This window comes from Pempheris klunzingeri, chromosome 23 (assembly GCF_042242105.1).
Source record: "Pempheris klunzingeri isolate RE-2024b chromosome 23, fPemKlu1.hap1, whole genome shotgun sequence".
Lineage (NCBI taxonomy): Eukaryota > Metazoa > Chordata > Actinopteri > Acropomatiformes > Pempheridae > Pempheris > Pempheris klunzingeri.
In genome coordinates, this window is record NC_092034.1 from 12,527,211 (window position 1) to 12,655,594 (window position 128,384).

Here is a 128,384-nt window from a genome sequence, read left to right on the forward strand (position 1 = left end):
TCTATTTACTGTGGTTTGTGTGTTTACTGCTGCTACTGAATATGATAGAAGAGAACAGGACAGGGGTAGCTAAAAGGCTGGATGGATACAGTATAATGGTCAGCTACCTAAATGGGAGTGCTTCTTCCTTAACAAAGAGAGCGTCAGTATCAGATAACACAGCCTTTACAGTCAAAAGTATGACCTGTTGCGTTGCTTAATTTCATAAACTGCAAAGTTGTGGGGAGTTGATGTTCTGGTCCAAATCAGCTCAGATGATTTCCAGACAACAGAGAGATCTGTTTCCTTCCTGATCTAGTGTTCATGTTTCCAGCAGGTACATCATCAGAGGCCATTAATGTCTTCCTGAGTGCTGCTAAGTGGTACTCCCATGTCTATACATGAGGACATTTCCCAGAGATTTACACAACTGAATGAAGAGTAATGACAGCATGATGTGGAGTCAAAGAGAACAGAGCCCAGGCTTTGTAGATCAAAAACCTCACACAAGATTTTCTGAAGTTCATATAATCAATATTTTTATGTTGGCAATCAATCAATCAATCAATCTTTGTTTCAGTGTTATCTCAAGATGCTATCCATAAAGAGCAGGTCTAGACCAAACTCGTTAATTAAGAGAGAGACCCAACGATTCAAGAATTAAAAATTAAGGATTGAAGAATCCCCACATGAGCAGCATCAGATATTAAGCAACAATAGCAAGGAAAAACTGCCTTTTAGCGGGAAGAAGCCTCGAACAGAACCAGGCTCAGAGGTGCGTGACTTTCTGTCGGGGTCCATAATGAATGCAATGAACCAAATGACTATGTGTAATGTGAAAGAAGTCATTTATAGCAGCAAGACCACAAAGAATTATCACCCAGCCCTGCAGTTGGCCTCAGCTCTGCAAAGATTTATAATGCTTTCAGCTGTTTGTTTTCCTTTTTCTGGCCTGCAGCTTTAGTGGTTTGGTTTGATCTCACCACGCTCATCAGCTCAGTTTCCAGCTGCAGCAGGTAGCTGTTATCAATGAAAGAAGCTGAAAAACACTGTCTGCTCTACACCAATCCCCAGACAGACAAGGCAAGTGACTCACATAGTGGAGCATTTAGCTGCTAAAGAGCTGGATATTTCCCTCAATAATTGGAGGAGACCAAAAGCAGAGCTAAAAGGAGAGTGAATATTGGATTTGGAAACACATGATGCATGAATGCAGATGTTGCTACGTATCTGCTTGATGTATTGGATGTCAAACAAGCAATTGTTTACAACTTGTTTATGATAGCCCCATATGGGCAAAATAATTTGTTGATGCAGATTTAACCTGCTTGATTTAGCCCCTGTACCTCAATCAAATATTCTTTCTTTCTTTCTTTGTGGGAGCTAGTCATTCTGCAGCCTGGCTTATTCAGCATGTAACTGACACCATTCAAGTACTGCTGAATTTAAGTATCCATTACATATCATTTGGCAATCTAATTTGTTATTGAAAGCCTGGGACACTTCCCCCACTAATGAGATGATGGATGGAGAGTTTTAGCTGGTCTGCTGCCAGGAAAAGCTTTCTTTTTAGTGAAGGAGGGGGGTGTAAAGGTTCATTCCACTCCCTAACATTTGCTTAAAATTTGATGTGCACATGTTACTGACACTTAGCAACAGGCGGCTTCTCTTCCAGCCTGCATCACATCACCACACCCCCCTCAAAAGGTTGTCTCCAGTGTCATCTTAGCTTAGCTGGTGTTTCATCTCATCTGTGAGCTCATTCCAATGGGCTTTGCGTCATTTGCGTGAGAGAATGTCAGAGGAAACAGATTGTCTACCAAACAACAGAAGCTCCTGATGATCTTGTGACTGCAGCCTCATCAATAAGTCAGTGTTCCTAATGTACCACATGAACAGGAGTGATGTTCTCTGGAGAGAACTCCTCAGAGGCTCCTCGTGGACATGGATGACTCATCTCTGACTGAACATCAACATCTCCAGGGCTAATTCTATGTGTTAGATGCCGTTATTCTTATCAGGTCAGGTCCTGTATGCTTCACGATTTTGTTAATTATGTTATTTTATCCTTATAACTTGCTGTATCACCATTATATAAGCAGATTGGTGAGGTGGTGACTTTTAAGCTCACTGTGACAGTTTGTGGCCATGATTTCAGTGCATCTGTTTGAAGTGGACACACAAAAGGATTACATCAGTATTGAGAACTCTGTTCAGTTGGTGGAAATTCTGTACAAAAAATACTTGGTCTCTACCTATAATAGCCCTTAATGTTAGTCTAACCATTTCTCAGACTACATGGTGTATGAGTGAAGTCAACTCTGCCCCATGCCTACAAAAGTTATCACAGTGGCTGATCTGGTACAAACTTTGTGAAAAATGTGTTAAAAAACATGATTTTAGCCCAGAATATCAACTCTCAGCATGAGGTGAAATGGGTCCCAACATGGTTGGCCCTTATGTTGTACGTGGATGTAGATAAAAGTGGACATTGGTCTTCTTTGTGTCCTCTCACCATATGTCTGATGCTGAGGTGTCAGGGAGCACTTCCTGCTTATCTCTGCCGAGGGACAGTATAGGGAGTATAGCTCTGTACAGTAACAATTACAGCACCGCGCGGTCTCATCGGATCTGCCGATGTGCCATGTGACTCTCCAACAATCAACTCTCTATCCCGATTTCAGAAAGCAACAGCATAGAGGATAAGAAGTGCCAGCTGTGGTGGTCTGACATGTTAATGACTTTAAGCCAGTGTGTTTGAGTTCTTCTTTTCCTTCGAAAGGGGCAAAATTCATTGGGTGGGTGTAGGAAATCGTAGATCAAGGATTAATTATGAAAGCTTGTTACATATACACATATCACTTTTTTAGCACATCTGACCTATGGTTGCATATTATTGGTTTGCCATTTAACCTAAAAAGTATATCTCATGATGATTACAGCGGATATTCTGTGGATTTCAGTGATTTTATTACATTTTGCATCCAAGGGCAGGTTTGAGGTGGAACACACCATGTGCATGTGACAGTGCCATTGTCTGCTCTCTCCGCTCTCTCGTCCCATGTGTGTATGGGTTGAAGCGTGCTGACACTGGAGCTGAGAGCATCATGGTAACGATGTCACTGCTCTCTCCCTCTGTTTCCATCAGCCCACTGTCTTCATCAGGGCTGTATAATGATCAGGTCACTGTCATGTGTCCTTCTGTATGTATGCATATGTAGACTGTGGTGTCCTGTGTGTGGGGGTGGGGGGGGAGTCCTTGTTAACATATTCATGGTCTTTGCTTCTCTTGTTGATTGTAATGTAAAGGTTCATGTTATGTGTGTGGATGTTTTTGCATAGTATTGTGCATAATGTGTAACACAGCCAAGGCACCTGATCAGTTCATAAACTCTGCCTCTTAAATTCTGCTATTTTACACTAATGAATGAGAACACCGTCTCCCATGGGCAATATAGATTTCATGACTCCAGGCTGATCTGTTGTACATGTACTGTAAAATGTGCACTACTCATGGGAGCAAAATAATTTCTTTAGTCCCTGTTGTGCCGATTGATTGGGATTTTCAAATACATTCAAACCCAGAAATTTTAACCTGATGTGAAAGTTACAGTTATAGTCAGCACAGCTTTGCGGCAGAATAGAAATTGTGTATCCATTAGATCCACTTTAAAAAGAAAAAAAACAGCAGATGCTTTGAGATGAACATGAATGGCTTCAGAACAGGTAATTGGAGGGAGGCTGCAACCACCCGTGCAAACATTGTTCCAAGCCGATTATCGCAGAAGAGACTGTGCTGAATGACAAGCGCCTTGTCTATTACATTTGCAGGCGGGTTGGAGATTCGTGCATAACGAAAGAAATCACTTCCAAGCAGCAGTAAAGCTCATGGATGAAGATAAGAGAGCCTGTCACATCCTCCTGAATACGAAAAATTAAAATTAATACATAATACAGGCTTTTGTGGCAGAGGTTTCAAAATATATAAAGCTGGTTATAAACTTTAGTAAAGAGAGAGACAAGCTGCCATAGAGGAAGCCACATGCAACAAGATGATTTTGCTTTCTGGCCACGCTTTGAAAAGTGAATGTAACATTTGTGGGAGGTGATCCTTCTGTCATAGAAAGATAAAATGAAGCAAAAGAAAGCAGCATTAAAAATGTCAAGGTGTTTCTTTAACCTGCCTTCAGCACCCTACAGGTTGTAGCGGCCCTAGAATTAATTCTGCAGCTGACAATTCTTCATGGTCATGTTATTTTTCCCTTCAGTCTTCCACCTACCTGCCGCATTCCCTTTCAGGACACAGTAAGATGTATGTATGCCACATTTTTAGGTCAGCTACATGTTCATAGTTAAACCATTGCTTGATGATTAAATAATTACAGGACTGATGATGTTATCAACTACAACCTTTAGTCCCCCTCCTTTCAATAATGCGTTTTGCTTGTTATAACGTCACCTGGAGCTTGATTCAAGTTGTTTACTGTAATTGACGATTTATCAAAAAATTTTATGAAGATAAGAAAGAGAAAATACATCCTGAGCAATCCTGAGCTCTGATGTAAGGGTTGCATGTGTACATTTCCACTACTGCTGTCATAAGTCAATGCAGTGCAATGCAATGCAAGTGAAATTTGACATGGTTAAAATATGTATTTTATGATTCTAGGACTCCTTAATCCTCTTATCAATTTTGGAAGAAAGGACACGCTTCATTTCACACTGCTTAATTCCTCTTCACGTCACTGCCCCTTTATTATTACCTAATTGTTACCACAGTGGGAAGTCATTTACAGCACAAGACAAGCAGAACATAATAAATGGATACGTGAATGCATTTAAATGTGTATAGAAACTGAAGAGCCAGAAACCATAAAAATCAAAACACAAACAAACCAAAGTATCAAAGGCAGAAGACGAATGGGCTTCAAGTTTGTCAGAACCTTTAGAAGCCTTGCAAAGAGTGAAAGCTGCAGCAGTCAGAGGGGCTGTTGGACTGTTTGAATGCTTTTGTAATTAGCTCCTTTCCCTCTTCCCTGTTCTTCCTCTGCACCAGCACCTTCTCTCTTCTCTTTTCCCTGATTCTTTTCATCTTTCTCTCTCAGCTCTTCATATCTCACTGCTATACATTTCCATTTTAGGTGTTAACCTCTCGTCCATAGTGACTACAATGAGTCAGGAAGTGGAGGTAAAGTGATCTTCACTGTGATCATCACTCATTCCTCCGTTTCCCCCTTGATCCTTCCAGCCGACCCAAATTCCTCCATTTCCACCCCCGTCCTCTGCTCCTTCCCTTCGCTCTTAAGTGCTCTTCTGAATCAAGGTGCTCTGACAATTGCTCTGGAATGACAGTTTTTCACCCTAATCCCCAGACTTGTTGTCATGTAAATTGGGCTCTCCAAATGGCACTATTCAGCGTCCCTCACATGAAACATGAATGATGAATTTGAGTTTTTGTGTGTGTCACTGTATGTGTGTGAGGGGGGGCTGGATTTCAGCAGTTAATCACTCTTCCTGTCATTTCGTCAAAAGAGGAAAAAGGGAGTAAGAAGGAGAAAAAGATGTGTTGAATGGAGACAGGAAGGTAGAAAATCTGCCCGGTGGTTAATTTCTCAGTGCATTCAATGCATTCGCTGACAGGGCTAGTGAGTTTGCCTAATTGCTTTGGGCTAACAACTGCTCAGTCCACAAAGAAAAACTAGGCTAGGCGCTTAGCCATCTCAGAATAGATAGAGATGAATGCCTTAGTCTCTTTGGTACTGATGCGAATTGGCCAGTTTTAATAACCCTGTAAGGACTGAGAAGGAGTGTGTAGAGATAAGGACTGCTTCTACTTATTTAGTCTTTCTACATTCTCCAGACTGTACTCAGCACTTAGTTTGTGTAGGAGGACTATTTTTGTATTTTAATGGCACTTTCCCCCACTTGTAGACATCCATTAGTATATTCTACATTTACAGAGACATGGTCAACATAATAAGGAATATAATGAATGAATCCGCCATGAAAATGTTCTTACTGGACATATCTGCAAAATCTTAATGACAACTTGCGTAATTAGTTGTCCCTAAAGCAGTGATTCCCAACCAGGGGTACATGTACCACATAGTATACTTCAGATGCCAGGGAGTACATGGAAAAAGTATGCAGTAGCTCATCTAACTTGACAAAACTGAAACTGTGAATGACATTATGATCTAATGAAGAGAAATGTATATCCGCATATTGAGTCTGAACCATGTTGGGACTGAGAGTGCGTGAAAACATGTGAGGTAAATGGTTGAAATAGTGAAAGTGATATTATTTGATAGTGTTATTGGGTCAGTGGTTGAAAGGTCCAGCCTTTGCCTCTTCAAGTTGATCAAACCAACCTAAACACAGACAGTTCAATTGCAGACAGAAATTCATGCAACAACATCCACTTTTCTGTGATTAGTAGTGTGAAACAGCTTCCACTTCACAATCAGTTCAGGTGAACACACATGGAGCAGGCTTGTGTCGATGAATGAGTACTTAAGCCTCTCTAATAGGGCAAGTGTGTTAAATCAGACTAAATATCCACACAAGACAATATCAGCTCATAGTGAATGGTGAAGCACAACACACAACATGTTAGTTGTAGTAGTAACTCCACTGACCTTAATCAAAGTGCTTTGTCAAGGTTATACTGTATGCTAACCATCCACCCCAACCACTTCTTCAGCACCAGTGGGGCCTCCACAAACATATTTGGCAAATCCACTTAGTGGTATATCGATGCCATTTGTACAGGACAGGGTTTGGTGAGGCTAGTTTGCCATAGCTGAATTTAAACATGACATCCTCTGTCATGTATCCACTCTTCAGTAGTGGTACAAGAGAGCAACAAGTGACAATTCACATATAAAAACAGGATAGCACAAAAACCTGCCTCACCATACTCATTCAGGCCAATGAAGCAAACTAGATGGAGCTGAACTGAACTGAATTAATCAGACGGAGAAAAAAGATGCAGAGAATTGAATATAGCGCATGTGTCTTTGTGTGGATTAATATGTTAGCGAGTTCATTTTGCTGTTGATTAACAAGGGATGGAGTGTGTCATAATGGAGTACGTTATGGTGCACGCTCTTCACTGTTAATCAGGCTTTGAGAGGTTCAATAGGTCTGTTGCCATAGAAACCAGAAATGAATAGTGGACCAAATCACTTGATTGGACATGGAGTTGTTCCAGTAATTAATGGAGGACTAATGGGGCACTTTGTCTTAATTACAAGAAGACGGAAATCAGTGTGTCTGTGAGTGTGTGTGGTGGTGGATGGGGATAATCAGCATTACTTACATTATAACTTTGTTAGCCTCAGTCTGACATATTGTCTCCACTATTTGCACCTACAGTAACCTCCAGTACTGTAACAGAGGCAGCATGTGCAAACATTAAAGGCCTATGTCCTTGATCATAAGCATCTGTAATGTGTGATTAAAGAAAAAGAATCATGCATCGAGAAGTTATCAGGAGCTGGAGGAACCGTGAAACAGCTTTTATAAAACTGATCATGCAGCATTTTGTTTGAATGAATGCTCATTTGTTGAATTGAGGCCGAGGGCCGAGGTCAAATAGAACTTGTGAACATCATGTGGAAATGTTTTCCCTCTTTTCGAGATCCTTTTCAGTTAAAACAACTGACACATACGCAGTGGTGCTCACATGTGGAAGCTACTGGTCTCACTGTGGACTAAAGGTTGTAAGCTGAACCAGAATCAGTGTTTTATGGGAAAACCATAGTGTCAAAATGAAATAGGATGTGTATATGTATCATTACACATCCTCTCACAGCATATAATATTTTGTTCCCTTCATTTCATCTTATCCTTCACCCTTTTCCCTCTTTCCTGATGAGTCATGCTTTCTCCAGTGAACTCCTGATGTGATTCAGATATGGGCACAGCAGTGTATCACTACCCCTGTCATATGATGTTGTTTTCATGTCTGCAGCCTTTGATTTCTGGTAAGTGGAGACAGATAGCTCTAATCAGCTGTCAATGAACCCTGTCTTCTTTTTAGCTTTGTGAATCATCTGTTCTGTTCTCCTCTGCAGGATCAGGAGGATTTCACTAACTTGTGTTTGTTTGTGAGTTGGAAAAGGACAGAGCTCATATTGTGTTTAAGGCATACTTTGTTTTGCCACTTCATGCAACTGTATGTATGTGTGAAACACATGCTGTCTTTCCCTTTTCCTGTCCATCCATTGATTATCCTCTCCTCATTATGACAGGCTGCATCTTGTCTGTTGCACGTCAGTCATTTCCTGTACTGATGGCAAGTGTTGAAACAAGTCTGTTTATCTGAGATGACCTACTACAAGAAAACACTGGAAACGTATACACCTTGTTCTAACAGAATTGCTATCGGTTTTGGATTCATTAAAATCCGTTCTAATCTCACTTGCACAGTCGAGCATCTCACCAGCCGTAACCTGATAAAGTCGGGCAAGAGAGAGCTACTTCAAAATGTAATTTGCTGCAAACCTACAGTAAGAAGTCCTAATCAGGAATGTGATCCTGTATAATTTCAGCTATTATCAGTGGGGACGGGTGTGGGGATTTGTGACACATTCACATTTTCTAGCAAATGTCACATATTCATGTCTTGATTGCAGTATGCTCACAGTATAGATTCATCTTCTAAAGAGGTGACTGTGGAGTGAATAACTTACTCATGTTAGTTTCAGTTGCCTCCAGAATACACAGAACATGATGTTAAATGGATCATTTCATCCAGTGCACAGTGTGTGATTACAGCTCGGCTAACTTATTTCAAGCTCTGCAAAATGCAGTTTTTCTAGACCACATGAAATGTTTCATTCATTTTTTTTTATTGCACAAAATGACTTCTTATGCAACACACATGTCTATAAAGCACCAAATAAAAACCATTTTATCCTTTTCAGAGTGATTGCCATGCTGTGCTTTCACAACCTGCTCTTTCCTCATTTAGCCTGTTATTTCCATAAATAGATTAATATGTATTTATGAATATTTTAGCCAAACATAGAGTAAAAGTAGGTCAAGTAGAGAAGAGTCGTAAAGCCAAAGAAACGATCCAGTAATATACAACAGTATATAATAATATATCCCAAGTTGCTAACATTAACTAGCTACTAGTCACACCAGACCAAGTAAGGCTGTAGAAGCAAAACCCCTGAGTGTGTAGGATTTAGCAAAGGTGTATTTTATTGATTTTGAATCAGACTTTTTATTTTCAAGGGGAAGAGTGTTTTCTCATTTTGTTCTTTTTAAAATCCTCCTTTTAAAGCCTTCTCTGTGTAGAGAATTGTTTCCAACCCTTCATTGTCCACATGGTTTACATTCCAGTTGTAACCTAAGTGTATGTAAGTTGAGTTTAAAATGAATTCTAAGGCAAATCATGTCAACTTTATTTATTTATGAGCCAGAATTGGAAAGACAAAAAGAGACCCAATCTAACTTTCACTGCACCTTTGCTGTTGCCCCTTTAAAATCTGTAATTTTTGCTTTTTTCATCCATGACATCAATATAGCTGCAATATAACTTTGCACAGCTCCAAAACATAACAGTTTATTGAGAATGAGAACACCTCACGCTAATAATAAGCTACATTATTCTGTCCTTTTAACATGCAAAGGCACTTCAGTGCTAAAAACATTACCAATGTGCCAAAACAGGCCATTTCATAACAGCACCTTTATTTCCTGACAGGATGTACTTTCAGGTTGCCCTTGGGATACTTTCAGTTTTTAGATTTCCCATACTAAATATTATGGCTAGGGTGATATCAGGGAAGCAAACAAAGAGGATTCATTCAACTTCAACCCACCTTTTGTGAACTTCCCAACAGGAAGTTACACAACTGTGGACTGCACATTTACAAAATTAAGTGTTGTCATATCCCATCTGTTTGTCATTGAGCTGTATCTAATGTTTATCAGCAATACTACACAGAGGAAGTGTACAAAATCTATCTATTATAGTTATATTGCATGTGCCCTAGAGTGCATGCAGGTGGACCTCGGTTCTAAATGTGCGTTTAGAGTGTGTGTGTGTGTGTGTGTGTGTGTGTGTGTGTGTGTCAGGTATAGGTCTGTGACAGTCCTCTCTGCTGTCTGGTCCTCTTATTATCTCATCCTCTCTCCACATGCCGCCAACATCCAATGCAATAATTAACAATCAGTCTCGCCCTGGTGGCTCCATTCACTGACCTGGTACACACACACACACACACACACACATGCACACACGTCGTGTCTGGAGAATGTTCTTATCTGGTGTGAAGAGTCCTTGTAGGCTCCAGCTTTGGGACAATAAGGCACACCAACACTCTGGATGTCGTTCTCCCTTGTGACAAACGCACGGCAGAAACACGCGATAATGGCACAGAGGAGAGACTCAACACAATAAAATGAGATTACAGCAGCAGGGGCTCACAGAAATGAAGTCAGGTGTTATAAAGTGGGGCTGAATAGTAATAGGACTGAGATTAAAACAAGGTTAAGCCAAGTACAACAGCATATTAGAATAAATCAGGACAACAGAGAAGCAGGAGCACGTACACACAAACCTCTAAAGATAACAGAAAATGGAGGAGGCACTTTAGGTAATGAGGTTTCAATACATTCTCATTTCTATTGAAATCAGCCTTTAATCTTGTTTGGATGCATCAAGAAATAAATAAATAAATAAATAAAAAAAGCACAAAAGCCATTTAAGTGCTAGAAACAATAAAAGTCACAAAGCCTCTGACAGCAGATAACGAGTAACTCTCAGGTCCACAGTGTAGTGGAGGCGTCCATCACAACACTACAGGTGGTAAAATACATGGACTGTCCGTGAGTTTAATGGTCAAAGAACGGAGTGTCTCAGATGTAATGCAGCATTTTTCTCTCTTGCAGTTATGAATGAAATCAATAAACTATTAGCTCTGAAATGGCAGCTGCATCACATATACTGTTCCCAAAGGTCAAGAATGAACTCCTTCACAGTGAACATCACGTCTTCAGACTTGGTAGACTGGTAGTTTCATTGTGATGAATTACAACACTGATCCAAGCTCATAGACTGTATAGTAACTGTAAGTGGACTTTACTCCACTGGTTCCAAAAAGGAAGTCAGATTGTGTGGAACTTTATAGGGAAATGACCATATGTCAAGAAACACCTTCCTATGAGTTCATGGTCTCAAGCCCTTTTCAATACAACATGATGTTCATTTAATAAATGATGGTACCATTTAGAGTAAAATAGACTATACATTAGGGTATGCTTTAGCTACCTTGTGACTAACCAGATGCAGGTGATGTCTAAACCTACCCAAATCAGAGGCTGATTAATTATTAAAATACAGCGGCATGAACTCCAACATGTTTAGTTGTGATCCTCAGAATAGTAATCTGTGGTAAAAAGCTAAAATATGTCAAATCTGTTTTTAGTCTTTGTCAACAGGCTTTTTCGCCAACTTAAGAACAAAGTCACATTGGCAGCTTCTCTTTTTAGCAGCGCGGCTCTGGGTGCGGTACTTTGGGATGGCTGGTCAGTTGGTCCACCACTTTGGTCCAGACTGAAATATCTCAGCTATTTCAATTGGATTGGATTACAATGTAATTCTGTCCTTTCATGTACCCCAGTTACTCTGGTGATCCCCTGACAGGCTAACATTTTCATTTGTCCGGTGCTTTGGTTTATCTATGTAACAGTGTGGTCTTCAGTACAATGAGCATCACAGCCCCACAGAGCTGATCATGTGGCAAAAGACTTTTAGTCTGATTTAATTAAAACCTGCTTTGAAAAATGAAAAATGCTCTGAAGGAAAGCGTACAGTATCACATGTCTGTAGTCTTCCCTTTTACTGGATTTGAAAAATTGCTGAAATATTCTCTCAGCCGCTCTAATCAGCTTCATTCTTCATCAGCAGTGAAAGACCTAAAGCTGCAACTTCTGCAGCCGCCCGCCGACTGAGTTGAATAAGTCAAAAAAAAAGAAAGAAAGAGGGACAGAGAACGAGAGGGCGGGCGAGAGAGCAACTGATGAAAGAAAAAGAGAGAGAGTAAAAAGAAAAAGAAAAAAATCAGACAAGGACAGGCTGCGCCCTCCGGAGTCTTTGTCCTATTGGCCAAGGGCCCGCCGGCGGCAACCGATGACATCACTGTGTGAAACACGGCGGGGGAGGGCGGGGTCTCTGCTGCCTCTTGTCACCCTGGCAACAGGTCCCATCGTGTCTGTGTGTGTGAGTGTGTCTGTACTTTCCAGAGTTATGCAGTGATTGCCTCACCTCTGGCTATAACCCTGCCACCAATTCTCTTTTATGCCACCTTTCTTCTCTTTTCTTCAAGAATGTTTACTAATTTTAAAACGCACAAACCAGAGTCATTCTGCCTCCTCTCATCTTTCCTCACTCCTTTCTTCTTCTGGCCACATGTCCTTTCATCTTCTCTTCGTTCCTCCTTTTTCCTCCTCTGTTTCCCTCCTCCCCTCCTCTCTCCTCCCCTCCTCTTCACTCTTTTCAGTATTCAGCGGAGTCTATCCTAAGTGGATTGGTGGTGTGCCCACTTAAAAGGAGTGGAGGAATCACACTGCTAATCCCATTGTGAGAGAACAAGCGCTGAGGCAGGCCGATGTGTAAAAGAGAGAGAGAGTCCACGAGTGAGTGACATTATTTCTGTATGGACGACTTGTGTTTGAAAAAGAGAAGGATATGCTATATACAGGAGCGCGATGAAGAAAGTCAGAGAGAGAGAGGGAGAGAGAGAGAGAGAGGGGTCTTTGTGTGTGTCCTGTTAAATCAGGCATGTAACGCCAGCTTTTATTGGAAAGCCTCTCTAGACTCCTGTGATAAGTGGCAGGCTTCTCTGATCTGTACATGAAAGACCGAGAGCAAGAAAGGGAGAGAGAGAAAAGGTGGAGAGGAGAGAAAGTGGGAGAAGAATAGAAGAAAATGAAAGAATGAGAGTGTAGGGGATTGGTGTGGTCTGACTAAAGAAATTAATTTTTCCACTTCCTGGGGAGCTTCGTGTGCTGTTCACCTAATAACAAAGATGAGAGAGTAAAAAGGGAAGAAAGGACAGGATGACCAAGGACTTTACATCCACACAGCTACAATGTCACATCTGCACTGTCAGAGCTGCTTGTTTCACGCTGGTTCTTACAGCTTTGCTAATTCACCTTTCCAGTACAGAAATGATGTTCACTTGTGCAAAATCCAAAATGCAGAGAGGAAATTCAGATCTCTTAAGAGAATAAAAGAAAGCAATCAGTCCGCCAAACTGAACAACAAAATATGCTGAAATTACCTTCCAAAACGACTCACAGGAGAGATGCAGCAGCTACAAATGGCCATTACAAAAAAAAGGCTGTTTTCTGATCAGACACATTGAGATGAGGTTTGCAACTGCAATAATTGTTTTCATCAATTGTTTTTCAACTGACATGGTGAACATGTTATACCAACAGTCGCCTGTTCACACACACAGCAGAGAGCAACATCAGCATTGTGTTGTATGTAGTATTGTATCTCGACAAATATTAAACAAGTTACTTTCAAAAGCAATGTATTACATATTACTTGTCTTCTTGGAATCAGGTTGTCTGGGAATGCAGCTGAATACCAGCATGAAACCAATTGTCAACAATTACCTTCAGGAAAAGTTTAAAGACTTAGAAGAGAGAGTTTAGGAGGGGTGAGTGGGTGGGATATCCGGATGTTTAGCTGCTAAATGGTTCACTATGTTCACCAACTAGTTGGTGGTAGCAAGACTGAATCAAAACAGTAAATTAGTAGGCTGTTAAACCAATGCAATGAGCTAAAAGAGTATAAAATGCTCTGTAGACAATAATTCTCTGTAGGTTTGTCTTTATGAGCAACTTCACATCATTTGATCCATTGTTCATATAAAAATACTGATTAGGCACATAGACATGGTTAAAATGGTGTAAAAAATATCCACTTGTGTTCCTACAATTAGATTATCATCCTCACATCCTGTCCGTGGCTGAAGGCTTTTTCTTTTACTTTTTCACCTCTCCAAGAGCACCAGTGGGTGTAGGAGTGCTCGTTTAACTATTCTTTTCTTCATAAGAAAGAATTCTGGGTTCCTGTGTCAAAATCACTACGCGGACACTTTCTAGGTAAACACAAAATTACAGTTCTATTTCTTGTAAAGACAAAAGAGACCAAAAGACCAAAAGAGAGAGATCACAGGAAGTCTGTTCTGATCTGATCTTCTGATCTCCATCCTTAAATAAAGTCTTTCTTCTGCCCTTCCCAACCTTGATTTACATGCTTGCACCATGCCAACAGCAGCACTTCTTTCTTGTCATCTTTTTTTCCCCTTCATCCCTCCCTTTCTCCCGCTCACACACTCATCACCCACCAGGCGCAAACACACGTCTCTTTCATTCCTGACACCCCTGCTTTCTTCTCCTCACTCCCTCCACTCCTCACCCTGTGGGAGGTAGAAAGAGATTTATAGAGGCTGAAGTGATATCATTGTTAACGGTTGTCCTCTGAGCTCCTGCTTGAAACACACACACACACACACACACACACACACACACACACACAGGAGCAGAAATAATGTGCGATCAAATGCATGCAGGTGACTGAGCGAGCAATGAAGGGACACACACACACACTCACTCACACACACACAGTCTTTAGCACTCCCCCGTCTGCTGTCAAGAGGGTTTGTTCTCACGCCGTAGGGAGTGTGTCTCATGACCAGCCAGCTGCATGTGTGGTGTGTGTGTTTGTTGGAGGGTGTATCGGGACACTTGGGGCTTCTGTCTCCATGTTCTAAGGTCAGAGAGGGTTGCGTCGCCAGTGGCTGCAGGACAGACACACACACACACACACACACACACACACACACACACACACACACACACACACAAAATCAGTTACCTCAGGACAGAATTAGCCGGTCACTGTTGTCAGACAGAATGACTTAGCTTATTCCAAATTCAATATGGTGTGTGTTAGCTATTGTATTTCCAGCTAATCCATTAAAGTGACCACAGAGGTGTCAGTAGCACCAGCATCTATTCTCCTTGAGTCTCGGCTGGGCAATTATTGTGTGGGTGAGTAGGTGGTTGGTGACTGTGACTGTGAGAGTGAGTTAGTATACTAATTACTTAGTGGCCAGTGAGATGTCTAGAGGACAAAGGGAATTATAACAGAGAGCCAAATCCTACGGGACCAATGATTTAAGGCCTGATATTTAAGTCATTCTCCAGGATAAAAGTTCATGTATATTGCCTGCTGCAAGAAGATACTGATCACTGCCATCTAAATGAAGTTCTCGTGCATCATGCATGCAATTCTGAGCTCAGAGAGGGATTCTGGCAATAGTAAGTGAGGAGAAAACTAGTGAGAAAGAGCAAACTAGCTGCTTATCATGCACCAGAGCTCCTCTAAAGCTCCACTCTGACTGTATTTATGTTCCTTGGGGAAGTGGGGTGACTGTGCAGGTCAGTGATTTTTAATCCGGTCCGGAGCACATATGTAGATAATGTTTCACCCAAAACTCAGTAATAATTACAGCCACCTCCTGTGAGACGCCGTTGTCTTTTTAAGTGGATCTAAGTGGAGTTTTTTCTGCGAGAGGACCTGCCTGTACTTGGTCTTCATTTTTAATCAGCTCAGAGTGAAATTTGACTTTTATATGAGAATGGCCTACTTGGGAACCAATATGAGACAGAAGCTGCCGGCTGTAGACTCTTAGCTTTGCCATTGATTTGTTTGATTTTTACAGAAAAAACAATACTTCGGTTTTTTTTTAAAGGAGCACATTGGCTGAAAGTGATTTTTTTTTCTCACCATTAACCAGAAGAATCTTATTTTTCCTCCTCAAAGAAGACAGGGATCACAATATTTTACAATGTGTCCTTAGTGACGCTGGCATGATGATAAGGTCAGAAAATGTTGCTGCTGCTCCCCCTCTGTCGTACTTCCTTATCCACAGCCCCTTATCCTCACATGACCTTGACTGTGCATAGTTTAGCTGGACGGTATCATTTACATCTAAATTAGCATTAGTTACAGGTATTGACTGCCCTGACTGTGAATTAAATCAACCCCATTGATCCAATCTGAGTCAACGACAGATACAATTGGGGCCGTGAGATGGATTAATGTGATACTATACAAGGTCCAAACAAAAGGTAATAGGCTCAGATGGATTACAGCGCCAGTGTTTGAATAGATGAAACATGGAGACTATTGTCAGTATGTCTAAGTTCTGGCTGAGCCATGCGAAAGCAATGAAAGTTTTCTTTCGGAAGATCAAGTTAAGTCTGAAAGGCTGAACGGTGGGATATGGTGTTGACATTAAAAACTGACATCTACATTTAATTTCTAACTCTTCTAACTCACTGTAATAATTACTGTTGTCATTTTCTTGAAAGGAACATGAATCACTGCAGTCTTTAATAGTGAACTTAAATAAAAAGCCTCCAGTCTTATCTGTTAAGCTGATTATTTGAGAAGTGTTTTTGGGGTGAATCGAGGAAGAGGATTTCAGAAAGGGATAGAAGGGTCTGAGAGTTGTTTTTCAACATGGGAATTAATGCTGTTTTAATCCTATTGTTATGAGACATTGTGGCTTTAAGGCGTCAGTGTCTCTCCCTTGGCTGGTTTTAGGGTGTCTCTGTGTTTTGTTGATTTTGCTTCCGCCTAGACAGATGACATTTGATGCAATATGCTTGTTTGTGTCAACTACATTAATACCTTAAAGCCAATTGTTGTGTGTTTGGATATAGTTTGAGTCATTACAAAGCGTTGTGCAGTCTTAACAGTATTAGTTGGTGTTTCATATTTTAAACAGACTACATCTTGGAATAATGAGACCAACGGCTGTCGTTTATAGTTATCTTGTCTATTTTTTAGGTGAAGGGCAGCTGTCCTTACTTTACGCAGCAGCTGGATTCACAAGATTACTATCACGCTTGATGACTCAATTTTTCCAGCCTCCAAGTTATGTGCCTGTCGCTGAACCTCAGTTGTTCAGACCTGTCAGCGTGTCAGCAACGGGCAGGGTTCAGGTGTGGCGATGTTCCTCTAAAAAACAACAACGGCGGCTCCTAAAGAGTTTAGCGCAGATGCTGCTAAAGCATCAGTGACATCTGACCTGAAGATTCAGACGGTTTTATGTAACAAACCATCTGTCACATCAGGAAATGGATAACTAGTATTTTCAAACCTGGGTTTATTTTTATTTTATTTTATTTTTTACATTTTGGGTTCAAAATGACTGGTAGGTCCAGACAACATTACAGATAGGACCCATACAGAGATAGATCTGTAATCAGTTGTAATAGATCAGACTAACCTGGGATTTCTTTTCAACCAATATGATTGTCTGTTTGCCTCTTTAGGCCTAATTTTAGCAATGTAGCTGATCAATCTTATCAGTGTTAAAACAATAAAACCAAAGTTTTAATAAGTGTAGTTTTTCTTCAAATCTCTGAGCACAAGCTAAGCTTGTGAGATGCATTATTGCTATCATAGCAAAATGAAGTCATATGATAACAAAGTTTGTGCCGAACTTTATTTTCCTCATATTTGTACATATTCTATTTAAAAGTTAATTGAACTGATCTCATCCAGAGTTTGTACTACAGTTGAGTAGCTTTGCACGAGAGAATTATTCTGTGCTTCTGTAAGTCTTTTTAGTGTGATGATGAAATGATGGCAAACTAAATTAATATACTGATTATTAGCAAAAATACCTTTACATTACCATCTTTAATATATATATAGTATATAGTATCCTATATATATATATATATATATATATATATATATATATATATATATATATATATATATATATATATATATATATATATATATATAATATAAATATATATATATATATATATATATATATATATATATATATATATATATATATATATATATAAATATATATAGTATAGTCAAAATACTGACAATCCCAGTTGTTCCCAAAACATCAACATTTTAACATCATCATTAGAAAAAGGAAAATATGACTCCCTCATGGCTAAAAGGCCCAAGACATGCAATGTGACTGAGGAGATAAAAACACAACATAAACAGACTCAGATGGACTTTGTAGTTTGACCTCCTTCAAATCAGCAAATGTATCCCCAGAGCAAATCCTAACCTTTAAATGGCCAACCTACAAAGGCTGCCTCAGGACAGCCTGAGGCAAGTACAGACAAAGAGCAGACTGCTTTGTGCAGTAAAACCAATAAAACATGTCATTTTCTGGACGGTGGCCCTCTTTCTAGACTGTCTTGGAACATCCCTTAACTTCCCTGCCTTGGAATAACCCTTATATAGACACATTATTTTATCATCACCTTCTCTTAAGCACAGAGAACTCATGCAACTTATTACCCAGACTGCACCTTCTTTATACTTGTATATTTGTGTCAAAATCAGCAGACGCACAAGATACAAATAGTCACATCTGGAGGGTGCCTTCATCCTCGCCATCTCCTTCATTGGTCTGACAGTTGGGCGGCCATCACAGGCAGTGCTGACAAGCCGCTGTCCTGAACCCAACATGACAGGGACGATGAGCTTGTTGATTGCTGACTGAAGTGGCATTCAGAGTGCCGCAGTTGGACAGATATTCAATCATGCTGGTGTGTAATTAGTCACAAGTGTTTTTGGTTCAAGGCGCACAAGGAAATGAGGCAACAGGCTGTTGGTGTGCACACAGATTAGGAGACAGAAAGAAAACAGATGAAAAGTGTGTGTTTGCGTGTGTCAATTGCCCCCATGAGTGAGTGTGTGAGTGCAGAGCAGACCACTGTTGATATTGACAATGTTGCCTCTGCAGTGCTTTTCACCATATTGACTTTGTTTAGTCAATTTGACTATATTTAGGAGGACTATTCAATTTTCCAATAGGTCATGTGTGCTAAAACATTTCTGTGTCCTCATTTGTATCAGTTTAACAGCACAGTTTCAGCAGCCATTGCTTTATTCTGTTTTTGTGTTTAATTGTCTCCATTTTGAAGTATTTCTGTGGTTTCAGTGGCTGATATTGATTCAATGCGACTGTACACATGCTGTCAATACTTTCAGCTATTTTGGCCTCCATTAGCTGGGATAGCTACATCAGATGTGTATTGATCTTAACAGTGTATGGACAGTGCTTGTAATGTGTGTAATCAGATGGCTTTTCAGCTTCGTAATTATGGTCTTAAAGTCTACTGATACTTATATAATTCACATACATTATACTAGATTTACTGTCACCACAGGTAGCTCAACAATGCATTTTATTAAAGGTTAGAAAATAAAATGTAGGACACTCTAAATGGAGGCTACCTTCTTAATAGCCAATTTCACCACCTTGTTTTTGTTGAAATTAGACTTGAAATGATTCTTGGCGTTCCAGAAATTGCAGTTTTCAAGCCGACCGGTGGTGCAGAATATGAAAGTGACAACAAGGCTGCTTACAGTCATTTACAGGCTCACCATGCAGGCTGCTTTGAAATGTGCACTTTAATAAATGTAAACAGGTGCTGCTTAGAACAAGAGTTTAGCAAAGGAGTTCACCTGTCTGCCTACTGGTAGGTGGTTTGTACACACAATAAAATGCATGCACGCACACATCCATGCACACAGTTGTTGTACCCCCACCCCTCCACCCCCCACCTCTTCTAAATGTCAGAAAGCATTGACTGTGAGATTGTGAACAGGAGCCCACAGGCACTTTCAGGTTTAGTTTGTGTCTCACCAAAGATTAAAAAAAAAAAACCCTGACAGTGTATTTAAAGGTCAACACTGAAGAATAGAGGGGCTCTGCGTGTGTGTGTGTGTGTGTGTGGCAGAGTATGGAGAAATTTGGAAAGTAAGAGAAAGTAAGGTAGAATTACTTTGTTTAAATGTATAAAAAGGAAAGTTTTGGATGAAATTGAACTTGTTAGATTTAAAAAGAAATTCAGCTTTTTGATTACATGGCATTTGATTAAAGTATTATTGTGTGTGTGTGTGCGTATGTGTGTTGGGACTTTCTTAGGAAATACACTGTTGACCATAAAGTTGGAATAAAATGTTTTTTACCTCTTCTCATGAAATGATTGTGACAATGTGATTTATTCTTGATAAATAAAGTGTATATCTTCTCAACTTTATTGATCAAACTCTTCCAAACATATCACAGTGAAACTTAGACCACAATGAACCTTTGCAAACTGGGTATTCAGGCTTTAACAAAATTGGGGGTATTGAACAATTATTCCAACTTTATGGGCAACAGTGTATTAGAGTTAGGAAATATAATATAAAAGGAAAGAAAGGAGAGGCTTTCTCTCTCTCTCTTGCAGAAGACACAAGGGATGTGCTTTTGAATGATGTTGCTCATGGGTATTTCTTTGAGTCGGAGTTTCTTTGAGACTTCAGCCTGCAGTTGGAGCCATGTCGAAAAGCCTGTAAGGTCATTCACCACATGAATGAAATAATGTCTTCTTTGTATTGGCTGAGGGTCAATTTATTGATGATGCTATAAGCTGTGTTTGGTTGCAGGCAATTCATGTTTTTCTGCTTTTAGTCAGTATCAGTTCAGACAGTGAAGGTGAATCTACTTAGTCTCTGGGACAATGTCCTCTGCTGCAGTGTTCAGGCTATCAAATATGTATTTTTACAGAAAACTGCTGCTCGCTGTCACTTAACTGTGATCACTGGATGCCTTCATGAGGGTCCAACCCTCATTCTCTTACTTTTCCTGACCGAGGGCAAACTAAATGTTTCTCATGTTGTCTCTGCCCTGGATTGGACTTGAACCATGACATTAATAAAAGCACAGGACCACACACACACACACACACACACACACACACGTTAATCTGTCTTTCTGCAGGAGGAGCCCCCGCTTGGTGTTGAATTTAATCTCAGTCTCAATCCACAGGCACTAATCCTTGAGATTACAGACCCCTCAATCCAACACACACACACACACACATACACACAGACACACGTTGAACTATTAACAGCATCTTTATGATATGTGACAATCCCCTCTGAGCGACATACTGCTCCCTCAGCGTTTGCCCATATGACACCATCTGATACATGGACATATACCAACACACACATGCAGACGAATTCTCTTACTATGCAATAACGTGTTTCCTTGCATAATCTATCTATACTTACGCCAATGCATGCATGTCTGCACACAGATGTACCATTCATATGCAGAATTTGACCCAAAGGTGAACTTGCTTAACATATTGTTGATTTTGTATGGGTTGAGGCATTAGTGCTAACTGCACACACACTCATGCACAAATGCACAAATTATTAAGGTGATTAAGCACTCAGAGTTAATCTGTCTCAGTGTCATCATAAGACAAACAATTGAAATATGCTGACTTTCACCACATGTCAGAAGAATGATGTCAGGATTAAACAGATACACATGTGCGTGTGTATGTGTGTGTATATTGTGTAATCACATGTAATCTGTAATTATATAGACATTGGACATGGGACACATATAATCCCTGTGACCTGGTAAAGAAAGAGATAGGCTTAAAGATAGATGTAGACTATTATCAGTGAGAACTCCAGACTCAAACGAGAAGGATTAATAACATCTTATTATGATGAAATGTACATAATGTAGCTATAAAGGTTTTTGACAAATTTGGGTCTCTATGTTCTGCTGTAAAGGATTTCCTCTAGTTACTTTTTTGAACTTGGGTGATCTGCATTCTTCACATATATTTGCAAACTGGGCTACTGAATTTTCTATCAGGGCATGGCTCCACCACCTTTACATTATAACCCCTTAGTTGTTGAACAAAAGTCCAATATGCTTAACAGACAGCTAAACAAATAGAAGTGGAATAAAAACACACAAATAACAGGGATGGATGGTTCCCATTTTCTGTCTCAAAGTGTTACTCTCTATTTTCACTGCAATACAACAGAAAGTTTCTTTGTGAAATATTTGGTTGCAGAAGTTTGGTGAGGCAGTGACTACTTGCAAGGCCAATTGTTGGACTGCCGTAGCTGATGGACTTATCACTAAGTCATTAGCCAGGCTGGCCAGTTGTTGTATTTTCCCTCCACTCTCTACTCGGGAGAGGTTAAATAAAAGAGAATGGTGCAACCCAGCCAATAAATGATGATAGTTTCCTCCATTTTGGACTGTTTGGCTCTCCGCCCACTCAAATATCAGCACTGTGAATCCACTAATAAATGCGCTATATAGTCTCCATTTGTACAGAACAAAATATAGAAGCATGACAAATGTTGCTCAGTACATATGAGCACACTGATGAGTACACTGACAGAGAGAAACAAGCCTCTATTCATTATAAATGATATTGACTGTAACACACAAATTAATAATTGAATGAAGATAGCAACAACTGGGAAGCAACCTTCCAACCACCAGTAACACCATAGCAACCACATGGCAACCACTCCTAACATTCGAGCACCTGCTTATCAAAACATTTCCGCTGCTTGCTGTCAACTCTGTTCAGGCTTTAGCTGACAGTTCTCTCCCATCCTATACCTCAAGGTACTTGCAGCACTCCCGCTGTTCCTACCTTTCATACATATTCAGCTGCTTCCACAAATGCTTTCACTAACAGAAAAGTTAAATATTAAATGAAGTATGAAAAATACAGACATTTTAGGATAACAGGATGAACCTTTATACAGTTTCATTTTGAGGGATGCTATACTTTGTTTGCCTCTTAGCATGTGGGTATGTATATGCATGAGAGGGAGTAGCGAATATTATAATGGAGAACTGCCAGTGGAGAGTCTATGTGTGTGTGTGTGTGTGTGTCTGTGTGTGAGAGAGAGATGGATCGATGCCAATGAAGATCTGGATGGTTCAGCATTAGCCTGATCAGGGTGTCGTGTTTTGATCCCTCTGCAGCTATTTGTGTGTGTGCATGTATGTGCATTTGGCATGGTAAATCACCATGATAATGATATCTCCTCTGTCTCTCTCATTCGTGCTTCTTCTTTATCCATCTTCACATACAGTAAGCAGCTCATCAGCCATGCATTCAGACTGCTACCAATTTCACATTTCATTGTTTGGACGTCTTATTGCACCAAGTTTACCAGTAATTTCTATTTGTTGAGGCTTCCTGTTAGCTAAGATCAATTTTCTGTTTCTTGATACATTGACAGCGGGCGTTTCATATCTTTCAGACTGTGTTTAGTTGCATTTCAGTGGGGAAAAACCTCATGATTTGTTCGCCTTTAAGCTGTAATTCAAGCAGAACAAATGGGGAATTTCTTGCAGCTACTTGGTGAAAAGTACTACAGAAATGTCAACAAATTGGTGGCAAAAGATTCTGCATCACTGACAGTTATAGTTAAATACAATCCAATTATGATTCGGATGATGATTCTGCTAATTCAAAAGGAGTTGGGCACTATGTATTTGCATACATTATTTCAGTGAATGAACGGCTACAAATATGAAATGCATATGTGATGCAAGTACACAATTTGGGCTATTTATCTGGTGTGGTTATGTATATTTGAAGTGAAAATAAACTAACTTTTAACATGCTTGTCATGAAATACAGTTGTTTAGTTTCCTCACTACATAAGCTGGTTTAGCGAATCATTCATGTCAGTCTGCATGTCTTAATATGTTTTAAAACATGTCTTATTTGACTGCGACTTTTGGATGTAATGCTTTTGAATATGTGTGACTGGGCGCCATCTTGGCTCCACAGAACAGCGTTGGACTGGAGCCAAGATGGCAGATGGCTGCTTGTCTGCAGGGTTTGGCTTCCTACAGGGCCTCTAATACAGCAAACACAGACAACCGGGTGGAGGAAGAAGCTGCGCGGATGAGGATGCTGATATTTTATTGTCTCTCTTTCTCTCTCTCTCTTTCTCTTTTTTCTCACCTTTGATTCTCTCCTCCCTGATTCAACGTCATTTTTAGTGTTACCCACCCATTCTATATTGTCCTCTTTTTGTGTTTTCATTTCCAACTGTTAATATGAAAAAGATGCTCTAGCACAAACAGACCATATCACAATAAGACAGAATAATACAGGAATTTAATTCTCATATTTTGGTAAATAATTGGTAATAATTGATTATGTGGTTATGATGTCATTAAGTGACATTAAAGTATCATTTGATGAATATGCAAGATGAGAAAGAAAGAACATGTCACTGGCTTGTTTCTCTCTACATTTTCTTGTTGCAGTACATTTTCCATTTGAGCTATTTTGCTGACGCTCTGATCCTGAGCATTTTGCAATGTGTGCTGCTGCAGCACAGTAAGCTTTAAATTCTTCTATTACAATCAGTCGTAGATATGAAGCATGCAAGATGAGTTCCAGGACAGAAGATTAGATGAAAACTTTGCTGCGGATCTGTGAAAAAAATTCAATTATCCACTGGCAAACAAATGAATGAAGAAATGCTGAGCACTGAAATAAGAATCACATGTATAAATTTGTTTTGGTTGAGAGTCCTTTCATTCAGAGGAAAATAGTCTGAGCTGGTAAAATTACTGCTCATGCAGCAGTAAAGAAATGATATCCATATCTTTCTCTATTTCTACATTCATTTGTTTCTGTATTCTTTTGTTCTCTCTTTCCTTTTTCCTGCCATTCCTCCTCTCTTTTCCCAAGTCACTTCATATTTGTTCATCTTTTTGTATCTTTTTGTCCATTTTGCTTTCTCTCTCTTTCTCGTCCCTGATTCTGCCTCCCTCTCATCCCTCTCAACCTCTCTCTTTCGCTCCCTCATCTCTCCGCATCCCATTCTCTTTTCTATCTCTGTTCCTCCCCTGGAGCAACAGTATGTATACACCCCGTTGCCACGGCAACCGGAGGAGGCCACATCAGCGGGTGGATGAACAAAAGACCCAGAGACCCTTATCCACAGAGAGAGCGAGAGAGAGAGAGGGAGAGAGAAGGAAAATCAGATTTCATTTTTAGGTGAGGGGTTTGGTGTATGTGGAAAATGAGGAGGTGGAGGGGGAGGGAGAGGAGGAGAGGGGGGAGGGAATGGATAGCGTAGGTGAGGTGAGTTCATAAATGAAAGAGAGAGAGAGAGAGGAGAGAGAGAGAGGGGAGGGGGAAGGGAGATATGGTTAACAAAGCTTAAAAGGAAAAGGTTTCTGTGAATAAAAAGTAAAAGCCTAAAAAAATGCACGAGTGAATTATGTAAAACTGCAGCTGTCTCACATTTAGGGATCATTTCAACAGAGGACTGGATGTCATTTTATTATTGTAAGACCGTTTCAAAGGTATTCCAGTGTGTTAGGAAGAATTGGAGGCAATTCTGAGTGCAGTTTGGGTGAAAAAAACCTGATTTTAAAGAATGTCTTAAAGGTATTTCACTGCATGTAACTGACAGTCACTGGCTCCATCTTACTCATCTGTAAAGCAAGTAGTACGTCAGCAGTGTGTACAGTGTGTAATGTAGGCCAGCAGTGATGTGTGTGAGAGAGGGAATAATACTGACAGGAGTCTGTGAGAGTTGAACCGCAGTGTTGCCTTTGAGCCATGAGCTTGTTTAACACAGGGAGAGCTTCCTAGTGCAGTGGTATTCAACCTGCGGGCTTGGACCCCTCAAAGGTGTTGTAAGATAAATAAGATGGGTTGTGACTAAGGAAAGAGCAAGAAAACCATAAAGTCCTTTTTCAGTCATGATTTTGAAGAGTTTGATCTCTTTAGGCCTCTAAAGATTATTATAATAAAACAATATGTTTGATAAAGTGCTCAAACTTTGAACAGAATCTTTCAACATCCGTCAGTCCTTCTCATAACCTTTCACTCAAGCACTTATATTAAATGTTCATTCACAGAGATTTCATTTTCAGTGGCTCTGGATGTTTTCAAAAAGCTGAAAAAGTGAATGCACTGCGGCAGAGACCCTTCTACGGCTTTTTTTCAGACATTTAGGCAAATGAGTTATAATTTAAAAAAAACTGTGAAAATGAGACAATGATAGAAGAAACCATCTCTGTTTGGTTGAAGTGCCGATCAGAGCAGCTCGTCACTGCTCTCAAAGTGCGTGTCACAAAAGTCATAGCAGGGAATTTTAAGAGCTGTGACATTTTATCATGTCTTTCCAACACCAATGAAAGCCCCTTAGACAGATGACAGTGGTGAACAGTGGTGGTCACTTCTGTGCTTTACAAAAATCCCCTAACATTAAACAGCTCCCTTCACCAGACTAGTGTAGGAGTGCTCAGTCATTTAGTGATAGTACGAAAACATTCAGTAGGGTGGCAACTTCATTCCCTCAGTAAATGAATAAAATTAAGTTTATTGAAGGAATGAACTTTCAGTCATGTGAAACCTTTTCCAAACCAAATGACACTGTTTTTTTAAGAACCATCTATGAGCTTCTCCTGTTGCCACTGAGGTGAGAGCCCTTTAGCTACACTGTATGCTTACATCTGTTACATTACTTTACACTGAGTTTAGCACAAAGCCTTTAAAAATCAACACAGTGAACATAATAGGAATGCAAGATGTGATAGAGGCTTGATGTGATAATGTAAGTAACACAAGGGCACAGGCTTTATTCTAAAATGTAAATATACTCTATGATATGATTTATAATTATCTATAGAATAAATCCTTCCTTTAATGGACCACCTTAAGGCTTCCTCCAATTACTGCAGCTGTAAAGAAAACAACTAAATGTCTCGTGTAACTGCTTTGATCAGCATTTTCAGCTGCGTTGCTTAGCTGGTAATTATGTTGCTCATTCTGAACAAGCTTTCATCCAGTTCCCCATATTAAGCTGTAACCCAGTAATAATTGGAGAAAGAAATTACACTTGGGATAATGTCAAGTTGATTTGCACCTCAAGCATTCCTCATTATTTTTGCTCTATTTAATTATCAGGATTCTTGAAATTAGATTCTTACATGAAAACGGTACGGCAACAAGGCAAGCAGGTTTTTCAGGGTTTAGTTTTTTGGACACAGGATGTTACCTCACTTAATCATCTATAAAATGATGACCTTAAACGTTCCATCAAGTCTATTAACCTTTCAGTCTATAATTAACAGTTAGGCTAGTGGCAAATACACTCCTATTTGTCTAAGTAAATCTATGGAGTGCTGATCCTCTGCAGAGTATACAGATACACCCTTCAGGGCACTAGTGGGAGAACCATATTCAATTATCCTGCCTATTAAAACTTGTCAGGAGTGTGTGTGTGTGTGTGTGTGTGTATGTATGCTAACTGAAGCAGGACAGCCTTATGCAAATATAATTACACCAATTAAACCACAGAGGGGCCTCAGAGGGGGTTTCGGGTGGAAAGACTGGCAGCAGTTGCATGCGAGTGTCGTGTGTGTGTGCCAATGGGTAAGGTGGCTATAGAGCTGGCTCTCTGGTGTGTGTGTGTGTGTGTGTGTGTGTGTGTGCGTGCGTGTGTGTTCATATGTGTCGCTGTGCACATGTGTGGGTGTTGACATTCTGAGAACACTGTTCTTCGCACCCTCTCCTCCATCCCCCATCAGCACCACCATCCCCCACATCCTCCAAAGCCAGCTTCCCTGTCTGTCTGTCTTCAGGGAGCTGAAGGAGCTCAAAGGAGAAGCTTGGGAGAGACTCCATGTTTGGAGGAGGAATGGAGGGAGCGATGAGGACACGGAGAAGAATGGGAGGTGGAATACAGGAGGGCGTATAGATGTAAGAGACACTGAGAGAGTGAGCCCAAGTCTGTCTTATCAGGTCAGATAGGGTCTCATTTTACTGCCATGGCTCTCTGTGTGTCAGTATGTCTAATGCATGATCTGAGCACACACAGTATCACAGTATCACATGCACTTATCATATGCAGTATGACTCTATTCCTGAATGTCTTCTTATAAATCTTTGCCTTTAGAAAAGTTCAGAACATGCTGTCTATGTGATGGAGACCTCCGAGGGAGTGAATGACTGGCTAAACTGATGTAACACTTCTTGACATTTCCCCCCATTTTCTTCAGAACAGATCGGTCTTCACTAGTTTTTGCCCAAGGGGTAACACCAGCCGCCGTGTCTGTCAAGTTGAATTTTCCCCTGAGAAACTACCTGTTCGAACGCTCAGAGAAAAAAAAATTGAATTTTGTCTGACATTGTCTAAAAAATTTCCTCTGTCCTGTTCTCATGGGAGATAAACTGTCATCACAATGCAGTCGAGGCGTTTGTATCACAAACATCAGTGGCTATTGGAAGTTGCTGTCAAGCTTTTATCTCTGTGCGTTTCCACAATATAGTGACAACATCATACACACGGCTGCACTTTACAGAGCTGATAGCATCTGAAGCTTCTCAATAAAGTGCAAACAGAATTAAAAGCAGGAGAATGAACTGTTTCTGGGATCACTGTGAGACACAGAGGATAAAGAGATGTGGATGGAGTTATTTAAGAGCACTAACTGGGGGCAGATGTTGATAATGTACAATTTATTTTGGCTGGTAGTTGATGTTAAAGGCAATCCCATATATCATAACCAGCTTTCTGTGCCACTAGATTTGGGTCAAAATGCCTTTTGTTTGATGTGATTAAAAATCAAAATCCAGTCAATTCAATGCACTCAAAGCTTCTGGGCAGGTGGCCAAGGACAGACATATACAGCATGAGCAAATACTGTATATTTTGCTATTGTCGCTTGCAGTGTATGTGTGTATTGTACATGCAAAGATTAACACAAACTGACTTCTCAACCAAAGTGTCCCCCAAAATCAGTAAGACTAAAAATCTACAGCCATGCGAGTTGTTCTGTAAGGCCGTGCTTGGGCACAGCAGAGCACTGAGCTGAATGATAATGTCTGAATACTAACATGTTTAGTAAGTAAGATATCTACTATGTGCAAGCCAATATAGTTTAGCATAGTAATATGCTGACATTTGCTAATTAGAGAATGGGAATCCCATTTTGCAGATATTTGGTCATAAACTAAAGTACTGAACAAACTTACATTTTGGGAATTAAGGGATCAGCAAAGTTATTATAAATCATCCTGAGGAGGGCATGAATGTATGCACCAAATTTCATGGTAATTAACAGATATTTCACTGAAAGCCATCACATGGTAGGCAATATGGGAAAAGTCCCAAAGTCAGTAGAATTCATCCTCTGTGGACCATGAATGTCAGCACAATATAACACAGCAATACAGCCAACAGTTGCTGTGATATAACAGTTTGGACCAAAGTCATGGACATACTGACAGACCAGCATTGCCATCCCTAGAGTTGTGTCGTTGGCATGGATAAAAGTGTAATCCAAAACCCTTCATATAATCTGCAGATTATATCTTGGTTTTATGGATTTCGTCTGGTATGTGTAATGTAATTTATATACACCCATGACTATGCATGGATGAGAGATGTTAGCCAGAGTGAGACCTGGGCTCTAAGTCCCTCTCCTCATGAGGATTGAACCCTTTTTTCTTAAAAGGTACTTACAGTTCAATAATATAGACCTACCCTTCGATCTCGTACAGTATTTAGAGAACATAGAATTTATTTTCTCTACCACTGTGCCAAGTCTATTTTTGGCTCTCTGGCAAACTTTAGGTCCTCTCCTCTCCTGCTAATCCAGCAGATGTTGGGGAGGCACAAACGCCACTCTCTTCCTCCTCCCTCCTGTCCTCCTGTCACTCCTTCTCTCCTTTTTTAATTACCTCTGAATTTCTACTATCTATCCCCGGTTGCAAAAGCTTAAAATGAAGGAGCTGTTGTCATGTTAGCAGACACCCAGCTGGATTCGACCCTCCCCTTTTCCCCTCCACAAACCTGCTCTCCCTCCTGATGAAATTATTAATCCATATTCATGTGCAGATTATTGAACCATATCTTTTATTAATACATGTGAGGTTAGTGTGTTCTCAGTCTAACATTGCATTTTCCATCCATCCAAGCATTTTCCCTTTCCATGGGCCTGACAACCACACAAGGACCAATTTACTCCCCACTCTGATTTTCTGCTCCCTATTCCACCCCCACTGCTTGCGCTCTCCTTCTACCTCTTTCTTCAGTCTCAACCCCCTTCTCTCTACCTCCTTCATTTCATCATGACCCCTCTGTTTTCCATCTGCTTAAGGAAAGGGCCCACGAGGACAAAGGAGAAAAAGGGGAACAACAGAGCTACAGACAGATGATATAAAGAGCACAATGAAACGATGATGATGTACACACAGTCATGACTCCACAGTGTATCTAGTGAATGAGAAATGAAAGTTGGAGCACAGCTGTGGTCAACTGACTCTGATCAAGGCTATTGCAGCCAACAACTTATATTAATATTTTCTTTGCAAAAGCAGCTGAACATTCATCCCCTTAGCAGAGAGTGAAAAGCCTTTGGTGTGTGACCCAAAGGAGAGCATGAATAAACTGGGCACAGGGATAGTGTTTTACTCCATTGCAAATAAGAGGCAATGATGGTGGAGATTGAACCCTGGACCTCATACATGCAAAGCACACATTCTAACACTGAGCTCCATCCCCAAGATCAAACACTGTTGTTTTGTAATTAACCTTTTTCAAATAAGACAGGGAGGAGATATCACAGTTAAGGCTGTGTGCATCTGAAATCGATTCTTTGCTTCCTTCAGATTCATTTAATGTGTGTTGCAAGGTTTATTTGGAGAAAGACATTGAATAATGTCTCCTTCTTGACCACAACTATTTGGAAGGATAAGTTCTTTGCAGCAGACCAAGGTAGATGTGAAGTGGAGATGCTGGGGATTGAAACCACGAGCTCACAGACACACATGAAGCATGCTCTCCTCCACTGAGCTACATCACCTTAATGTTTTAAATTATGCTGCCCTTTTTTGGTAAAACAGGAGGGGTGGCAGCAACGTTGTCAACTTTTCTACATTTATAGATTACTGCAGCTACTGGAGCTTTCTTGTGAATAGACAAAAATTGTGTTTACATTCAGTGTTTCTTACCAAAATGCTTGTATCTACCCTTGAGATCTAACAAATTTGTTGAGTGCATGTGTTGGGTTTGTGTTTCTACAAATCAGTATTTTTATATCTTAATTAGTAAGAAAGCATGTGCTAAACATAATTATTTTACGATGAAATCGTGTTTATTCTTAAATATTTAATTTGCGTAAGTTGGGTCGCCACATTAAAAAGAGCGAATACATTTTAATGAGCTTGTATGTTACAGTAAATAGGACAAGAAACAAACTTACTCAAACAGCATTAAAGAGCATACTTACTCTGCATGTCTCTAGTGCACTTATGTCCTGTGTTAGACACTTAATGATACTCATGTTTATGTTAAACAAGGCAACCACTTCATTCATTTTTTCCCACAAAACGACCGTGGACACCATTCTAACATAGAGCCCTCAACATGTCAGACTGAGGATTATTATAACTGCAGACAGCCCCACATATGCACAGTGAATCATTTAATCAGTGATCTATAGTGCTGCATAATCTGTGTAATCAACCACTGAATCAGCTGAATGAAATAATCAGTTCCTTCCATATAATCATAATCTGTTATCCTTTCAACACTGGCTGCTGTGTAATTACTCCAATGCGATCTTACACAGTCTGACTGCGATGTGATTTTTTTTTTCTGCATGTGCAATGCTTAAAACGCGACTGTCTTTCCTCTCACTATACCTCTAAGTTAAAACTGACAGCGTATTTGAATGGAAAAGTTTGAGCCTATTGACTTTTTTTTCCTTTTAAGCAGATGCATTTAATACAAAGAAGTCAGATCCAAAAACACTTAAAGTGAAGCTCAATTTAAGTTGCTATATTGAGAAAATTAGCCTTGGTATCAGACTCATGCTGAAGCTGGACAGTTTTCCAGCTCTGACTCCAGTACAGCCAAAGCTTTCTTCTCCTTCAAACAATAAATGCTTTCACACTGAAAGACCTTGAACATTTTCAGCAGCAGCAACTCTTGCTTCTCAAATGGGAATATGCCACATCTGCTCAGGCCCACATTGCAGAACAGTGATAAAGCAAACAGAGGCAAAACCAGCCAGAGTCAAAAGCTGTGGTGGTGTGTGCTCTAAAGGGTTTAAATCTCTTTGCTATCAGCCACCCACAGCAGTTTATCTCTCAGCACTGGGAACTGTGCAACAAGCATGTTTCTGCAATACAAAAAGAGCTCTGTCGTGAAATCTACCATAGTGATATAACTTCAATATCATTCCTCCCTGAAATTTCTTACTGTAAACCATGTAGATGATCTGCTATTGTCGCCTGGTGCATCCACCCACCTCACCCCATTTCAATGACTAAGACCCTTTTTTTCCAGCTGGATGAGGGTCAAAACATGTTGTCAAGAACAGCTTAGCGCACAACAGACCTGTCTTATCCTTTCAGAGGTCAGATTTTATCATTAACAAACAGCGGCCCCCTCACATGCTACAAATCTATAAGTAAACAGCATGTCACCTACTTCCCTCCACTCACCCAGTCTAATATAAACACACACACACTATATTATGATTATGGGTGAAATTAGCTGGGGGTGAATGATTGCAAGGTGAGTTGTTGTCAAAGAATAGAGTATGCACAACCTAATTGAAAACACAAAGAGGAATATGCAGGAATATCAGCATTAATAGGTAGAATGTTTACTATGTTGGTAATGCTTAAATTAGCTAATTGGCATGAGATGTGGATTCCTATGAAAGTTGCTCAGTGGTACCCGAAGCCAAAAAGTCACTTCCAGCTGACAAGAATTTACCTGGATAATATGTACTGCACACGCCCTATGGGCCACATGGGGTGAGCCGAGTCAGCTAACTTCTAGCTGACTCTTTAGCCCTCCACTAACTTTGATGGAGATGAAGTGCATTGTGCATTTCTCCTCGACTCTCTAAATGTTATCAGACTAAATGGATGAAAAAAAAGTCTTTTGGGTGCAACACCATCACATTACGGGTTTCATTGTTGTAATTAAATGGTTTGGCCACTATGTCAAATTAGCTTCAAAGCTCAGCACACTTCCTGGGAACTTCATTAGCACAGTACAGCTGTGACTGATGGGAATGTCTTTTGCTTTGTAGGTATTTCACCAAATTAGACACTTTGAAATATTGATGTGACGGAAAGTGAGGTGATTTCAAATCATTACAGTTAATCCAGAGGAGGGCGGGTTAACCTCATTGTGGTGCTAGAAGAAAGGTCAGGGGATTCTTGGGAACCTTGATTATCTATACCAATCTATCTCTATCTATCTGTACCAAATGTGATGGGCTCTATTCAAAAGACCATTTTACTGTAAACATGTTTTTGCTGTTTGGCACAGTCTCTCTTCACCAGGCTATGTGCCTCCCCTGTACTGTAAGACAAGAATATTTCCTCGTAAACCTTTCCACTCTTTTGTTCCAGATCTTTTTGATTTATCTGGAGTCAATAAAACAAACACTGAAATGAACCTGAGACACCCATTATGCCGGTTCATGGAACTCAAGTAAAGCACCTGTGGCTGAGATGATCCACTCTTTAAGCAGCTGTAAACCTCAGTTTAAACAAAGTGTAAGCTGGTGTTTAAATTTGCTTCCTCTTCCTCTTTACCCCCACATTCACAATCCTGTTTTTCAGATTTATACGCCACGGATCACAGAAGGTTTTTTTTTTTTTACGGTAGTCATGTATTAATGTCACAGTGAGCTGAGGAGCTTCACTTTGTACAGAGCACTTGCTTCTTCAATTAGATCTCAGCGGGATGGAGGGGTACAATGTCGTACTTGCCCCGGGTTCTCTCCTAGTCTCTCTGCTTCTCCACACAGTTAGAGCGGGTTAACAGGATTAAGGGGACATTTGCATTGGGTTAGGTGGAGTACAGAGTGTGCTGGCAGTGACTCCATCATGGTATGTAGACGTTCAGAGAGCTCAACGTGTAGCGTATTTAGGTCAGATTTAAAAATTGCATACATTAACAGACACAAATACACCCAGAGGATGTAAACGACTCAAGACCAACAAGAGCATAGATAGATAGATAGATTGAGAGAGAGTCTGGTCACAAGAGAGAATATGTTTAAAAGAGGCCTAAGGATGTGGTGCTGGGGGTGTGCATCTTGATGTTGTATGATGGTCTAAGTCTGGATCATAAGGGAGTTGATGTTGGCATAATCTACTTAATCTGATTGAGGGCAACGTCGTCTTCACAGGCTCAATAATTGATAGCACCATCTGCTGTGGATTCAATCTACCAGAATGTCACACATAAGGAATTAGGTTTAGCGCAACACTGGGTAATTACATTTTTACCTTTCTTTGCCATGAGGAGACTAAATCTGGATAATTATATTTAACTCTTTTCTTTCATGGTAGTCACAACAAGATGGATCCTTTTTTAGTTTGTGGGTATATCTGCTGTTAGTCTGCATGCCAGAAAAATAATGATTCATCTGCAAGTAATATAACCAATCAAATGTAGTGTGCGCACATACATATGAAAGTGTGACATGTGAATGACCTCAGCACATCAGGATACATTAGATTATTGGTTGTCAGCCATTATGTTTGTAAAACGTGCCCCCAGTCATATGAGCTAAAGCACCACCTCATTTGAACTGTTTTCAATCTCAACAGGATATTATTTAAATATTCGTATTAGACATGATATAGACATGGATGCATCATGGATATATCTGCTAAAATTAGCACTAGTAGTGGGAGAAGGTGAAGGTTTCAACCATTTGTCCATTAGCTAACTTTTTAAACCATGAATGCCTTACTTTTAGCGATCTATTTAACCTATTCATTGATTTAACCATGCTAACTCAACCACAGACCGAACACTGATCGATGATTGATGTCACGTCATCACTTCTTCTGACTGCACAAAAATAAATCCAGCATATCCCAAACACGGGCATTGCCATATTTTGCTGGTGATGTCATTTGGAGCCAGAGTCTGAGCAGTAGTGATTAGGGAGTGGAGCTGTGGTATCAAGGTGCTGCCCAGATACCCGTCTGACTCAATCGCTGATTAGGGTCTGTCAATCATGACATCACACCCCCTTTTTTTTATAGCATTAAATAACTGATTAAAACCAAACTGATCAGAAAAACAAACACTTGAACATTAGCTTGAGAAGAACTACCTAAAATTGCAGAAACCATCTTTGGGAAAAATGATTTATTTGACATGTACTTTAGTTTTTCAGTTTGGCATTAATTTTAGCTGTTAAAATGACCCCTGGTTTGGAATCAGTGCATTAGATGATTAGATTTAGTGCTATTCAATTTAAGTGACCAACCATTATTGGACAGCAGCATGCGTGTCTTACGAAGAACCTCTTGGTTCTTTGAGGGATTAAGCTAATGATTATATTTCAGCTCACACTAAAGAATGACTACACCACAGATGTACAGGCTAATTATAGCTGAAATTATCCCTTTAATTAGACAGGGCTTTTTAATAGGATATAGTGTGTCCATGTGTGAGCGTGTGTGCATTTGTGTATGTGTTTGCTGACTGGATTGTGCTTGTGTACGTGTCTATGACATGTTAATAACTAATTGGTTAGCATTGTTTGAACATTTTTAATCCACACGACAGGGATTGGTAGAGCACACAGTTCTCTCCCATCACTGCATGCAAGAAGTACCTGCAAACACATGCTAATGTTTGACTGCTTGAGACACACTGAAAACATGCACAACACACTGTGTCTGATGATACAAGGCAGTTTGTTTGCTCTGCCAAGCATTGTGTTGCAACACCTCAGCAGGTGCAGTTGTAGCAGGAGAAGCCTCTCAACATGTATTCTATGTTTCTTGGAAGCATCAGTCATGTTGTGTTTATGTCACGCTGGAAAAAGACAGACAAAAGAACAGATTGACAGATTAATGCAATTTGTGGCATATTCTTACATGTCTTACTGTTGGAGAAAATGCATGCAGCGCAACTGATTCCTTTGAAAAATTCTGTTTCCATTGAAACATTTCATCTTGGTGTGCCTGTTGGCTTAAGGAAAGGACCGTCAGGGACAAATAACATGGGGGAAATTAAAGGAGGCAGACACAGTTCATATTGATGGATTGATATAGATAAATAGAGGATGAACATTCCACCAGTGGACAGCTAACCCGATGAAGGCCTTAGCATCCAAACTGACAGGAAGAGCAGGTGAAACTGACTCTCTAGGTCCTTTGAAAGGAATTCACTGACATCACTTTGGTGTTTGAATATTCAGAAGATTGAATGTGTCTGGTCCTTCTACCATAGATAACAAATGGAGATGCTGGGGATTGAACCCAGGACCTCATACATGCGAAGCATGCGCTCTACCACTGAGCTACATCCCCTCTTTTCTACTTTAATAGGTGGTATCAATATATCACCTTTCTGAGCAGGATTAGTGAACCTAATCCTAACGTTACTGTGAGATTGCCACACATTCTCCAACCTTGTGGTGGTGCTAGAATAATGAGTCGGAGGATTACCAAGTAGGATTCATCGTCTGAGGACTGTGAATGTCTGGACGAAAGGCATTCTTTCCAGTCATAGTGAGTTATTTCAGTGTTTATGAAACACAGACCAAGAGACCAACATTGTGATGGGTGACGAAGTCTGCATCGATCAACAAAACATCAGACGTGAATATGGGATGCAGCTTTTCATCTTCAAATGTTGTTGTAAAGATTTATTTTTGTCTGTTCACTGATCTATTTGAAAGTGACAGTAGAACGAGAGCACATGCAGTGAAGGGCCCAGGCTGGACCTGAACTGTGTTCACTGGAGTAAGAAACGAGCTTTGATTAATATTACGCACTCTACCAGGGGAGGTTCCAGGGCTCCCTCATTGCTATTTTTAAAAAAAACATGACCATAGAGGCTACCTGACCTTCACCACACGTTTATTATTGTAACCATGACAACGAAGCATCCCAAACCTTAGCTGTGTCGTGCTTTAAATGACTATGCACACATTCATAATACCACTGTGTATGTGATAAATGAAAACATCAGTTGGAGCCTTCAGCAGGCTTAGCTGAGGAACCAAAACACAGCATGGATTCAATGTTGTATTCTTTGCAACAGAAGCTCCTTTCTTATTCATTCACCTTGTAGAGTGAAGATGCATCTTAATTTTTTATTGAAAGCCTTGAATATTGTGTATAGTGACCAAAGGAGAATCAACCCTGGGAAGATGAGAGATCCTCTGAAGGCAAGGAATAGAGATGCTGGGGATTGAACCCAGGTATGTATTATGATTGAGTCCTATTCAGAGGAGGTGAAGCAGCGACATCTTCGCCTTTCTGTGCAGGGATAGTTGAATCCATTTCTTTTTTTTTACAGTATAAAATGATGGATTCAGTGATTTATATGCTTATCATCCACTTTCTGAAATCTTATGTATCATTCACATTATTGACGTTCGAGGGCAGGTTAATATTTCTGTGTATCGTGACTATTCTGGACAAAAAAATCCAAACACTTATGGATCATTTGGGTGGAATGAAAGTAATCAAATGCTTTAAATTGAGCGTTGATCCAAATCTCCAGGCTTACTTGAGCTCACTACAATAGCTTAGACCCTCAATAAAACAGCAGAATCCATTGTTGGGGGATTAGAGGAAAAGGTTTTTGGGTGGTTTGTTCCATTTCCTCCTCAGCAGAGGTGAGGGATGGGGGGTAAATCAGTTGGCAACCAGCCAGCTGCGACACAAACACCAGGTAGTGAATATCACAGAGGGTGGGTATTGACCCCATGCTCGCTCTGAAATATGTTTCAGTCAGACATTCTGAGTGAAATGTGCTCATTTCTGCTTCATGATTTTACCTAGTACCTTATATTTAGAGGTGCATCGATGCATTCAGACAGAGGGAGGGAGGGGAGAGTGTGGGCAGATGCAGCACAAGAGGTGGAAAGTGTGATGGGCAACAGGGACATGGGGGCGAGAGTGGTTAGAGGGTGCAGGGAGAGAGAGGCGGGGAGACAGAAAATCAGGGGACACTAGATCTAGGATTTAATTAGGGAAATGAAAGCTGTTAATGAAATGTGCTTCTGTGAGTGCATGTGGCCCCTTGCTCCTTGGGGCAGAAGTCCCCCGCCTTTTGTGACCCCCCTCTCCCCCTCCACCCATACACACACAGGCTGTTACTGATTAAGTGGGAGAACAGAATTAAAAACCTGCATGCGTTACTCAACCAGCACATAGATCAGTCACACTTTGGCTTAATTTAATGCCAAGAGGGACTTCCCAGCAAACAATATTTTCATCTTTATGAGCAAAGTCACTGCTTCTCTGTCTGTCCTGATGTCCAAGGACAAGGTCAATGCCACATGCATGTGTGTGTGTGTGTTTGCCTGGCCTAAAGCTGATCACTGATTCTGAGCCATATAATTACATTTGCTGGAGGTGGTGGCTCGTCTGTCTCTCTCCATCTCTTTCCCCTGTCTGATTTCTTTTTCTGTCGTCCTCTTCAACAATAATAATCCCTGAAGCTCAACCAGTGGTCCCCAACCATTAGTCACACACTCATGCAGATACATACAACACAAATGCACACATATAACCCAGTGGTGGCTTAACCCAGTGTCTGGGCTTGGCTGACACACATGCAAAAATATGTGCATGCACGTGTGCAAGCATGAACACACATACTGTAAAATAAAACGACACATTTACGGGCTTATGACGATGCACAGACAGGCATGCACTCTGACACACACACAAATTAACCGAAGGAGTGCAGGGTCACAGATTGCAGCTTCCTTACATCAGGGTCTGAATATTAATGTGTGGGGACAGATAAGCAGCCGTGGCAATCCCTTTAAGTCCGTACTCCTCCCTGGTTGGTGCTCCTTGCTAATTTATTCTGATCTGTGTGCCCAATTTATGCAAATATTGTGTTTCAATTTGAACCAGTGTGTGCTGAGTGGTAGTTTGAAGGCTTCAGTCAATCTGGCTGTGTCTGTGCATCTCGCCTCGTCTTTGTGCCCATTCATCATATCGCCTTCATTTAATGGTGTATCTTTTTTAGCACTTGCTTCACCTGTCCAGAGGGGGGTGGCAGTTGGGTTCAGCTCTTAGAGGTTTGATAGATTTCTACCAAAGGCAGTCATGCTTTCTGAATGCTTACTTGCTTTATCCCAGATGCACTGCAGTCTAAGTGACCCAGAAGAGGATCTGGACCTCCACACTGACATTGATAAATTTACCCGCCACCCAAAAGTCATGGGTGAAGGCAACGGGGCGGTTTTCAAAAGAGCACTCATCTCCAACTGCCATTGATAAAGACATTCATTGTGATTCTGAGTGATGTTTATTCGTTTAAAAGTCATTGGCTGCCTAAAGATGAGACACACGCAGCAGGCTCGATTAGAGACGGCGCCGCTCACATCTTTGCTCCATTTGGCCTTTCTTTATCAGCCCTCCCTCACCTCTGACCCCTGTCCTCCTCCTCCTTCCCCCTCTTCGTCTACCAAATCCTTTAATCCAGCTCCTCTGTGACCCCTCCCTTTTGTCCAGGAGTCGGGGTACATGTCTGCACCCCCGCCCCGTGAAATTGGCCGCTCAGCACTGCCAGTGCCAGCTATCATGCTCTCCTCTTTGCAGAAAGACAGAGGGAGCGGGAAGGAGAATATTTTCAGCACTGCAGTTATGGCTTTCGCACAATTAACATTAGAATGACAACACAGGCTTGAGCAATTTCTGAACCAAAGAGGCTGCAGTTGAATATTTTTCAAATAACTATGTATCATCAGCACCATAGATCACACTGATTTATGTGAACGAAGCTCTGAAGAAGTGAAATGTCAAGACAAATTAAGAGCACATGGCAGAGAACATCCTCTGTGTGGATTATTAGTGTGGTGCAGGCCTGCAGACCGACCGTTGACCTCACATCTACTGTTTAATCATCTTTACTTCAGACGCTCCGCCCCCTCCCTGTGACGTCAGATGACTGGCAGGTGGATTAAGGAAACCAGACCACATGCAGGAGCACACTTCTGGTAAAATGTACTTACTTTGAATGGATATCAGACTATTATATAAATTAATATTACAGCGTGACTGATAATAGATTTGTCAGGTCGATGCCATTTGTAAATAGGATTTCTAAAATGTTTTTTTCTTTTAAAGAACTGTGACCAATAACACTGACTAGGACACTCTATGGGTAATAAACAGGTACAGTCTATCTGCAAAAGGCTAATATTGGCATTGATATTGGCCTGTGTGATAAATCTTCCTAGCTCTATTACATATTGCACTGAATATTAACAGTAATACATCCACTAATCCTACTCAATAAATCACACTAACCAGGCGGATCTTTGAATTTGAGCACAGCAGAAAATGTTGCATACATCCTTAAAGTTTCAGAACTAATCCGATGACGGGCTTTACTTTAACCATTACAGGCTTTTATCTCCTTGTAGGGGGGGGGGGCAGCTCCACAACTGGATAATATTCTCACGGTGAAAACTATAATTACTCCCTGACCCCACCGCCGAAATGAATCCATAATGATGAAGGAACTCAGCTTGACTTTACTGAGAAGTTTGATTTGAATGAGTCGTCTGCACCTGTCGGCCGTGACGTCATCTTCGTACCTGTTGTGCGCCCTCGCGCTGCCTTTTCCGGAGGGCGGGGCGCGAGGCGGCTGCCTTCCACTCAGTCAGCGCTCGAGCTCTCCGGCAGCACATCCTGGAGCCGGTCACCAGCAGCCTCCACATCACCGTGTGCACCCGTGCCAGCGCTGGAGCCCCGGCCGCACAGCGCGCCACCGCGAATGTATTTCTTCTTCTCGGGTCTAAACGTGATTTCTTTTTTCCTGCTTTAATTTTCCTCAGATCGTTTCAAAGTGAAGACGAGCGGAGGGTTTTAGCGGCGGCGGGACGGGCTCGGCGACACCGGGGCACAGAGCGCGGATAGGAGCGAGCATTCAGCCTGGTGTGACCCAGGACGCTGGACGTTATTCCTGCACCGGAGGACGGTACTTTGGATTACTTTGACACTCACTTTGTGACTGGGATACAGCACAAATACCACTACGTTAATGTATCTGGTGTTTCTCAGCATGCCGCTCTCCTTTAGTGGATAATACAAACCCTCACAATTGCGCTGAGCGGATGCACTTCTTCTGTGCGCGTTGTGCAGGTAACTGCTGAGGGAAAAGCAGAAACCTGTAGCAGAATAACGGAGTCAAATATTTTATCGAGCATTTATTTAATTTAGAAATAGCCCCCAACTTGTTAATCGTTGTCTTGGACAGAGCGTTGCGCCGTTTTGAACTCTAGAGAAAGCGGTGAAGCCCGGATCAGGATCAGGATGCATCTCAGCTGAAACCACGAGTCCGGGACTTTGGTGTTGAAATCAGATCGGACGGACCTCCGCCTCCCTCCTGGGCCAGGACAGGAGCCGAATCATGATGAGTCCTGTTGTAGTGGTGTTAATCCTGCTCTCCGGAGCCTCCTGGGCAGCGACCCTGGCCGGGCTGAGTGGTGAGTGCAAAACAAAAAATCACGAGGGCAGTATTGGTGATGGTCAAAGCTGAAGCGATATTATTTTTAAGGGGGGCTTTCTTCACTCCAACAGTCTGTATTATAGACAGTTAAATGCTTATTCACAAATAAAAAGGTGGTTTTAGGTGACCTCATCATCCACAGCATCCTTGCTGATGATGACAGCAACCAAAACAATAACACGCATCAGGCTGGACGAGCAACTTCATCATACTTTGTAATGTTGTCTCATATCATTTGACCATATGCGCAGCAGAAAGAGTGTGCCCAGAATGATGTGTGTCACGCTTTGGCATTTAATTCAAAGTTAAACCTGTATTTGTGGCCGCGCCGTCAACCTCTGCTCTGCTGCGCCGTTTTTACGCACTCAGGGCGCGGTGCCAAAGGGCTGCCTTCTGCCTTTATTGTGACTTGATAGATGGTGATGCTGGCGGAGCAAGCAGGTGCCAGACTTGTTCTTCTGAACGCCAACAACAAGTGCACAGACTGGGCAGAAGCGCCAGGCAGCTGGTTCATCCAAACACTTAACAGCCCTCTAACTTAAAGGGACAGTTCGGTGGGGACCGCTTGGTAGGGACTGATGTATGTGGGGAATTTTTCTTCTCACTCACCCTCTTCCACTGAAGGCAGAGGTCAGGATCAGTGGCACTGTAAGCTGGCAGTGATTCAGCGTCTTTCTCTGGGACACTTCAGCAGAGTGGATGCAGGGGCTTTAAAAGGTTCAGGTCTCTAAAATTCACTTGAAATGTGGCTATGTGCATCACATTTACAACTGTATTTAGAAAATGCTAAGAGGGAAAATAATGAAGGGTGGAAGAGAAGCAGACACAGATTTGGTCGGCTGTAAAAAAGACAAGCCCAGCTCTCTAACAAGCCCCCCCTTTGTGCTGGGACTGTCAGGGTCAGCGGCACAGACTCGCCAGCCTTCCTGTTTTCTGAAAACTGACTGTCAGTTAAAGTGGAAAACATAAAATGAGAAAAGACATCCATCACAACAAAGTAATAAGAAGCTTATGGGGCAGTGGCCATACAGAGCTTTTTTGTGAACCTTGGGAGATTGGATTGCAGTTTATGTGTGAGTGCGTTTGTATCTTTCCATTTGTCCATGTTTTGAAAGCATTCCTGTTGTTTGCAGGTTAATAACTGTGCTGTCTCTTGACCCTACTCGTTTGTCTTCCTCTATTGGTATTTCCATCCCTTTCTCATTATTTTGTGTTTCATTATTTGCTCCAGGGGCTTTCTCCATCTTTCTACCATGTGATGGTGTTTACACCCAGATGCAGTGAGGAGGAAAAGATTTAGAGGTTGCGTCACCGAGTGTCCATTGACCACTAGCCTACACTCCAGTCACCTGACTGTATTAATGGGCTTTGCTCCACCGCTGCACTCTGCACCAGGGCTTAATGTGCTTTAACCCCTTTGCGCTTCCAATTTGTGATCGACCTACATCTAAACTCTTAGTTGCTGCAGGCTGTTGATTCAGACTTGTTTTCTGAATGAGTGCAGTGTCTGTAAGTTAGCTCCCTGTCTCTGTGTGTCATTATGCAACTGCGGCCTGTGGCATGCTGGCCCCATGACAAATACAGTTGGAGTGAGTGCCAACAAACCAATGAGAGGGAGAGACAGGGAGGAAGACATTCAGATATGATGCCCCACAGAGCAGTCTCTTTATTTTCATACTTGTAGATTAAGAAATGCATCTACATGGTCTATTTCCTGCTGTATAGTTGTCTGTGTGTTTAAATGTCTTGCTGCAGTTAAATTAGATACAGATCAAAGGTTGCAAAGCATGCACCCCTCCAAAAGTGTTTTCCATCCTCACCAGGGTGTGTGCATGCATGCGTCAGTGTTTGCATGTGTGTTATGATAACTGAAGAGAGACTCTTATGTAAGGCAGTGTAGTTGTTATGAGCAACTGGTCAGGTGATGCATCTGTGTGTGTGTGTATCTGTGTGTTTTAAGCCTGGCTTGCATGCACAGTAAAATCCAAGTGACAGACCTGCCCAGCAGTGTTGAAGCTATGTGCAAAAACACATAACAGCATATTTGTCCAGTGTCAACATATGTTTATTTTTTAAAGTTAGTTCAGCCCATATTACCCATCTGTTATTTCTCACTGTCATAATACATCTGTATCTGTTATGCTTCTAAGAGGTAATACTAAATGAAAGGGTGGATAATTAGGCTGATGATGGTTCCAATAGTTCCAACTTTCTGAGTGTTTTGGGAAAAGTTATAAAACGTCTCTGCCGAAATTACCCTCTGCATAATGAAGTTATGATTAGAGAGTGGGGTTTTCATTTAAGGAAATCACAAACAAGCGTGTCTAGTTCATCATGATTCTGTCTTTACAAACAGTTTGAAACACATTCATAAAGTATACATTTATGTTTGGATGTTTTAGTAAAGAAGTAAAGTTTAGAATATATACAAGAACTCTGATTTGCTAAAATATTCATACAACTGAGAATAATGATGAAATGATGCTGTATTTAAATACTAAACAAAACTGCTCTTGGCTTTACATTATAATACAGTATGTCAGTCTGTTGTGACCAGAGAGTGTCCCTCTACCAGCTCCAGCCTCTGTGGTCTAGCAGTCGTTTTAATGCCCCTCACATGAAACTCATTAGGGTGTTGGATACAATGCAGGGTCTGCCTCCCAGCAGTGCACTTACTGCATGGATCAGGGTTCATTTACAGTGAGGGAGAGTGGAGCTATGTCTAATTTGATTAGCTTGGGTAGTCGGATACTATGCAGGTATATACGCGTTATGTCGCTTATAAGGCCACCCAGTGTCCATCTATTATACCACCTGCTTGGCTGGTGGATCCGTTTGCCTGCCTGCTCACCAAAACTATAGTTTTTCTTTGTTTGTAGTCAACAGGAGCTTACCAGAATCCCTATTCAAACATTTCTCTCTCCAGTAGCTTTCAGTCATAGAAGATTTATCATTCTATTGTAGTTTTCTGTTTTAGTATCAACATTTGCACTTGGCTAGCGGTGAACTATGTGTGTGTGGGTGGATGGATGGATGGATGGATGGATGGATGGATGGGAGTCCCTTATAACAAAGACTAATCAAAGCAGGCTGGAAAACACAGCCAGCGCCTTGATTTCACTGTTGTGTGGTGAGTGGGACTAGAGGCTCTGTGTGTCTGTGGTCTGGTCTGTGCTTCTCCCGAATTTTACTTGCCACGTAAAACTGTTACTTCACACTAAATGACACCTGTGGGGAAATGAGGAAGCATCCAACTCTGATGAGTGTGAAAAGTGGAACCGCGGCCAGTGTTGTGGGCCGTCATGCTGAAATGAATTCCACAGTTCAGTTGAGTTCTCCCCTATGTTGCTCGCCTAGTGGTCCTGCCAGTTGTCTTGAGATGTAGCAGGAAGGTGCTGTATTATGAAAGGGGTTTTTGAATTTAATATTCACCTGATAGCCCTGGCAGTGTTAGCAGGTAGATAAGACAGGCATAGGTGTCAAAAGTCTTCACTTAATGTTAATAGAGTGATTATGCGCTTTCATCCATTCGGAAATTACAGCTCTTATTACCCTGTGCAGTTGGAGTGTGGCTAAGGCAACTCATGTGTCATGTTTATTTCAAATTTTACACAGTCGAGGGTCTGAAAGCCACTGCTTTTACATGACATGTGAAAGGTGATGTTGCTTCTGCACATAATGTGCAAAATTCTCATTGCTGCATATTTTCATTGGCTGTGGGATTGGACCACTAAATGGCCTGAACCTGTGAGAATAAGTTTGGCCCACAGTAGATTATGTGTTTGGGTTGAGGCCGCATCGTTGTCTCACGCCAGGGAATATGAAGTGGTTATCCAAAGACAAGAGAACAATCCCTCCTCTTTGTCAGCCCTGCGTCCTATATCTCTGTCTGTCTCCTCTAAGTGTAGTTGATGGGCCCTGGTGGAGTTGAGTGGTTCCATGGGAATAGAGAAAGACAGAAATGCTTTTGGCACTTCTTTCAGTGTTGTCCGATAAGCCCTAGCTCTGTGCTGACCGTAGTTTGAGTACATTACGGAAATCAGAGTCACTTTGAAACCTTCCTATCTGTATATCTCTTTAGCTTTTCGAGAAATACCTCAAGTCCCCGCCATAGCTTGTCTGGTTAGTCTCAAAACTGAGCATCTCTCTCTGTTGCTGCTACATCTCTGTTTTTTTTTCTTTCTTCTCATTCTCTTACCTTCTCTCATTCCTTTTTCTTTTCTGTTATCTTCCCAATCCTCAGTTTTCCTTGCGTCTCTGATGCTAAACTCAGAGACTAAAGCTACAGCTAAACCTCAAACTAAACCAACACCTCTAACAAAAACAAGGCAGCAGGCTGGTGTTAAAACAGTGCTCTTTAGTGTGACTTAAAGTTTGTGGAAAAGTGTTTTAAATTTGAAAGATCTAGCTAAATAAGAGTTTTTACTTGAACTAAGTTGTTGAAAAAGGAGAGGAGGCGAGGACGTGAGTGAAAGAAGGATGTGAGGATTAAATTCTGTAGGCCACCTACAGAAAATACTCTCCCGCTCCTTACATTCGTCACTAAAGTTCATGAGCTTCTCATTTTCTTATACTCATAATGCATTCCCTATGAAGCCCAGACATTGTGATTCTGATTCTGAGAATTACATTAGCGGTGCACACGTACATAGTTGTTCATGCTGTCTCCCACGTTGTTTGTGAATGGGCAGCCCACACAGGCAATCCTGTGACTGGAGCTTGTCAGAATAAAGGTCAAACTGAGTCAGATGTCAAAGGCCACACACACTCACACACACAGTCTACGCAAGCAGATTCCCTTCGTTGCATTCCCAGGAGGATTTCATGATTGGGATTCTTGGTGGCTTTTTTCCCCTCAGTCCTAATCCTGCATCTCTTGCTCTGACGTGTCCATCCCCACCTAGCATGACCACTGGCTGACACTGTAGATGGGTTGGGATTCTCCTTCCTCCTTAATTCATTCATTCCTCCCTCTTTCCTGCCATGCTGTTACTCCTCCGTTCATAAATCTTGTGAAATGTGCCGTGTCATGAAGTGAAATCCGGCTTTTGTAAACGCTGTTTCAGGATTTTTAGGCGAGTGCAATGGTGTATCTAGCATTCAGTGTGAACTAACCCATTCTCCCTCCTAATGTGTCAAGTACAACAACGTGGTCAGTGGCCCCACACTTCAATCTATGGTGCTGTGGTAGCGCCTAGTGCCATTTATTGTTTTGATGTGCTGTTGAAGTCATGTGATGTAGCCTAACGAATGAGAAAAGTCCAGTGGGGAGGAGGTTGCAGTGGTTTGATGGGTCGAATGCAGCACTATCATACAGGAAACTGCTGCTCATTACCTGCCTGAAACCTGCAGTCAACATTGACTTCTATTTAACTTAAGTACCTAACTGAACTCACATAACTAATGCATAGATTTTAACCTAAACTGTGATCTTTTCCTAAATCTAAGTAGTTTTGGTACCTAAACATAACCAAACGGTGACCATTTCACAACATAAATCACGTGTTTATTATTGTTATTATTAAGGTCACTTGACTGCTGTTACCATGACGATGAAGGTAAGCTGACGCCGTACTTTCCTGCATGTCCAAAATGTGAAATATTTCTCAGCAGGCTTTATTGTGAAAATCGAACTGCATATTGCATATTTATCAATGCTAACTTGATTGCGTAGCCCTGCACTTTCGAATCGGACATGGGACGGGTCCTGACAGTTTGAAGCGTAGCTGCTGTATTTGACGAGTTGGGAGTGAGAATGTGTCGGCATTACTTACGGAGGGCTTTAGCAGAAACGATTGCAGCGCACAGCTCAAGCATATATCAGCAACTCATTGGGATTCACTCCTGCTTTCTGCCCTCATCTCCTTCCCCTCCGGCTCTCTGTGGCGTGAAAATCCCATCTGATAGAGAGCAAGTTAAAACCAATTACAATGCATAGAGAACAGTTTTCAGCATTTAGACACAGAGGGTGCACTTAAGCTGAAGAGTTTTAGTTTTATTTCTACCCCTTGTTCTATTTAATATCAAGTTAAAGTACAGCCTTTATAGCATTTTAATCAAACCTGGACTCTCCCGGAGGCTTGTTAAATGAAAAAACTTAATTTAATGAAATCTGAGACTGAGTCTCAGAACTGTTTCCTGTCAGAGAGGCAAAACTGTCCAATACTGCTGACGGTTGTGCTGGACCATCATCAATCATACCAATCAATATTGATTTAATTGCTCACTAAGGTGAGGTAAGGGAGAAAGAGAAGGGACGGAGAGAAGGCACTGGCTAGTTAATTGTTATTACACATAGTTGGCTCATGGTTGTATTTTGATGTGAAGAGGGCTGAAAAGTGGGAGAAGAGTGGGTGGAATTGAAATGAGAGGGGAAAAAGACAGAAAGTAATAGTTATTGATGAGATGAGACAGGGAGAAAGAGAATGTAATTGATCCACTTCGGTCAGGACAAAACCAAGCAGACAGACAGGAGGTGATGGGCATCACAGGTTTAAGACAAGGTCAGAGGTCACACGGGGCCGCCTTGTTCATGCTGAGGCACTGACAGCACCCACTTAACCAGTTAGCTTTATCAAGGTCACACACACACACTGCAGCCACAAAGAAAAGATCCTCAGAGAGTTGGTGTCTGTTTACTGAGATTAATTGGAAGTCTGGAATCAACAAAAGTCATCAATCGATTGGCCGGTCAATCCATCTGTGCGTCTGTCTGCTGCCTTTCTCTGTATTGGGATGCATGTGTGTCTTCAGGTCAGTGAATGTGTCCATTTATAGAAACGCTGGAATGGGACGGCACGCTCCATCTGTGTACCTTTCTTTACGTCTGTTGCACCTTTTCTTAGGCTAGTTCTGTGAGTGAGTGTGCTGCTCTTTTGTGGGACCTGTGTCAGCATTAAGGCAACGGGAGGAGTGTCAGAGGGGAAGGAAGGAAACACACACAGCTCTCTTTTTTTCTGATTCCTCTTGTGAGTAGAACACTACACTTCCTTTGGCTCTTTCCTCTTAGACACAAACACTCACACACTTCATCCCACTTGTTTTTGGTCAATGACTCCCACATCTCTGTTGTGTCTCTGCCTGCAGCAGCCATATATATGAACAGAATGTTGTCGCCTGAGTGTTTGTGTCAGGAGAGCTCATTTAAAAGCTGGACACCTCATTTTGTGGTGGACTCCTCACTCCAACGCTTCACTGGCAGGTGGGAGCAGTCAGCTTATTTGTGCCTGTGTGAACAGGCTACAATGGCTGTAATGTAATCCGTTGGGCAACTCTGCCGATCAAAGTGCGTCCACTAATAGTGCTTGTTTTTGCCACTGACAGGCTGAGATTGTGTCTGACAACATTACGAAAAGAATCCCGACAGAGATAGACCTGTAGGATCCTTTTTGTTCAACAGTGTTTACCTTGCAATGCACAGGAGTTACTGGTCTGTATCTGCTTAAACTGGTTGGTTTGTCTTTGGTATTGTGTGCCTTTGGTTTTTCAAAGAGCTGATTTCTTTTTCAGAACTTACACGTTAAAACACCAAAGTCACAGCACCTAGACTAGCAACTCGTGTGTTCTGCAAGGTAAAATGTTTTTGTCAGTGGAGTCTGATGGCTTTGAACCAATGTGACAAGCAAAAATGATGTTACAGGTCTGTCTTTGTATGGATCCTGTCCATAATCTTGTCAGACACTTCGAATAACAACATCAGCCTGTCAGCGGCAAAAACAAGCACTTTTAGTGGACGTGTTTTGACATCCTTGGCATGGTTGCCCCAAAGGATTACATTGTAGCCATTGTAGACCATTTGTGGCAGCTGAAGCAATCTAATGGACCAATTCCAAAACTTTTCGTATCCACCAGTCAAACCCAAAATATGTGAAAAGAAATACAGAAGTTATCCTTTAATGTTCTCTGACGTGTATGGAGCACAAACTGGTACATGGAGCTTTGTTTATAATTGCGATTACTATGTCATTAAGTCTAAATGGCTCCTTCCACCCTACACATCTTTTATGTTGTTATTTTATGATGTTATTAGCCAGTTTACTACAGAGTAAGTAGATGGGACACACACATAATCACACAGACACCTCACCAGAACTAAGCCAACAGGTTGAACTGGATTATCGTTGCAAACATTCAAACTTTGGTCCAACCGGTTTCCAGAAAAAATAGAAATGCACCATAGATGGTATTTAGTGAATTTACAGTTCAATGAAGCTGGGAAAGTAAGTGTGTGTGTTAATACACACACACCGCAGGGCGTTTGGTGTTTCATGCAGAGCAAGTTACCACTCCTGCTATGATCAAGGTAACACACCTGGTCATAAAGTCAGTATGGCGACTCCCGTCTGGGGCACGCACACACACACACACACACACGCACGCACACACACACACACACACACACACACATAATATTGTCTTCAAAGAGAAACTGAATAATAGATCTTCTAAATGACAAGGATAAACTGATCAGGCTGTGTGAGACTACTTTGTGTTTGTGTGTGCATGTTTGTGGTGTGTATGTCTCTGTGTGTGTGTGTGTGTGTGGGCGCACGCATGTGTATAATGAACCAAGATATCTATTTCCTCTCTGTATATTGTGCTCGTCCACTCTTTGGCAGCCCAGTAAATCAAACCACTTCTCGGCACTCCTTCTCTCTCACTCTTTTTGTGCATGAGTGTGTGTTTGTGTGTGTTTCTTGGCAGCCTTGATTGGCACACTACCATGAGGCCCATTTCTTCCTCACACACACACACACACACACACACACACACGCGCACAGACACACATAAAGACAGCTTGACAGTAAGGGCTACCCTGCTGTTCCTACTTTGTATTTATTGATTGTTAGTGTCTTCCGCTGCAGAGAGAGTTTCTTTGGTAATATCTTGTGTGTGTTTGTGAGTGTGTGTGTGTGTCTGTGTGTGTGTGTGCATTGGTCAGATTTAAAAGTAAATATTAACTGTGCTGTTTTCTGTTTCTCCATGCTGTCTCCATGACTTGTTGATCTCCAGTTTCTCTTTTTTTTTATCATCCTCTCTCTGCATATTGACCTTCTGTCTCGTTCTTTTTATTCAATTTGGTGTGTGTAGGTGTGTGTAGGTGTGTTTGTGTGTGCGTTTGTTAGTGTGTGTGTGTGTGTGTGTGCTGTTAAGGAAATCAGAGTAACACTGGGAACCTTAATGGCAGGAAACAGGCTGGGGCAAAACACAAAGGAAAAACTGTCAGCAGTCCCCCACACACACACACACAAATGCACATGTAATCCATGTTTTTTACACATTTACACATACATGCCAATGCATTAAGAAGTACACGCATGCCGACATGCACTTCCTGTTCTTTCTTGAACCTTCACTTATCTTATGCTGATTTGAATATGAAATGTTGTATTACCTGCATATGCTGCTAGCTTTGGAGTGATGTCTTCATGTATGTGTGTGTGTGTGTGTGTGTGTGTGTGGACAAACCTCTCATTAAATTCCCCCCTCCGTCTCTCTCTCTGCCGTCCCCTCTGTCTTTCCCTTACCGCCCCTCGGTCTCCCTCCTCTGACTTCTTTATTGTGGTTTCTTTTAATTGGAGTCTAAGGTGGTAATTACAGGGAGGGAGGGAGTCTGGGAGAGGAGGAGGAAGGAGGCAGGTGGGGGGAAGAAGGAGGGAAGACGAGGAGGAGGAGGAGGAGGAGGAGGAAATAGCAGGGTTTTGATGAAAGAGCTGCAGAGGAGATGAGAGAGGGGAGACACCTTTTCGAGAGGAGCAGTTGTTGAGAACTGACCAAAAGACGTTTTTTCAAATGGTCCTTGTGTACTGCTACTACACCGAAACTGCTGATACTGCTTCTTGCACCATATAAAGTTCATAGGTAGAGGACATTGATGGACATGGTGCAAATAAATGAGTAAAGCTCATACCGTTTATGCAGTGAGGTGTGTCCATTGCACTGTTGTCGTTTGTCTCATTTTGCACAGGTTTCCTGCATGGTTTGGTTATTCACATAACCTATTCATAAGTAAGTGTGGTCCTTTTGCACTGCTGCATATTCTTTATCTGTGAATCAGGATGTATTTTGAATGTTTTGCATTGTTTAGGTTGTATAATCTTAGTTTCTTCTGCCCAAATTCGAGGCCATCTGGACTGTTGAAAATGGCTGACGCATAGACTCACACGGACAGAAAAAGTCACAGTAGGTTCATCTCCCAGAGGCCTGTGCTCACAAGAATCCTCCCATTTTTTTTGTTTATTTCTGTCCTATATTTTGTCCCTTTCTTTGTCTTACTTGATCGCTCTCTCGGCAGACACTGGCTTCAGCAGTTTCTCAAATCTTATCTCTAACTTTTCGTTTGTAAGCACGTGTGTGTTTATCTTTGTGTGTGTAAGAAGGTAAAAATGCTGAAGGTCTCAGCATTTTGCTTTCCTGGTGGGAGTAACCTGTGTTAAATGAGATACAGTAGCTGCCCCTCCTTTTCCTGCTGTCGGGACACACACACACTCGACATTGTTGAAAGCTAGCCGTGCTGTAAGGATACATTAATGCTGATCCACATTATCATAATTGAGGTGTCTGCTGAGCCTGTATGTGTATTTAGTGCGTGTGTGTTTGAGTGTGTGCGTCCAGGGGGAATACAGAAAGAGAGAGAGGGTCTTTAGAGCCAGACAGACACCATACTTTCATCTTTTAGCTCAACATTACAATGGAAGACAGGCTGCCTAAAATGTGAGGTTGTGTGAGTGAGTGAGTGTGTGTGTTTGTGTAACATCACTAAGGCAGGAAAAACCTCCTAAAAGCATTGTCACACTGATCTAGAAAGCATGTCGACATTACAAAGCACTACAGAGGGGCTTCATAGATAGATAGACAGTAAGAGCACACTAACTGAGCCATTGTTTGAACGGAGGAGAGTGCAGATCAAAGCTCAGCAATCATTAAAACACAGTGACTTAGAATAAATGGAGTGAATAGTAAAGTACTGTATGTATAGAAAGAGACAATCTGTCCAGAGTTTTAATGCAGTATATTTATTGGGAACCCTGAAGTCAGACACAACATGAAACAATTCTATTATGAAACTACAGGATCCAGTTATGATTGAAAGTTTGCGATGTGACGTCATACTACAGTGCGCCCAGTCAGATGGCATCATGACATCACAGCGTCTGGCATCTTGGGCAATCTCATCAACCTAAGTGCTTTTATATAACGGCCATCTTGTCCACATGGGACTTAATGGAAATGAGATCCCAGCAGTCCAGATTAGATTGATATCATGCTGCCTGACATGTTACTGAGGCACAGATGAAACTGTGTAGAAATGCACATGGGTATACAGTGTACACAAATACATGCACGCTGACTGAAATGAATGAAATATTTCATCCTGAATGATGAAAGTGGAAAAACTAAACCAAAGTTTATCATTTGTGAGTGAGTACACAGCTCTATTTCATATTTCTTCACTGTCCAGTGAAAGCCATCAAAGTCATTTTTGATTTTACTGCTAAATTGAAGGACAAAGTGCTCCCTCATAGTTGAATTTGAATGGTCATTTCATCCTTCCATTTATTAATGTAAAATGCCAAATGCATGTTTCCATGTGTGAAGGTGTGCTGCTGTTTAATATTGTTGTCTCTTTTAAATAGTGTTGTAAATTGAATATCTTTGGGTTTTGAACTGTTAGTTAACAACTTTAAGACATCCCCTTGAGTTTATAGACTAAATACTAAAGACACCAGATAAGTTGAAGATAAGAGCTGATGAAGTATAACCTGCTGTGTGCATCTACAAATATCTATATATTCATTAAACAGACACATAAAATCCATGATTGTACATGTAGTGTATGTGATACTTTCTGTTTATTTTTTAGATGAAATAAACTGTTTCCATCACTGCTTAGATACTTCCTCAATCTCCTTATACAGTCGAATCATTTAAAGCTGTATCATTATGCAGGCTTTTAAATGTATTTCCTTTAGAGTTAGTTCATAAAGGCCTTCAGCCTCTGAACTAACAGGTATTGAATGGACAGCACTCTGTTTATGGGATTGTCTGTGTGTGGGTGTGTTTTTGTGTGAGCCTGGCTATTGCACTAATGGGGAATATAAGGAAAGGACTTAATGCGCACAGACACTAAGAGGTGATGTGGACTTATCCCACCCAAACATATGGGTTAGGCCAAACTGCACAGGCGTGTGTGGGAGTGCTTAAGAGGGAATAAGCCTGTGGTTTGGCCCTAATGAGAATTACTTTAGTAATGACTTTTGTTAGGCTTATGTGTGTTTGTGTGTATGTACTTGTTAGGTGGTAACTTTAAGAACCACTGACACAGTTAATGTGCTGCCTCTAATTGTCTCAGCGCATCTGTGTGTGTCCTATTCTTGCAAAAAGCACCAGCACACATCCAGATTTCTGCTGGCAGGATCAGTCGTGTGTTTATAACCAATGGAAGTGTGTGTGTGTGTTTGTGTGCATATGAGAGTAGGAAGTCGGTCTGAGTCATGTGACCTAGATACATACATGTCAGAAAACACACACCAGCAGGCAGAGCTGTAAGCCTGGTAGCAGTTATGATGAGGCTGGCTGTGTTATTTGCCTTCAGTTTTCAGCGTTGATGAATGATTAACAGTATTAATGGCTTATTCATGGGGCCCAGGGAGCTGTTATGTACCTACCTGAGCAAATAATCTCTCCAACACACAACAAGGAGCTACATTGTGTACTCTACTGTGCTCTATAACAGGATTTTGAACTGTATCACTTAAGATTTTAACAGGTAGAGTGATCAGCCCTTGTATGTGAACAAAATGATGTAGATATAAAATAAATAGTAAAAGCAGCTTTTCTGAGGGATATTGTGGAAAAACAAAATATTTTAAAGACTTGTTGTAAAGTTGTTTTATGTGCTTATAACAGTTAAAGAGTTACACTTCAGTCCAAAACTCAAACTTCTGCATGCATGGTTTCTCGCTGCAGCTCCTTTTTCCCATCATCTGGTTGCATTCATACAGTATATTTGTATGAAGTCATTCAAGCATATGGGTGTCTGTGGGAAGTATAATGTACAATGCACTGTCAGCTGATATCAGCCCTGCCCATGGGCCATTTTTTAAACACCATGAGAATACACACATTTGCACTGTCAGTGGTGGTGGTGACAGTTGAAGGTGAAGAATGGGGCATACAAAGTGCTACACTCATTTAGTTTTAAGGGCACAGTTCCATTAACAGCCCGTATAAATGTCATTTAGAGTACTATTTATAGTGGAAGAGTCAGAGAGAAGAGGCTAACATGTCAACTGAAGGTTGACTAAGAATGGAACTGACAAATTAGTTCAAATCAGCTGGATGTAGCCTGCTCTGCATTATACACTGATGGGGGTGAATGGTGAGATAGCAAAATGCAGTTTTAAAAAAAAATCTTAAATATTGTGAAAGTCAGCCAAAGTTGCTGTTTTTTGAAGTTGAAGAACAGCGAGTGAGGTTAGTTTTTGTGAGGCAAAGCTGGCCTTCTTAAAATATTAAGAATGTTAGCTAAAGTTAATCTCTCTGCCCTTCTGGGTCCTGACTGTGTGGTCTTGTTTACTGCTTGTGTTTCTTTATACTCCTTGTCATGTTGAACCTCATTGGCTAGTTTGTCTTCGGCAGCCTGACTGCTTTGCATTATGAATGGCCAATGAGTTTGCATGTCGTCATCGTTGTGAAGCACAATTTATGGCTGTTAAAGCTCTAATTTGGGCTGCTTTTAAAGCTAGAATCTGTGAGTTGGTGGCAGATATTAATTGCTACTTCTAACATAATCCCAGAGGATATTCACAGGCACAAATCTGTCCAAACTGCAGGTAGAAAGCAGTGTAGACTGAGACATGATTGTTTAGGAGAGACTGAAGGGAATGAAGGACAGAAGAGAGAGAGAGAGCTAATGGACCAGTCAATTATTCACTCCTAACCTTTTTAACATTTGTTATTTTAGTGGATCGCTTTAGACGAGCTTGTGTGTGTGTGTGTGTGTGTGTGTGTGTCTGTCTTGACAAGTACCATATATGCTGTATGATGAGGTTTTGCATGCTGCTGGTTTGTTAATGTACTGTATGAAGAGTCCTTATGGATGATCATCTTCAACCTTTGTGTTCTTGCATGAGGTTTGATGTGATTTACTGTACACACATTATACAGTAATAGTTTATAGTATAAAGTAACAGTGTTTTTGCGCATTTGCTTATCTGTATATGTGTGTGTGTGGGGGTGGATGGGTGTGTGTGTGTGTGTGAGCTGATGGCTTGTCAGCAGGCCAACCCAGCCATTGTGAAGCAGTCACTGCTGTTACATTGGCCTTGCAGCTATCAACCACTGATAAAGATGTCAAATAACATGCACTGCTAATGTTATGAAAATAACTTGGTAGACAAGAAAGGAAGCTGTGGGCCCGAGCTGCACAGACATTTTATTTTGGACAGACTGAACCGAAACTGAGGGCACTTCCTCACAAGAGCATATAGCGCAGTATATTTATATGTGGTATGTCGCTGATATTATTGCTCTTCATAGGTGCCAGATATGGTTTAAATGCTGATATACATTATTTAGTAACTCTTCCCCACACATGCACACATGTGCAAAAGCTGATCAGCAGGTTGAGGTTCAGCTAAAAGCTCTAACACAGACAAAGCTTTCCTTGTTAGGTCAAACACACACACACACACACACATGCACGCGGCGTGCACACAGATCTTACTATTTGCCAGGCATGAGCTAAGGGCCATTAATCTTGCTTTGCTTGAAGCTAACTGACCAAATTCACCCTCACATACACACACACTGAGTGTTCATTTATATACACACACATGCATGCGCACACAAGCTGGCAGGCACAAGAAATAAAGACTCCAGAGTCTCCATCTTGTTTTTCACTTGTAAATGAACATTGTCTCTCAGTCGTCTCTTGTCTGAGTGTTCTTCTGGGGGCGGGGTCTGTGAAGCTCCTCCCTCCAGGTGTGCTCTCACGTGCAGCTGTAACCACGTGTGTGTGTGTGTGCGTGTTGTAAAGCATAAACAAATAGACCTAGACAGGGTGGTGCATCTCGAATTCCACTGGTTTTGTTTTGGGTCACTCATCTTTTGTATGCGCATTAGTATTTGTTCATCTGTATTTGTTTGTGTGTTAGCCAAGTGTGTTCCACACACACACACACAAACAAATCAGACCTGCCAGATGAACAGGGATTTTATGCTGTGGAGTCACTGCAGTGGACAAGAGGATTTGAGGCCTTTTTAGTGATTACGAAGGCAGGGGGTGCAGAAGATTAAAATAGTTGTTTCCCTCTTATCATTACTGTTGAACAGAAGCTGTTTTTTAAACCACACGCTTGTTCTTCATTAGTGGCATGGCTGATTCTTCTGATCTTATTTTAACTCATCAGTGATATATTGTTTCAACAGGGGAGGAACAAATATTTAATTAAATTGTTGACTTAAACCTACTATGAGAAGTTTTTAACTAGTTTTAACTAGATCTGTACAGTCTCAGTTTTACACTGATGCCTCTGTATGAGCTACTTAAGCAAACAAGATCATCAGCAAGAAGATGGTAGAAGGTTATATTTGCTGTTTCTATTCTTTAATTCTTAATGTCACAGGGTCAGATTCCAATAATGTGATTTACCCCGACTTACCCCGGCTCTCCCCCCTGTCCTCTTGGGACGGTCGCATCGCTTGCTGCGGCACGTGGTGCGGCTGGTCTGGCCGGACTTTAACCAGGAGCAGCGGTAGTTCCAAGCTGGGTCAGCTCAGCTATTATCCCAACTCTCCTCCCTCCTCCCGGGGCTCTATTTTCTCCTCCGGGGGCTGTCGCACCGTCTGCTGCACCGCTTGGTCCAGCTGGTCTAGCTGGATGGTCAGGAGATGCCATGGGCAGCGATGATCCCAGGGTCCACTGCTCTTACTCCAAACCCTATTCTTCATTTTCCAACATGTATTTCTATTTTTCTATACCTCCACCTGAATCAAAGTCAACACAAAACGAAAGTTCCACAAAGCTGCTTCAAATAGATTAAGCTGAAATTAAGTTAAATGAAAACATTGAGAACAACAATGAGAAATAGAGGTATTACCAAATGTATATTGTTGTTATGCAGAATGGGCCTTGTCAGTGCTGTTAATTTTAACTACTTAATATACTGTCAGGTAGTTCAATCTGTAGTAACATATTATGTATATATGTTATTGATTAATCATATGTTTTGCATGAGAAATCTTCTGAAAGGTATAGCTGTAAAATAATTGCAGTGCAGTAATTATACTTTTTGTGTACTGTACTATAGTGGAGTACATATTGTGATCAATATGTACTCCACCAAAGAACCACAAACCACAAAGAACCACTGAGACCAAAGAACCACATTTAAGAGACTCTTGTTTATGGTAAAAATATTAACAGTAAAGTGAATAATATACCATGATCACATCAAAACTAAAAAAAATAATAATATAAGTGTTGACCTTCAGTGTCGGTATGACTGTGCTCTTTTACATGGTATTTCTATGCCTTGGAATACACTGGGAGATCGAAAGAACCTTTATAGATAGAAAGTACATGGTGCCGTGAAAAGGATGAGGTGAGCTCTTTCAAATGGATAAGAGTGAGATCCTGCCAAAAAACTGCAGAGGGGAAGGGAAAGTAGGAGATAAAAAGAAGGAAATTAGGGAAAGAATGGTCAATAGTAAATTTGTGTCTACGGATGGAGGGGTCAGAGTGGGAGGAAAAAGTAGGAAGAGAGAGAAAGAGAGAGGCGAAGAGGACATTTTCTCATCACCGGATGAAAATGAAAGTAGATGGAAAGAGAGGAGAAAGATGAGAAACAAGGGCAGGAAGTCAAGACGAGCTGTCATGTCCTGTAGACCGATGGCAGCCTGAGAGGAGGAGAGATGAAAAGAGTTTTTTTTTTCCTCCTGGATCTGTCTCTCCCTCCCTCGCTTTCTCACTGTGCGACCCGCTCTGTCTCTCCCTCTGGGTTTAATCAAGCAGACAGTTGGTTCGACCCGTTCCAGGGGGGATTTATCATCAGCAGGCATTAATCTGTGTGACAGGAGCTTATTAGATGAGATCGACCACCCCTGCTGGCTCACACAGTGGATGGAGCCGGCACTGACAGAGAGAGAGGTGGCTGAGGGGAAAGTCACACTGTAGGGGGGGGGGATAGTGAATTAACTTTAAGAAACTACCTATTTCCTCAGAGGGAGATGAAAGTGAAAGATGGAAAGAAAGAAAGAAGGGGAATTAATTTTTATTTGCTCTGACAGCAGAGATCTACTGTCTTTGTTTGGAGGGTCAACATCAATTAGATGTGCATGTCAACATCGCTACAGTGCAGTGCTCTGTATGTGTGTGTGTGTGTGTGTGTGTGTGTGTGTGTGTTGCACTCATTCTTTTTCTGCATTGTAAAGTACACATTTTGTTGTGTGTGTGTGTATCTGCTCCCCATGCCAACACACACTGTCCTCACACATGAATGAATCTCTAGTGCTGATTATGTAATGACACAGCAGCTCTGCAGAGTTTTTGCTCCAGCACAGTGTCTCCTCAGGCTAACGGAGGATGTAATGAGACTCATCCTCTCAATAGTTTATAAAGTTCTGGCTGCAGCTGCTTTTTTTTTTTTCTCAATACAGTTTAGTGAGTTCCTTTCACTCCTCTGGAGTTATGGATTGTAGTGGTGCTGCAGAAGGAAGCTGAAGGGAACGTAAATCACCAGTGTTGTGATGCTGCACTCTGCTGACTCACGCTTCTTTGTGCAAACGAAGCAGTGTGCACAACGGGCCAATCAGAGAAGGAACACAGTGATCTGTGGCACCATAGTGACAGCATGCAAAAACAGGTAAATGAGCAGTAATGTGTGCCCGTATTATGTTCATGTGTCATCCAATTAGCCATGTTCTTACACTTAGTTGAAATTAATTTACAGTTTAGCTGTGTGGTTTCATTAAGGGAACAGCTTATGATTAATTGTTATCTCCAGGACAGGATACATGACTGCTGATGGGTGCAACATCCACAGGCATGATTCCTACAGTTTTTATTCTGGTGGTCCAGCTGCCGTAATCCAAAGGAGAGGCGTTCAAGAGTTGATAAAAGTGTTTATATGCTCATCTGGTTCTCCTCTATTCTTACAGCGCACTGACAACAGTTAGATTTACCAGCAGTATGGAGTGCTTTGCAGACTTTCTTTTTGCTCGTAAATCAAAAATTTGATTAAATGATGTCAGTCTTCAAAAGCACACTGAGGAGGTTGCCATAGTTTTTGCTGCCCTGAGTTATCAGAATCAGAATTACTTTAATAATCCCCAGGGGGAAATTGCTTTTTGTTATACACAGCTCTAAAAGAATAAGAAGGTAAACCAGGTGAGTCCAGAGTCTTATAATAATAATAATAATAACAATAATACCACTACTAATAAAAATATATAACAACATGCGCAATCATAGTAAGGCGCTGTACTATATAATACCAATAATACTACTACCACTACTACTACTACTACCAACAATAATATATAACAACATGTACACTCAGAGTGAGAACATCAATACATTGAACTAATTTATGGAAAATAAATCACTGGTCTCAGTCTCTTGCTGAACTTAGAGGTGAAAGCAGACGTTTATGAGGGTGATGCATTTGATAAGGAGGTCAAATCCAACTGCAGAATGTGTGTTAATCAGTGGGCACTTAGGAGGAAACACATGGAAGAAGTTGCCACTGTAAAAGTTGCATTCCAGGAAAAGACTCAGGCTAATGCAATTAGCTTCCTTAAACTACAGTGGGGCTGTATCACCGCATCACTCAACTGTCCGTCTCCATCCGTCTCTGTGCCCCTGATCTCATTTCTGGGCACGGCAACAAGCTGGCAGGTTGTGGCTGATGATTGACCCCCTGAGCTGACCCAGTTTTAGTGTTTCACAACACACACACATGCACACACATTCTCTCACACGCGCACTAATCAGTCGTAGAGCAGGTCCTGCAGGTGTGTGTGATTGGCAGGAGAGAGTGAGGGGGTGGATAGTACCTGGGGATACGGGTTCTCCATAACAGCCTAAAGGCACGTGTACAGTGTGAATGAGAGTGTTTCTCTATCCGAGGGAATGCCAACTGTTAATGTTAGATTTTATCTTTGCCTTTGTGTGTATGTATATCATTGTACATATTCAGGGATTTTCTAAATACTTTTCTAAAAACTGTTTTAAAAATGTAAAAATCTCTTTTCATTTGCCGTGCAGCCATGTTGTAGTGAAACTTTGTCTCTTACACACTTACAGGGATATGGTGCATTATCAGCCTCTTCTTGCAGCAGGACTCTTGGGTGCTCTGACAGACTGAATATTTAAACTGATGTGCCTGTTTTGTTTTTTTGTGTTTTTTTTTCAAAACAGGGCTTTATCTTGTGAAAATCTGTAAAACAACATTGAGTGTTAATACATTTGCATGTGTGTTTTATTGCGTGACTTTGCACACTTTGGCACTCCTGCTCCATTATGAAGTTTCTCAGAAGAGACAGATCAAATGTATTACTAGAGAAGCACAAAAGAGCAGCCAAACTTGTTCCCCTCTCTAAACCTAAGATCATTTTACTGGAAGTAAAAGTAAAACAGATTCTTTCCACTGACTTTGTTGCCATTGGTATCTTTTTAAAAACTGGGAATTTCATCTGTGCCACTTTTTATGTCTCTATCTTTAGTACTAATGCACTCTTCGCTGTGATTTCTTTCCATCCCACTTAAGACACATAATGACATAAGAGTCAGTACAGCGATGGCCTTTTTCTTGCTTTTGGTGAGGCGTTTTGTTGATCTGGGACACGTTCACAGGAAATCTGGTGATCAAAACCATAAACTTCTGCTTTCTGATCTGTTTCTGTAGCTACTTATATTTCAGATTTAGTTCTACTTCCTGTTGTGACTAAACCAAGGCTTCACACCTGAGAGGCTCTCTCTCACATCATGAACAGCAGAGTTCGTAAAGTGTTGAAGACAAACATACACAGAGATTTCCCTCACTACCCAAAACAGTGTGTGTGTGAATGTGTGTGTCTCCATTGTATTGGGGATGGGGTCAGGAAGGAAAGCCCCGCCTCCTTATTTCCCCTTGTCGCCCAGGGTGACGATGACGTCACAGAGGAGCCTGGAGCTGCAGGGCATCGTGGGAAATGACCTTTAGACCTCAGCACATGAAGATGCACATAGGCGAACACAGACACACTCACAGACACACACACAAGTGTGTGTGTAACATATGTATGCATGAGAGGGCGACCCCAGAGAGGGAGAGAAAGAGAAGGCGATATATGAAATCAGGTTAGGGCTGGACTCGTGGGACTGGGAATCTCATCTCCAGACACAGGAATATTCTACCCATGTCAGCAATTTGTCACTATGTGTGTGTGGTGTGTGTGTGTGTGTGTGTGTGTGTGTCAGAGAGAGAGAGAGAGAGAGAGAGAGAAGGGGTGAGGGGATAGATAAATGGACTGAAGCAACCCCTCTGACATGATTAATGACTAGACATACTCTGTTCCACTGTCGATTTGTGTGTGTGTGTGTGTGTGTGTGTGTGTGTGTGTGAGTGTGTGTGTGTGTGTGTGTGTGTGTGTTATCCCCAATCTGCATGTTTCAGGATTCACATTAATCGAAGTCCATGGAAATAATCTGTACTGCTGTGCAGTCTAAGCAACATCTACTGTGTATCCACTGTACCTGAGCTTCTTCGTGTGTGGCTACGTCTACATGATGAATGTACATTGAGCATACATGTGCATGACAAATAGCCCTCTATCGATCACAGTTGTTTGTCTTTTAGCCTGTAACTTAAGGGGTTCAGTACTAAACTAGCATAACAAAACCTCTACTATACATATTGGCTATGCCATGTGCCTAATATTCCTTACTTATCATCTATAATTTCATTGTATCAGTGTATTTGCTGTATGTTCAAGGGGATGTTTCATTATTATATTCTACATTTACACAGTGCGAGTTAAGGCACTCAAAATGCGTCTGAAATACCAAGAGTCAAACGCAGTCAAGAATCAAAAGAGGGCACTTAGTCAGACTCCCTTTACTTTTACCTATCCTGTGTACGTAGTGTGTGTGTTCGTGCAGTATATGTGCAGCAGCCTCTATCTCCCTCACCTCCTCTCAACAACTGTTTTTTTCTAAATGTCAAACCTACATTATCTTGTCCCTGCAGGCGAATAGGATTTATTTAGCCTAATATACTGTGGGTGTGTGTGTTTGTGTGTGCGTCACATAAGTATCTCACATAGTGGAGAAGGTGAAAGCAGAGAGGGTGCTAAGGACAAACAGCTAAGTGTTGGTGTGTGTTTTCCAGCTCTCGCTGTCAGATTCTTGTCTTGAACTTACAAATATTTATCCAAGACTTGAAGCTGCACACAGAGCACGTGCAGAGCAAACGGACAGTAAATGAGGAACCCCTGACTCTCTTCATCCCACGGATGGGAGGAGCGTATTGATTCCTGGTCAGGCATTAATCATATGAGGGAGAGAGAGGCAGCCAGAAATAATGTTTATCTATTGTTTCAGGGAAATGCTGGCCTTTACGGTTTGAGAAATACTGTTTACATTCTGAACATTTAAGCATCAGTTCATTGCTTCCTGAAATACACACAGGAAGCTGACTGTGAGCTGCAAACTTTGGTTTCAGTCAAAGTGGATGCAAACAACTGCAAGATGTTTTTTTTTTGTTTTTTTAGTACATTAAAAAAGAAAATGCATTAACTTGCTGCCAATGGACTAATGATTAATTGTTTCAGCTCTAGCTTTAGTGTTGAGTTGATTTGGGTCGTGGCAGTTGAGAGGTTGTGAGGTTAGAAATATAAAGCAACAACCTCACCTCAGCTTGAGGTAAAGGCATCAACATCAGCATTGATATTTTTGTTTAAGACGCACTGTCCCCTTCCACTCTGCAACTCGAAGTGACTGTAGGGATCCTGGTTTCCTGCTCCAGGCTGGAGGCAATTTCAGGTTGACATGTAATCAAGATGAGTGACAAGTGTTTTGAGAAGGAAACTGACAAGGGTGCAACTCGCCATACACCTCTCTTTGCAGTGCAGGAAAAAAAAAAGCCCATCGATGCTTAGACTGCACCTCCATGTCAGAGGCTGTTTCCCCTGCAGGGAAAGTGTGAATCACGACGTAAACTTGATACTTACAGCTCATAAACACTCCATGTCACTCAAACAACGCAGTTTGTTTCCTGCAGTTTGTTTCCTGAGTGTAAGAAGCTGGTGTGACAACATTTCATTAGTGTGAAAAAAAAGAAAGCGTTGACCCTCAGTGGCCTACAGCCACTCATCACCTACTGAGGCTCCAACGGGCCTGAGAGCTGCAGAGCAGTGGCTGCTAGCTGCCTGAACTTTGTCTCACCCTTCATCCTGCCTCACTTAAATGTTTCACATAAACAATCTGCCTGAACTCCTGCCTCACCCTTTAACTCCCTTCCTCCCCCTCTGTATTAAAATGCTCTAACTGCCTTCAACATCAGTGACTTCAGTTCAGGAAAGCAACATACTTCATGTTTAATGTGAAGTATGTTTACCCATATGTTTGAGATTCCTGCTGTGGGTGTGTGTGTGTGTGTGTGTGTGTGTGTGTGTGTGTGTGTGTGTGTGTGTGTGTGTGTGTGCACGCTCAGGCTCACTGACAGTGCAGTGAATCAGCACAGGAGCTTCAGCCATGTGGAAATAATGCACATCATTTATTTAGCATGAACCTTCCCTGCGTGTGTGTTTATGGTGTATGAAGTATCACAAGGCCCACAAGTGCTCATCATTGTATTTAAAATGTGTGTGTGTTTTGTGTGTGTGTGTCTTATGTAAGAATAAGTTCCTTTCTCACCCGTTTAAGATTACCTTCTTTAGAAGATGATGGCTTGACAAAGATACTTATCTCAGTCATGTCCAGCTATACACACATGGAGCTGTGACAGTGTGACAAACACAAAGGATCCATATCAGCACTTTCTCATACACACATATTAGGGTGTTGTTGGAAAAAAGAAATGGTCACTGCTGTGATTGGTTTGCTGTTGTAGAGGGTGTGTCCGTGTGTGTTGTTCCAAACACACACATCACACACGTCTCTCCTACACTTGTATTATTCTTTGCCGTACTTCTTTGGAGAGTCATGCTCCAAGTTATGGAACTTCTGTCCCCTAAAAACATGGGGTTGTGAGGACTACAATTCTACAAATTGGCATCATTAGAAGGAGCTGAATTACAGAAGAAAAGTAAAAAATGTGATAATTCTCAGGCAACTTCTGGAGTTATAAGGATCATCTTTTCTCTCTGATTTCTAAGCTGAGCTCCATGAGCTGTGTCTGAACCACTGCTGCTGTTGGTGAGCGGCCCCAATCAGTGGACCAAACAGCAGCTAACTTCTGCTTGTTTTCAGGACATCAGCATGCATCTGGCCCCTTCACCTTAACCGCCTTAATCTCTCCTGTGTGTAAGGTGTGCCTCACAGATTGAAAACCAGGGGTTTATACTACAGTAATAAAGCTAAAGGAGACATCTTTAAATGTCAGATTAATGCCCATCTTAAGCACCTAACAATCCATTTGTTTTGTTTGGCTTTCTCTTCATTTTATACTTTTTATCTTTTGGATTGTACAATTAATTCTGCTTTTATCTATATACCATATTCCCTCATTTTCAGAGACATAAAACCAGTAAAAGAAAATAAACAGGACATTTATCTCTGATGTTCTGGCACTGATGCAGGAGCCTTTGACTGTGGCAGACAATGAATAAGTAAAGCCTACTGTATGTTACAGACATATTTGAGGGCGTTCATCCCTTGAGACTCTGCAGTGATCTATTGTTTGTGACACATAATCACATACACACACCCTGATCTCTTTTAACAAATGTTTTATTCATGCATGACTGTGTGTGTGTAAGAGGCGTGGCTCTGAGGTCATTCAACTCAACAAAAGACCCAAGGCCCAGACAATGACCTGGGGTCAGAGATTCATAACTTAGCATACACACACACACACACGCACACAGATACACAGAAGGTCTCACAAAATATTTATTCTCCGCTTAGAGTATATTAGTATGTTATTAGTATAAGTATATTTGTTTTGCTTTTCTCTCTCTCTGTCCGTCTCTGTCTCTCAGATATCTTAAATCTCCAAAATGCCACTTAGCTGATGAGTTTTCAAATTGATGTTTTTGTGTTTTTATGACAACCATCAACAGCAACTATAACATGATACATCTTATGCTAGGGGCACACAAGAGTCGAAAGCGTGGCCCGCTTCCGCTCTGTCTTCCGGATATCATAATTTTCAAAAATGCCACCCAGCTGATGAGTTTTTAATTTATGTTTTTGCTTTAGCCAAGGGATTACATGACAAGGTCTAAGTTTAATAACCTATTGGCTCATGAAAATCCAGCAAAAATTAAATTTCTAAAAGAGCATTGATGTCCAGCCAAATGAAAGGCTGTGTTTCTTTAATTTCCTGGAAAGCTGACATTTTGGAAATGCCGTGTTTTTATCTGCCAACACATTTTTCATCCAAGCTATACAAGACATTAACTGCTCAAGCATTTACACAACCAGCATCATATCTGTCACCTGTAACATCCATCATCAGCGTGGTGGCTATTGATTATTGATAATCATTTCCCCACATGAATCCTAATCCTGGATTAGAGTGTTTTTTTAGTCAACTTGCCAAGAATAACAAGATGTTAAAAGGCTGATTGCTGAACCAGATATGTGTGATGCTCTGTCTGCTCTTTCACTTTGGTGTGTTGATCCTGAGAGTAGCCTGCAGGACAGATAAAGCTATCAGCTCTGCAGATGCACAGAGGACCACAGCGCCCATTTCACAAGAACAGAGCACTTAACCCATCAACCTTTACTGCTATATATCACCTAAGACATGCGCACGCTGAACTGCTGCAGCCCTCGCGATTAAAAGAGGGCTCAGGAAATGGCCCCGGTTTCACTACAACGCTTTATCTGTCCACCTTGCACTTTCCATCTCTCTCCCTCTCTGCCTCTCTCACAGGTCAGTGAGTTCATGCCTTATTACAAGAGAGAGAGAGAGAGAAGGATTTCTATCAAAGCAAGACAACAGGAAATCGATTAAGTCCTTATTTCAATCAGGTTTCCTTCTTGGACAGTATAGACATGCATCATTCATGTGGACGCCCCCTGCAAAATGCAATAAGACTAAAACATGTTTGGAACCTTCATATTTTAGCTAATATAATGTAAGAACAATTACAAGATGCACCACCTGTAAGGCTGTCATTGTTCCACTTTAACGCAGCTTATCCCACGCAGTGATGGACTGTCAGGACCAGATGCTTCAGCTAAACAGAACAGGGACACTAACTCTTCTGTTCCTGCTGTTTGTTCTCCCTAGTATCAGCCTGACAGCTGGCTGCTTCTTGTTAGCTACACTACTTGTCATGGATACATGCTACACATATGATATACTAGGATTCACAAAATAACAGGAGCACTCAACAATAAGTGGGGTTGCAGAAATAGCCTCTTAATAACCTTTATTGCAGGCCTGTTTCATTGGATTGCAGTATGTTCTCAGTTGCTTACATCAGTACCAAAAGGAAGAATTTTGGCACAATCAAAAGACTTTCTCAGTTTAAGGTGCAGATGGCTTTTTTGTGTTTGCTCTTAACTATCTGGACTCTCTTCCTCTCTCCATCTCCTCCATTTTCTGCCTGGCGCTCTCTCGCTCTCTCCCTTTCTCCCTCTCCCTCTGTCCCTCCTTTCACGCTCTATAGTACCTTTATTTATTCAGATTCCCCAGTGCCTCTTCCTCTCTCTCCCTCTCTCTCTTGCCTCCCCCCTGTGGAGTTCCTCTTGTGTCTTTCGGCGCTATGCTAAATAGCTTCTAAAACTGCACACACACATACACATGCTTGGAGAGCTTGAGGTAGTGAACTGCTCACAAATGCAATTTGAAGGAGCATCAAAACAAACTATGATCCTGCTGACCTTGATGAAGCAGCCAAGTATGGATAGAAAGAAGGACAGCAGCCAAAAAGAGGAGGAAAGAGAGTAAAAGAGGAGAGGAGGCACTGGATTTTTCTACGAGGAAGCTTCCATCCCTCCCTCTCTCTCTCTCTCTCTCTCTCTCTCTCTCTCTCTCTCTTTCATTCTCACTCTTTCTGCCTCTCTGTTTTGGAGGCTCTCCATGTTTTCATCATGTGAGACTGGTTTCTGTGCAGCTGCAAGGTCATCGTCCTCCCTCTGCCACCACACACACACACTCACACACAATGACGCTGATTCCAAAGTGTTATCAGTTGCTGTGGTGCTAAAAGTGTGTGAAAGGATCAGACTGCATGGAGAGAGGGGTCACAGGTCAAAGAGGGTGTCATGTTTGTGTCAGTGTCTGGTGAGAACTCCTCGAGTGGAACCTCTAATATAAATACACTGACAGCCGCATGGTGAGGTGTGTGTTTGTAAGATTTCGACCCTGACATGCGCTAGTGAGTATGTAGCTCAGACTCTATAGTGCAGGAAGAGGCAGTTATTTTGGTAACGTGAGTCAGAGAGACATACAGATACAGACACAGAGAGCATTTACAGTCACTTTTGTCTGGTCACAACGCGTCCATTGTTCTTTACACTGAGTGAAACTGAGAAGAGAGCAGGGTAAAGAGGGATGTGATGAGAGCATATCTCCCCACTCAGGATGAGCCGTTCTGGGACGGAGTTCCAACAAAGCCTCCTGGATGTATGAAGAGCCCCAACTACTGTGTGTGGAGCATGTCCAGGGAGGGAGGAAGAGAGAGGAAATGAGAGATTTACTGTTATTATGTTGTTAATAGACGATTGAGGGTTATTCAATCTGCATTTCATTCTAACTTTAACACTGACTTGGGCACTTGTTCAGATGGTAGAAATGAGGACTTTAAGGCATTTTGGCACACACACATACACTGCTCTCCCCTCACACACACACACACACACACACATCCCCTAAGGGTTAGTCAAGTGCCAATGATTAAATATTGGATGCTTTGATCTCTGGTCTTTGTCAGTGGCCAAACTCAGCTCAACACACTGGCCACTTTGTTCTGTTGTGCAGAAAAGATCCAGCCCCAGACATCATGAGCACAAAGGGTGTTTTGGAGGAAACATGGAGATGTGTCATTTTCAACACATCCACCAGCTTTTAAAGATGCGTGTTGCGATTTTTGACATTCTTGCACGGCTTTATGATTGGGTTTCTGAGATGACATGTGATGGAGCGGATGGAAACAAATGCGGTCTGTGGAAGCAGACGGTCGTGAGAACGTTTATCAGTGTGATTAGGGGGTTAGGCTGCGGTGTCCAGGATGTGGGGTCACCTGGTATGTGAGTGTGTTTCTGTGGTTGTCTCAGTGGCTTCACCATCTGGCTGTGTAGATGGAAAATATATTTTTACCACATGGGAGGTAGACCTCTATGGTTTCTGCTAATGTTATTGAGACGTGTGTGTGCCTGCATGTAGTTTTCATTTAAATCACTCCATTCCTCTTCCTGTATGTTTAAGTGCTAGACTCACCAGTCACACACTTACTTATTAGTAGCTTGACTCCTCCACTCCCTTTTATCTCATCTCCACTTCTTTGCTTCTGTCTGACACACAATCAAATCACTATTACTCATGTGACCTTTGACCCCTGATTCTTGCCTGAGCGCATGAATGATGACCTGGTTTTTGTGTTGCAAGAGATCAGAAAGCTCTTATACTAATGCACTGTCAACAAAATTAGTGTCCCAAATACCACTCTCCTCTCTCTCCTCTCTCTCCTCTCCTCTCTCTCCTCTCCTCTCGTCTCCTCTCGTCTCCTCTCCTCTCCTCTCTCTCCTCTCCTCTCCTCTCCTCTCCTCTCCTCTCCTCTCCTCTCCTCTCCTCTCCTCTCCTCTCCTCTCCTCTCCTCTCCCCCCTCTCCTCTCCTCTCCTCTCCTCTCCTCTCCTCTCTCTCCTCTCCTCTCCTCTCCTCTCCTCTCCTCTCCTCTCCTCTCCTCTCCTCTCGGCCATCCAGGCCAGCAGGCTGATAATTGATGCATCTATTATTGATTAGCTCGGCCTCCCTTCCCTATTAGCCTCTATTACTATCTGGCTCACAAATGGACAAGCGGCTAGCTTGGTGCTAAAACCTGTTTTCTGAGTATCTATTCGCTCTTTGTATTCTGTATGTCCTATACAGACAATATATGTGTATGTAAAATGATTGACAGCACACCAATATGTATGAGACAAGAAATGAAAATGTATGAATCATCTGTGTGTATGTGGATGACGGAGAGGGAGTAAAAACACACAGGAAGCCTTGTGGTGGACAGCTGTGTAAGTGTAACATTGTTGTCCTTATCAGCAATGGACAGGAAATTGGCTCTGTTAATTATTAAACCTTTATGTCCACATATAAGGCCACTCATTGATTTTTTGTTATGTTGCACACTCACTGACCTTCTTAGTCATTATTTGACTTATAGCGTCAGCCAGAAAGTCCTCATCCATGTCACCAAAAATTAGACTGCCTTGTCACCTACAGTATTGCGTGTTTCTGGACTTTATCTTACTTTACCTTTAGGTTTTCTGTAGTAAAGCAAACATGACTGAGCATAGCAGCATAGATTTTCACAGAAAGGAGATCAGAAAAGTTTGTGTTATACATAGATACATGAATCTAAACTTGTGGATACAGTGGCGTTTGGGTGTGTGTGTGTGTGTGTGTGTGTGTGTGTGTGTGTGTGCCACCAAATGCAGATGCTGGGTAGAACTGTGCAGTTTCTGCTCTTTTTATGAGAAATGTGTGGGGTCTCTGTGTGGTTTTGTGTGCAGCTGATAAACATTCGTAGTTAACTTTAAGACATAAGAACTGCAATTAGTGTTCTTCTGCAAAGAACTGCAAGGGAAATTAAAGCTGCTGCATGGATTTTCCACTTCCACAGCGGTTATAGTGCGATATAGCTGCGATCAGCCTGTGTCCATGTGTGTTTGTGTGAGTATACGTGTGGTTGTCTATGTGCCACAGCCTAAATCTAATGAGCACAAATGGAGACCAACAATTTAGCAGCCACCTGCCAAACACATGAAAAACATCTGTTTGTTTTTGTGTGTGTGTGGATGCATGTCTGTTAGTGTGTGTTTGTGTGTGCGTGTGTGCTTAAAGGTCCCTGTGGTGTTGGCACATGTGGGTTAATCTCACGCCATTTGATTTTTGCCCAGATACCTCTCTCTCATGCTGTTTCTGTCCATTTAACTCTACGTTTCTGTCCCATTTTCGATCAGTCTCCTGTTGGTTAGGCCGTACCCAGGGGGAAACATCTGCAGCAACAATATTACACAAGTGAACACTTGTCAGTCAGAAAGGATAAAATCTTCCTGCTGTCTCTTCCTCCTGTAAATTCCCTGGAGGAGGGAATTTGATGTAGTTTATTACAAGCAGTGACATTGATAGTTGTGCACATCTTTTTAAGCTTTCAGCGCTTTGAACACTTCCTCTGTGATTGATCCCTGTAGAGGAATTCTCTTTTCCATTTATCCCTCTGCAGGGAGGTCAAAGGTCAGCTGCAGAATAGCAGGCCAAGAGCTGATTGCAATACAGTGTCTTGCACTTCAGTTCAGTGAATGTAGTCTACAATGGGGTGTTTAAACTCTCAGCTGAATGACGTCATTACTAACCACTTGGACACACTGTCATCACCAGAGCACAGGAGATGTACAGAAATAGATTTCCAGAAGCTCGTACAAAAGTGTTGCAGGTGGAATAGAAACCTTTCTGGATCAAAAGTATTGAATGCCAAGCACAGTCTATCAAATAAGGAAAATTTCAATTGTAAAAAGTTTAATGTGCCATGTACTGTACTAAAATGACTCATTGTGGCAGTGTTAAAAAAGCAAGTAACTTAAATCGTGGGTTGGCAAATGAAACGATGTGAGATGGAAAACTTACAATTTGGTTGAACTGCACATAATTCTCGCCCCTACCAAGACCACAGTGTGTAATGTGGGTTGATATTTTAGCCTCTTTCCAAGGGTTCACAAGGCAAAAAAGGCACAGCACAATTGTTCTAGTGTAATAGATGTTATGGCTGCTCCTGCTGTGTTTGGCTTTAAAGAGGCATAGACTGTCTCACTGTTTAGTCTGAATTCACCGGCCAGAACCTAAACACAGGCAGACAGGTGAGCATTTGTGTTCCTTTGTGTGACAGATGTTAGTGTATTATACTGTAACAAAGGTTTCCACACAGATTTACTCTGGGTTTTGACACAATTTCAGGGTTCATATCAGACTTCTTTCCACAGATCGATCGATGAAGTCAATACTATATATAAAAGGCCTGATATTCCTTTATATGAAATGGTTCATGATTGTGTAGGATCCCATGCTGAGATATTTATTTTATGCAACAGGGTGGCTTTATTATATTCAGCAGTACAGTCTTATTTACTGTACAGTAAGATAAAATTAACAGGATAGTGTTGATTCAATGACTCATTCATACAGAAACTCTCTCTCGCAAACACACTAGGCTTTGTACAGTATACACACACTTCATGTGTGAGGGCTGGTGAATGCTGCAGGCACCAGCATCTAAACTAACACACACACAGACACGCACACACACACAGACAAACGTGCACAGACAACGCTCCCACACTCACACATGCACATGCTAATCCTGCAGGGCATGGGCGAATTTAGGGCAAGCCTGATTAGTAGTGCTACTGCTTATCACCCAGAGCCAGAGAGAGAGAGAGGGAGAGAAAGAGAGAGAGAGAGAGAGAGAGAGGTGGGAGGGAAATTGAGTGAAGGGGGTGAGAGTTGAAGGTATAGCGATGTGCATTCACACAAAGGAATTTTTTTGCAGTCAGTATGAAATCATCCAAATATGAACACACACCACGGGATACCGATACATACGCAGAGGAAGAAGTAGAGTAGTGGAGCTTTATGTGATGAAGTGGGCAATCAGCCACTGTGACCTTGGACCTCCTCCTCCCCTCTATAAACCTGCTCCATCTGTATTCCTGCCTGTCCTGGTGTCCTTGTATCCTTTACTTTCTGATGCCCGGTCCCCTTCATCTTCTCCACTCTTCCCCTTTTCTCCTTTCTCAACCAGTTTTCTTTATACTTGGTAATCCTCCACTTCCCTCAGGACTGTGTAAGTGTGTGTGTGTGTAGGCGTGTGTGTGCGTGTGTTGCTGCTCCCAGTGAGGCAGAACCTCAGAGGAGAGGCCAGTGTTGTGTGTCAGGGTCATTTGGTGTTTTTGATGTCTTCACCTTAGAGTTGAAGAGAAGGAAGGCCAGATACACACTACAGAGTGGGTAATACGGCACATTTACTATGTGATATAGGATATATAGGATGTAAATGGTTTAGGAGTTGTAACTGGGGGCTTTATTAATGCTAATAAATCATTTAGCATCACCTCCACACGTCCTCAACAGTCATAAAATGTTTCTTGCTGAATTACTTAAGTTAAAAGCCACCTTGTTAAACACAACTCTTACGTCCTTTAGCTCACTTTGTAATAGTCTTCACATGGTGTGTTTTTTCAGTTTGGTGTTTTTCTGTTGAGAAATCAGCTTACTGACACTCTGCTCTGATAGGACACGCTGTTTTCTCATTTAGATAGTCACTTCTGGGGCAAAATTGGTTTTATATTTAGTTAAGTGGCAGTAAAATGTTTTACAAACTCTTACATTTGACTTGATGAAATTTGCAGACACATTGGCACACAGGCAATTGTTTACTGAGCCTCTAATAAATTATCTAAGTCAAAGGGAAATTAAGCCGTTAGAAAGACGTTGCTTCAAGGCTCTGTCAAGTGTAGCTGTGAGTTAAGAGTGACCTTGTTTGTTTTGTGTGCTGTCCTGTATTTTGTATAAAGTGTTTCCTCAAGTATTGACCAGGGTCTTTATTTACTAACTGCAGAAGGGATCGGGCTTTTATTTGAAGCAGACTTATATTAGTGACAGGCCCATATATAAATCTCTCTGTTTGATAAGTACATTTCAGTATGAAGCCTCCTTTTTTCTTGATCTGGTCCCATTTTTCCCTGTTAAAGTTTTGTAAATGCTTTATGCTGTTACTGCACAGTTTGACAGGAACATGAACACACAGACACAAGCAGTGACTGAAATGCAAGTAAAAACACTGACAATCAATAATCATGAACAACAAAGTGTTGAAAATAGCATGTTTATATTGCAGATTTAGTTTTTGAAGTGACGGAATCCTGTTTTATGTTTAACTGCCATGCACTTTATGTAATAAGCACCGGGAGTTTGTCCACCTTGTTTTTCTCCAGGCCTTTATGTGGAGCTTTTATTTATATTTGTTTGTGTGGGCCACACCCCAGGCCATTATTAACTTTCATTCGACTACTGGCTTTTATTTGAGGACATATGCATAATATATACATTGTACAGTTTATGATTTAGATATGAGATTGATACTGGCATGTATGGTATTGCATTCAATCTTTAAGATAGATGAAGTATTGCACTTACCTGCCTGCAGTATGTCTCTTTGTTCACTGTTGCATGATTATAAGTAAATGAACACAGAAAATACATTTTTAAACTTCAAGTGTGTCCTTACATCCAGAAATGTCACAGAGATGTTATGCTTTAGCCTCTGTAGCATTCAGCTGCGTGGCTTTATGGAGTGACTGATGCTAACAGAAGCTAAATGATTATCAGTCTCTCTGTAGATCTAGCGAGCACACAGCTTTGATGCTTTGAGGCTTTTGTGAGATCCGTCTATCTACTGAGAAGAGGCTGAAATTGACCATGACTACTACAAGAGAAGGCTTGTCTTTGTCTTTTCACTTAATCTCTCTTGATCTCAGTCGCACATATGAGATAAATGAGACTATGTGATGGTTGTCAAGCCAAAGTTAGAGAAGAACAAGACGTCTAGAGGAGGATATTTCATCTCAACAACGGTGGCACGCCACGCTATTTATGTTTAATTTTGCATTTTCAATTCACATAGTTAAACATCCTTTGTTGAACGCTCTGGCTCCATCTCTGTCTCACTTTAACACACTCTAGAAACTCCTCTTGAGACAGGATATGCCTGAATAGCAGACTTCTGGCATCAATCAAAGCAAAGACAATGAGCCACTTAGGAACAATAAGAAGGGGTTAACCAAACATCACACACACACAAACACAAATGCATTTTTAGTAACCATTTTCATCATCTGGATGCTGGAAGAGACATTGTATTTTTCTTGTTATAAATTATATTCAAATTAAGCTACCATTTATAATAAACTTCACCATGTCTGTGCAGCAGCCAGAACACATTCAGTGGAAGTCAATGTCATTTTTTAAACGTAATGATAGTGGCTGCCTTCCTTTGGGGGATTGGTTGTGTGCATACTCAAAATGTACTGCACCACTTGCTAGAGATGCATTCAGACCCATAAACAGTGGGGGCAGTACATCAGGATGGAAAGTAAGCTCAGCTGCAGACTCTGAACAAAAGACAGCAATCAGGGCGGAAAAGTTTTGTAAACTAATCTACTACGCCACTGCCACTTTTTCTGTGAGGACATGACATATTCTATGTACACACAAAGCATGTGTGGAGGTGTGCAAACACTGACACTCACGTCACAGCTGCCTGTCTGGGTATGTGTTGGTAAAAATCAAGCATGTCACAATAGCAGAGCTTCAGTTATAAAGTAAATGCTTAGCTATATTTTGTGTAGGAATAATGGAATAACTAATTTATATGAAACACAATCATTTATGTTATATTTTAAAAACCACATTCAAGTGTTACACCTGCATTAGAATATATGAGAGGAGGGTCGTCTCATGTTGGATGATGCTAGTCGTCTGCTGTCATAATGCTTGCTGAAGTGTTAGCATGGAGCAGGAGAGCGTGCTAATGGGTATACCATCTAATGGGACAATCTGCCCAAAACGCTGGTGTATTCCTTTAACCTGTGGAGTCCATCTGTCTGGCTGCTGCTGAACAATTCAGAGGAAACAGCAGCTGGAAAGTGGCACTGAGCTGAGTGGATGATAGTGCTATAAATGTGTGTTTCTGTGTGGGACTGTGTTGATCATGCAGCTGTGTCCTGTCTCACCATAGGGGCTGTGTGTGTGTGTGTGTGTGTGTGTGTGTGTGTGTGTGTGTGTGTGTGTGTGTGTGTGTGTGTTAGAGAGTGTGGGGGCCGGAGCATGTGTGTGTGTATGCCTCTCTGCATCTCTTCTCTCCATCCCGTCAGTTTTGATTGACAGATGAAGGAGGGAGGTGTATAATTTATCACTTCCTGGTTGGTCCAATCCCACAGTGCCCTGCAGCCAGAGACCAGAGTTGGTCCCCCAGAGCAAAAGCCAGTATATTAAACCCTTAATGGACATGCCACACACACACACACACACACACACACACACACACACACCACAGACTGTGTTGGTCTCCCTCCCTGGCTGCCTCTCAGTCATGTTTAATTTATAATGAATGAATGATTCATGGAGGGGGAGAGGATTTTGTATTTTAGGACTGCTTATTCATTTATACTCACACCAGTCGCTTTTAAAATATACCCTGGGTGGGATTGTTTTATTTTTAGTGTGTGTAAGGTTGCCAGGTTTTCTAAACACATCATCCATTCGGTTCCTATATCAGTTCCTAATTTTGAGGTAAATCCAGCATTTTGTCTGTTGTCCGAGTTCACATGCACATTCACAACATCATGTTGCTGATAACCACTTTAATAAGCACTGCTCTATTTTTAATATTTATTCATCCAGAGGTTTGTGATGGTCTGTGTGGCGTGCCTCTTCTTTACACACTAACACTTGGCTTCAGTTACATTCTTAAAGCTGCACTAATCAATCTTTTTATAGTAGCAAGTCAAATCAAATGAGTGTGACACGTGAAAAGGGTTGCTTGAGCTTGAGACTAAAGAGTGCAAACCTGCACTTCCCCTGAGCTTCACAATGCTGTTTTAGCCCATTGTTTTCATGTCAGTGTTTTGGTTCAGTCATGCAGCTGTCATGAGCAGGCAGCTGATTTCAGTGAAATACCTCTGATAAACTCTGATAAAGCTCTGTACACTACCTGCCTGGCACCAAACAGCACCAGACAGACAAAGTTAGCAATGCACGAGTAAACATGGTGGAGAATTTAACAGCCAAAGAGCCAGATATATCCCTCAGAGGTCGGTGGAGACCAAAACCAGAGTTAAACACGTTGCTGTGTGCTCTTAGTGTTTTGCTGCCAAAGTCAAAGTTTATATTGATAACGGTTTGAACTTTGCAGAAACATTAAATTGTCTCAAGGTAGTTAAGTAGACTGCATTTGCTGTAGGCAGCAGCTGCATTTTGGATGGCCATATCGTAAGTCCCACTTTTACGTCCCTCGCAGTCTCTTCTATAGCATAGAGCACAGTTTAGACGTTTCAGTGATATAGACACAAACTCGGCCTGCTGTTCTTTGTTTCAACATGTGTCCTTTTACACACATCACATATGAATGTGCACTGCATGTGCAAGACACACAGGCAGGAGGCAATATTTGATACATGGTGAGCTGCAGGCTCCTGCTGTCACAGAGGAGGCCTTTACCCAACCTGCAGAGTGCCCCCTCTTCCCGTGGGACACCTGTCAAATCAAATTTATTCATAAAGTGCTTCTAACAAACAGCTGTGCATGTCATCGTGAAGATAAAAGACAAACAGGAGATTTGAAAACAAGAAACTGCATGTTATACGTCTCTCTGAGGCATGCGTCAGGACTTTTTTTGTGTGTGTGGATGTGTAGGGTGAGGTGTGCGTGAGAAGGGCAGATGGTGTAGCTCTAGGAATCATCTCTCTACATTAGGGTGCACAGCAGGTGGTGGCACTGTGCTCACATGTGTGTGCATATAATATGTGTGTGTATGTGTCGTCGTGTCCTACACAGGACCAGTGTACAAGGACATCTCTCCAGACCTTGCCTTTGGCCTGTGTCACTAACACTCATGTCTACTTCTGTGCGTGTGTGTTTATGTGCGTGTGTGTTTATGTGTGTGTGTGTGTGTGTATTGGACCAGTAGAAGGACGCAGGCTGTGAAGTGAGACTGAAGAAGTGATGTCTTTTAGTGATGTGAGGCTGCAGGGTGATGAAAGGATGGATGGATGACAGAGCAGATGAAGAGAAGTGACAAAGGGGACAAAAATATGAAAAGAAGAAGTTGCCTGACTTTTTTATCTCCTTCAGCTTTCATTTGAAGACGCTTTGATTGACAGATTGAGGAAGGAAGTGTTTATTTTATTAGCTTGGGGTGTAAAAGTGGAAGAACGTACTAAACTACAAAAACTTTTAATCAAGGGCAACACAGAGAAACTTCCCAGATGCATGCATTATACTGGCAGCTTTATTGTACTTGAGGAACAGGAAAACAAATGTGTGTGTCTACTTCTGTCTGTTCTTCGCCTCTGCTTTAACAGACTGTGATCTTGCTCCTCACATTGGCTAATTTTCAGGAAGTGCAGGCCCTCTGCGAGCAAATCAGAGCGAGGCTTGCTTATTTGACTGCCTGGAGGCTTTTAGCCGAGCAGATGGCTCCTTAGTGAATGAGAAATGACATTCATGTGAAATGTTACGGGAAACAGACACAGACTGACTGGATGAGGGAGTCTGGATGGAGGTGGGGGGTGAAGAAAATGTCTGTGATTCAGTTACAGGCAGATGTCAGTGTTTTTTATTTTTTTCCTCAACAGAACAGCACAGACAGGCTCTAAGTGGAAAACCATGTCAACGCCGAGTGCCATTTATCAGAATATCCTAATATGGTACTTTGAGTCCCATCCACCATAACGGGAACAGAGGGTGATTGTAGCAGTTTAAATCTTTCAGTCAACAGCTGCCAACTAGGGGTCATGTTCCTCAAAGGATTTTCCACAAGCTGTATCCCCTTTCGTGTAATTTGGTAAATGTATCAAGTGTAGAGTAAATGTAGAATTATGAGTTAACTGTCTTCCTTTTAGCAATTATCTTAATGAAGGTGGATAAATAAATGCTGCTTTTATCTCATTTGTGCCTACATCAAGCTGCTCTTGTTTGTTTTCCTGCTAAATATTAGTGTGTTACATTGTCGCCTCCTCACCTCTGCCTGCAGAATAGTGCAGGGTGCACGCATGAGTGCTTTTGTTTCCTCCTTTCTTCTCCCTTTCTCTGAATTCCCACATTATCAGGTGAGTTAGAAAAGTCCAATACGGACAGAAATGCTGTACTCTCTCCTTTCTCCCATTTTTTATTATTCAATTCGGTTGCACACGAAGTAGAGGAGAGTGTGTGTGAGTGTTTGTGAGTGTTTGTGAGTGCGTGTTTGAGTCTGTGTGTTTATAGAGATAAGGGTTAAAACATCTTAAGCTCAACTATGTGGGGCATAATTCATGAGCAACTAAAAATACAGTTTAGAGTTACATTAACTGATTTCTGAGAACGTTGCAGGGAAGCACTCCTGATATACCAACAGCTTATCAGGTGCTTATTGCTAACATGCTCGCTAAGAGTTGCCTGCGTAGCCATATCCAGCAATGTCACATAACATTAACACCTTCTCAGTCTGTTTTGGGCCTCTTTCATATTATTTTGACAGTGATACCGATAAATTAATATATGTGAGTACATATTTATACACATATTTTTTCCATAAGCGCTTAAGATAACATAATTTTAATAAAGATCTTCATCAGTCATGTGTCAAATATGGATCAATTCATCTTGCACACATGTTTCCACATGTGTGCAGTTGATGACTAACTCATTATCTTATATCAAGTTGTCTGACTGTTTGCCCAAACAAGGCGTGGGCTTTGTTATTGTCATTAGTCATGTTTTATTAATTGTTCGTTGGTGCAAACACTGAGTAATGTGTGATGAGTAATATGTGATGTATTCTTTTACTCTTGTTGTGTTGTTTGAGGTTAAATTAACATCACAGGCTTTATTCATTAGCATTAGCATTCTTTAATCTGCTCCCTGATGAGTTCAACTGTGGAACAGTGAGTTCCTTTCTTTGTAGTGTTTGTGTGTTTCATTGGGATGCGGTACGATTCAGAAACCAATCACTGGCTCCACCTTCATTGGACACGAGTTTCTCCTGTTTCCTGTTCTCACACTGAACATTTCTGACCTTTTACATGAAAGTCACCAAAGGTCAGCATTGTAGGACTTCAAAACAGCAGCCAAATCCTTCATACACACACACACACACACACTCTCTTACCAGCACTCATACAGCTGTGCTCTTTCCTCCCAGCAGCTGGGACATGAACACACACACACTCACTCACACACACTGATATGCTTTGTCCTGCACTGGATGACAGCGTTGGAGGGAGAGTGACAACAAGGGCTGAAACACAATTCCAAAGCTTTTGGGATTTGATTCATGTGATAGATTTGAGATTAAAGAGACAAATATAGCAGGGATTACACACCATGCGCTATGCAAAAGATCAATTCATTATTTATTATATATCAAGATAATGCATAATTTAGTTTATTGTATTTCGGCTCAGCAGTGGATTTGACTCTGAATTAATAAATGTGGAAGCTTAAAATAGAAGTAAATAGATGGAAATCCAGAAGGATGTATGTAGTGTAACGATACAAAAACGGAGAGAAACGGAAGCAAGTTGATATTTGTCACAAAAAAAGTGTGTGAAAGGACAGGGTGAAACGAGGGTCACTCTCATCTCTCTCGCCTTTTCTCATCCCTCATTCCTTCATCTATTTAAACCTCTTGTTGGGAATATGGTGTTTGATTAATCTCATCTTGTCAGCCATTTATTCTTACTATTACATGGCTAATGGAAGCACTAATCATATTTATCTTTAGATCTTGCAGCGCACTTTCCTGTAAATCTCAGTTGCTTCCAGCTCTGAGTGCTTCCTCTAGAATTGTTGCTGGATGATTGACAGCAGGACTAATATCTCATGAATCTTGAAAATCTCATCCTCCTTTTCTCCTTTTCGTCTTCAGACAACATCCTTGGTCCGGACAGGTTCAGGGGCGTCACCAACTTCAGCACCTTTCTACTGGACCGCTCATCAGGCGTGCTGTTCCTGGGTGCCCGGGATGCCATACTAGCTGTGGACACCAACAAACTGGACCAACAACCAAACATGGTAGGAGGGGTGTGTGTGTGTGTGTGTGTGTGCTGAGTGAGTGGTCGTTATATTCCTTTATCTGTAAGAAAGGTGCCACATTAATGCCTGTATGTGAAGGGATGCAGTGACTCACAGCATCTAAAGAACAGGAACATTGCTTGTTGGAGTGATGTGATGAGTCTAAACACTGACTACTAATCAGCAACTGATGAGCAAGTGACGATTTTCTCTTGTTCCAGATTGTTTGGGATGTGCCGGAAGAGAAGAGGAGGTCTTGTGTGGCAAAGGGAAAGACAGAGGTAAGAACTGTGTGTGTGTTTCTTTCCCATCGGCGCAGCACCTGTATTCATTCTTTTAACTGTCGAAATGGTGCTACTGACACACATTAATGCCTGTGTGGTTATGCACAGGCATTCATTTTCGCTAAAATTTCTGAAAGCTAAACCTCAATAGATGCGAGGATTCAGATGTGATTAGAAGCTATCAAATCCCAACACTAGTATAATGATATTTCCATCTTTAAATATAACTTTTTTCCAAGAGGCCTCAGAGATGTGAAATGAGCGAGTTCATGGGCCTTTATTTTGTGCTCCAGCATGGACGTGTGTGTGTGTGTGTGTGTGTATGTCACGACCTCGTGCTGTTAGGCATCGGATGGGAAGTTCTGGGATTCATGCCAAGATTTCATCAGGGGTGTGTGTGTGTGTGTGTGTGTGTGTGTTCGTGTACAGAAAGACAGAAAGAGAGTAAGAGTAAGTGAGAGTGCGTGAAGTCACAGATGTCCAGTAACTGTCTGTGGAAAGTGATTAAATAGAGCGTACGGTACACTCAAGTTGCACATCTCATTGTGCTACGACTGCAACAGGAAATCAACCAAAGTGCTTACAGTGAACTAACAGCACACTGGAACTGAGTTTGTTCAGTAATGTCTTACTGATTCATTGGTTTACCGGCCAGTACCAGCTTCAGCATCACGTACCAGCTTCAGTGTTCAGATTACTCTAATGACCTGATGATGCTCAAAAATGTGCGAAAAATGCCTTTAGTCCAGCAAAATGAAGTCACATCAAAAGATAAACAAAGCCAATGGAAGGTCAGCATATTAACAGAGGGGAGGCGCAATTAGTTTTGGCCCATTTTGTACAAACATAACAGCACAGTTTTCTGCTGTTGGAGGAGATAGAGGGGTGAAAGACTGATGATGGGGGAGTGTGTTTTTTTCTGAGAACGCATTGATTACACGATTACATGCGAGTCAGAAGGATAAAGGAGAAGGAGACAGGGAAGGAAATAGGAAGAGGAAGAATGATACACGGGAGTGAGCGAGGAAGCATGAGGAGAAGGACTAGAGAGGAGAGACAAGTCAATAGACTCAACAAGGAACTACCTTGAAGTTGACCCAGAGAGACGTGTGTGTGTGTGTGTGTGTGTGTGTGTGTGTGTGTGTGTGTGTCATGCAGAACTACAGACTCAGAGAGAAAAATTAGGACAAGTTAGCAGGATTACACAACCCTAACCCCTCTGCTGCCATCTGAAGCATGGTACTAAACACAGGAGATCAGGGATGTTGAAATAGATAAAACACTTTTTCACTAGAAATTTAAGGTAATCACTGAATCATTTCTAAGGCAGAACAACACATCATGAATGTGTTAATGATCCACCAAATCCCATTTTAACTGTCATTGAGTTCATTTACGTGTCAACAGCTGTTGACTCACCTGTGATTATTATTTGGTGTTGACTGGAGAGGAGTTTTCCTTTCATAGAATACATTCAAGTTTGTGCTGTGGAGGTGGTACAGTGGTTTCATCTGAGCTCTCAGCTGAGAACAGCTGCCTGCTGCGGTCCAGTAAAGTTGCAGGCCCGAAAACCAACACAATGAGCGGAAAGATGCTGAAAGTCTGCGCACAACTGAGGGATTTGTCACTACAAACTGTGTGCGTCACTTTACCCGTGATGGTTTGATCCATGCATGATATGAAAATAGAGATTATAGCAGCGTGAATGGAGGTTCAGAGAGGAGCATGAAGTGAAGAGAATTTCCATGTCCACACACACACACACACACACACACACACACACACGTAATTCCCTGTAATTACAGTAAACCTGCTCTCAGTAAACAAGTATTAGTTAGCATGGTGGCAGGACATTTAACTTCCACAGTGAGCTCTAAATCTACAGAAGCTAATGGAGGCACAATAATAATTATAATCTTCAACACACTGACTAGAATAGAATAAAATAGAATAGAGTTGAACAGAATAGAGCCATTTGATTCACCCCAGGCCAGTGTGTGAATGAACATCATTAGTATGAATGAGGATAATTTGGACCAATGAAATGGCTAATCCCAAGATGATCCCATTGTTACCAGTCTGAGCTCTCTTTCTCGCTCTCCGGCTCCCTGTCCATCTCACGTGGGACAGCACCAGTGTGAGGGCGGGTGGGGGCTGATTTGGGTGAAATGATCTGGGCATCAGAAGGGATCAGGTCTCTATGGGGCGAAGGTGACTCAGGCCTGGAGCTCATCCAAGATGACATGCAAGCTTACTAAAAATCGCCTGCGTCATGGTTTCATGGTAACTGGGGAGGGACAATAGAGGTGTTTTTCCATAACAGCTGTGGACTGAATATGCATGACCAAAGAGAGGAGGGATAAAAAAAAGAGAAGGGAGCTCAGCAAATACATCATCCATGAGCAGTGTTTTTGTGTATTGTTTATGCATGAAAATGAGTGGTCTTCAGTTGCAGTGTGCATGTGTGTTTTAGTGGGTTGGTCTCTGCTGGTAGCACTGGGGGTCTCGAGTGTCTCTCCCAGCAGTGGGGGTCTCCAATTTCCAATCAGAATCATTGATACTCCGACTGTCCTCAGTATTGCAGTCTTTCTCCTAAAGCTCTGTGTGGTTCATCAGGAACATTTCTGCTCACAGACTAAAACAGACATGATTTGGGTTCTAAGGCTGGATATCTACAGTATGTTATTTGTGACACTCACTGTAACAAAGTGATCACAGCACTAAACACTGGTACACTGAGAGTAACACTGATTTTTAGCTCAGACATTGTACTTTATCATGTATCAAGTTAACCCTTTCTACTGTTACTGAAACTGAATGTCCTCTTTTACATCATATCTTTTATGATGCTGAAACTGACCCAGTCCATTTATAATCTAATGCTAAATCTATTAGATAGATGCGTACAGTATACAGTGGAAAACAGATTTTATTTAGCTCTAAAGTTCTTTCTTGCTTTCTTTCTTTATTTCTGGGTGTTTGTCTCCCCCTGCAGGTCGACTGTAACAACTACGTTCGTCTGTTGGAGTTTCTGGACGACGGGCGCGTCTACGTGTGTGGCACCTACGCCTTCGACCCCCAGTGTGCCTTCCTGGTCAGTTAGTGTGTGTGTGCGTGCGTGCGTGTGTGTGTGTGTGTGTGTGTGTGAGGCCTTCCTCCTTCCTTCCTTGTCTGCATTTGTGAATTTGTATTTGAGTAAGACATTATAGGGCAGATCTATGCATGAGAATCTTATGATCTGTGGTACCATTGTGCACACATACATGCACACACACACACACACACACACACGCTGTTATCCAATCACTGTGGTAAGATTTAGTCAGACTCCTTGACACAGCTTTAGAGTCACAAAAGCTTTTAACTCAAAAAGAGCATGAATAGAGTCAATTGTAATGACATTTTAAGCAGACACCCCGTAGAGGTCAAATTAATTTAAGTAATTCATTTAGAGGATAATAAATCACAAGCCAGCTGTGAAGAAAGAAAAATCTACATACTTACAATCAATCAGTGTTGCCCTTGTAGTCCTAACTTATCCCTTTCCTTTCCTGTCGTTCTCCAGGAGCTCTCCTCCTTCACCCTGGAGAAAACTGAGGATGGGGGGGTGAAGATGGAGACTGGGAAGGGCAAGTGTCCCTTTGAGCCCAGTCAGCACTACACAGCTGTTATGGCAGGTGGGACTGCACAGATGAGCGTCTGACTAATCGACGGGTTCATGGACTTGTTTGTTTGTTGTCTGGCTCACCAGGTTATCGGCCTTAGATATTTCTTTTATTCAGTATTTCGGTGTGCATTACTTAAGTAGAAGTCTCCTTTGTTTAGGTGGGACCCTTTATACAGCAGCCACCAGTAACTTCCTTGGAACGCTGTTCGACATCTCCAGGGCAACGGGCCCTGAGCAGGAGCGCATCCGAACTGAGCGATCCATCAACTGGCTGAGTGGTGAGACACTCATGCGTGCTTGCACACACTCACACATTTGTAAACCCCCAAATTCATGTATGTTGACATGCACAGTGGTGTGTGTGTGTGTGTGTGTGTGTGTGTGTTTCTCAGACCCAGAGTTTGTGAGCTCTGCCTTCATAGAGCAGTCAGACAGCAGCCCGACAGGAGACGATGACAAAATCTACTTCTTCTTCACTGAGGTGGCCAAAGAGTATGACCTCTACACCAAAGTTAAAGTGCCCAGGGTGGCACGAGTCTGCAAGGTAATGCAGCGCCTTGAGAGAATGATGTATTGATCGGCTGGTTGATCGCCTCATGTATTCACCGTCTGGCCTCTCTGTCTCCCCCGGCCTGCTCAGTCTGATGTGGGAGGGATGAAGACTCTGCAACGACGGTGGACCACCTTCCTCAAGGCTGAGCTGGTGTGTGAGGACAAACCCAGCAGTCAGCGCTACAACATCCTAACTGATGTTTTCACCACGCAACACACACCGGGCGACCCCAGCAGCACACACTTCTATGGACTGTTCACCTCCCAGTGGTGAGCTGAGGAACAAGCAGGGGCGAAGGGAAAACCAGAGCTTCTCTCTCTCAAAAACTGTGATCTTCATAAAGGAAGAACAGTAAAAGCTATACTGTAGGGTATATATATGTAAAGGATATTAGGGAACTAAACTCTTAGTAGTAAAGCTCATAGAACAGATCCTGTGTGTCAAAGTGATGGTTGGGCCAACATTTTGAGGAACAGGCATTTTCAGGACAATAATACCATTTTCATATTAGTCCTTTAAATATGAAGCTCCATCCAGGAGCTAAGCTTAGCATAAACACTGGATGCATGGGGAACTGGCTCGTCTGGCTCTGTCCAAAACCTCTGAAGCTAATAAACATGTTTTACCACATTTGTTTACTCCATACAAAGAGTTACTACAAGACAGAGCTATGCTAGCTATTTCCCCTTGTTTCCAGGCATGATTTAATGCTGACCGGTCTTTCTTTTTCTTAGGGAGCATGAAGAGTTATCGGCAGTGTGTGTGTTCAGTCTGTCTGACATCAGTAAAGTGCTGGATGGTCCCTTTAAAGAGCTGAAGAAGACCTGTGAGAACTGGATCAACCCTGAACCTGTTCCCACACCAAGGCCTGGCCAGGTACAGTGTACTATCACCATTCTTCTCTATACTATGCCTTTCCTGCTATATTTACTTTAATGATTAACAAGTTACTTTTCCCCCTTCCTTGTGTATTTTATAGTGCCTGAACAATGCTTTGAAGACTGAGGGGTTCGAGTCGTCCCTGAAACTCCCTGACAAGGTGTTGACATTTGTGAGGGACCACCCCCTGATGGAGAACAGTGTCACTGCTGCACCCCTGCTGGTCCGAAAGGGAATCAGATACACCAAGCTGGCTGTGACGCAGACGGGCAGAGGAGAGGAGCAGAGAGGAACTGTGCTGCACCTTGGAACAGGTGAGGGAGGACGAGGAGGCTGGGATCAGAAGAAAGGGGAATATATGTAAGACAGAAAATGTGAAGAGATGAAGTCAAACTGGCAGATAAAAGTTGAACTGCGATTTAGATTGTGATACGAAATAAACTGAATGAAATGTTATAAATAAGGGAAAAAAGGGATTTATTCTTCAGCGTGTGTTTGTGTGCGTTGCAGACCGGGGAGAGCTCCACCGGGTGGCAGTAGTGGGCCAGAACGCCACCCTACTGCAGGAGATTCCTCTGTTCACCTCAAAGGAGCCTGTCAACAATATTTTACTGCACCAGGTAGAGCATTTGCACATTCGTTTACACACACACTGCACAAACACACAGACGCATATATTAATCTCCAGTGCTCAGAAGTATCCGTGCTTTCTCTCAGTGACTCTGTCATGGCTCTGTCATGTTTCCAGGGCCGGGCTCTGGTGGGCACCCCTCTGTCTCTGGCTCGGGTCCCGGCTGAAGGCTGCGCTCTGTATCCCAGCTGTGAGGTGTGTGCCAGAGCCAGAGGACTGGGCTGTGAGTGGAGCATAAATGATGAAGCCTGCAGGCCCACAACGCTACAGTGAGTACTACAGCAACAGACCACCAAAGTAGAGGCACACAGCAGCAGTATTGGTTTGGTTATGTGGAAAAACGGGCACATAATTTTCTTTAGTGCACATTCATTCATCATCGTGTGTATTTTCTTTCAAACCTTTAAAAATGACTTTTACACCTTCACACACCTTTTTAGTTATAGCATTAAAGTAACATGGTAATGTAAGAAACATACATGGAACTGTAGTTGTCTATCACATCATAATTATTTAAGCACTCTAACAAAAACATGTACAAAAGTGTAAGAGTGTGACCCATTTTGCGTGTGTGTGTGTGTGTCCAGGCCTGGTCCAGGTGATATCGTAGATGAGGCCTTGAGAAAGTGTGATACAGAAGAGGGTAAGTGTATCTCATTTCTATACTTTCATTTGTAGATCACTGACTGTAAACACTCTGTTACTGTTCTCCTGTTATTCACCTCTCTCCTGTCTCCCTGCTTGTTGTCTCCTCCAGGGCGATGCACCCCGTCCTTCAGGGAGCTGCGGGTTTCTTTGGGTCTGCGTCTGCTGTTGCCATGTGTGCAGCTGTCTCCCAGGCCCTGTAGCTGGGAACACCCCCCCCACAGACACACCCGGCAGCACCACTCTGACCTGGAGGTGACTGTCACAGAGGACAGCCTTGGAAAATATGTCTGCACATGCCAGGTACCAGGCATTTTTCTGTAAATTTAAAATGTAAATGATAAATTCAGGTCATTTTTATCAGCAGTCTGATTATACTTTCATTTTCACTTACAGTAAAACAAGGTGGAAACAGATTAAACAACTCTGTCTTCTTCTCTGTCATGTTGTTTTGCTCCAGGAGGCAGGACCAGGCATCAGAGACCCCACCCCCTGCCGTAGAGCAGCCTACCACCTCACAAAAGGGGGCCCCACAACTGGAGAAACAGTGGCGATAGCAGGAAGCCGTCACGTCCTGGCCATCTACATCCTTTTCTTCTGCGGGGGTTTAGCACTTGGTGCATTTCTCCTCTACTTTGTGACCCATCGGCGCAGCATTGCTCGTCAGGGCCGACACCTGCCAGATAATTCGCTGTCGTCAGAGAAGGGGCGGGACTTGCTGGGCTCGTCAGCCACGCCTCAGTCCCCCAGCAGTGCCAGCCTGCTGTCTGAGGGATTCAGATTGACAGAAAAACGGAACGGGACATCGACCACAACCACCACCACCACGCTCCACAGCAACCAGGGGAATGGTGGTCACCATGGCAACAGCTACAGCGGCACCCTGATCCACAGTAACCCCAGCAATGGCAATGGGAATGCCCTGTATGCCAACTGCAACACAAGCAGCAGTGGGCTGAAGTTCACCTCTGAAATTTTAGCTGCAGACCTGCTGGATGGAAGGACTGGGGAGAGGGGGAAGGAGAGGGGGAGGCCCGAGGGGGTGCAGAGGGAGTCGGGGGAGGACGAGGTGGATGCGGGGCTGGTGGACGGTGTAGGTGAAGGGATGAAAGGACTAGAAGAGGAGTTGGCCAGCTTTCCCATGTTTAAATCACCAGCACCACTGGCTCAGTGTGAAGAAAGTTCGATATGAAAAGTGTGACATACTATTATTATCTACTATTGATCACCACCATTTTGCATCCTCCAAATAAACTGAATATTACTGGGAGAAATGCAAAATGGCTACTGCCAAATGCCTTTGAACGGGAGCTGTGGCATGAAGAGAGACTACAGAGATATATGAGAAATATATGATAAGTTTATGCCTGAGCATGTGGCAGAGGCATGTGGAAAGAACTGCCAGAGAGGAAACGTATTCCAGGGCTGTGAGTCACTCAGGATGAGAGCCACAGCTGAATAAATGATGTAAAGATGTATATAAAAAATGTAAATACAAGCAGTGTGAACATGACTGTGGACATGGAGCTGATACGGCTCAATTTAAACATTACAAAGAATCAAAGATGAAATGTCTACATGTGTAGACATGGAAAAGCCATATTGTCTTTTTCCTTAACTTCTGTTGTTGTTTTCTCGTTCTCTTCTCCTGACGGCACTGCAAAAGAAAAGTGCACTTTGAATCTCTCAGCACCTCTCTGTCTCTCTCTATTTCTGTTCCTTTCTCTGGCGCACCACTCAAATCCCAGACCTGTACAGGTCCAAAGGCACCAAAGGACCGCTGAGCCATAGACTGCTCAGTCAGACTGCACCGGTCCTGGGCTTCAAACGCAGAGATGTCACTGTCAGAGACTGAAGAACCATAGATCCACTGCGGAGCCCTCAGATGGACTGCAGTGACTGTGACAGGGCTGTCCCTGCCTCACTGCTGCAGAGGTGAAGAGAAAGATGGGGTTGAAAGTCACCCATCTGATTTGTGTCAGTGTGAAGTCAAGGCTAACTCTTCACAGTTACTGTGACAGAAGGCGAACAGTTTTTTAGAGGTATGTGAAATCCATGTCAGCCTCATGGAATGGACCTTGCCAGACACAAAGCCACCATCACCCTGTTTTTGTGAGTGTGGATGTCAACATAAAATGTATTGTTTTTGTCATGTTGTTTTGTAATAAAGCCTAAAAAGTTACTGTTAACCCGGTATCACTGTTCCCATATTGTCTGCTGACAATCTGAATGTGACAAAGTTCAAGGATTTGAAACAAACGGTGTCATGTGCTTCTTTTACTGAAATGGACCAAACCTAAGTAAGTAAGTAAATCCTGCTATTTGCAAAAGTGTGTGAAGTTGTCTGTGGCTAGAGCTGAGTGTGTATTCAGAACATTTTAAGATACGAAATACACTGATTATACCTATAAAACCTATTTTACTCAAATGCACTTTCAGTTAAATCTTTGACTATGTCACAGGCATACTATCATCATCATCATCATCATCATCAAGTATCTTAAAGGAATAGTTTGACATTTTGGAAAACACATTTTGTTGCCAAGAATAAGATGAGAAGATTTATTCCCCTCTGTATGGAAAAATTGCAACTGGCTCATAATGAAATACAAACATTTATGTCTGCGTTTTCACGTGTGTTTAATTTCTCACTTTTTCATCATTTAGTGGCTTTACATGATAAAACATTTCAGGAGCCACTACGTGCACAACCAGTGGCCTGTGCTCCGTGTTTGGGAGTTCAGCTTTGAATGAGAAATAGCACTTTATATTTTACACCAAATATTTCATGACAGTGAAGTGCTCCTTCTGCCCTCTCACTGACTTATTATCAGTGGATGAAGAGCATGTCCTCCATCTTGGCTCCAACCACTCAAAGGGACGACAAAGCAGCAAGAGTTGATCGTCAATGATGTCTTCAGATTTCTTAATTTCTTTGTCTCTGCATCATCTAGAATTTAAAGTCTAGTTTAACTGTACAAATATAACCATTTATTGCATATATGTTGTCATCACAGGCACACTGAGAAACTGGTATCGCTCTTTGTGTAATCCTGCTGGATACTGCAGCGTTTTGGATCTTGTGTGAGTGTATGGTGCATGAGAGTATGTGTCAGCATATGTTTAGAATACTTCCTGCAAACAATAAAAGCTATGTACTTCCTGCCTGCTGGTTTCAAAGTCATTTGGTAGCACAATAGGAACGTGTGATTGCAGAACATTGACCTTAGATATTTCAACTTTTTTTGGGTAGAATTTTAAAATTTGAGAACAGATAGAAAAAGACCATTTTTGAAAATCTCTAGCATAGGAGTTTTTCCGTTTCTACTTTATTTGATCTTTTATCGCCCTAACGGTGAAGGAAATAGAGTTAGAAGTGACAAAGTGTACAAATGCAGGAACAGGGTTATTGTGTAACCACAGTGCTTATAATTTCTGTTCGAATTGTCTGCATAAAATTCTAGCAACTGTTCTTTGCTCAGAGGTAAATATTTTTGGTTATATGCCCACAAGGAGCATAGGGAAGAGTGAAATCATCCAAATCTCATGACTTTATTTCAACCGTCAAGTAATTCATCAGGCTTTCTGTAGCCAAAAAGCCTGAAGTCCTCCTCATAGAGCTTGTACAGCCTCCTCCTGTCCTCCAGGGGCACCGCTCTGAACCAGTCCAACACCGAGCCAGAGGAGGTCATGTTTTCATAGGAAGGAGGGAACTTGATGTCGTTGTCCAGCTTTAATATCTTCAGCAGCTGCTCAGCATCCTCCTGAAGAGTCTCCTGATGGCCGACGAAATCATACCTCCGAAAAAACACAATGTCAGACTACACTAACTACAGGTGAATTGGTAATGCCAAAAGGGGCATTCCAACAGTTCTACACATGACGATGAGTTTACTTGTGGGAAGGAGGAAAACTATTCAGCCTGTGAAAAATGTTGTAAGGTTGGGGTCTAGGTGCATTATGGGATGGCTTTTGCACATTGCCTCTTCTAGGGACTAAAAGTCAGTATGTTTTGGCCTTATGGTCCTGGTTGAGCGAAATTGCCTTTCACTGTGGTCAATTCAAGAATCATTTTTTTGAAAACCAGACATCGAATAAATAACTAAGAATACAAAACCCCACTGCTGGCAACTGGGCCTGTAGCTGGGGTTTGAAAAATGCTGAGGTCATGAAAAAAGCTGTTGTATGTTTATAATTCTGCTGCTGAAATAATAAATGATAAAGTTTGTTTTTTTAAAGACATTGAGTGTGAAAAAAGTCAGCCTTTAAAAAAACCTCCATGTGTAATTTGTGGGTATTTGTTTAATGGTAACTCCTTGTCAGGTCAATGAACGCTCCACATTTGCAGAAACAACAACTTACTGTATGAGGCAGGGATGGCACAGGCGGTTCATCTGCCTCCAGTGGGGTTCAAAGGGCTCTTGTGTCTGTGGGTCCAGCAGGTACTGAATAAAGTTGTAAAATGACAGGTGAACACCGGATGCAAACGCCTCGTCCACTGTCTGTGGTGGATTGGACTGGTTGCCATACAGGCGCAGGATGTCCCGTGCAAAGTTTTGATAGTAGTACTCATTGTGCCGCAGGAACTTGTCTCTGTAGGCAGATATGAGACGGACAAATGGGTCCCGGACAAACAGGAACTTGGTGTAGTGCTTCAGCTTTGCCTGTAATCAACAAACAAGTATAAATCAGCCCATTTACCCTCTTCTGACTGAGTCATCTACTTCTGAATCTAACATGACTTACACTCCGTAACACTCATACTGACCTTCAGCTCTATTCTTGGGAAGCTGTTTAGGAGAGTGAGCTTGTTGGGGATGTGGACCAAGTCAGCAGGTATGGACATGGGGTCATGATACGGCTCGCTCTGGTTCAGGACAAACATAACTCTCTTCCAGTTGGTACACGCCACCTGTACATAACAACAGGAGTCTCTCAGTAAAAGAATTTAGTTACTAAATCAAGTGGAAGGCAGTGCTGCACCTATGTTTACATTGTGTACTGTAAGTGTGTGTTCATGTCTGTATCACCTTGGGAATATAACAGTAGATGATGCCGTGATTGTCGTCCACAATGAGGTTCTTCAGGTCTTCATCACTCATGTCTTCTAAACTGTGCTTCCCGTCAGAAAAAGCCTCTCTGTCACTATCACACATTTCCCGTAGCAGCTGCTTTTTCAGCTCCTGCAGCTGATGGACCCTCTCTGCTGTCATAAGAAGATTAAGAACATGTGCTGTAACTGTCTAAAATGATCAGGGCTTAACTATTATTGATTTAGGGTGGTTTTTCTCTTGAGGAGATGACAGGCAGAGGCCAAATATTTGACTTTTTTGAAAGCCCCACTTGGCTAAAGACAGGAACTGTATGACGTCTAATCCATAAGTAATCAGGGGTGAGGTCGCACATCCACTGTCAACTAAGCCGCTTCATTTCACATGCAGTGGAGCACAAAATACAAATAAAATGCTATTCAAATAAAACAAGCCTGTTTCTAACCAGGAGGGACAGTAAGAAATTCACACACACACACACACACATATATCGTACCTCTCTTTTCTTGAAAAATTTCCCATTGGTAAAAGGGCACTATAATGGCAAACATGGATCCCACAAATCTGAGGAGCAGCAGGGCTCTTCTGCATGCTGTCATGGCCAGAGTTATTCGACGTGTCAGCCTTTGTCACTGGACCAGAAACCATAAAAGTATAGAGACTGTAAGAAATTTCAAGGACTCTTGGGTGATTAAGGATATCCACCATTATCCCTCATGATGCAGCCATTATGTATGCATGGATTATTTGGGTATTTGTTGTAATTCTCTTTTTGAACAATGGGTGATATGTGAGTGTGGGAGGTCATGTGTGTGTGAGCATGGTTTTTGACCATGTAGCCATGCACGCACTTTTGTTTGTTTGGTGTATTATATTACAATAAGTAGTACTGAAGTTGTCTGTCACAAAGTATGTGCTTCCACTAGTTTTAATCCAGTTTAGCAATCATCAGATGGCTTGGAATAGCAACACTCATTACACCTTATTTCTTTTCCTTATCAAACACTGTATAAACCAGTCACAAAAGATGCCCATACACACTGTACCAAAACTATTGAAAAACTGCATTGTAACACATATTACACATAGTAAAATACTTCTTTTATACTTAATAATAACATAATAATTCTAATACTTCTTTACTTCTTTTTTTAATACTACTTTTTCATAACACTGTGACTCAGTATGATTCTAAAATCCACAATTAAATCAAGTCGCATGCATTTGATTTTTCAAATGTAGTAGTGATAACGAAATAAATCAAAGTCTATTAGTAGAGAAATCATTTTCATTATTTGTCATTTTATGTCAGCTATTTTAATGTCATTCAGTCACTCTGCAGCATTCTGAATATCACTCATTATCAATCATCCCATCACTCACCTGCCAAGTTCTTCAGTAGATGATCTGAATCCCTGAGAGAAAACCCCTAATGAGCAGCTCAGGCTACAGACACATGTCCGGATACTGTTTGCATCTTACTGAGATGTTCACCTCACAGGTGCACTGTGAGGACTTTGAGCGGAGCAAAAACCAAATACGAGCACAGAAATGGAGAGGGTAGTAGCCAATATTGTCTCTGCAACATCCTCCTCCAGGCTGTGCCACTCAGCCACGCCTCCTTACTTAAGTGCCTAGTCTGATAAAAGTCGTGATCTTTCCAACTGTTTCATTTGTCTTGTCTTTTCAAACAAATGGTGAAAGGTGATTTTCACTGAAAATGCAAGGCCAAATGAAAATTGTTCTGTGATATTGTCTGAATGCATTGCCACATTTTGAACCATACTAATGAGCCATAAAGCCAGAATGTATAACATTTGCTCATTGGCATTAACACAAAAATCTGCTCAGTTGATTTCACTTCAAAGAAAAGCGAAATTCATCTTGAGCGCACATGATAACCCCAATTCCACAGGCTATTCATGTCCAATCATCACACATATAGTACAGCGACAAAACTACAGTCACATGATCTAGATCTGACTAGTTTTCCGAAGTATTGAAACAACATAACACAAGTTAATACATTGATCAGTGATATTTTTAATATATGATGATTCATTCAACATAACATTTCTGTCGAAACCCGCCCCATACATTACCATGATCTTGAGTCTAGGCTAAATAATCCCCTGCTGTCCTGCAGCAAACAGCCCTCTAACTGACAGGAGTGATAATCATTGGGGCCGAGTTTTTGCCCTCGCGCTCAGTGCAGGGGTTTAAGTAAGGGTGTAACTTCTTCTTGGGAAACTGGCAGTGAGTGAAGGAGTGGATATTCCCTACATCATAGTAACAAACCGCTCCCTCCTCATGGTCTACAAACACCCCAACCTTCTCAGGCATCTTGGAGAGATTCATCTCCACCGGGGGCCGGTCACAAGCTTTCATTGTCTTCCTGTCCCTCAGCATCAGGACAGCGTGGGCTTGGCTCATACACACTGCAGTTTGACTTTTCCTGTCGACTGTTTCCAAGGCAACCCCAATGTCCCATGCAGGTTTGCTTCCCACTTGCACCTTTGGACAACAGAAAATGCTTCTGTAATAAACAAGTAAATAATGTATTCCTACACAAAACTTGCCCTTGCGTTTGTGTGCAAACCAGGAGAAGCACCGATATTATCATCTGATGCTGCTCATGTGGGGATTCTTGAATCCTTAATTTTGAATTCCTGAATCGTTGGGTCTCTCTCTTTATTAAAGAGTTTGGTCTAGACCTGCTCTTTATGTAAAGCGTCTTGAGATAACGCTGTTATGAATTGGCGCTATATAAATAAAGATTGATTGATTGATTGATTGATAAAGGATCAATGAGGAACTGACACGGAAACACACAAATTTCATTATTTCAAATTGTAAAATATACAGTAAAAGCCTCCAATATAAACCAATTTGCTCTATTAGAAAATGTCTTGAGGGTGGAGTTGAATAGGTGTCAGAGCCTATTTAGTTTCACTTTTACAGAAGCAGTATTTGTCAGTTTCACTTCACAGGAATAGGCTATAAAAACAACTATAGAAACAAAGCAACCTCTCATATGACAACCCAGTGTAACACTGTACAGAACTGAGGAATACATAGTGCACGGCCCCATAGAATACTGCAAATTATAAATGTCAAAGAGAAATTGATGGTCTAATTGACAAAAGGTTGAAAAAAGTAGTGGGATGGCGCCCAAGAACGGACGCTGCGGTTCAGTGCAGAGATATGATTTGGAAGTGTATAACAATATTCAGTCAGAGAAAAGACTTTGGCTGTAGGTGTAAAGCATCTTTGTTAAATGCAGGCCCAGAAAGAAGACATCAGACAACAATAGTTCCCATATATTGAATTTATTTGGGTTCCTCACTTGTGCTGATTCCATGTGCAATAGTTAGATTTCATCTTTTAATAACGCTCCCATATCCTACAGTATATCTGAACAATAGCTAAGTAATGTATCTAGGTATGTAGAGCAAACATTATAGTTTGTACTTTGGTTTCTGTTATTGCAAGGAAACTGAAAATAAACCAGCTGAAGAAAAAAAAAGCAACAGTAGTTAAATTTGTTTATTTGGTGTCATTTTGCATAAACTTTTCCTTTCCAAATTACAATAGTGAATTTTGAGTCCCTCTCCATCATCTTATTGTATGCCAAACAATTACAAAGAATTCATTACTTCAAAGTCAGTTCACAGAAACCAGATACAATATCAGTCATAAAGGCACTAACTGACATGGAAGTTACAATTCAGCCTGATACTCCTCAAGGAACTTGACAATTTCATTCATTCCTCTCAGTTCCTGTTCAGTGTTCTCTATTTCTTCATCTAACTCTGCATTCTGCCCATCGACATAAATCTTGGTTTTCTCCACAAAGCCCTTCAAGGTCTTCAGAAGTCCCTCCAGTGGCGGAAAATCACCAGGTAAATCTTTGGAGGTTTTCTTTACTAATGCCATCAGTGGATCCATGAAGTTCACATAATAATCCATGAGCTCTGAAGTGGTGTCCCTTTCTGCCTAATGGGGAAAAATAGAATCACTTCATGACATGGCACCAACTCGCTTTGCCATGTTGTCACATTGTGTTGTGTCCAGTGCAGAACATAAAGTCTCTGGATACTGACTGACTGACTGACTCACCTTCACCATGTCCAGTTTTTGTTGTGTTTTCTGAAGGTCTTGTTTGACCTTTTCCTGCAAATCCAGGGTGTGAATCAACATGCAGTCACTTTTCGGTACATCAGCATGACAGCAGCTCTAATGTAGCTCTTGTTAATGCATACAAATGCAGATTTTTTTAAAAATTAAGAAAATTTCAACAGTAACTTTGACTTGTAAATAAGTTGTTTTCTGTAGCAAAGGGAAATTAAGCAGCTATCTATTTACCAGTTGTTCCCTGTTCATCAGCGAACTTGTGAGGCAAACCAGACCGAGCAGAGTGAAGCAGCAGAACAGGCCTTTGGTGCCTCTGACACCAGCCGCTCCTCTTCCAGACAAAGATGCTGCTGCCATCGCTGCACTACATTAAAATGATAGAGCATAAAGGATCAATGAGGAATTTGAAAAGAAAATGCTGAAATTGCAAATGTACCTGCTACTTTTTAAAATGCTAACAGTAACAGTCACAGTAAAGGACTACAGCATAAACCATTTTATAGTGATTACAGATTCTGAGATTACCTGCTGGGTGATCGGATTGAAGGTTGGATGAAAAATGATAAGACGACACACCTGTGAAGGCTTTATATGGCCCTGCTGTCACCTCCCCAAGGCACAAGTCTTTGTTTCATTATCATTTCTGAGGGCACCCAGAACAGGTTATTCCTTTGTGTACAGTAAAATTACAAATGTGAAAATGAAAATGATGGAGGCCTTACATATCAATTAGTTATTGTATATCTGCTTCTTCAGTTCTACTTCTTTTATAGAGTTGGAAGATAGAAGGTATTAGATAAATAAACAATTTTTACATTTATATTGAAATTATTTGGATTGCATATTTTTGTTACATTTGATGCTGATTTGCAATAGTTCAATTAAACTATTAACAGAAAAAACAGTCACTTATCAGGAGTGCATACTGAACATTAAGTTTTCTGTTGCTCCACAGAAACTGAAACAAAAGCGCAGCAGAAGAAACAATAATGAAACAATACATGATGATTCATTCAACATAACATTTCTGTTGAAACCCGCCCCATACATTACCATGATCTTGAGTCTAGGCTAAATAATCCCCTGCTGTCCTGCAGCAAACAGCCCTCTAACTGACAGGAGTGATAATCATTGGGGCCGAGTTTTTGCCCTCGCGTTCAGTGCAGGGGTTTAAGTAAGGGTGTAACTTCTTCTTGGGAAACTGGCAGTGAGTGAAGGAGTGGATATTCCCTACATCATAGTAACAAACCGCTCCCTCCTCATGGTCTACAAACACCCCAACCTTCTCAGGCATCTTGGAGAGATTCATCTCCACCGGGGGCCGGTCACAAGCTTTCATTGTCTGCCTGTCCCTCAGCATCAGGACAGCGTGGGCTTGGCTCATACACACTGCAGTTTGACTTTTCCTGTCGACTGTTTCCAAGGCAACCCCAATGTCCCATGCAGGTTTGCTTCCCACTTGCACCTTTGGACAACAGAAAATGCTTCTGTAATAAACAAGTAAATAATGTATTCCTACACAAAACTTGCCCTTGCGTTTGTGTGCAAACCAGGAGAAGCACCGATATTATCATCTGATGCTGCTCATGTGGGGATTCTTGAATCCTTAATTTTGAATTCCTGAATCGTTGGGTCTCTCTCTTTATTAAAGAGTTTGGTCTAGACCTGCTCTTTATGTAAAGCGTCTTGAGATAACGCTGTTATGAATTGGCGCTCTATAAATAAAGATTGATTGATTGATTGATTGATAAAGGATCAATGAGGAACTGACTGAAATTGTAAAATATACAGTAAAAGCCTCCAATATAAACCAATTTGCTCTATTAGAAAATGTCTTGAGGGTGGAGTTGAATGGGTGTCAGAGCCTATTTAGTTTCACTTTTACAGAAGCAGTATTTGTCAGTTTCACTTCACAGGAATAGGCTATAAAAACAACTATAGAAATAAAGCAACCTCTCATATGACAACCCAGTGTAACACTGTACAGAACTGAGGAATACATAGTGCACGGCCCCATAGAATACTGCAAATTATAAATGTCAAAGAGAAATTGATGGTCTAATTGACAAAAGGTTGAAAAAAGTAGTGGGAACGGACGCTGCGGTTCAGTGCAGAGATATGATTTGGAAGTGTATAACAATATTCAGTCAGAGAAAAGACTTTGGCTGTAGGTGTAAAGCATCTTTGTTAAATGCAGGCCCAGAAAGAAGACATCAGACAACAATAGTTCCCATATATTGAATTTATTTGGGTTCCTCACTTGTGCTGATTCCATGTGCAATAGTTAGATTTCATCTTTTAATAACGCTCCCATATCCTACAGTATATCTGAACAATAGCTAAGTAATGTATCTAGGTATGTAGAGCAAACATTATAGTTTGTACTTTGGTTTCTGTTATTGCAAGGAAACTGAAAATAAAACAGCTGAAGAAAAAAAAAAGCAACAGTAGTTAAATTTGTTTATTTGGTGCATTTTGCATAAACTTTTCCTTTCCAAATTATAATAGTGAATTTTGAGTCCCTCTCCATCATCTTATTGTATGTCAAACAATTACAAAGAATTCATTACTTCAAAGTCAGTTCACAGAAACCAGATACAATATCAGTCATAAAGGCACTAATTGACATGGAAGTTACAATTCAGCCTGATACTCCTCAAGGAACTTGACAATTTCATTCATTTTTCTCAGTTCCTGTTCAGTGTTCTCTATTTCTTCATCTAACTCTGCATTCTGCCCATCGACATAAATCTTGGTTTTCTCCGCAAAGCCCTTCAAGGTCTTCAGAAGTTCCTCCAGTGGCGGAAAATCACCAGGTAAATCTTTGGAGGTTTTCTTTACTAATGCCATCAGTTGATCCATGAAGTTCAAATAATGATCCACGAGCTCTGAAGTGGTGTCCTTTTCTGCCTAATGGGGAAAAATAGAATCACTTCATGACATGGCACCAACTCGCTTTGCCATGTTGTCACATTGTGTTGTGTCCAGTGCAGAACATAAAGTCTCTGGATACTGACTGACTGACTGACTCACCTTCACCATGTCCAGTTTTTGTTGTGTTTTCTGAAGGTCTTGTTTGACCTTTTCCTGCAAATCCAGGGTGTGAATCAACATGCAGTCACTTTTCGGTACATCAGCATGACAGCAGCTCTAATGTAGCTCTTGTTAATGCATACAAATGCAGATTTTTTTAAAAATTAAGAAAATTTCAACAGTAACTTTGACTTGTAAATAAGTTGTTTTCTGTAGCAAAGGGAAATTAAGCAGCTATCTATTTACCAGTTGTTCCCTGTTCATCAGCGAACTTGTGAGGCAAACCAGACCGAGCAGAGTGAAGCAGCAGAACAGGCCTTTGGTGCCTCTGACACCAGCCGCTCCTCTTCCAGACAAAGATGCTGCTGCCATCGCTGCACTACATTAAAATGATAGAGCATAAAGGATCAATGAGGAATTTGAAAAGAAAATGCTGAAATTGCAAATGTACCTGCTACTTTTTAAAATGCTAACAGTAACAGTCACAGTAAAGGACTACAGCATAAACCATTTTATAGTGATTACAGATTCTGAGATTACCTGCTGGGTGATCGGATTGAAGGTTGGATGAAAAATGATAAGACGACACACCTGTGAAGGCTTTATATGGCCCTGCTGTCACCTCCCCAAGGCACAAGTCTTTGTTTCATTATCATTTCTGAGGGCACCCAGAACAGGTTATTCCTTTGTGTACAGTAAAATTACAAATGTGAAAATGAAAATGATGGAGGCCTTACATATCAATTAGTTATTGTATATCTGCTTCTTCAGTTCTACTTCTTTTATAGAGTTGGAAGATAGAAGGTATTAGATAAATAAACAATTTTTACATTTATATTGAAATTATTTGGATTGCATATTTTTGTTACATTTGATGCTGATTTGCAATAGTTCAATTAAACTATTAACAGAAAAAACAGTCACTTATCAGGAGTGCATACTGAACATTAAGTTTTCTGTTGCTCCACAGAAACTGAAACAAAAGCGCAGCAGAAGAAACAATAATGAAACAATACATGATGATTCATTCAACATAACATTTCTGTCGAAACCCGCCCCATACATTACCATGATCTTGAGTCTAGGCTAAATAATCCCCTGCTGTCCTGCAGCAAACAGCCCTCTAACTGACAGGAGTGATAATCATTGGGGCCGAGTTTTTGCCCTCGCGTTCAGTGCAGGGGTTTAAGTAAGGGTGTAACTTCTTCTTGGGAAACTGGCAGTGAGTGAAGGAGTGGATTGCGCCTTATTCATATTCAATCATAGAAACAAACTGATTAAGAAGGCCGGCTCTGTGATTGGCTGACCGGACACTTTCTAAGTGGTGGTGGAAAGGACGACCACGAACAAACTGTTGTCCATTCTGGACAATCCTGACCACCCACTTCACCCACTTCTGGATAGACAGTGGAGCAGTTTCTCAAACAGACTGGTTCAGCTCTGCTGTCACAAGGACATTATCAGGAGTGCATACTGAACATTAAGTTTTCTGTTGCTCCACAGAAACTGAAACAAAAGCGCAGCAGAAGAAACAACCCGCGGAATGCAGTCTGTCAGTGTGTTTTTCTTGGCATGTGGTTTGTAAGAATATGTTCAGGAGTTTCCCTTTGCCTCCACATATTTCCACGTATTTCTGCTACTTGACAAAACATTATACTGAGCAGCACCATACAATGCAGTCTTCATGTGGCACAAGTTATACGCCACAAAGTCCATAGAGAGTGTGTGATAGTCATCAGAGGCTTCATAATGGTACTTTTCCTTTGAAGTATCCCATAATATTCTCATTCACAGCTGACACTGTCTGTACCACATTCATGCATGAATGCATTAAGCCGTTAGACCTGCTGTTGCAATGTTCTCAAGAATGTCCTCAAGATTTCTTTTTAAAAAACAGTTTCAATATTTTTACACTTTAATAAAAACACAGTTTCAGTCAAAAGTTCTTATGTGCTGTAAGCACTGTATCACAAGAGGGCCCTTGACTGAAAATTTAACAGAATAAACATGTATGATGATGGGTATGAGGTGGTTGAGGCCTGATAATAAAAGTAGTGTACTTATGTGCCACCTGCTGGTTGATGAACAGACAACCTCAATCAAACACTAGTGAGATATTTACTATTCTAACACCATATATCCATGTTCTGCATCAAATGTGTTAAAGTCTTACAGATACATTACTGATGAGCACCAAACTATTATCATAAACCAAAAGCATTACCAAGTGCAATGACAGTACCATGACTAATTTGATAAAAGCCACCTCTAGTAGGATAATACCCGAGGCCGTGATGTTCCAGGTAAGTTTATCATTGTGCAAAGAAGGTCAGTGAAAAGTTAGCACGGCTGGATTAACCCACTCATGGCAGTATAAGACAAAAAATTAGCTGTCTGAAAGTGCCTTTTAACTCTCAGAGCCTCAGTTTCTCTACTGATTTCAATGAAACAGACACCCACAACTAAAAAGGCTAATGGCTATATTCTAGCTTTATGTTGCAGTTAATTCTTTACCATTAGTCACCATAAATCATCATCATATGAAGAATGATGTCCACAAACACATCACCATTGATCCTAATCAGAGGATCTGCTGTATTTCAAAAATATCCTTAACTGATTTGAATCAAGCAGCACAAAAACGAACTGACCAGCCTGACACTGCCCCTACAGAAAAGATATATTTGTATTAGAACTGTGAGTTTCATATTCTAAGACTGCCAAGAAAGACGGCATCAGACAATAGATCTCATGTATGAAATTTATTTGGGTTTATCCACATATGCTGAATCCCATGTACAATCATTGATTTTCATAATTTATTAACATCTAATGAATTTTCAATATTCTCCTGTATATTTTTACAATAACTGAGTAACATACACTACTCACAAAAAGTTAGGGATATTCGGCTTTTGGGTGAAATTTCAGGATGAACCTAAAATACATTCTAACCTTTCCAGGTGAACTTAATGTGACCTTCTCTAAACCTTTGAATGCACATGTCCAACTGTTCAGTGTTTCAGTACTTTTTGCACAAGTTGCTGTTCTCTAACAAGAAGCTTAACAGCAACATTCACAACAGGTTTGATCCATGAATCCACCAATACATTTCCTGCTTCAGTTAGAATTGGTATTTAAACAGTCCTCCTCATCCTGCTGTTCACATTCTGACATCATGAGACCAACTATTGATCAGCAGCACCTCGCCATTGCGAGGCTTCAAACAGGAAGTCCTCAGACGGAGGTGTTCACTGAGCTTAGAGGGTCACAGAGTGTCATCAGGAGGTTGTAACAGTGATACAGAGACTGGAAGAGTCACAGAAAGGAGAGGAGTGGACGTCCTTTGGCCACATCCCAATTTATTGAGACACTGAAAATTTTTTGTTGTGGTATACCCAGCACTGTTAGCTTTTCTTTCAATAAATTGTTTAAAATGAAGAAATTACCATTGCATGTTTCTACTTAAATGCCTAACTTTTTGTGAGTAGTGTATGTTGAACATGTTAAAATAAAGCAAAACCATAGTTCACATTAATTTTTGTCATTTTGCAGAAACAATGTTTCCACTTCCCAAATCGTGATGTATTTGTAAATGGATTCATATAAAGTTGCTAATATACCAACATAGTGAATAGTGAGTCCTTCTCCACCATCCTATTTTATGTCAAATAATTAAAAAGAGTTTGTGATTCCAAAGCCAGTTCACAGAGGCATTAAAATGAAGCTGCGCAATAAGAAAGGGGTATTAAGTGATTTGGAAGTTACATGTCAGCCTAGAGCTCCTCAATTAATTTGATCGAGTGTGCATATCTTTGCAGTTCTCGTTCACTGCTCTCGATTTCTTCATGGAAGAACATATTCTGCTCATCGACATAAGTCTTGGTTTCCTCCATGAAGACCCTGATGTCCTCCAGAAGTCCCTCCACTGGGGGAGTGTCCTCAGGTAGTAAGTGTGAGGCTCTCTTCACTAATGCCATCAGTATGTCCATGAGGCTCAGATAATGATCCATGAGCTTTGAAGGGATGAACCCTCCTCCCTAATGAGGACAAATAAAACCACTTCATAACCTGGCACTGACTGCAGTACATAAAGTCTCTTGTGAAGGAGTTACAGTTCTCTCATCCTGTATTTCATCACTAAAGTTACTCCAAATATATTTTTTGTGAGCAAACATGGAACTGACTGACTGACTGACCTTCAAATTGCGCAATACTCGTTGTGTTTTCTGAATAAATTCCTCGTGCTTTTTCTGCAAATCCAGGGTGAGAATGAACATGCGGTAACAATGTGGGGACAACAGCATGACAGTAGCGCTAATGTAGATCATATTAGTGCATTGTCATTTGCAAAATATCAACAGTAAATTCGCTTGTGATGACCACAAGGACTGTATAACCTCAAACAAATGTAGTTTGTTTGAGGTTAATAGTTTTCTATATCACAGGGAGGTAACTATTTGTTTACCTTTTGTTCCCTGTTCATCAGCGAACTTGTGAGGCAAACCAGACCGAGCAGAGTGAAGCAGCAGAACAGGCCTTTGGTGCCTCTGACACCAGCCGCTCCTCTTCCAGACAAAGATGCTGCTGCCATCGCTGCACTACATTAAAATGATAGAGCATAAAGGATCAATGAGGAATTTGAAAAGAAAATGCTGGAAATGCAAATGTACCTGCTACTTTTAAAATTGCTAATTGTAACAGTCACAGTAAAGGACTACAGCATAAACCATTTTATAGTGATTACAGATTCTGAGCTTACCTGCTGGGTGATGTGAGGAGGTCGGATGAAAAATGATGAGAGCACACACTGGGGAAGGCTTTATATGGCCCTGCTGTCACCTCCCACAAGGCACAAGTCTTTGTTTCATTTTCAGTTTGAGTGCACCCAGGACAGGTTATTCCTTTGTGTACAGTAAAATTGCAAATGTGAAACTGAAAATGCTCCATTACTTTCAGTTTCACATCTGCCTTACATAACAATTGGTTAGAATTGGTTTCAGTCACAGAAACAGTGTGACTTTACAGGAAAAGGCCACCATCAGCTGGTGTAGATACATTCTATACATTACAAAATAATGTAATACAAACATTATCATCTTAACACCACAGAATACTGGAAACTGCAAATACTGACCATATTTGTTCAATTAGTTCAATTAAACTATTAACAGAAAAACAGTCACCAACATTTCCCAACTTTAGAAAACTGTCTTTATCAGCAGAGGACATGGAGTCATTTACAATACATGTATTATCCTGTGATCTCTAAAATCCAGCACCACCTCTCTGATGGACTGTTGGTCGCTGTCCTACATATTTACCACTATAGAAACTGACTGAAGCTGGCCTACAGTAATAACCTTCATACTACCACCTTGTGTCTGTCACTAACCTGCGTTGGTGCCTTCTGAACTCCAGTTCTGGCTAGAAATTCAAGAAATTAACTTTGTTTTCCTTTTTATATGGGTTTCAAATCTCCACTCAAGCGGTTCCACCTCTCCATGTACAGAGTGCTTGGTGTTCATGATGTGTACGTCCAGTAGATTAAATGATACCATCAATGATTATTCTTTTGCTGTTTCAGGGAAAATGTATTCTTTACTATGAACACTAGGGGGCAGTATTGGATTTTGTTATAAATGTTGTAAACTGTTGTGACGAAGAACACCTTGAGAATGTGGCCCATATAGAGAAAGAGCGTCACTTATTGATTACACTTACATTGCATTACATTCTATTATATATATCTTACTAAAGTGGGATAGTGGGACATTTTCCAAAGAAAAGGCCCAGACCCCACAGTCCAGCTTCAATGAGCCAGAGTGGACCAACTTTTCTTCTCTGCCCCTTGTCTATTAGCTGTGTGCAAGGACTGGGCAGTGGATATTTTGGAAGGCTTAGGTACCAGTGCACAGTGTGTTAAATACACTGTAGGCTATCAAATGAACTTGTCATAGTAAAGTGACCTGTTATTCTAATTACTGCCGACCTTTATCAGAGGAAGACAAACCTATCAGCCAAATGAATTTAATGAACGATAGGGCCACAGAGCAACACATCCATCCATCCATCACTCTTATCGAGAAAAGGATGTAGACATACGCACACACACACACACACACACACACACACACACACACACACACAGCCACATACTCAGGAGGAGAGAGATACAGACCATTCATTCCCTCACAATTAATCAGGGGAATTGGCAGCCCTGTTGTGCTGCTACACCGGGGGTCCTGATTTCAGCCAGCCTCCGTCACCACTGCGTCAGCACTGATGAGCTCAGCCTCAGCGGCAGGGGAGGGGTGGGAGGGTAAGAGAGAGGCAGAGAAAACGAGGAGAGAGAGAGAGAGAGAGAGAGAGGGGGGGGGGGGGGGGGGGAGGGGAGGCGGGGTGTTGCCGCCTCTGAGACACACTCACGCATCACAGAGTAACAGCAGCAGGGCGAGGACAGAGCATCCCTCCATCCTCCTCTCTGGGAAAACACGGCTGCTTTTTCAATTATTGAAGCCGAACCAAAGTCCGTTCATTATTTAACGTAATCAGTGCGGAGCCCCCGCGGAGAGACAGCGCGCCTCGGCACCAGGAGAGCGGCAGGAACAGAGAGCTCGGCGCGACGCGGACGGACCGTTTCAGCACCTCGGACAGCGACCATGGCTCCAATACTGGAGGACGGAGCTCAGCTCGGTGAGTCCGCCCTCCATACAGACAGGAGACAGGAACAGGGCCCAGGTGTGACCAGCTGGGCGGTTAGTCCTCGAGGTCTTCATTACACGTGACTCGCCTCCAAACTATTAGTGCTATTAGTCACTTTTCAGTCAAAAAAAAACTCATGTGAAAGTAAATGCTTCGTCCAACCCTTTCACTGTTTGGAGAGACCTCCAGCCTCCATTTTGGATCTAGCTGGGGGGGTGTCATTCAATTAGCCAACCAGGAAAACAAACCGGCACTGGTGGAGGTGACGTTATCTTTTCTCGATATGAAAGTGAACGAAGCTCTTCTAATATTTTAGTGTGGGCTTGAGCTGGTGTTAGTGTGGCACAGGTGAGAGGCTGCAAAGTTTGTTTTCCTTATTTGCTCTCGGTTCAGCTGCTCCCCGTCGCCACTTCCATCTGTCTCTTGTTGTCGCCTTGAACAGCAGTCCACCCAGGCTGAAAGATTCATGAGGAGGAAAGGCAGGAAACAGTGTGTGCAAGTGCTGTGATCTAAAATTGAAAACGAGCTTACTCACTACGTGATTGCTCGTCCTTGGATGAAGTTATTAGTTTAGCTGCAGACTGCTGTGTGTTCATGTGGAAAAATACATGACGTTTGCGTTTGTTTTGTATTTTTTCTGCGTGCCAACGTGACACTTTCAGCATCAGAATCACCTGTAAGGCAATAAGGCTATTACATGATGCTAAAAAATGTTGCAGTATGAGGTGACCTACAGTAGATTTGATCAGATTGAAAAGATTCAGAAGACAAGTACATGAGCGAGTACCCCACCCCCCACCTCCTCCCTGCTCTCTGCCTTTCTGTGGGTGTTAACCTGAGTGCTTTTCCTCTGGGCTGCCCTCTTAACGGCAGGAAATGCTCAGTGTTTCCTCCATTGAAACAGACCCATTAACTCGGACTGCATGAGAAGGCAGCGTGATTGCTGTTGAGTCACAGTTCAACACCACAAAACAAAGAACTCAGGCAATTAGTGGCAAATATCCCTGTGACGTGTCACCATAGTAACGTTTAAGTGATGCTATAGGAGATCCGAGCACCATTGAAAGGAATTAGGTCCCTGAAGTACCACTACTATTGAAAAGAAAATGTGATTAAAAAGTGCAGGCCTCGCTGAGTATGAACAAATCTTTCTGTGCTGTAGGAGGAATATAAATGTGTATAACACGGGGTTTCTGCCTTTCCAGTGGTGAGGGATATGATACAAAGCAAATGAAATATAATCTATAAGAATTTCTAGTTTTTTCTATGTTACATTAGCTGGTGTTTGCTCTGTGTTGACCAGGATGATCCTGATGTTTCCTTTTTAAAGTCTGGTCACCTGTTTACACTGTAGCAACACCATATCATTGACTGATGATGATGAAAATATCATCATAATAACTGCTATGATACCAGGTTACAGAAAAGCAGAGTACATTTTTTTGTGTTCTTGCCGATGTCTTATGACTACGTTCTACGTTCTTCTTCCGAGTTCAGCCATTTCTATAAACCTGCCAAGAAGAAATCAACCAGTCATAATGACGTAATGTAGTTTTCCCAGCAGTTCATTACTTACACCAGCTGTTTCCTGTTGATTTACTGTAGCCATGTTTGGAATATAACACAGCACTGATGGTACTTCATCAGGGTTGAACAGATTGTGTTGTTTTCATCTCCCTCTGAGTCAAGGCTGCAGCCTGCGTCAAGCAGACACACAAAATGGATTCAATTGCCTCAGTGCAACAATGGAATCTGTTGAGGCCGTAAAAGCCGAACAATTGTCTAATTTGCGATTGTTTTGCTTTACTTGCATGTTTCATTGTGTTTGTTGGGGTGTGTAGTCAGATAGTTGATAGATTAAATGTATTTTCTCCCTCTACTCTCTTTGTGGTCCTCCACAGTGGCAGTACCGGTGGGTGTTGCTGTGGTGAGTGTCTTTGGCCTTGTCTTCACTGTGTCAGCCTTTGCATGGATCTGTTGCCAACGTAAAAACACCAAATCCCAGAAGACACCTCCCTACAAGTTTGTGCACATGCTCAAAGGGGTTGACATCTACCCAGAGAGCCTCAGCGGCAAAAAGAAGTTCGCCTCACCTGCCACCACAACAAGTAACGACACCAGTAAAACTGACGTTAATGGAAACTGCCACACTGCGACCCTAATGAGTCCAACCGGAACCAGTAAACTGGCATCAAGTCCAAATGATTCCAGGCCGGCTCTGCATCTGGATCTGGAGAAACGGGACCTGAATGGCAATTTCACCACCAAACCGTTTCATCACCACCACCACAAGGTGCGGAGCTCCCCGGACCTGGAGCTGCCCTCTCCCCATGCAGGGTTCACCCAGCCTGGGGCGATGGACCGCCGAGACCTCCCTTCACCATCCAGCACCCTCTCAAGCCAGGCACCCACCCCGGCTGTGGATAAGCCCCAGGGAGAGGAGAGGGAGGGCGGGCTGGGGACCCTCCACTTCTCCCTGGAGTACCAGCCAGAGAGGAACGCATTCATTGTCCATATCAAGGTACTGTATGCTTGTGTTTGTGTTTACATACAGTTTTTTGATAGATATTTTATAGATAGATATTGATAGATATTTTAATAAAAAGGGTCTCACACAATCTTGACTGATTGATTGATTTGACTCTTTGATCCAGGAAGCCCATGGCCTGAGCCCAACTGATGAGCAGTCGCTGACCTCTGACCCTTACATCAAGCTGACCCTGCTGCCGGAGAAAAAGCACCGGGTGAAGACCAGAGTCCTGAGGAAGACTCTGGACCCCGCCTTTGACGAGACCTTCAGCTTCTACGGGATCCCACTGGCCCGAGTGTCGGAGTTGGCTCTTCACTTCATGGTGCTGAGCTTTGATAGGTTCTCCCGTGATGAGGTCATCGGAGAGACCCTTGTGCCCTTGTCCGGGATCGACTTATCGGAGGGCCGTGTCTTGATGAGCCGAGAGATCATCAAGAAGAATGTCAAGGTAAGTCATCTTCTTGTTATCAGTAATCATTCATCTGGATTACACATATGATAACATCTTGTCATATGTGACAAGTGATTTTGCATCTTGCGACACACTGTGTTTGTTTTATATACATATATACAGTTCTTATCAAAACTTGAATTAATCACAAATCACTTCAAATTCCCAAGATCCCAATAATGACTCATCATTTTCCTCATTAGAACAACAGTGCCTGCATCACTGGTCACTAAAAGCACTGCAACAGGACTGTTCGGGCAAACAAGCAAAATAAAACTAAAGTGCTTCCACCATTCCAATGTTAATTAGTGCATAAATCAATACACAATCATCCTGACATCCATCTACTTATTAAATCACAGTGCTCTCTCTGACTTGCCAAAACCTTGCTTGAAACCACACTGAAATGTTTTATACTGCTTTCAGGTGTTAATTTGATAGCTACTGATATGATATATGAAACTGATATGTTTTCCAAATGCTCTGAAGCAATTCACTTTCATTGTATCTATCTCTAATTAGGTGTAAAAGTGACCATGTTAAATAAAGCCACTGGAGAAAGCAGATAGGAAGCGTAGACAGATGAGATGAGTTGCACCATTATGGATTTGAAAACTGATACTGAGGTGTTGTTCTTAAATGGACTGCTGTGAGTTTGGATGCATGAGTGTTTCTTTTTCTTAATTCTTACTCTTTGCTTTCGTTTATTTTCCTCTTTCACTGAATGGACCAAATTCCCGATGAGCTGATTATTTTGAAATCCTTTTATGTGATCAATGCAATTAACAACTAGAATAGATATAACATGTTTCCTCATTTAAATACCTGCCACTTAGCAATCAAGGCTTAGACCATTGGATGGTGTGAATTATACTGAATTTGTGTTTAATTTAGTGAAGTGATCTTTATATCCACACAGCATCAGAGAACTGAAACAGTAAAGCAGGGATGAGCACTTTCAAAGGGAACAGGATATCAGGTTTTTATATTCCCAGTAGTGTACTGAATAGATGGAGTGATACCCACACCACAGTGTTATGGATCTGTGGGCTTCTGGTCAATAGTGTTCAGCTCCAGTCTGACTGTTCCTGGCAGCTGGGAGGACCACAAATGTGCTGTAGATCATTTCCAGCAGGATGTTTTTCCTTTTAGAGGAAAGCCATGCACCGTGGCATCAACACCGACTGTTGAAATGTAGGATGGTGTAGTGTGCTGTGCAATATGCAGGCCTGGCTATGTTACATTCAGTGTATAGGTGAATTTCAAGGATGGCGTGTAAGATGATATCTTAATCATAGGTCTGTGGTCTAGCGCTCTATAGATTGGTACTATGTCGTTTGGCTGGGCAGGTAGAATGTTAGATGATATCAGTGTAATTATAGATGTGTGGGCCGATACGCTGCAGAGCTCTGCTAAAATGGAAGCATTGTGCTTCCCAGGACGGAGCAGATATTGTCACGCACATTTGTACCTTCCCAGGAGGAATGTGAGCTATCTGTGATATCTTTAAAGATCTCTGAAACGATGTAGTACTCCAGAGTAGTGCTGGGAAATGCGACTCAGATTCAGAGAAATATAAAAGGTTAATTCCCTCTCAGCAGAGCTCCCTCTGTGTTTTTATCATCAAGAGGATGATATTTCTTAAACCATGTTCTGCTGGCTCTCTCCACGCTGACACGAACCATATTTTTTCAATACCATTTCTCATTGGGATCCCAGGAGAGAGAAATCTCATAAACCTCTGCTGTAGGGAGGAGTCTGCTGTGGAGGCTGCTTTTTTGTGCAGTCAGTGAAGAATTAGCGTTTAGCATCTGTCATATTACTTTGCTGTGGGATTCCTGCTCTGGATTGTTTCGTTGAATGTTGTTGATGTAGGTAAAGAGAGAAAAAAGGCTCTGCCTCTTTTGTTGTAGTTATTTACAATGCATTAGCTGTACTCATTTAAAGCGCTTTCTGTATTTAAAAAGAATATAGCTCACTAGAAAGAGGTTAATTTTATGTGCAAATAAAAGTAAAGTGGATTGACAAAATGGGCTTAACAGAGTACAAAAGGACAGTGAATTAAACAAATAGTTTGTTCACAATTGCATCGACTATTTCATTAATTTTTGATTTAATTTCTCCATCTGTTTATGTGTATGATGTGCAATTAGACTTGTTTAAAATGATTTTTGGCTGAATTCTCTCCGTATGAGCCATCCACATTGTTCCCCCTGATTAAAAGCAGCCCTGTCCAAACAGGGTGGTGGCTCTCTTTGTCTGCGTGGCATAGTGCTTTGCGCGGGTGTGTGTGTGACTGTGTGTGTGTGAGCACACAGTTCATTGACTCAATAAAGCATGTCGCAAGCAGTGTAGCCATCGCAGTGTTTTCGCCCTGGAAGACAACAAAAACAATAGGATGGAGGACAATATATACTTTTACTTTTTACGTATTCTTTTCATTTATAATAAATCTACAGCGTCCCCAGAGGAATGGCACAGAAACACATCAGAGACACGCTTGCATCTGTATTTTCAGATACCTAAACGTCAGATTAGGGGTAGAAGTTGTCTGTGTCTGCCTGCTACTTCTCGTTGCCATGGCAACCATGAGCTGAGGCGTGACATCCTGTTAGGTGTGACTGCAGCATCCGAGGCGTCAAACTCTCTCGAGTGTGGACATGAACATGTGTGTGTGTGTATGTGTGTGTGCCACAAACTGCAGAACAGGAACACAGTGAAAGCACTGATGCAGAGCAGATTAGGGAGCTTCTCAACACCCCGCAAGCAGGTGATGATATTTAGTCGACAGCCATTTAGTCATCAGCTCTGACACCAGTTACAGTACAAGCAACAGCAGGTTTCACCACATCATCATTGATAGTTGCTAATTATTTTTTGTGTTATTTATTATTACAAATGTAGATTTGCAAATTGCCACACCTTATTAGGGACTCCTGAATACACATGCATGCATTGATTTGTTATTTTAATCTAAAAACTTATTTGGTTCACCAATAGGATGCAATGGTTTCAGTCATCCTCAATAATACATTAAGAATGTATTGACAACAATACATTAGGACTGAGGGCTTATTTGTATACTGCTTCTTTGGCTGTAAAATGGGGACAGAATAAGGATACTCCCACTACCTCTCACCCATTCACTCCTCTCCTGTCTCTCCACAGAAGTCCTCGGGCAGAGGCGAGTTACTGCTCTCCCTGTGTTACCAGTCCACCACCAACACTCTGACCGTGGTCGTCCTCAAAGCTCGCCACCTGCCCAAGACTGAAAACAACGGACCCACAGGTACACACACTTTTAGACGAGCCTTTCAAAAAGCAATCTGTTGGATAACTCCTTTCACAGACATAAACGCAAATGCATGTGTGCGTGAACGTCCTGCGCACAACCGAAAACAGATAAGACCAGAAGTCATTTTGCTCTTCCTGCCACGCAGCCCAGACCACTTTGGATGCTGTGATAGTTACCATAATGACACCACCACCGCACTAAAGTAACCTGATCAGGATGTGATAGAGAGCACTTTAGTGACAACTACACACACACACTCAGACACAGTGTTTACACAGCCAACCTCTTTTGTCCTTATCACTAACGTCCATCATTTCCGCTCTATCGATTGCCGTATTGATCTGGCTCTGTAATAATATGCTTCTCTCCAACCGCTGCGGGGATGGATGTTCACCATGCAGTTTTTTGCTTCTGTCCTGACTCTTTACATTCTTCTCCACCAGATCCATATGTCAAAGTGAACATGTACCACGGCAAGAAGCGTGTGTGTAAGAAGAAGACCCACGTGAAGAAGTGCTCCCCCAACCCGGTCTTCAACGAGCTCTTTGTCTTTGACCTGCCCTCTGACGAGGGGCTGAGGGACACCAGCGTGGAGCTGCTGCTGATGGACTCAGACACAGGCAACTCCCGCTGCCCCAATACCATCCTTGGCCGCCTGGTGTTGGGCACATTGGCGGCGGGCACCCCCGGAGAGCACTGGAGGGAGATCTGCGACCATCCCCGTCGCCAGATTGCCAAGTGGCATGCCATGTCAGAGGATTAGAACGCCGTGGTGTTGGTTGATTCTGACATCGATATCCGATCTGGTCCAACCACGAGAAGATGGAATGAGGATGGGTGGGATTGAATGTCTCGCTAGCCAATACCCATTGGACTTTCAGTGAGGGCGGGTGGGAAACAAAAGGGAGGGGTCCTTGATGTTGTGGGGAGGGTCATTTGAAGTGATGTCATCATTCAGTCAATCATTCAATCACTTATCTTTGAAGTTATCGGGGTTTGGCGGGCCACGACAAAGGGAACCCCATAGCTTTAAATGATCCCAAAGACTGTCACCGAAAATCACCTGGTAACATGCAACATCATCTCCATGGCAACAACCAATTGTCACTGTAACCGTGTGCAGTGCAGAATGTCTTAAATGTCGCTATTACTCTTCTTCTTTTCTTCCTCTGCTTCTTCTCCTTCTTCTTCTCTTTCTTCAGCTCTTCCTCCTATAAATAGTTACCTAGTCCAGCATACGAAAATCAGAATGAACCACATCTGACAATGCTGTAAAAAATGTGGATGATTAAAGTTTATTTTATAATGACAATGTTTTCTTCATAAATATGTAGATTGTTTTTATTTATGTTTTTGTTTTGTACTCTTATGGTTGATTTGTTGAACATGTTTTGTAAGTATAGGTGGTATTTCATATATCATTACTTAAGTACAAGAAAGCCTAAATTAGGTTGTTTGAGAAAAGACTGGAACAGACTGAGTGCATTGGGGACAGTTAACTGGTTGCATGTGTGCGCGTGTGTGCGTGTGTGTGTGTGTGTCTGTGTGTGCACATGCGCGTGTGTGTGTTTCGATATAAGAGTGCTTGTGCTGATTTGACTGTGTGTGTATGGGTGCATGTGTGTGTGTGTTAGCTCTGAAGAGATGTTAGCCACATACTGTTTACTGTAGGTGTTTTGTCCCCCTTACTGTGAGCACAAAGACAGCTGAAGTGTAAATGTATGTACCTTACTATAAAATATGGCAAGTTCTGAGAAAACAAATGGAGTATGTAGTCTTTATTTCATGAGTACATGAAGTTGTATGTGTGTGTGTGTGTGTGTGTGTGTTAGAAGCATTTAGGTCTTTTAGGGTTAATGTAATAAGTTAAGGTTAAGCTCAGTTTTTTTTGATATTGTCACATCCAGCAGTTCTATTCCACACATTGGCTCTATTCAAGATAAAAGCCTCTTTTGAAATTAAAATAGTACAAATAGTAGTCTCTGCATGGACGTGTGTGTTCTCACCTCCAGCACCCTGCTTGATGACATCATCGGGCCCCTTTCCAAGTCTGATGATGTAATAACTGCTGAGTGGTTAAGTGCTCCAGGATGAAGTCATCATGTCTGAATTTAATATAAGCTAAGTGGTTTGGTGAGGGAGGACAGCTGGCTCAGCATGCTTAATCCCTGCACATTCTTTCTTTTATAAAAATCCAGATTAAACTCAGAAACTTATCTTTATAACTTCTCTCTGTATTCTGCCTCGGTTCTCTCCATCTCTCCTCCACTAATCTTACACAGAGTTACATCATGTGTTTGGTGGTGAAGTCTCCGGAGAAGCAGGACGTTCTGTCACTCTGCTGCTTCTCAGGATTATGACCTGTGAGGTCTCTCCCTGAGACTGGTTGCTATTTTAAACCTCTGCTGTCATCTTTGAAGCAATAAAATAGACCTGTGCAACATACAGCTTGCACACTACCAACCCTCTATTCCTCACCTCCTCTTCCTAACCAATTATGATTAAGCCAGCTATCAGCTGAATACTAATGTAAAGACATATTGTCCGGAATTTGTTCAGCATTTTGCTATAGGACATTGTGACAAGTGTTGCAGTGATTGTAAAGTTGAAAGTCTCTCATCTTTGAGGGTAGAAAGAAAGAACCATAACATGTAATTAATAAAAATAAGTGCTGCTGTGTATTTGTTTAAAACTGCACTAATATGAACAATGGCTAAATTTACTTTATGTGAGTGGTTCTTGAGCATTTTAGCATCTTTCAGCTCATTGTTTTGGTTTTAGACACAAACATCTTCGCTGTTATTATTTCAGTCTTCATTTTCTGTTAAACCACGTCTCCACTACCCAAGAAAACACCAACAACAGACAGAAAAAGTTATCAGCTAGCTAGCGAACATTTAGCAGCAACAGAGGAAGACATTTCTCTAAGGAGTTGGTGGGGACTAAAACCGAGCTAAAAGGAGAGTGAATATTTTACTTGCATTAGCCAGCAGGACAGGAACATGGCTTTGAACACTAATGTTGCTATGTTAAATGTAAGCTTAAACCATTGCTTGTTGTTATGCCCCTGAGTGGCCAAAAAAATAACATTTAATACAGGTTTAATAATTAAAGTTAAAGGTTTAGTCATTTACGTATTATAGTGCATTATTTGCCTTTCATATTTGCACTACTAATATTCTTGAAAATAATGTTTGTAGAACTAAAACCAAACTATGTGGTTTCTCCAATGAAACCAGAATGTAGTCTAGTCACTGAATCCCCCACACACTTTCCACTTTTCTGAAAAATGTTGTTTTGATGTATTGATGGACTTGTAAAAAATTCCTCCCAAGCATTTGTCCAAAGAGGCCCTAAATTCTATTTCTATGTCTTTCTCTTTCTTCCATTTTATGTAGCCCATAATTAATGGTTTGTACCTTTTCGGCTAGGCAACAAATATAATAAAAAAAGTGAAAGATGAAATGTTGGTATGAAAAGAAGTTTAAAAAAAAAACTAATAAATGAATGATGACTGAATCAGTAAAAAAAAAATCACAATAACATCTCCCCCAAATAATAATATTGAGGTGGAGAGATTTTTCAATAGACCTCTTGGTTTTCTAATGAAAACAAAGTCTGTTTCACTATGTCCAAACAAAGACTGTTTTTAGACCATTCAGTTAAGTTTAATTTCCCTTTGCTTTTTCCCTCCGCATTGATTGAGTCAGACAGCCAGTGCGAGAGCAGTCGTCTCTTTTCTGAGCCACTCTGCTTTAATGACATCCTCACGCACAAAAACATGTAGATACACACACACACACACACACACACGTTAACATGCTACGTGCAAGTATGTGTGCATGTGTGTTTGTGCATTGACATTTAGCCCAGTTCAGCAGTTAGTAGTTGGTCCCTCAGGATCTAATTGAAGAGTGATTCTGTGATACAGAACCATAACCTTGCTCTCCTCAATCTTCAATGATAATGTTGACACACACACTCACAGATACATTCTTAAACACATGCCCTCATGTACGTCAATATAGAACCCGTTTAGATCCCAATACCAGTCCCAGTGAGGTCAAATCAATCTGATTCAGAGAGACAAGTACAGAAATCACTGACAGCAGAGAGTGTGTGTGCCTGGAATACAGAGAAGGTCCTGAGTGATCCCAGAGAAACACACACGTTTGAGAGGTTCCAGGAATTCGTAATAAGTTTTGTGTGTGTGTGTGTGTGTGTGTGTGTGTGTGCGTGAGTGCCTATGATTGTGTACAAGAGAGAGATTTGTCCTAATTAGGGAAGATCTGGGAGAGCATGTCTCTGTTCCTATTAATGCCTCTAAATCAGCCTGCACTTTTTACCCTGCTACAGTCTCATGCTTTTAGTGATAAAAAGAAAAAGAGGGATAGCTGTTAATTACTAAAAAAGACTGCAATAGACTTGATTTTCGGTGAATTAGAGCATCAACACTGGGGAATTCAAAGAGAGAGGAAATTTTCCATCTGAACCAGCTATTCATAAATTTGTTGCTATGTATGTTAAGCCCTTCCTTCCGTCTTCAACCACAAGCTAATTTTAAACTATTGATTTAAAGTGGATTGCTCTAAAAAATGAATAAATGTCTTAGCTAGTCAAGACTTCACTTCATGTGAATATTGGTTGCCAAGAAGTATTTTTAACTTGAGCATTTATGCCCTGAAGTTTGAAGCGCTTAATATGTGTGATACTCCTCTGAAGTACACCTTGAAAACATCAGTCTGTGGGGGGAAGTGATGGGATGAAGATAGGGAAAGTTTTCAAAGCGAGACTGCAGAGAGGTGGAGGAAGCAGTAGATAGATGGCCAGAAGCAGGAGGAGGTGAGACAAGAGTCAGACACCCTGACAGGAATGGAGGGAGGTGTGGAGAGGGATGACACAGCGACATGTTGAGATATGAAGTAAAGGCGGAGGGGACTGAAGTGGGAAAGATGAGCCGGGCATAAGTTAGCTTGACACATGGTGAGAAGTGTCGGTGAATGGCTCATATGTGTGGGTTTGCAGACAGTTTTCTCGATGGATATCTGAGGGTCATTTAGGGATAATGAAACGACAAGGCTGGATGACTTGGATGACTGAGATCTAAACCTGATGACTTCAATAAAACACACAAGTGAACGACTCCAAAGAGGTTGTTTAAAGGTGAAGGACGCACAGAGTGCTGCTCAGTACAATGTGCTTGTGTGACCAAACGCTGAAAAGAATCTTAGAATAACATCTGGAACACAAGAACAAAAGCAACAAATAGGCTCCTTGGCAACCATAGATTAGTCATACTTTTAGCTTCATTTTGCAACTCACACATTTGCAAATGTGCGCATGGAATATGGTGTGATAAATCAATCACAACACACTGTTAGTTACAACTGACTGAAAACATCGTAAAATCAAATCCAGCAGAACATGAGATTCACATTGTTATTGTTTATGTTTCTGAGAAATCAAGTATTCATGCAAGACTTCCCCTCAAGGTTGCTCCATTGTGATGGCAGCAGAGCAGAAACAACAGGCGTGATTAACACTGTAGAGAAGGGACATGTTTATATAAGCTGTTATCAGTGCTGCATCTTTACCAGAGGCACATGGTACCAACGTAGAGAGGGGGAGAGGGGGGACAAACAGCAAGCGAGAGCAGGAGAAAGCATATGCGTGGTGACAAAACTTCAAAGGAGGCGGATGAATTATTAATGGTGACAACATCCTTACATAAGACTCCATATTAGAAAGCATTGGCTTCCTTACACGCAGCTGAACACTGGTTGCCAAAGATCCTGCATTTTATGTATAAACTGAAGATATTGTACAGTAGAATCACTTCACTTCAATGTGAACCAAAACAGCACTAGCGGACTCCCTACAGATAACCACAAGAGTCACCAAATCACTTGACCTGCACTTCACCTTCATGCTTTGGACTGTGGGAGGAAACCAGAGTGCAGGAAGAACTTAAGGGAAATCCAGACAGGCACAAGAACAAGATGCAAACTATAATTTATTATACATAGATTATCATTTAATGTAATTTGATTTCATTTATTATTACGACCCTTAAGGATAAGCAATATGGACGATGGATGATCTACTTTTCATTTCTCTGCTTTCCCACAGTCTCAAAGTCCCTAACATTCATATTTCTGCTTGTATTCCTCGAGGTCAGTGGGATGGATGCTACTTACTACTATTACAGATGGCTGTTCATCTGAGAGTTTTCCTCAGACTTTACTCCATCACTACCAGAGTCTAGACTGCTGGTCTGATTGGCAAAGTCTTTCACTGATGCTAACCTTAATAACTTGCAATTGATTTCTCCATATTGAAATCTCAGGCCCAGTATAGATGTGGTAACAGTGTGTACAAACTCCAGTCTGTTCACATTAGTAAGAACAATTTACTTTGGAGGATTTGCTCTGCACTCAGCTACCTCCACAGCAACTTTTAGCTCTGAGTCACAATCATGATTGTTTTGTGCTCCAGAGCCACTCTAATCTAACAGTGTGCTCCTCTTTAAAACCATCTGTATGTCTGTCTGGAGAACCTGTCCCCAATTTACCGTGGGAAGGAGGGGATGAATCATCATGGAAATGACCTTCACACAGACAGACAATTAAACAAGTTTCACTGAAACCTTTACGTCTGACACACACACACACACACACACACAAACACACACACAGGGGACCATTCAGCACAGACCACATGCATACCTCTACACACACATAAACACATATATTATCACAAACAATTTTAGTGCATATTTTCAGCAACCCTGATCTTCGACTCTGAAGTGACAATAACATTAACCATCTGCCTCAGTCCCAATGCTTACAGCACAACACACATAAATACACACACACGCTAATTACCTCATTTTAATGGGGACTGAGGGCTGCCTATTAGTTAGGCTGTGAGAGCACAGAGAAATAGATTAGTAAGGGTGAGGCCATTAGAGAGAATAAGGCTGGCATTGTTTTAATGAGGGCAAACAATCGCTTCTGGGGAGTTAGAGTTGCTAAACATGTGACAAACAGAATGTCACTACATATTAAAATGTTAGTTTTAGACTGTTTCTTTTCCTTAATTTCTATTTTGCAACCTGAATGGAGCTGTTTGATTTGAATATAAAGTTAATCTGGTGTAGGGAGCGGTGTCCTGTGAAAGAGTGAAAGTCTGCAGGCTTTCATTCCAAACAGCAGGCGGTCCCACTGATTAACAGCCCTGCTAACAGGAACTAATGAGCTGCTTCTGTGTTTGGCTGAAAATAAAAATCCTACAGATCCGGCCCACAACACTCCACATAATGTTACATACTCTTCTATCAGCCCTCCATTCATAGTTGTCAGCTTTTCTTGCACTAAAGTCCAAGGGGGACTATGATATAGGAGATAATTGCTCAGGGCGCCTAGGCAAACCAATGGACAAAGCAACTGACTGACACCATCAGTAAGTTTGTCAGTTAAAAAATTGACTACAGTAGAGAGCCAAAGTCCTGATGCCACCTTCAGGCTAACTTCTGTAACTCAGTGCAGGCTCTCATTAAGCATTTGTTTCATCAATCTGTCTGAAAAACTGAAGTGTGTTCGTATCTGTTTATTTTCCATAATCTAACACCCATCAGTCTGCACTACAGCACAAAAAAGTTGTGTGCAAACTGAACAACGATTAATGTGTTAGTATACTAAAAAGCTCCCATGAAAATGTAGCAGTGCAGCATACTCATCTTAACTTGGTCTCGTCCACATCAGCAAAATTCACCACCACTCTGTTCTAAAGTTCTTGATTGTCTATAAACGTCGACTGTCTGGTCCTCTCTGTAATCACAGACGTGTGAGGACGAGTCACTACTGCTCAGCTCGCACATGGACTCATCTCTTGTGGTGAGATAGTAATATTTAACCTATAATGGTCTGAGGCAAAGGGTTTTCAAAATTGGACACTATGGGCCCCGTTTTTTTCAGCCTGTAATTGTTCACATTTTGGTTAATTGACACCATTAAAAGTACGCCGAATTAGCTATGAGCAGTTACTGTTTGCAGTGTATCCATGGATGTAGAGACTCACTGGACTGCTTTGATACACAAGAAAACTTAAAAACGTGATGATTCTCAGGCAAGTTGTAAAGTTATAAGCATGTGAGAGTAAGACAGTGAATCCAAAAATATGTGTACCACTGCTGCTGCAACTGCTGACCATGAGTGCAGGCCAAACTACAGCAACGAAGCTCCTGTATTTAGAACACCAGCATGCATCGTGTCCCTTCACCTTCTCCAGTGTCTTTGACTCAAGTCTCCTACTTCACAGCCCCCCATATTCAGCTTTTCTTGCACTATCACACTGTGAGGACTACACACAATATTTTTTTTTACATTTTACAGACACAAGTCATGTTTTCGTGTTGAAAGTGATCTGTTTTCAGCTGCAATTTCAAACAGAACTACTGAAGCATGTTGTGCAGCACTGTTAACAAACCTTACCAATTGCAGTTGTCCTCATCTTTGTGTAATAAATGAAAATCCAACCAAAAACTGTTTGTTGAGGTTGTTAATGAATTGCACCTTCCACTGCTCCAACCAATCATACACAACCTGGGGCATTTCAGCCAATGACGAATTGAAATAAGGACCCACAAAGGTTACCATAGCAACGGCATGAAGGCCACAGGTGCCTATCCTTGTGAAAAGGCGGCATACAAGACAGACAACAAGACAACCCAGTTGGGTTTATCAGACATAGGCTATAAAGCTACAACCACCTGAGGGCTGGAGTGTGTGTGTGTGTGTGTGTGTACATGATTTCAGCATACACACACAAACATAAGGTTAAAAAAAAGGTCCGCTGGTGTCTTGCCTTGACATTACCTTTGCTGTCATGGCAACAGAGTGCTGTAGTGGTTCTAAGGTAGGAGGGCGGTGGAGAGCATGAGAGACAGAGAGAGGGGATAACAAATAACGAAGGGAGATAAGTTGGAGGAGAAGGAGCAGGAATGTCAGGCAGGAAGCAGGAGATTGATGGAGCAGGGAAACAGAGGGATGGAGAGACTGAGGGGGTGGATAACTCGTCCAGCCTGAGCCGTCTCACTCTGTCGGCCTGGTGAGGAGGTAGCCGAAACGCGAGGAGACGGCCTGAGTTAATGCCCATGAAAGGAAACGGTTGATACGACTTCAGCGGTGAGTTTTGGCTTTCACTGACAGTTCCCTGTTCTGACTGTCCATCCCTTGTTATTACAGAAAATAGACCCATATGTGTTAAGCTATACAGTCAGTATATAAATACAGTGGTAAAATAGACAGGAATGGTGGGAAGGAAAAATGAACTGGAAGGAGTAGAGGGATTACACAACACAATAAGACAGCCTGAGAGACACAGATAGACAGACAACAGAGAGAAAACAAAAGGAGATGAAATGTCACCTTAATCTGTCACAAAGAAAGTGAAATGAGAAATGTTTAGCATGAAAATGATCACATTTAACAGCACAAACTGTCGGTGTTCACTATTTAATCTACATCCATCAAAGCCTAATTACATATTTTAGCAAGTTCCTCACAGCAGCATCAATCACAGCATGATAGCAGAACCAGAGGCCATCAACAAATCAAAGCATTGAGAAAGCAAATGTATCAGGTGGCTGTAGGTGGAATGTTGTTTTAATGTCAAGTTTATCTCACCTGCTGTTTAAGCTTGGAGCGATTGTACAGCACACTACGGCAGTCTTATACTCCTGTTTGAAAAGTTTAAAGGACTGTCCCTTCCATGGTCCCCAGACCAAAGTCTGGACACTGAACTACCGATAAAGTGAAACAATTTATTACTACAAGTCAGAGAGAGACACCTACAGGCTGACACTCAAAGATCTTCGCCACAACAGAGCAAACACTCTTGCACAAACACAGGGGCAAATACAGTATGTTACAACTTTGGTGAAAGTTGGATAGAATTAATCAAAATGGTGAAAAAGAAACTCATGAAAAAAGCACAAAAAGTCTGCAAACCTGAATATTTTGTGATGTTATTAAGACTGACTAATACAGTTTTCTTATTACCAGGTGACACGACATGATGACATTTTTTTTTCCTGTGATCAATTGTCGAGTCCCTGATTTGGAACAATCCAATGTGTGAGTCACAGTGACGAGGTCTGCCTGTCCTGCAGCTTCCTTTCCTCAGCCCACGTCTAATTTGATAAAGCCACCTTAATTTGAGGAAGAAAAGACTTTGCAGCATGCACGTTGCAGTCTTTCACAAGCCTTCAATATTATTCCTGTGTGTGTTTTTCTTTTGTTAGCATCCTTCAATACAAATACTTTTCATTTGCCTTCTGCAGCACGATGTAGTTTAATCAGAGTACCCAGATGTCTACACTATCTTATAGTGTGATATTCTGCCAATAAACATTTAATATGAAGAAAGTCTAAATGCATAAAGTCTATGCATTTTTAACATGTGTTGGAGAAATGTGTGAATGTGCTCACTCGCAGCCGTTCAGCTCTTCAGAATCAGTTGACGTGGATGTTTTTCTCCAAGCACAATGAAAAGCATTCATTTGTTTCTCAGATTGAATGTCCAGCCTGACAGACCCTCATCATCTTTATGGCCTTGTATTTCCACAGCTGCCTGCACAAGTAAGGGAAGGTGTGGCAAATGGTCTGCGGAGAGGAAGGCAGAGGAAGATCAAAAGAGCTACATGGACTACTGTGTGAGCGTGTGAGATTGGTGCGAATTTCACATGTTGTTAACAGACATTTTACAGCCCAAGGCGACAGATGAAGGGAATGAAAAACTTCTTTTTGATCTTTCACATGCCACCCCCTCTCTCTCGTCCCCCAGTTGTTCTTCCATCTCCGTCTCTCTCGCTGCCTCCCCTTCTGCGTTTCTTCACTTTTATTTATCGCTCCCATTCGACCGCTCCCTCCCCGTGCAATTCTTAGAGCTTCCTCTCCTCTTTCAAATGCAGCTCTTGTTACCAGCCATCCACTCTGCTCACCACATTCCCTGTGGTCAGTAAGGGCTCTGCCATGGAGAGCCATCACTCTCTCACACACACACACACACACACACAACCTTGATCTCTGACCCTTCTCTCTTTCCCACAAACATCGCCATGTTGTAAAACCACAGAGTTCATATATCCTCAATCGATTGCCACTCACTTCTCATCCGTCTTTCCCTCACCAGTCTTTTCATCATGTTTTCCCATCTGACTCATGATGCATACCGTAACATACGATATAGATATTCCTTTGCATTCACTGAAGGGAAATGAATGAATGAATAAATAATGGGATTAAGTATTGACAACAGTGACGTTAGACGCTACAACGTGACTCACGCACCAAGGCACTGCACTGCATGACAATTAACAACATGGACACACACACACACACACACACACACACACACACTGCTCTGCACATATTAAATTCTGTCCATGTTTAAGGCTAAGCTCAGTGTCATTATCAGCTTAACCTTTTACTGACTCCCCATCACTCATTGTGTGTCTTCAGTTGCGTGTATCACTACAAGCACTCACTGTGATACAGATCATATGGTCATAAAAGTTCATTTAAGATGTTGAATAGTTACTGTAAATACCTTGCGTCTTCCATTACTGGCTGCAGTGGTATCCTATCACATGAAAACCTTCATTGATTTTGATGATTGATGTTCTCAATGCTCTCTTTTAATAAAGAGGCGTCACAGTTTAATGTGTTTTGAGCTGTAAACTAAATGTAATGACTGTGCTGCAATGAAACACATCAGTGATGGTCTTAATATTGACATTTCTCAGTAGATATATAAAAATCTGGATTTCATTGGTTGAAAATGGGTTGCTGCAAGGCCAGTTCTTAGATAGAGTTGACCGGTTGAGACCTATCTACGCCAGGGGATCACATCACTCAATAATTCATGTCTCACTCAGCCTCTTGCTCACTTTTTAGCATTCTGCAAAAGTATGTATTGGGTGGAGTTAGGCTCAGACTTATGGGTGAAGTTACACTTCAGCATTACAGATAATATGATGTTTTGACTGCCACTGTGATAATGTTGCTTAAAACAGTAATGTCCATTTAAATGTATCAGTTAAGACTTCACATTCTCTGAGAAACAGTTCTGAGCCAATTTTAATTCTGTTCAAAAATGACTATAAAAAGTAGCTGTAGCATATTTTTTATACACACAGAACTGTTGCGCTCCTTCATCCTTAAAAGCCTTAACTAGCCCTAACCCTGTGTTTGATGTGCAGTACAATACACATTCACAGCCATCAAACCGAGTGCAGGGAGGTCAGGTGTTGTGGAGGTCAGTTCAGAGAACACTTGAGTTATAAAGGGCTCTTTGCTGTTCAAGGATGCCGGCCCAGTGGATTAGCAGCTGAGGACTTTTATTAGAGCTGGTGTTGAAGAGGCTGTTTGCAAGGCACTGTTTGTGTCACAAATTAATTTGCATTAAAAGTGAATAAGAACATGCGCTTTCATAGCATTGTCAGCACAAGCAGCGGAGGTACAAAAAACGCTGCTGTGTAAACCACTCAGTATATTTACGCAGTCTTCATGGATGTAAATTGAGGTTACAAATTGATAGTTCTTTCGAGGTCCCTGTAACTCTCACTCTGACACTGCTAATCCATCCTCCTCCACTTCTTGCTCTCTGGATTTAGACCGGGGTGTCCAAACTACGGCCCACAGGAAATTCTAAAAATGTATTGGAACACGGCCCACACATGGAACTTGCGCTGGACTGTATTGTACTTCTTAGTCTCACCGCTAGGTGGAGTAACGGCCTTGAACGAGGCAGCTTCACTATAAAAAGAGTAATAGAAGAAGAAATTTGCTACAGGTGACCCAAAATGGCAGAATTAAGGAAACGTAAGAGAGCAAGTGAGTGTAGAAAGTTTCAGACGTGGTGTGCGATGAGAGCACAGCTGATAACTAATGACGATCACTTTTGCATTATGGAGGAGCTGCTTGATCTTAGCAGTCTAAAGAGCACCACGACGGGTGAGGATGTTTTTGAAGCTGTGCCAGATGCAGTTGGCATGATGGGACTTAAATGGAACGAGCTGTGTGGAGGTACGACGGATGGGGCTCCAGCTGGGACAGGCGAGCAAAAAGGAATGGCCTCTACGGTGTCCGCAGAGGGGCAAGAAAGTGGAGGTAAGGCTGTTGATTCGAGCACCAGGGCTCTAGCACAGACTATTTCAAGCTTCCCTCTCTGATGCTGACGCTGATGCTGGGGGGCGGGGGGGCTGCTCTACCATTCTCATGTGCGCTGGCTAAGTCGTGGCTCTGTGCTGCAGCGGTTTTATTCCCTGAGATCAGAAATGGACCAGTTTTGAAGAGAGAAGGACTCTTCGTGAGCTCAGTGACCCTCTCTGGTTGGCATTTTTAGTGGATCTCACTGATCACCTGAACACACTGAACAAGAGCCTACAAGGCAAAGACCAGCTTGTACCACAACTAATAAATGAAAGCCCGCTAATGGAAAGGCTGTTTTTTTTCTTGAATCATATTCAGTTATCAAGCAGAATTTACCTACATTTGATTGATTCACCTCTAGTGGATTAAAGTTAGCAATATAGCTCACTTCTAGTGAGTGGCCCAGCCCTTTGTATGTTTTTCTGTATGTGGCTCTCAGTGAAAAAAGTTTGGACACCCCTGATTTAGACACAACAACCTGGATTTGAGAGAGTAAATCTGGGCCAAGAACCCCAGAGATAGGCAGCTGTGGTGGTCTTAGTGGAGGGTCAGAGCTGGTTTGCCTGGAGTGCAAATGACAGTGACATCACAGACATGAAAGGACTGACTGACCAGAGTAAGGGACAGATTGTCTGTGATGCATCAAAGCTCTGAAAAGATAAAAGTTACATTTTCCTACTATATTACAATGCAGTGGAATGGGCCCTCAGGATACCAGGCACAATTTCTTATGGCAGTAAATGTGCCACTTTAAGTTCTACTCTTTAAATTAATTTACAATTTGGCTCTGCATTAGATCTAGCATTGCAACAAAAGGGAGTTTGGGGATGGAAAGCATAGGATTTGCAGTTAGAGAAGCAGATCACGGTCTAATGATTTACTGTGTCAATGGCAACTCAGTCTTCACATTTACTGACACAGGAAGAGATACACAAACACAGACAGCAAGCAGACAAACACACACACACACACACACACATGCAGAGCTGATTGTTAGGGGTAAACCTCAGTAATGATCTCTTGTCTTCATCTGCTGCTCCTGGTTAATTGCTCTGCCGCTGGAGGGAAGAAGGAAGATTATCGACCAGTTTGATGCAACGGTGTCACTCATCTCAATGACATTGTTCTCTGAGAAAGCAAAAGGTTAAGCCATTGCACAATTAATAAATAATAAACCCTGTCTCTCCATCGTTACTATGGGCAACGTGAGATCGCTGGTAAACAAGATGGAGGCGCTAACAGCGTTAGCCAGGAGTCAGATGGAGCACCGGGAGTGTAGTCTGGTGTGCTTTTTGGAGACATGGCTGCATCAGGACAATGTTTCCATTGGTGGCTTCCAAACTGTTAAGGCCGACAGGGATTGCACCAGGAGCGGTAAACGGAAAGGAGGGGGGCTTGCCGTTCTGGTGAACAACAGGTGGTGAAGTCCTGCTCATCTTACTATCATGGAGCGCATCTACAGCCCGGACATTGAACTGTGTGAAAACTGGAGTTTTCACATGTTGTTGTGGTGACTGTTTACATTCCTTCTTCTGCCAACCAGACTTCGGCGTGTGACGTCATCCACTCTGCCATAGCTCGGTTACAGACTCTACACCCCCATGTCACCATGGCAAAGGCACTGCCCAACTTCACCCAGTACGGGAACTGTTTCACCAGAGAGGAGAGGACCCTGGACTCTGGACTCACCTGATTATTATTATTGTTATTATTATTATAATTATATAATACAGCTCCTCACTCTGAGTGTACATGTTGTTATATGTTATTATTAGTAGTAGTGGTATTATTTGTATTATTATTATAATAAGACTCTGGACTCACCTGGTGCAGTAATTTACCTCTGTGTAATAATTTGTAATAATAATTTTTGATACATAATTTTTAATACATACTTTTATATATTTATATTTTTTACTTTTGTGTTTGAAGTTTATTCTTATTAAAAGCATTTTCCCCCTGGGGATTATTAAAGGAATTCTGATTCTGATTCTGATTAAAACCTCTCTCATGGTGGCCTGAAGAAACTGCCATGGATCTGTACAGTGTAGATATGTTATGATGCGGTCATGTCTTTATAAATCTGCTGAGAGAGCAAATCATATTTTTAGAGCAGCATGAACACTGTAGGATATGAAACCAGGTCACAAGAAAATTAAATGAAGTATGAGAGCATGTTGCTTCTGTAATGGAGATATTTGCAGCTCAATGAGGATACGTGGGTAGATGCTGTCATACAAGCTGGAGTTAATCAAACGTGAGAGCAGTTTTCTCAGGATTTCAAGTAAGTGACAGAGCATTACTCATTGGGCTTTCCTGGAGTACAACTAAGCATTGGCTGTGTTCGGAATGGCTTACTAACATACTATTCATGTTAAGTATGACATCAAATTGAGTATGGAGTGTCTTTCAACTGTATAGTAGGTGGATTTTGTGTAGGCAAGAAATTCTCGGATGATTAGCAAGAATTTCTAAGTATGCGCTGTGAGCTCACTTGTCATACTGGTTGCTGTTTGTTTTCTCTCTCTCTCTCTCTGTCCAACCTCCACCCAACATGGACCCCGACAGAAAGCCGCCCACCTCTGAGCCTGGTTCTGTTCGAAGTTTCTTCCCGTTTAAAGGGGATTATGTATGGATAAATCATCCACCAGCACTCACCGGGATGAATTCCCAAATTTAGAGGATTAAT

The 128,384-nt window shown here is 41.7% G+C and overlaps 3 protein-coding genes and 1 non-coding gene across 4 annotated transcripts; 2 read left to right on the top strand and 2 right to left on the bottom strand.

The window, feature by feature from the left end:
- Positions 1–36,180: 36,180 nt before the first annotated feature.
- Positions 36,181–36,252, bottom strand: trnaa-cgc (transfer RNA alanine (anticodon CGC)). The gene has a single exon. It is a non-coding gene; the product is annotated as a tRNA-Ala (tRNA).
- A 4,369-nt stretch (positions 36,253–40,621) lies between these two features.
- sema4f (sema domain, immunoglobulin domain (Ig), transmembrane domain (TM) and short cytoplasmic domain, (semaphorin) 4F) lies at positions 40,622–89,464 on the top strand. The gene is made up of 15 exons (XM_070854956.1): positions 40,622–41,402; positions 80,478–80,623; positions 80,845–80,904; positions 83,903–84,001; positions 84,473–84,584; positions 84,733–84,852; positions 84,967–85,118; positions 85,215–85,396; positions 85,862–86,003; positions 86,107–86,320; positions 86,517–86,626; positions 86,755–86,906; positions 87,225–87,280; positions 87,395–87,585; positions 87,743–89,464. The coding sequence occupies exons 1-15, from the start codon at positions 41,327–41,329 to the stop codon at positions 88,472–88,474; spliced, it is 2,544 nt and encodes an 847-aa protein (XP_070711057.1). The 5' UTR covers positions 40,622–41,326; the 3' UTR covers positions 88,475–89,464.
- Positions 89,465–90,820: 1,356 nt separating this feature from the next.
- Positions 90,821–93,820, bottom strand: LOC139222886 (carbohydrate sulfotransferase 12-like). Its single transcript, XM_070854784.1, has 6 exons — positions 93,717–93,820; positions 92,830–92,965; positions 92,313–92,488; positions 92,051–92,194; positions 91,645–91,946; positions 90,821–91,080 (listed from the first exon to the last, which is right to left on the bottom strand). The coding sequence occupies exons 2-6, from the start codon at positions 92,930–92,932 to the stop codon at positions 90,840–90,842; spliced, it is 966 nt and encodes a 321-aa protein (XP_070710885.1). The 5' UTR covers positions 92,933–92,965; positions 93,717–93,820; the 3' UTR covers positions 90,821–90,839.
- A 12,326-nt stretch (positions 93,821–106,146) lies between these two features.
- Positions 106,147–113,344, top strand: syt4 (synaptotagmin IV). The gene is made up of 5 exons (XM_070854839.1): positions 106,147–106,196; positions 108,107–108,726; positions 108,860–109,183; positions 112,355–112,475; positions 112,925–113,344. Exons 1-5 carry the CDS (start codon positions 106,163–106,165, stop codon positions 113,242–113,244), a joined length of 1,419 nt encoding a protein of 472 aa, XP_070710940.1. The 5' UTR covers positions 106,147–106,162; the 3' UTR covers positions 113,245–113,344.
- The last annotated feature ends 15,040 nt before the right edge of the window (positions 113,345–128,384 follow it).

What these genes read in the sequence shown, in the direction of transcription:
- syt4 (XM_070854839.1), top strand. Translation starts at nt 106,163, where the DNA reads ATGGCTCCAATACTGGAGGACGGAGCTCAGCTCG. An exon ending in CATTCATTGTCCATATCAAG is followed by an intron (nt 108,727 to 108,859) that starts GTACTGTATGCT and finishes TCTTTGATCCAG; the next exon opens with GAAGCCCATGGCCTGAGCCC. An exon ending in TGAAAACAACGGACCCACAG is followed by an intron (nt 112,476 to 112,924) that starts GTACACACACTT and finishes CTTCTCCACCAG; the next exon opens with ATCCATATGTCAAAGTGAAC.
- sema4f (XM_070854956.1), top strand. Translation starts at nt 41,327, where the DNA reads ATGATGAGTCCTGTTGTAGTGGTGTTAATCCTGCTCTCCGGAGCCTCC. An exon ending in TGGACCAACAACCAAACATG is followed by an intron (nt 80,624 to 80,844) that starts GTAGGAGGGGTG and finishes CTCTTGTTCCAG; the next exon opens with ATTGTTTGGGATGTGCCGGA. An exon ending in AAAGTGTGATACAGAAGAGG is followed by an intron (nt 87,281 to 87,394) that starts GTAAGTGTATCT and finishes TGTCTCCTCCAG; the next exon opens with GGCGATGCACCCCGTCCTTC.
- LOC139222886 (XM_070854784.1), bottom strand. Translation starts at nt 92,932, where the DNA reads ATGACAGCATGCAGAAGAGCCCTGCTGCTCCTCAGATTTGTGGGATCC. An exon ending in TCTACTGTTATATTCCCAAG is followed by an intron (nt 92,195 to 92,312) that starts GTGATACAGACA and finishes TGTTATGTACAG; the next exon opens with GTGGCGTGTACCAACTGGAA. An exon ending in TGCCATCCCTGCCTCATACA is followed by an intron (nt 91,081 to 91,644) that starts GTAAGTTGTTGT and finishes GTTTTTTCGGAG; the next exon opens with GTATGATTTCGTCGGCCATC.